The following is a 144179-nucleotide window of genomic DNA, read 5'->3' as shown; positions in this document are numbered from 1 at the left end:
TAAATGTGCATACCAGTGGTGTAGCCTACTACTGCCAAAAACACTTACGTGCACTTACTTGCAAACTTTCCTGGAGATGTTAGCTGGCTAACTGTTTACTTTTGCAACCTTTTGAATGAAAATGTATTTTATAATTCAACATAGGACAGTGTCACGCCCTGGTCTTAGTATTTTGTGTTTTCTTTATTATTTTGGTCAGGCCAGGGTGTGACATGGGCTTATTATGTGGTGTGTTTTGTCTTGGGGTTTTGTAGGTATTGGGATTGTGGTATAGTGGGGTTATCTAGAATAGTCTATGGCTGTCTGGAGTGGTTCTCAATCAGAGGCAGGTGTTTATCATTGTCTCTGATTGGGAACCATATTTAGGCAGCCATATTCTTAGCGTGTTTGGTGGGTGATTGTTCCTGTCTCTGTGTTTGTTTGCGCCAGATAGGCTGTTTAGGTTTTCACGTTACATTTGTTGTTTTGTATTGTTTGCGTTTTGATCTTTATTAAAGATGTATACAAATAACCATGCTGCATTTTGGTCCTCCTCTCCTTCACCGCAAGAAAACCTTAACAGACAGCTAGTTGCTGACCCAGCTAGAACATAATGTTCTAAGAACCATTCATTGCATGGAGCTTGGTGACGAATGGTTGTCTTATGGTTATTTGCATACAACATTCCTGCATCTTTCTGGAAATGGTTCACCAACCTCTTCTCTGATAGAGTTCAGTGTGTCAAATCAGAGGGCCTGTTGTCCGGACCTCTGTCAGTCTCTATGGGGGTTAATTGGTTTTGGAACATTTCCAGCACATTTAAACCCGGTAGAGTTGATTGACGCACCCATGTGTCAGTCTAAGTAACATAATACAATAATGCCCATCAAAATCCATTAGTTTAGACTAGAGATATAACTTGATTGCACTGGATGCATATCAATCTACCGCATCCTCCTGTCACACTTCCGCATCTGTGGTGAAAGGTGGCAGAGCTAGAGCAGTTTGTCAGACCATGAGAATCGGTCTTCTCACGACAACTTCTGTCGCTTCCAAACGGTTTGACCAGAAAAATATTATGACTAATCTATGGAAAGGGGAGACTCATGAACACGATGGTTTTTGCTCTACGACCCCCACACAGACTCATCTGAAGGTAACCAGTACCGGTTTATAAAAATGAATGGAAATATAAAGATAGTTTTGTGCCTACACAAGAAAAGTGGTTAAATATGTGTAAACCAGTATTTTTTACAGATAAACAGTACCAGTCAAATGTTTGGACACACCTACTCATTCAAGGGTTTTTCTTTATTTTTACTCTTTTCTAAATTGTAGAATAATAGTGAAGACATCAACACTTTGAAATAACACTTTGAATCATGTAGTAACCTGACCAAATCCATATTATGGCAAGAACAGCTAAAATAAGCAAAGAGAAATGACAGTCCATCATTAAATTAAGACATGAAGGTCAGATGGCAACATTCGAGCAAAATGGAAAGCGTAAACCACCAAATTTAACCACGGTAAAGTGACTGGAAACATGGACGTGTTACAAACAGACTGCCTATGACCTCCGCAAGACAATCAAAGAGGCAAAAAAAGACAGTACAGGGACAAAGTGGATTCACAATTCAACAGCTCAGGCACGAGAGATGTGGCAGGGACAACATAGAGCCACCGACATGGGCCCCCTCTGCTCACGAGGACTGCTGGCTCCCAATTTCTGTAGCCAAAATGAGTAAGACATTCAAGCATGTTATCCCTCGCAAGGCTACCAGCCCAGACAACATCCCAAGCTGCATCCTCGGAGCATGCGCAGACCAGCTGGCAGGAGTGTTCTATCACAGAATGTTGTCTCCACTTGCTTCAAGATGGCCACCATTGGTTTTGTACCCAAGCAAGCCATTGTAACTGAACTAAATAACTATCACCCCATAGCACTTACCATTTTATTTATTTTTTAATTCACCTTTATTTAACCAGGTAGGCTAGTTAAAAATAAATGTTCATTAACAACTGCGACCTGGCCAAGATAAAGCAAAGCAGTTTGACACATACAACAACACAGAGATACACATGGAATAAACAGCGTGTTGGAGGCTATTTTGTAAATGACATCGCCGAAATCGAGGATCGGTAGGATGGTCAGTTTTACGAGGGTATGTATGGTAGCATGAGTGAAGGATGCTTTGTTGTGAAATGGGAAGCCGATTCCAGATTTAATTTTGGATTGGAGATGATTAATGTGAGTCTGGAAGGAGAGTTTACAGACACCAGACACCAATGCATTTGTAGTTGTCCACATATTCTAAGTCAGAACCGCCAAGAGAAGTGATGCTGGACAGGTGGGCAGGTGCGGGCAGCGATCGGTTGAAGAGCAAGCATTTCGTTTTACTTGCATTTAAGAGCAGTTGGAAGCCACGGAAAGAGAGTTGTATGGCATTGAAGCTAAACTGGAGTTTAGTTAACCTCTCTTGGGTAAGGGGCAGTATTTTCACGTCTGGATGAAAAGCGTGCCCAAAGTAAACTGCCTGTTACTCAGGCCCAGAAGCTAGGATATGCATATAAAATAATGTCTGTGAGTATAACAGAACTGATATGGCAGGCGAAACCCAGAGGACAAACGAACCCCCCCCAAAAAAATAAATTTGGCATACCACTATTTTCAATGGCTGTCACTTTTATATTAAGTCCTCCCAGATTGCAGTTCCTAGGGCTTCCACTAGATGTCAACAGTCTTTAGAAAGAGTTTCAGGCTGGTTTTTGGAAAAATTAGCCAGAAATTTTAGTTTTTCTAGGTGGCTCCCATTTTGGCTGTAGTGTTTCCAAGCGCATGGAAGAGAGCGCGTTCTTTGGTATTTTTCTCCGGTAAAGACAATAACGATTCTCCGTCTTAAATTTGATTGTTTACTTACGTATTAGGGTACCTAAGGTTTGATTATAAACGTATTTTGACTTGTTTGGAAAAGTTTATTAGTAACGTTTGGGATTCATTTTGTATGCATTTTGATGGAGGGAAACTGGGTGGATTATTGACTGAAGCGCGCCAGCTAAACAGAGTTTTATGGATATAAAGAAGGACATTATCGAACAAAAGGACCATTTGTGATGTAACTGGGACCTTTTGGAGTGCCAACAGAAGAAGATCATCAATTATTATAAAGCTATTTCGGACTTTCGTGTCGCACCTGCCTGGTTGAAATATGTTTTCATGGTTTTGTATGCAGGGCACTGTCCTCAGATAATCGCTTGTTGTGCTTTCACCGTAAAACCTTTTTAAAATCTGACACCGCGTCTGGATTAACAAGAAGGTAAGCTTTATTTTGATGTATTACACTTGTGATTTTATGAAAGTCAAATATTTATAATTCTGTAGTTTGTATTTCGCGCTCTGCAATTTCACCGGATGTTGGCCAGGTGGGACGCTACCGTCCCACCTGCCCATAAGAAGTTAACACAGTGTCCAAAGAAGGGCCAGAAGTATACAGAATGGTATGGTCTGCGTAGAGGTGGATCAGAGAATCACCAACAGGAAGAGCGACATAATTGATGTATAAAGAGAAAAGAGTCTGACCTAGATTTGAACCCTGTGGCACTACCATAGAGACTGCCACAGGTCCGGACAACAGGCCCTCTGATTTGACACACTGAACTCTATCAGAGAAGAAGTTGGTGAACCAGGCGAGGCAGTCGAGAAGCCAAGGCTATTGAATCTGCCGATAAGAATGCAGTGATTGACAGAGTCGAAAGCCTTGGCCAGGTCGGTGAATACGGCTGCATAGTGTTGTCTCTTATTGATGGCGGTTATGATATCGTTTAGGACTTTGAGCGTGGCTGAGGTGCACTCATGACCAGCTCTGAAACCAGATTGCATAGCAGAGAATGTATGGTGGGATTCGAAATGTTCGGTAATCTGTTTGTTAATTTGACTTTCGAAGCAGTACCAATTTGGGTCTAGAGTGTCTCCCCCTTTGAAGAGGGGGATGACCGTGGCAGAATTCCAATCTTTGGGCATCTCAGACGATACGAAAGAAAGGTTGAACAGGCTAGTAATACGGTTGCAACAATTTCGGTAGATACTTTTAGAAAGAGAGGGTCCAGATTGTCTAGCCCAGCTGATTTGTAGGGGTCCATATTTTGCAGCTCTTTCAGCTATCTGCTTTTGGGTGAAGGAGAAATGGGGAGGCTTGGCCGAGTTGCTGTTGGGGGTGCAGGACTGTTGACCGTGGTAGGGGTAGCCAGGTGGAAAACAATGCTTATTGAAATTCTCAATTATAGTTGATTTATCGGTGGTGACATTGTTTCCTAGCCTCAGTACAGTGGGCAGCTGGGAGGAGGTGATCTTATTCTCCATGAACTTTACAGTGTCCCAGAACTCTTTTGAGTTTGTGCTACAGGATGCAAATTTTGGTTTGAAAAAGCTAGCCTTAGCTTTCCTAACTGCCTGTTTATATTGGTTCCTGACTTCCCTGAAAAGTTGCAAATCACGGGGGCTATTGTACTGGTCAATGGCAGTCAGGTCTGGAGTGAACCAAGGGCTATATCTGTTCCTGGATCTACGTCTTTTGAATGGGGCATACTTATTTAAGATGGTGAGGATGGCACTTTTAAAGAATAACCAGGCATCCTCTACTGACGGGATGAGGTCAATATCCTTCCATGGCCGGGTCAATTAGAAAGGCATGCTCGCTGAAGAGTTTTAGGGAGCGTTTGACAGTAATGAGGAGTGGTCGTATGACTGTATGACTGCAGACCCACGGATGCAGGCAATGAGGCAGTGATCGCTGAGATCTTGGTTGAAGACAGCAGGGGTGTATTTGGAGGGCAAGTTGGTTAGGATGATATGTATGAGGGTGCCCGTGTTTACGGATTTGGGATTGTACCTGGTAGGTTCATTGATAATTTGTGTGAGATTGAAGGTATCAAGCTTAGATTGTAGGATGGCCGTGGTGTTAAGCATGTCCCAGTTCATGTCACCTTGCAGCACGAGCTCTGAAGATAGATGGGGGGCAATCATTTCACATATGGTGTCCAGGGCACTGCTGGGGGCAGAGAGTGGTCTATAGAAAGCGGCAACGGTGAGAGACTTGTTTCAGGGAAGGTGGATTTTTAAAAGTAGAATTTTGAATTGGTTGGCTACAGACCTGGATAGTAAGACAGAACTCTGCAGGCTCTCTCTGCAGTAGATTGCAACACCCCATTTGGCAGTTCTATCTTGTCTGAAAATGTTATAGATAGGGATGGAAATTTCAGAGTTTTTGGTGGGCTTCCTAAGCCAGGATTCAGACACGGCTAGGACATCCGGGTTGGCAAAGTGTGCTAAAGCAGTGAATAAAACAAACTTAGGGAGGAGGCTTCTAATGTTAATATGCATGAAACCAAGGCTTTTGCGGTTACAGAAGTCAACAAATGAGAGCACCTGGGGAATAGGAGTGGAGCTAGGCACTGCAGGGCCTGGATTAACCTCTACATCACCAGAGGAACAGAGGAGGAGTAGGATAAGGGTATGGCTAAAGGCTATAAGAAATGGTTGTCTATTACGTTCGGAACAGAGAGTAAAAGGAGCAGTTTTGTGGGCGCGATAGAATAGATTCAAGGCATAATGTACAGACAAAGGTATGGTAGGATGTGAATACAATGAAGGTAAACCTAGGCATTGAGTGATGATGAGAGAGATATTGTCTCTAGAAACATCATTTAAACCAGGTGATGTCACCGCATGTGTGGTAGGTGCAACTAAAGGGTTAGCTAAGGCATATTGAGCAGGGCTAGAGGCTCTACAGTTAAATAAGACAATAATCACTAACCAGAACAGCAGTGGACAAGGCATATTGACATTAGGGAGAGGCATGCGTAGCCGAGTGATCATAGGGGTCTAGTGAGTAGTTAGGCTGGCTGGAGACAAGGCGTATCAGACAGCTCGCGGGTGCTTTGAAAGGACCCTATCACCTCTACCATACATAAAAACGTAGATCTACTACAATTTACATACCACTGCAACAGATTCACAGATGACACAATAACCATTGCACTGTAAACTGACCTATCCCACCTGGACAAGAGGAATACCTACACTACATGGCCATAAATATGTGGACACCTGCTCGTCGAACATCTCGTTCCAAAATCATGGGTATTAATAGGGTGTCGGTCCCCCTTTCCTGATATAACAGCCTCCACCCTTCTGGGAAGGCGTTCCACTGTTGGAACATTGCTGCAGGGACTTGCTTTCATTCAGCCACAAGAGCATTAGTGAGGTCGGGTGCTGATGTTTGGCTATTAGGCCTGGCTCACAGTCAGCGTTTCAATTCATCCCAAAGGTGTTCGATGGGATTGAGGTCAGGGCTCTGAACAGGCCAGTCAAGTTCTTCCACACCGATCTCAACAAACTGTTTCTGTATGGACCTCGCTTTGTGCAAAATTTGCAAAATTTGAGAGAAATAAGTTTTTGTGCATATGGACAATTTCTAGTATATTTTATTTCTGCGCATGAAACATGGTACAAACCAACACATGTTGTGTTTATATTTTTCTTATCATCCTGAATGGAGTATGGATAAACTCCCTATTGTTGGGAGTTTTGAAAGGGTTTTTCCATCCAGTGCGAGGTTGAGGTGACTGAGAATATGATCTGCTGGTGTAGTACCAGCTTTGTGGAGGAGTTATGTATTTGTTGTTGTATTTTCCATCATCTTTGTATAATCCCATATGAGGATTAGGCTGTATGTGTGTCATAGCAGCAGGATCAGGCTGCCACCTCTGTGTGTGTGTGTGTGTGTGTGTGTGTGTCTGTGTGTGTACGTGCCACTGTTTTGGTTGGAGTGTATGTGTGTCTGTCTGTTTGTGTGTGTGTGTGCGTATTTCTGTGAGTGTGTGTGTGTGTGTGTGTGTGTGTGTGTGACAGACCCAGTCAGTTGTGTCCAGAATCAGATCACTGTCTGTCTGGGACACACATAGCACATACTCCCACTCCACTCTAGTAAAGCCTGGCGCCCCACAGCTACAGCAGTTCACTCTAACTTTACTGTACACTCACACACTCGTCCCTCTTTGACATGGAGTCAAAAAATACCTTAAAAAGATAGGGGTCAAAATTATTGGCAACCCTGCTATCAATACTCCGCCACCCTCCCCTTTCAAGAATAACAGCATTGATGCTCTTTGTAAAAAAAAAAGAGAGATTAGAGAACATTTATTAGTGGATTTTGATGTCTTTTGATTTTGAAGTATTTTATTTCTTTATTATTTTACCGTTATTTAACTATGCAAGTCATTTAAGAAGAAATTCTTATTTTACAATGACGGACTACACCGTTCTAACCTCATCCCGTCTGTAGAGGATGCCTGGTTGCTCTTCAAAAGTGCTTTCCTCTCCATCTTAAATAAGCATGCCCCATTTAAAAAATTGTAGAACTAAGAACAGATACAGCCCTTGGTTCACCCCAGACTTGACTACGCTTGACCAGCACAAAAACATCCTGTGGCGTTCGGCATTAGCATCGAATAGCCCCTGCCATATTAAACTTTTCAGGGAAGTCAGGAACCAATATACTCAGTCAGTTAGGAAAGCTAAGGCTAGCTTTTTCAAACAGAAATTTGCATCCTGTACAACTAATTCCCAAAAGTTTTGGTACACTGTAAAGTCCATGGAGAATAAGAGCACCTCTTCCGAGCTGCCCACTTCACTGAGGATGGGAAACAATGTCACCACCGATAAACCTACGATAATCGATCATTTCCATAAGAATTTTTCCATGGCTGCGCCATGGTTTCCACCTGGCTACCCCTACCACGGCCAACAGCTCTGCACCCCAGTATCTCTACATGAACATCATCTGCACATATCACTCCAGTATTAATACTAAGTTGTAATTATTTTCACCTCTATGGCCTATTTATTGCCGACCTCCCAACTCTTTTACATTTGCACACACTGTACATAGATTCTTTCTATTTTTCTTTTGTTTTGTGTTATTGACTGTACATTTGTTTATGTGTAACACTATGTTGTTTTTGTCGCACTGCTATGCTTTATCTTGGCCAGGTCGCAGTTGTAAATGAGAACTTGTTCTCAACTGGCCTACCTGGTTAAAACCTCTTACAGCTACCCCCCTACTTTTTTTCAATTTCCCGCCTGAAGACATACCCTAATCTAACTGCCTGTAGCTCAGGCTCAGAACCAAGGATATGCATATTCTTGGTTTCATTTGAAAGAAAACACTCTGAAGTTTGTGTAAATGTGAAAGTAGGAGAACACAATAGATCTGGTTTAGATAATACAATGAAAAAAACATACGTACCCAAGTACGTATGGCTGTAGCCAGCAAGCTCCATGATGAGCAGCTCTCTGAAGGCTAGCTTTGAGAAGGGGGGCTTTCCACAGCTCTTAGCCATTTCCTTGTTTAGGATGAATGCATTCACCACAGCAATGTCGATGAAATTATAGAAGAAGGTCTTGTACCATTTCATCGTCTTATGGAGAATATTGCAATAGCCTATAGCATCTGATAGGTCCACACCGCCCATGCTCTTGTTGTAGTCCTTTATTGCAGTTGGAATAGGGACATTTCTTTGCGGTCCATGCCCCAGTAGCGCTGAGACAACAGGTGTCCGGCTGGATGAACCAGCTTCAGTGGGGGATGGACACCTTGGCACTGGGGGCTCCCATTCGGAGTCAGTGTCACTGTGAAAGAAAATGTTCAGTTAGAATAGTTTCACATATGAGCCCTGTATCAACAGGTATAATAAACAGATACATATAGAGTACAGAGAACATAAGGTTGAATATATTATTATAGACCTGCTAGATTTACTGTCTCATTTATATTATGACAGACCAGCTAGATCTACTGTCTATTTTATATTATGACAGTTCAGCTAGATTTACTGTCTCTATTATATTATGACAGACCAGCTAGATCTATTGTCTCCATTTCACTTTGGCCATTGTTGTTGGCCTGGTCATTATGGGGTATGTGTAGATTGATGAGGGAAAAATTCATATAAAAAGTCATATACAGTGCCTTGCGAAAGTATTCGGCCCCCTTGAACTTTGCGACCTTTTGCCACATTTCAGGCTTCAAACATAAAGATATAAAACTGTATTTTTTTGTGAAGAATCAACAACAAGTGGGAAACAATCGTGAAGTGGAACGACATTTATTGGATATTTCAAACTTTTTTAACAAATCTTAAACTGAAAAATTGGGCGTGCAGCCCCCTTAAGTTAATACTTTGTAGCGCCACCTTTTGCTGCGCTTACAGCTGTAAGTCACTTGGGGTATGTCTCTATCAGTTTTGCACATCGAGAGACTGACATTTTTTCCCATTCCTCCTTGCAAAACAGCTCGAGCTCAGTGAGGTTGGATGGAGAGCATTTGTGAACAGCAGTTTTCAGTTCTTTCCACAGATTCTCGATTGGATTCAGGTCTGGACTTTGACTTGGCCATTCTAACACCTGGATATGTTTATTTTTGAACCATTCCATTGTAGATTTTGCTGTATGTTTTGGATCATTGTCTTGTTGGAAGACAAATCTCCGTCCCAGTCTCAGGTCTTTTGCAGACTCCATCAGGTTTTCTTCCAGAATGGTCCAGTATTTGGCTCCATCCATCTTCCCATCAATTTGAACCATCTTCCATGTCCCTGCTGAAGAAAAGCAGGCCCAAACCCTGATGCAGCCACCACCATGTTTGACAGTGGGGATGGTGTGTTCAGCTGTGTTGCTTTTACGCCAAACATAACGTCTTGCATTGTTGCCAAAAAGTTCAATTTTGGTTTCATCTGTCCAGAGCACTTCCACATGTTTGGTGTGTCTCCCAGGTGGCTTGTGGCAAACTTTAAACGACACTTGTTATGGATATCTTTAAGAAATGGCTTTCTTCTTGCCACTCTTCCATAAAGGCCAGATTTGTGAAATATACGACTGATTGTTGTCCTATGGACAGAGTCTCCCACCTCAGCTGTAGATCTCTCCAGTTCATCCAGAGTGATCATGGGCCTCTTGGCTGCATCTCTGATCAGTCTTCTCCTTGTATGAGCTGAAAGTTTAGAGGGACGGCCAGGTCTTGGTAGATTTGCAGTGGTCTGATACTCCTTCCATTTCAATATTATCGCTTGCACAGTGCTCCTTGGGATGTTTAAAGCTTGGGAAATATTTTTGTATCCAAATCCGGCTTTAAACTTCTTCACAACAGTATCTCGGACCTGCCTGGTGTGTTCCTTGTTCTTCATGATGCTTTTAACGGACCTCGGAGACTATCACAGTGCAGGTGCATTTATACGGAGACTTGATTACGCACAGGTGGATTGTATTTATCATCATTAGTCATTTAGGTCAACATTGGATCATTCAGAGATCCTCACTGAACTTCTGGAGAGAGTTTGCTGCACAGAAAGTAAAGGGGCTGAATAATTTTGCACGCCCAATTTTTCAGTTTTTGATTTGTTAAAAAAGTTTGAAATATCCAATAAATGTTGTTCCACTTCATGATTGTGTCCCACTTGTTGTTGATTCTACATACAAACATACCCCCACCCACAATGTATAGCCAACGTGTACCTTACACATGTCATTACATTTTTATATATTGCTACTAAAATTTTTAAAAATCACAAATAATATTTTAGATGATCAATTTCAAACAACGGCATTAGAATGAGAAGAACTTACGAGTCCAAAACATGTGTCCTCTCAGTTCAAAAAATATTCCTCCATTTGGGAATCAAAGCTATGCTAGCTAAATTAATCGTCCTCCAACAATCTCTCTCACTTTCCCGATCAATTTCTTCTAAAATTGTGTGTACATCTGTATATCTAGACTTAGATTTAGCTTTCCCTGACTTAGTTACCATACTGATTGATATATAAACAGCTGAAGATGCGCTTTACCAAAATAGTGCTGTCCGTAACACGCGTGGCTCCTTCCAGTATGAATTTTCAATGGTGAATGACCCTATTTACGCCGAAGTTTACTACATGGGTTGGTCTTCCAACACATAACCATTACATATCGCCATTTATCTCAGCTCATTGGCTATCGACCAAGCTAGATTTCAAGACGATCCGGGGTCATTGGGTTAAAATACAGTCAATCAACGAAACAGCGGCCAATGATGGTGCACAATGATGTCATTACTTGTTGCCTTCAAATCGGTTTCTTTCAGTCAATATGTCCCGCGAAATGACCCATCACGTTTGGTTGTGTTACAAACAACCAGTTGAATGCAATGAAACCAAACATGACTGGAAAAGTCACGTTTAGCGTGTGTATTTACATCGAATGTGTCGTTGAAAATTGAATGAGTCCGAATTCACGACACAAGCGGTTCACAAAATGTTTCGTGTCAGGCTATAAAAATAGATTTTTTCAAACAAAAGACCATTCCTTGTGTAACAATGAGCATTGGGATTGCAAACAGAGGAAGATCGTCAAAGGTAAACAATTCATTTTTTTGCAATTTGTGATTTTGTTACGCCTGTGCTGGTTGAATTGTTTTTAATTTATGGGGCTCTGTCCTCAGATAATCGCATCATATTCTTTTGCAGTAAATCATTTTTTAAATCTGACAACGCAGTTGGATTAGCAAGATTCTAGGCTTTCGAAACATGTGAGACACTTGTATTTTCATGAATGTTTAATATTACTATTTATGTAGCGATCACCTTATGTTGTCGAATTTAATCCCGCTAACGGGTTTGGTGCGTAGAGAGGTTAAATAAAGGTTAAATCACTTTTTGCCTAACTCGGACGATGTTGGGCCAATTGTTCATAGTTCATACTGATTAGACAGTGCCACAATAGCCTAACGGATAAGGCTCTGGACTTCTTAGCCAGGGATTGGTTCAAGTATCATCTGGGGTGGTTGATAGCAGTGTGTAGGAGTGCTGGGCCCATAACCCAGCAGTGTTCTTTGAAAACAGTTTTAACAAGCATTTCGCTACACCACAAGCATTTCGCTACACCTGCAATAACATCTGCTATACACGTGTATGTGACCAATACATTTTAATTGTGTTCCGCCCTTTGGGACTGCCGATCAAGGCTGGTTGTGGGGTTATTGTCTTGCTGGAAGATTGACTTGTGGCCAAGTTTTTTTAAGCTAAAATGTCATGGTACTTGGTCAAGTTCATGATGCCTCTGACCTTTTAACCTACTATTTTACAGTAGGTATGAGGTTATTTTCCGTGTGCATCTTTTTTTATACTGAAAAATGAAATACTGATACTGGAAAATACATTTTGGTAGGTTTTATGTACTTTGACGTCAGTTTGATGTACCTACTGTCGTTATTGTAATTCGTGTTACATATATTTCTAAATCCCACAAGGTGATCTCATGGAACCTTGCTCTTTTTATGTCTTAGCCATGAGGGGAGGTGCTTTTTTTTCTTCATTAGGCTAACAGGAAATACAGAAAAAAGCAGGGAGTACTCAGACTTACATTAGCTTACAACAAGGTTGACTAGGTGTTTTCGAGGTAAACTTTTGGCTCCAATGGGTCGTGTAAAGCAGAAAACGATCTTTGGGGGAAACCTTTGCTACAGGATGTGGGAAGGGGGAAAAGCACAGACAGTGACAGAACAATTTAGTATGCAACTGGGAGGGGCAGATTTTGTCTTTGAAACACAACCTTTAGAACTATGGGTTCCAGAAAGCGTCTTTAAATGTGTCAACAATGCATAAAAATGTGGTCCTCTTTTTTTACAGTCTTCAATGCGAAACAAGACTGCTCACAATGTGTGCTTTGCATCATCCAGAGAAAAATTATGATCCTCTGACCAACTGGGTTTGTCTTTGTGTAATATAGCAGTAGGCTATGAAAACTCATGTAGTTTCATCCTTCAAGATGTTTAGAAGTATGAAACTTTGTCTTGAAACTTTTTCATCGGGGTTATCCTTGTGTTTTTGCTAGGTTTGCACATTTTGGGAAATATTCAGAGGTGGCAACTTTCAGTGGGAATTAAAGGGATTATATGGGAATTCACGGAAATATATGCAAATGAATGTTAATACCATTTAAAAGTAGATGTTTTTTTGTGTTGGATATATTTACCATATCATATGGAGACAGAAAAATAGACCTTTTACCTTATCATAAGTAGACAAAAGGCAAATTCTTAAATCATTCCAATAGAAAAAATATATATTTTAGTTACGAATTGAACTTTAATTAAATGAGTTGACTCTTCACATGGGATGATCTCGCTGAACAACAAAATAAAGGGAATATTGAATGATCCCCAATGATCCATCGCATCTCCCAAAAACATTGTCAACATACATCTGTAAAACATACATCTGTTTCAACATATTGTACATCTATCTAGAAACTAAAGCATTGGTTGTCTTCTTCTCAGGCTTCCATGTGTTCTCCCTGGACCTCCTCCCTGGACCTCCTCAATGTCTTGAACATCAGACTCTGAGGCCTCATCTTCACTGTCACCTTCCAACCTTGTTGAGGATGGCTCGTTGTCAGGCTCAAAAAACCCAAATTTGCCTGGATGGCAACACATTTTTCAACTCTTGTATTGGTCAGCCTGTTGCATGCTTTGGTGTGTGTGTTCCCAAACAAGGACCAGTTGCTCTCTGAGGCGGCTGATGTTGGTGGGATTTGGAGGATGATGGAGGCAACAGGGGAAAGAGCCTCAGATCCACAAAGTCCCTTCCACCAGGTGGCTGATGAGATATGTTGGCACGACTGCCATACGAACGCCCTTACTAGGAAGTGTACTTCGCCAGACTACCAAGAACCTTGCCCTCGTCCAGGCCAAGGTGACGAGACAAGGTAGTGATGACACCATAGGTCTTGTTGATTTCTGCACCAGACAGGATGCTCTTGCCAGCCTATTTGGGGTCCAACATGTATGCTGCGGCATGTATGGACTTCAGGCAGAAGTCTTCACGCTTGTTGATGTATTTCAGAACTGCAGTTTCCTCTGCTTGGAGAAAAAGTGAATTGGGCAGGGCAGTATGGATTTCTTCTCTTACATCTGCAAGCAGAGTCTTAACATCAGACAGGATGGCATTGTCTCCCTCAATCTATGCAATGGCTACTGTTATAGGTTTCAGGAGTTTCAGGTTGCTTACCACTCTCTCCCAAAATACATCGTCCAGGAGAATCCTTTTGATGGGCTGTCCATATCGGAAGATTGTGATATGGCCATTTCTTGGAGAGACTCCTTCCCCTCCAGGAAACTGTGAAACATGATGACAACAAAACCCCAATGGGTGTTGGTGGGCAGCTTTGATGTGGTGCTCTTATTCTTCTCACTTTGCTTGGTGAGGTAGATTGCTGCTATAACTTGATGACCCTTCACATACTTTACCATTTCCTTGGCTCTCTTGTAGAGTGTTTCCATTGTTTTCAGTGCCATGATGTCCTTGAGGAGAAGATTCAATGTATTAGCAGCACAGCCAATGGGTGTGATGTGAGGGTAGGACTCCTCCACTTTAGACCAAGCAGCCTTCATGTTCGCAGAATTGTCTGTCACCAGTGCAAATACCTTCTGTGGTCCAAGGTTATTGATGACTGCCTTCAGCTCTCTCTGGAATGTAAAAACCAGTGTGTCTGTCCCTGGTGTCTGTGCTCTTGTAAAATACTGGCTGAGGGGTGGAGATGATGTAGTTAATTATTCCTTGCCCACAAACATTCGACCACCCATCAGAGATGATTGCAATACAGAATGCTTTCTCTATGGTTTGCTAGACATTCACTTGAACTCTTTTGAACTCTGCATCCAGCAAATGAGTAGATAAAGCATGTCTGGTTGTAGGGGTGTATGCTGGGCAAAGAACATTCAGAAATCTATTCCAATACATATTGCCTGTGAGCATCAGAGGTGAACCAGTTGCATACACAGCTCGAGCAAGACATTCGTCAGCATTTCTCTGACCATGTTCCTCCATTGAGTCAAAAAACTTCTGATTCCAGGAGTATCATGAGCTGTTGCTATCGATAAGGTGTCTGATCCATCATTTTCAACTCGAATAGAAGTAGTGGTTTTGTCAGAGGTTGCTTGTTGTGAGTGCTGAGGGAACTTGGCCAGATGTATTATTTATTTATATATATATATATATATATATATATATATATATATATATATTTTAAATTAACCTTTACTTAACTAGCAAGTCAGTTAATTAAGAAAAATTCTTATTTACAATGACGGCCTACCAAAAGGCAAAAGACCTCCTGCGGGGACAGGGGCTGGGATTAAAAATAAAAATTACATATAAATACAAAACACATATCACGACAAAAGAGACAACACAACATAAACAGAGACCCAAGACAACACCATAGTAAATGATGATTCTGCATCTGTGTTGCATTCTTCACATATGATTTGGCACAGTATTTGCAAATGTACAAAGCTTTTCCTTCTACATTAGCTGTAGTGAAATGTCTCCACACATCAGATAGTGCCCGTGGCATTTTCCTGTAAAGATTAGAAAACAAATGAGTAAAAAAAAAAATAATACAATTCCACGTACAGATAAATAGTTAAGCAGTTAGATTAAACAACTCTGTTGTAAGATAAATGTTTTAAAATGAAACATGTATGGAAACAGGTGAATTAACAATCCTCAGTTAGCAGGCTCAAGCAAGCTAAACCCTTCATGGTAGCAAAAATAGCTAGCAGAAATTGTTATTAACAAGTTAGAAATTATTTTAAAATGCTTTGCTGTAGGCTACTATTTACTAGTTAACAAAAACTCCTGTATGTCATATAAAATATATTCACCCCACCCAGTATTGTAATCAAAACGTACCAGAAAGCCTGTAGTCCTTGGCTCAGACAGTGTTGTAGTGTGGGCTCAATAGCATCCCAATAGCATCTCAAGATCTTGAGAATCAGTTGTACAAGTGATGGAAGAGTGCACTGAACATGTGATGATGATTCCATTGAATTGGGGATAGTTTAACCAAAATATCCCACAAGATTTAGAATTGCCTTATGTTTATCCCACAAAGAAGGTTCACTGTTATAAGCTAACTATTTTGATGAATTTAAGCAAAATTCCCCAAATTCCCAGGCTTCACTTCCCATGGAAAATTCCGTCCCTTTGCAACCCTTTGCAGTACCCAAATAGTAGTACCAAAACATTGAAAGACGGTTTTCTCAAAAATGAGTTTACAAGTTGATCAGCATTCAAAGCAGAATTACTTTCCCATTATTTCCTCAAATGCAGTGTATGATATACCATTTTGTAGTTCTGAGTCTCTACTTTTATCCAATGTAAAAAACAGATATTCAAATGTGGCTACTTAAGACTGAATGAGTCACATATTAACAAAGATATTGTTACTAAACTCCTTCTATGTCAGATATTAACAGTTGAACCGCGGTCAAATATTTATATTTCTTTCTGCCTTCTTGTCCCAAGGCTCCGGAGAGGATATTTAGATTGATGTGATTGGGTAAGGCACGGCCACTTGTATTTGCATATAACCACGCAATTGGATTAGACGGGGCATTAGTAGAGGTGGGCATTGCTTTGAGAGAGCGTGAGAATGAGAGGTTCCTGAGTTAAAGAGGCCGCTGCGCCCGGGTTGATTTTTTAAAGCTGTCTAAAAATAATTTACTTTTATATAACAAAATGCGATGTTGTCCGGTCTGGATTGACCCTTCTCTGGGTCCAAAAGCAGGTGTTAATAATGTTTTGTAGTGTATAATAAGGTCATAATGAAATTTTAAAAAAGTGTCTCATTAAAACAAAATTCTTGCTTGATAAATCAAATGCATTCAATGGGATGCTGTTTATTCTCATGATTCAACAGTAGCCTAACCCGCACATTTCAAAGGGAAATACATTTAGGCTTACCTTTACTTGTAAATTAATTCCATTTGTCTTGTGAACTTCTCAGTGACAGCGTTGTAGAATAAGATTTGTTTTCTGCATGCACACAGCAGGGCAGCCACCAATGTAGAATGACTGTAGAGTAGTTAGTAGCACCATCTTGTAGAAGCCAAGGCATTGAGTGGCGAGAAAAGCCCCATTCCCATTACATCCACAAAGCAAAAGTAAATCCAAGATGTGTAAAAGTCTGGGTAAAAAGTACTCATTGGTAATGACATTTCAGACACTGGACAGTCAAGTAATCATGTTCAGCCTGCCTGACAGCTGGCAGTGAGGGAGATGGTGGTTGCCTTGCCTGTCATTAACTCTTCAAACCGTCCAAATAGCAAATTTGTTACATTATTTCAACTTTGAATTTATTTTGAGGTGCAGTAATGTAATTGTTTTTGTTTTTTTCTAGCTAGCTAGCTTTATTTAGTTCAAGGGACGCAAGCCCCAATTTATGTAGACATTCCCAAATGTGCACAGCTTACCCTAGGCAATACCCACACAAGATGTTTAGCAAAATATGAAGTCGTCTCAATGCAATGAAGATACATCAAGCTAGGCAAAGCAGTGCAATGAAGGGACACTAACCCTGTCCATTAACAATGACTGGAGTCAGGAAAGGCAGCGCGCATCATAGATTTTAATTGATTGGAATGGATGGAACGAAAGGCATGAATACCCTGGGCTCTTAACTGAGGTTCTGAGGCAGTTTTTAGGTTTTGAGCATAAAAAACCCCAGAATTTTTGAGAAAAAACATTTGGCTTTTCACAACAGCTTTTTATTGTTAGATTATCACAGGGTCATCATTGCCTACCCTGCCTACACTGACTGCATGTCACTGCTTGAACATCAGTATTTATTCACTTGCTAGTAATCACTTCTTTCATTTAAAAAAATCATAAAACAATGGTTAATTACAATTTTTTTCAACATTTGTCCATGTGAAATACAGGGAAAAGCCATTAAATCAGACACATTAAAGTTAGGTTTATGATGTTACCATTGTGTGTGTCTCTATACCTGAAGCTATGGTTGGATTATTTGATGGACAGCAGCACAGTTGGTCTTACTGAAAATTGTCTCATTTGCATCCCATATTAGGAGTTTATAAAACCATGTTGATAGAAAAGAGGATGGGTACTGCTTTTCTCTAATGTTTTTTCCTTGACGTTTTGCCGAATTGACAAGTTTTCTAACTAGCAAAAAATACAGGAGGAAAGCTCTTCCAGAGAAAAGGCGCTTTGCTCTCTGTATGTGTGAAGGACTTCACTCTGCTTGCTTAGTGAGTACCACATCCTCCCGATTCGGCCCATACCTGGCACGAACTCGGGACCTCGACTTAGCACACGGGACTTGCTAGCACAAGTGACCACCCTCCTGAAGCGTCTTACTCGTCGGTGCCACACTAAAAGCTAGCTAACCGCTTGAACAAGTGGGGACATTTCAGGCTGAGGAGTAAGTTAGGGAGTATTGGGAGTGTTACTTTTTTCACCACAACCAGCAATCAGAGTTTACCCACCTATTGTTTTACCACTACAACACTGGTCAAGACACACACACACAGCTGTTGGGGGCTGCAGAAACGCCGCTATGGAGCACAAAATGTGGTAATGACTGCGATGCAGCAGAACTAATTTTCAATGGCAGACAGCACGGAAAGCTTGTGATCAAGCGTCAAAATGCATTCAAAAGTTAAAGGCCTCGATATTGCTGTCCGGCCCAGAACCATGACTTTACTAGCCTAGTGCCTGCTGAGTCCTGGTTAGGTTTACATTCATTTGATAAAAGCTATAAAAATACACAGTTTTAAAACAACAAATATTTCACACATGGCTGCATACGTTAGCTATCTAAACGTGGCTGACTGATGAGATACGTCTAGATAGCTAATGTTAGCTAGCCTTGGCCAACGTTAGCAAAGAAAGAGTTAAAGTCATATATTGATGGAAACTGTTTCAACAACAACAAAAAATGACACAGTGTGTTATTGGTAATGTACTCACCAAATGCTGAAATTCATGGTTAAATCGCCACGGAATCAGACCACAGTGAACCCGAGAAACAAAGATGGTGGATAACCTCAAATTTCAAATTTGAATTCCACATACGGATAGTTTTGAGCATCCACTAGCAAGATATTCAGAGATTTCATTGAAGTTCAGTCAACAATTATTGGTTAATTCACTGGGCAACATTACTCCTTCAGTCAACATCTAAACATCTTCAGAATTTTTCAGTTGAGCTGATGTTGGAAAATGAGCTGAAACAACTAAAAAGCTAAATGACTTTTTACAATACAGTCAAATGTCATTGATGACAGACTGCTAGCAGGATTAATGCTTCTTCCAGTTCAGCCAGGTATCAGATAATAAGCATCAAATTGTGAATGTTTAGCAAAAATACCAGTGATGACTCCTCTCAGCATGGTGTAAATTGTGTCATGGTTCAGAATTATTACAATCATCATCGTCTCTCTCCTGCAGGGAATATTATAGTGGCTGACATACCAATAAGCACAGAGCTGTGTCTACCAGACATTTTTGGTCAAAAGGCAATGCCATTGTGCCTTCTTTCATTTATTCTGAAACCAGGCAAGGCCAAGAGAGGGTTAGTCGAGAGGAGCCTACCTCCATGGAAATGTCCTCTGATTAGCAGATAAGAAGTGTATTCCAGTGGAAAGGTGATGTGATGTACGTACCTGCATGGCAAGAGGATTAAGACTAGCACTGAAGGGTGAACACTGTGTGTGCTTATCCGTCCGTGCATGTGTGCGTGCGTGCATTTGTGTATCGGCGCGTGTGAGGACACTGGAGTATAAGACACATTGAGTGACCGTGAGTTTAAGGCTTAGACATAGAGACTGGCAAAACATAAACAAGACAAACAGCCACTGAGCTAGATGTGTCCAGATCTGCCTTTATTCCCAACAGAGTGATGGAGCTTTATAATCTGTAGGTTTGAAAAGACGAGGCTGACATGGTGACTTGGTTATATGATTTGGTGTGAGGTGATGAGATGACTGGTGACGATGATGGGGTGGAGGTAACGTCATGGACTATGGGTGGTTTGGGGGAGAGAGTGAGAGCGGTGTGGGGTGAACTCTATAGGGTGCAGTCTCGCTTGAGACAGGTATGATGTCAAGCTATTGTGTGTGTGTGTTGAGATTTGAATGAAGCAGGTAGAGTAGCTAGCTACCTTGTGGTATGGTGTTGTGAAATTACAATACATTTTTACAACAACATTTTGATTCATGATTTATACATGAAGCACACATGAGGACATTTTTCTCTGAGACAATTTCCTAATAAATGTTTAGCCAGATAATATGTAAAATGTTCCTGTTTTGACTAATTTAATAGAGTGGGTTAGGTATGCTCTATATCAAATTAGCATACCCCCCTGAGACTCTGTTTCACACCTGGTAGATTGGTGGATGGGACTACCAGCTCTCTGTAACCTAGAGGGCAACCAGTGAGTCCGTCTCCTCTATACCATGTTTCTTGTAGGATGACAATATCTGTATTTCCAATTTTTTTGATGAAGTCTGTGTTCCAGCTCTTTAGGCCAAAGGCAGATGACCTCAGGCCTTGAATATTTCAGTATGAGATAGTAAAAGCTTTATGTTCCATAGTTTCCAGTGTTGTTTTTGTGTGGTTTAGGTTTAGACGATTACAGTAGGTGTGAGCAGAGCATGTTAAGCATCTGATACATACCTTTTAGGTTGCAGGATGGGGCTTGGGCAGGTGTTTTAGTGAGGGTTGGGCCTGTTGCTCTGCTCACGGTCTAGGCATACAGTGGGGCAAAAAAGTATTTAGTCAACCACCAATTGCGCAAGTTCTCCCACTTAAAAAGATGAGAGAGGCCTGTAATTTTCATCATAGGTACATTTCAACTATGACAGACAAAATGAGGGAAAACAATCCAGAAAATCACATTGTATGATTTTTAATGAATTTATTTGCAAACTATGGTGGAAAATAAGTGTTTGTTCACCTATAAACACGCAAGATTTCTGGCTCTCACAGACCTGTAACTTCTTCTTTAAGAGGCTCCTCTGTACTCCACTCGTTACCTGTATTAATGGTACCTGTTTGAACTTGTTATCAGTATAAAAGACACCTGTCCACAACCTCAAACAGTCACACTCCAAACTCCACTATGGCCAAGACCAAAGAGCTGTCAAAGGACACCAGAAACAAAATTGTAGACCTGCACCAAGCTGGGAAGACTGAATCTGCAATAGGTAAGCAGCTTGGTTTGAAGAAATCAACTGTGGGAGCAATTATTAGGAAGACATACAAGACCACTGATAATCTCCCTCGATCTGGGGCTCCACGTAAGATCTCACCGCGTGGGGTCAAAATGATCACAAGCAAAAATCCCAGAACCACGCGGGGGGGACCTAGTGAATGACCTGCAGAGAGCTGGGACCAAAGTAACAAAGCCTACCATCAGTAACACACTACGCCACAAGGGACTCAAATCCTGCGGTGCCAGACGTGTCCCCCTGCTTAAGCCAGTACATATCCAGGCCCATCTGAAGTTTGCTAGAGAGCATTTGGATGATCCAGAAGAAGATTGGGAGAATGTCATATGGTCAGATGAAACCAAAATATAACTTTATGGTAAAAACTCAACTCGGCGTGTTTGGAGGACAAAGAATGCTGAGTTGCATCCAAAGAACACCATACCTACTGTGAAGCATGGGGGTGGAAACATCATGCTTTGGGGCTGTTTTTCTGCAAAGGGACCAGGACGACTGATCCGTGTAAAGGAAAGAATGAATGGGGCCATGTATCGTGAGATTTTGAGTGAAAACCTCCTTCCATCAGCAAGGGCATTGAAGATGAAACGTGGCTGGGTCTTTCAGCATGACAATGATCGCAAACACACCGCCCGGGCAATGAAGGAGTGGCTTCGTAAGAAGCATTTCAAGGTCCTGGAGTGGCCTATCCAGTCTCCAGATCTCAACTCTCTAGAAAGTCTTTGGAGGGAGTTGAAAGTCTGTGTTGCCCAGCAACAGCCCCAAAACATCACTGCTCTAGAGGAGATCTGCATGGAGGAATGGGCCAAAATTCCAGCAACAGTGTGTGAAAACCTTGTGAAGACTTACAGAAAACGTTTGACCTCTGTCATTGCCAACAAAGGGTATAAAACAAAGTATTGAGATAAACTTTTGTTATTGACCAAATACTTATTTTCCACCATAATTTGCAAATAAATTCATAAAAAATCCTACAATGTGATTTTGTCTGTCATAGTTGAAGTGTACCTATGATGAAAATTACAGGCCTCTCTCACCATTTTAAGTGGGAGAACTTGCACAATTGGTGGCTGACTAACTACTTTTTTGCCCCACTGTATGTGCGGCTGTCATGTTGAGGTACTTGTTGCATGGGCGAGGAGCATGGGTGGGGGGGGCAGAAGGAGCAATGTTCTCATCTGGGGGAACCTATTGTATATTGGTTGTGGCTGGGGTTTGTTTTTTGTTTGAGGGGGTCTCTGCTGGTTGGGGTGGGGATGTGGCTGGTGATGCTGTGGTCTGGGTGTAGGTACTCTTGGCGTGGGTTCTCTCGGTGTAGATCCGAGAGTCTCGCAGGTCTGAGAGGGTGATTTGTTGGTCTGGGCAGGGTGTCTGTTGATCTGTTGCTCCTGTGTGAGGTGCTTGGCTGCAGTTGAGGGTGATGTCCTTCAGGGTCCTGGCAAAAGTTGGGACTGCTGCCTTATAGAGGTGGACCTGGTGGTAAAGGCTGTTCAAGTCCAGGGTGGAGTGGTGGGCCAGCTAGACATTAGGTTTTGAGGCACAGTTCCGGAAAATGCTTGCGTTCACCCGCTGTATGGTGGCAGGGTGAAATACTTTTCATGGTAGCAGGGTAGAGATGACCACACTTTGGGGAAAGTGGAAGCTTTTGCAATCACTCACTTGAGTGCTTTGGCCAGCCTTTTCTGCTTGGCCCTGAGGTCATTTGTGCCCATGTGAATTAGGATGTGGCTCCATGGCATGCCTAGTGTTTGGGCACCAGATTTTAGCCACTTTTGTTTGGGAAAAAGTTTATTCTCTTGAATGTATTTACCCATTTCAGTCAATGAGGAGCACAATCTGAGTTGTCAGGGGGGCTATTGGGGGAACTGACAGGGGGCTGTTAGGAGGGGGTGGGGTTTGTTGGGTTGGTGGGTCCTGTGTTGTCTTTCCCATTGTGGTATTAAGGCTGTGGCCCGGGTCTGAGGTGGGCTGTTCTGCTCAGCTTTCTCACCTCCTCCTTCAGTGCTATTAGCTGTGCCACGTGTTCCTCTCCCTCCTCCTTCAGTGCTGTTAGCTGGACTGTGTATTCCTCTCTCTCCTCCTTCGGTGCTGTTAGGTGGGCTGTTTGCTCCTCTCTCTCTTGCTTGAGTTCTCTCCCCTCAGTCCAGAATGCACCCAGTTCTCTCAAACAGCCGTCTATCTCCACCTTCAGCCCCCCGGGTCTTGTTGGAGGGGAGGGGGGTGTTGTTGTGCAGGTCTGTTTTGTGGGTCTTTTCTGTCTGGAGTGTTTGGACTAGCTCTTTAACCTCCACCATCTCTCTCTCAACAATGGATGAGCAGTGCGGTTGTGGGACCTGGGCCTGTTCAGCGCTGAGGGGCTGATTCTCCTCTTGTGGCTTCTCATCTGTAGGGCAGTTGGAGGATGAGGTGTGATCAGACTCATCACCGAGGGAGAGCTTTTCCTGCTGTGCTCTCTCTTTGATTCCATAAAAGTCCTGCTGAAAATGCATGAGGATGCCCTGCACCATTACTGTCTAAGACTTGTACATGTTGACGGAGGTTGTGTCGATTTCCTCAGTGTCTAGTTTTCTGAATTTCCACCCAGGGCCAATACCCTCTCTCTTAACATAGGGATAGTGTGCTCTTATAGCACTGTGCCATGCCAGGGGATGGTCTGTGTGGACAATAAAGTTACTTACATTCCCCTCATTTTATCAGCCAGCAAATAGTGTCTCTGGATTGTATTTGAGGAGCTTTTTTTGTACTTATTGAATGCAGTGTTATTTTTTATATCCATGGGGCACTGTACTGTGGTGACCTCTGCACAGCAGGAAGCCATGGAGTAGGGAGCTTCAAAGGCCTCTGCATTTGGGTGGGGGAGGCTGTGAAACTCTGCAGCCATTGTTGGGCTCACACTTCAGTGCTAAGTCAAATCAAATCTAATTTTATTGGTCAAATGCACATATTTAATAGATGTTATTGCGGGTGTAGTGAAATGCTTGTGTTCCTAGCTCCAACAGTGCAGTAGAATCGAACAATTCACAACAATACACAGAAATGTAAAAGTAAAACAATGGAATTAAGAAATATATAAATATTAGAACGAGCAATGTCGGAGTGGCATTAACTAAAATATGGTAGAACAGCATACAGTATACTATATACATATAAAATGAGTAAAACAGTATGTAAACATTATTAATAACCTCTAGTGACACCCCATCCCGGGTCCGGGAGCGTAATCATCGACTGACACTAATTAGCATAACGCAACGGACATAAATATTACTAGAAAATATTCCTATTCATGAAAATCACAAGTGAAATATATTGAGACACAGCTTAGCCTTTTGTTAATCACCCTGTCATCTCAGATTTTCAAAATATGCTTTACAGCCAAAGCAAGACAAGCATTTGTGTAAGTTTATCGATAGCCTAGCATAGCAATATGTCCAGCTAGCAGCAGGTAACTTGGTCACGAAAATCAGAAAAGCAATCAAATTAAATTGTTTACCTTTGATGAGCTTCGGATGTTTTCACGCACGAGACTCCCAGTTAGATAGCCAATGTTCCTTTTTTCAAAAAATATTATTTTTGTAGGCGAAATAGCTCTGTTTATTATTTACCTTTGGCTGAGAAATCGACCGGAAATTGTGGTCACGAAAACACAGAAAAAATATTCAAAATTAGCTCCATAATATTGACAGAAACATGGCAAACGTTGTTTATATTACGCGAGAATCTCTCTGAGAGCCATCAGGTGACCACTTACACAATGTAGCCGCTTACGGGTATTCTTCAACATAAATGCGTAAAACTACGTCACAATGCTGTAGACACCTTGGGGAATACGTAGAAAAAGTAATCTGGTTGATAGCCCATTCACTGCTCAATAGGGACGCATTGGAACGCAGAGCTTTCAAAACATGAGGCACTTCCGGATTGGATTTTTCTCAGGCTTTCGCCTGTAATATCAGTTCTGTTATGCTCACAGACAATATTTTTACAGTTTTGGAAACTTTAGAGTGTTTTCTATCCTAAGCTGTAAATTATATGCATATTCTAGCATCTTGTCCTGACAAAATATCCCATTTACTTTGGGAATGTTATTTTTCCCAAAATGAAAATACTGCCCCCTAGTCAGACTACTGTTCCATTATGAAAGTGACCAGAAATTCCATGTGTATGTATATAGGGCAGAAGCCTCTAAGGTGCAGGGCTGAGTAACCAGGAGGTAGCCAGCTAGTGATGGCTATTTAACAGTCTGATGGCCTTGAGAAAGAAGCGTTTTTTCAGTCTCGCGGTCCCAGCTTTGATGCACCTGTACTGACCTCGCCTCGGGTGGTCGATATCTTTGATGATCTTTTTGGCCTTTCTGTGACATCGGATGCTGTAGGTGTCCTGGGGGGCAGGCAATGTGCCCCCGATGACGTGTTGGGCACACCGCACCACCATCTTGAGAGCCTTGCGGTTGCGGGCTGAGGAGTTGCAGTACCGGGCGGAGATCTCAATTGTGCATCTGTAAAAGTTTGTGAGGGTCTTAGGGGCCAAGACAAATTTCTTCAGCTTCCTGATGTTGAAAAAGCGCTGTTGCGCCTTCTTCACCACACTGTTTGTGTGGATGGACCATTTCAGATTGTCAGTGATGTGTACACCGAGGAACTTGAAGCTTTTAACTTCTCCATTGCGGTCCAGTTGATGTAGATAGGGGTGTGCTCCCTCTGCTGTTTCCTAAAGTCCACGATCAGCCCCTAATTTTGTTGATGTTGAGGGAGAGGTTATTTTCCTGGCACCACCCCGCGAGGGTCTTCACGTCATCCCTGTAGGCTGTCTCGTCATTGTTGCGGCCTACTACTGTTGTGTCATCTGCAAACTTGATGATTGAGTTGGAGGCGTGTGTGGCCATGCAGTCATGGGTGAACAGGGAGTACAGGAGTGGACTGAACACACACCTTTGTGGGGCCCCTGTGTTGAGGATGGAGGTGTTGTTTCCTACCTTCACAACCTGGGTGCGGCCCGTCAGGAAGTCCAGGACCCAGTTGCACAGTGCGTTGTTCAGACCCAGGGTCCCGATCTTAATGATGAGCTTGGCGGGTACTATGGTGTTGACGGCTGAGCTATAGTCAATTAACAGCTTTCTTACACAGGTATTCCTCTTGTCCAGATGGGATAGGGCAGTGTGCAGTGCGATGGCGATAGCATCATCTGTGGATCTGTTGGTGCGGTATGAAAATTCAAGTGGGTCTAAAGTGTCAGGTAAGGTAGAGGTGATATGATTCTTTAACTAGCCTCTCAAAGCACTTCATGATGACAGAAGTGAGTGCTACGGGACGATAGTCATTTAGTTCAGTTACCTTTGCTTTCTTACAGGAACAATGGTGGACCTCTTGAAACAAGTGGGGACAGCAGATTAGGATAGGGAGAGATTGTATATGTCCGTTAACACTCCAGCCTGCTTGTCTGCACATACTCAGAGGATGTGACTAGGGATGCCGACTGGGCCGTAAGCCTTGTGAGTGTTAACACGCTTAAATGTCTTACTCATGTCGGCCACAGAGAAGAACAGCCCACAGTCCTTGGGAGCAGGCTGCTTTGGTGGCACTGTGTTATCCTCAAAGCGGGCAATGAAGGTGTTTATTTTGTGGGTGGTTTTCCCTTTGTAATCCGTGATGGTCTGTAGACCCTGATACAAATGTCTCATGTCTGAGCCGTTGAATTGCGACTTCGTTTTGTATCTGTAATGATGTTTTTCCTGTTTGATTGTCTTATGGAGGGAATAACTACACTGTTTGTCTTCAACCCTATTTCCTGTCACCTTGCCATGGTTAAATGTTGTGGTTCACGCTTCCAGTTTTGTGTGGATTTTGCCATCTAGCCATGGTTTCAGGTTTGGGTAGGTTTTAATAGTCACAGTGGGAACAACATCCCCTAAACACTTCAGTCTGTGTAAACGTCAACATTATTCTCAAAGGCTACCCTTAACATATCCCAATCCGCTTGATCAAAACAATCATGAAGCATGGATTCCAATTGGTCAGACCAGCATTGTATAGACCTTAGCACAGGTACTTCCCGTTTGAGTTTCCGCCTATAGGAAGGGAGAAGCAAAATGGAGTCGTGATCTGATTTGCCAAAGGGAGGGCGGGGGAGGGCATTGTAGGCATTCCCGGAAGGGGGAGTAGCAATGGTCTAGCGTTTTAGCAGCGCAAGTTCTACAGTCAATGTGTTGATAGAACTTTGGTAGCGTTTTCCTCAAATTTGCTTTGTTAAAATCCCCAGCTACAATAAATGCAGCCTCAGAATATGTGGTCCACTGAAGTTTCTTGAGAGCCGTTGTGGGATCGGCTTGAGCGGGAATATACACGGCTGTGACTATAACCGTAGAGAATTCTCTGGGGAGGTATTACGGTCGGCATTTGAATGTGCGGTATTCTAGGTTGGGTGAACAAAAATACTTGATTTTCTCTACTTTATCACAATTACACCATAAGTAGTTAATCATGAAACATACATCACTGCCTTTCTTCTTCCTGGAGAGGTTTTTATTTCTGTCTGTGCTATGTACTGAGAACCCAGCTGGCTGTATGGACGGAGACATTATAAATAGCCATGATTCCGTGAAACAAAGTATGTTACAGTCCCTGGTGTCTCTCTGGAAGGAGACCCTCACCCTGAATCAATTATTTTATTGTCCAGAGACTGAACATTAGCGAGTAATAAACTCAGAAGCGGTGGATGGTGTGTACGCCTCTTGAGTCGGACTAGAAGTCCACTCTGAATACCTCTTCACCGCCGGCGGTGCCTTGGAGATGCCTCTGGAATAAGTTTGATTGCCCTGGGGGGTACGAACAAAAGATGCAATTTAGGAAGATCGTATTCCTGGTCATAATGCAAGTGAGTCCCCATCGATCTTATATCCAAAAGTTTTTTGCGATGTACAGTGGGGCAAAAAAGTATTTAGTCAGCCACCAATTGTGCAAGTTCTCCCACTTAAAAATATGAGAGAGGCCTGTAATTTTCGTCATAGGAACACTTCAACTATGACAGACAAAATGAGAAAAGAAATCCAGAAAATCACATTTTAGGATTTTTAATGAATTTATTTGCAAATTATGGTGAAAAATAAGTATTACAGGCCTCTCTCATCTTTTTTGGTGGCTGACTAAATACTTTTTTGCCCCACTGTATGTAATGACACAAAAACTTTCTGAGCTAATAATGTAAGAAATAGCAGACAAAAAAACTAAATACTGCAAAGTTGCTTAGCCGCTAGAAGCAGTTGCCATGTCTATTGGTGCCATCTTAATCTGAAGTTGCAGCAAGGTCTGTTCTGTCCTAGAAGCTTGGTAGCTTAGTAGCCTTTTCTTACTTAGATATACAGTGCCTTGCGAAAGTATTCGGCCCCCTTGAACTTTGCGACCTTTTGCCACATTTCAGGCTTCAAACATAAAGATATAAAACTGTATTTTTTGTGAAGAATCAACAACAAGTGGGACACAATCATGAAGTGGAGCGACATTTATTGGATATTTCAAACTTTTTTAACAAATCAAAAACTGAAAAATTGGGCGTGCAAAATTATTCAGCCCCCTTAAGTTAATACTTTGTAGCGCCACCTTTTGCTGCGATTACAGCTGTAAGTCGCTTGGGGTATGTCTCTATCAGTTTTGCACATCGAGAGACTGACATTTTTTCCCATTCCTCCTTGCAAAACAGCTCGAGCTCAGTGAGGTTGGATGGAGAGCATTTGTGAACAGCAGTTTTCAGTTCTTTCCACAGATTATCGATTGGATTCAGGTCTGGACTTTGACTTGGCCATTCTAACACCTGGATATGTTTATTTTTGAACCATTCCATTGTAGATTTTGCTTTATGTTTTGGATCATTGTCTTGTTGGAAGACAAATCTCCATCCCAGTCTCAGGTCTTTTGCAGACTCCATCAGGTTTTCTTCCAGAATGGTCCTGTATTTGGCTCCATCCATCTTCCCATCAATTTTAACCATCTTCCCTGTCCCTGCTGAAGAAAAGCAGGCCCAAACCATGATGCTGCCACCACCATGTTTGACAGTGGGGATGGTGTGTTCAGCTGTGTTGCTTTTGAGCCAAACATAACGTTTTGCATTGTTGCCAAAAAGTTAAATTTTGGTTTCATCTGACCAAAGCACCTTCTTCCACATGTTTGGTGTGTCTCCCAGGTGGCTTGTGGCAAATTTTAAACAACACTTTTTATGGATATCTTTAAGAAATGGCTTTCTTCTTGCCACTCTTCCATAAAGGCCAGATGTGTGCAATATACGACTGAGTGTTGTCCTATGGACAGAGTCTCCCACCTCAGCTGTAGATCTCTGCAGTTCATCCAGAGTGATCATGGGCCTCTTGGCTGCATCTCTGATCAGTCTTCTCCTTGTATGAGCTGAAAGTTTAGAGGGACGGCCAGGTCTTGGTAGATTTGCAGTGGTCTGATACTCCTTCCATTTCAATATTATCGCTTGCACAGTGCTCCTTGGGATGTTTAAAGCTTGGGAAATCTTTTTGTATCCAAATCCGGCTTTAAACTTCTTCACAACAGTATCTCGGACCTGCCTGGTGTGTTCCTTGTTCTTCATGATGCTCTCTGCGCTTTTAACGGACCTCTGAGACTATCACAGTGCAGGTGCATTTATACGGAGACTTGATTACACACAGGTGGATTGTATTTATCATCATTAGTGATTTAGGTCAACATTGGATCATTCAGAGATCCTCACTGAACTTCTGGAGAGAGTTTGCTGCACTGAAAGTAAAGGGGCTGAATAATTTTGCACGCCCAATTTTTCAGTTTTTGATTTGTTAAAAAAGTTTGAAATATCCAATAAATGTCGTTCCACTTCATGATTGTGTCCCACTTGTTGTTGATTCTTCACAAAAAAATACAGTTTTATATCTTTATGTCTGAAGCCTGAAATGTGGTAAAAGGTCGCAAAGTTCAAGGGGGCCGAATACTTTCCCAAGGCACTGTACATAACAAAATTACCTAGAGATTATTTTCTTTAACTTTTTGGCTTCAGAAGTAGCTTGACACTGAACATTACCCACCCCGTTTTGGATTGGATGGTATTTCCAGGTTTCTGCAGTATTTCTTCAGCAGGTTTTGGTTTGCTAGGTGTTTATTATTGATAGTCCTTGGTAGTAAGAATCCTTCCAGGTAATTTTGTCCAAAATCAAGGTTGTAGGTTTAATATTTGGGTTTGGAGTGAAAGTTTTGATGAAGAGGGTAGTATCCTGTATAATCCACATTGATCTAAACTCAGCAACAAAAGAAACGTCCCTTTTTCAGGACCCTGTCTTTCAAATATAATTCGTAAAAATCCAAATAACAGATCTTCATTATAAAGGGTTCAACTTCATAGGGATCCCTTAAGCTCGAATACCGCTCGAATCCCGTTACCAGGATAGATTTGACAACATCCGGTGAAATTGCAGGGCGCCAAATTCAAACTACAGACATATAAATATTTAAAATTCATATAAATACAGTATAGTACATCAAAATAAGGCTTAATCCAGCCGCTGTGTCAGATTTCAAAAAGGCTTTACGGCGAAAGCACATCATGCGATTATCTGAGGACAACGCCCCGCATACAAAAACGTAAAAAACATTTTGCAACCAGGCAGGTACGACACGAAAGACAGAAATAGCAATATAATAAATGCCTTACATTTGAAGATATTCATCTTTTTGCGATCCCAAATGTCTCAGTGACACAATGAATGGTCGTTTTGTTCGATAAATTCCTTCTTTATATCCCCAAAATGTTAATTTATTTGGCGCAATTGATTCAGAAATACACCGGTTCCAACATGACTACATAGTATCTAATAAATTACCTGTAAACTTGGTCCAAACATTTCAAACATAATTTCTAATCCAACCTCAGCTACCTTAAAATGTAAATAATCGCTAAAATTTAAGACGGGATAAACAGTTTCCAATACCAAAGAAAAACAACAGGGAGCGCGCTTTTGTTCACGCACACCAAAGGACCTCAAAAAAAATTCCCTGCATCGATTGTGCTTGGCCTGCCAAAATCAGTTCTGTTATACTCACAGGCATTTTTATTATTATTTTTTTTAAACTCTGTTTATTAAGATTTGAACATACACACACACAGACAAGACAAAGCAATATAAATAATATACTCAACTAGAAAAAAAAATACAAATAAAAATACAAATAAAAAAATTGCTTTAAAGATACCATACTTTAGACAAGTTAAACACACCGGGCAGAAGGCTACAGAGGTTAAAGGGCAATATGTAGTACAGGGACAGGGCAAACATCTCACCATTGTTCCTGTAAACAGTCAAGGGATAAGGGTGGAGAAATGCAACCACTCACAGAGAGTCATGGTCACAGACCGACCATCCACTGGACAAAAAAAAAAAGTTTACAATGCTTTAAAATAAAAAAAATAAAATGATTATTCATGTAGGCATGAACAAAATGTAAAAATAACTGGGAAAAACAAGCTCACACTTCAGTCTCTGCCTGGGCAAGATGAACAAGGCATCTGCGGACCACAATCAATAAGCACATGGATCTTAATCCCCCCCCCTAACAAAAACACAGAGAGAAACTCCTCCAACCCTTAAGTCACAGACCTTTTTTAGTATTAATTGGAATGCCATCAGAGGAAGGACTGTTTAAAGTAAGACCGGAATGGAGCCCAAGCCTCATCAAACAGTTTGGGGTTCCCACGTGAATTGAATTGAATTTTTTCTAGTTTCAGAGAGCACAACACATCCCTCACCCAATATTTATAAGATGGGGGAGCTGCCATCTTCCAGTTCTGTAGTATTAGCCGTCTAGCTAAAAGAGTTGTATAAGCAACAGTGTCCGACTGGATTCTTGATAGGGGGGTACCCATGGGCAATACTCCAAAAAGGGCTGTAAGGGGAGACGGATCTATAACAGTGTCATATATATCAGAGAAACATTTAAATAAACATCTGACACAGGTAGGATCAAAATCAGAGAATATTCTTCCAAGTTTGGCCCCCGACCAGTGGATACGGTGAACCACCTTGAATTGAATGAGGCTGTGTCTAGTGCTAAAAGAAGACGAGTGCACCCTGTGCAGCACAGATTCCCAGGCGTCTTCCCCAAGTTCCTCCCCCAAATCCTTTTCCCTTCGAGTCTTTAAAGGCACCAAAGAAGGGTTCTGTAAGTCATGAATGATTGCATATACATCTGAAATTGCGCCCCTAGGAAGCTTGTTCAGCTCCAAGATGCTCTCTATAGCTGTATTCGCAGGCCTATTGGGAAATCCAGGTGTGTTAGCCCTGACAAAGTTTCTAGTCTGGAGATAGCGGAAAAAGTGGGATTGGGGAGATTGAACTTTTCCTGCAGCTGAGAAAAAGAGGCAAATGTACCATCAAAGAATAATTGGGCTAGCGAGGAAAGGCCTAGTGAGTGCCAAATGCCAAAAGCCCCATCATTCAAAGATGGAGGAAATCAAATGTTCTGATTGATTGGGCCTGATAGAGAAAAGCCTCGGAGGCTAAAGGCTAAACGGAACTGATTCCAAATTTTAAGAGACTGCTTTACAATTGGGTTGGCACACCTTTTGCCTAGGGACACTGGGAGAGACGAGCACAGCACAGAGGAAAGTGCTGCAGGTTTACACGATTCAGACTCCATCTGGACCCAGAGTGGTCTAGGGCCAGTAGGATCAGTCTGCAGCCAGTACAGAACGGCTCTAAAATTTGCAGCCCAGTAGTATGTCTGAAAATTTGGTAAAGCTAAACCCCCCAATGACCTAGGCTTCTGTAAATGTTTTCTACCAATCCGTGGTACCTTGCCATCCCAAATAAAATGCATGAATGTTTGATCCAGTGAAATAAAAAAAGATTTTGGAATAAAAATGGGTAAACATTGAAATAAATATAGAAATTTGGGCAACACATTCATTTTAATGACATTAATCCTTCCGATAAGAGAAAGGGGTAGCGAATTCCAAAAAGTAAAAGATTGTTTCAATCTGTCTGCTAGAGCAACAAAGTTTTCCTAAAACAAATTTGAATATTTCCTTGTCACTTTTACTCCCAAGTAAGTGAATTGATCCCGGACAATCCTAAACTGAGAACTTGTGAAAGAGCACTTTAAAGCAGCCTTGTTTACCGGAAAAAGCTCACTCTTGCCTATATTCAGCTTGTACACTGAGATTGATCCAAACTTTTTAAGAACAGATAGGGCACGTGGCAATGAGGTATCGGGATTGGAGATAAACAAAAGGAGGTCGTCAGCATATAGCGAGACTTTCTGCTCCCAGCCCGCCCTGATTATGCCTTGAATGGCATCATTAGAGCGTAGTGCAATGGCGAGAGGCTCGATTGCCAAAGCAAACAGCAAGGGGGAGAGTGGGCAACCCTGTCTGGATCCGCGGTGCAAGGGAAAATAGTCAGAGGACAAGTTATTAGTCCGTACCGAAGCCATGGGGGAAAAATAAAGAATCTTTATCCACACAATGAATTTGGGGCCAAAGCCAATTCTGTAAAGGGCAGCTGTTAGGTAATCCCACTCAACGCGGTCAAACGCTTTTTCGGCATCAAGTGAGACCACCACCTCCGGGTCCTCCGACGCTGGGGAGTACAGTATATTCATAAGGCGCCTAATATTGAAAAATAAATGCCTATTTCTCACAAAGCCAGTCTGGTCAGAGTGTATTACTTGGTGCAGCAAGCCTTCCATACGGATGGCAAAAAGCTTAGCTAGGATTTTGTAATCACAGTTTAAAAGCGAGATTGGGCGATAGGATCCACATTCCAGGGGGTCTTTGTTTTTCTTTAGTAGTAATGAAATTGAAGCCTGATAAAGACTAGGCGGCAGCTTTGAAGTATTGAGGCACTCTGCAAATAGTCGGGACAAGAATGGGCAAAGCAGACCAGAAAACGTCCTGTAAAATTCGGTTGGAAAACCGTCCGGACCCGGTGATTTACCACTTTTCATTGCGGACACTGCTGTTGCAATCTCCTCAAGCGTAAATTCTTCTTCTAGACAGTCATGGGAGTCTGTATCAATTGAAGGCATATTCAAGCCATTAAAGAAGGAGTCAATCAGCAAAGGGTCTTGAGGGGATTCAGAGGTGTATAGCGCAGAGTTAAATTGATCATTGATCTCTTTATGTATAACTGTGGTGGCACCAGACGGGGTCCTTATTTGTGGGATTAGCCGTGAGGCCTCAGATTTACGGATCTGATGTGCAAGGAGTTTACTGGCCTTGTCGCCTTGTTCATAGACTTTGTATCGAGCTCGCAAGAGTAACTGTTCAGCTTGCCTGGTAGAAAGTTCATCAAATTCAGATTGGAGTAGTTGGCGATCTTTATGCAGATCAGAGGAAGGATCCGTAGCATACTTCTCATCCAATGTGGCTATGGACTCGCTCAGGTCCCGAAGTCGCTGGGAGCGAACTCTGTTTTGGTTGGCTGTATAAGAAATAATTTGGCCACGTAGGTATGCTTTGAGAGACTCCCATATGGTAGAGCACGACATACCTGGTGTTGAATTAGTTTCTAGGAATAAGGTAATTTCAGAAGAAATGAAATTGACAAACTCCTTATCTGAGAGTAAAATGGGGTTGAGACGCCATTGATAACACCTAGGAGGTCGCTGGGGAAACTCTAGTTCAAGCACTAATGGTGAATGGTCAGAGATAACACTACTCTCGTAAGTACACTGCCGAAGGTTAGGCAGAAGTTTTTTGTCCAAAAAGAAGTAATCAATTCGGGAGTATGTTTGATGAACATGGGAATAAAAGGAATACTGTCTATTTGTAGGATGTAGGAAACGCCAGGCCTCAAACATTGCATATTTCTGAAGAATTGAATTGAATAAGTAGGGCACATTTAGATGGGCCTGTATTTGTTTGTGAGGACTTGTCCAGAACTGGGGACATTTTACAGTTGAAATCCCCCCCTAAAATCAACAAATGAGAATCTAAATTGGGAATAGCAGACAGAAAGGAAGAAATGAAACTTGTGTCATCCCAATTGGGAGCATAAACACTAGCCAAAACAAGAGGGGTAGAAAACAGTTCACCAGTTACTATGACGTATCGTCCCTTAGGATCAGCAATAACCTCAGAAGCTACAAAGGGAGTAGCTTTATCAACCAGAATAGCAGCACCTCTTGATTTACTATGAAAGTTTGAGTGGAACACTTGACCAACCCAGTCCTTACGCATCCTAAAATGCTCACCAATCCTCAAGTGAGTCTCTTGTAGAAATGCAATATTTGCATTCAAACCCTTTAAGTGTGTCAACACCCTCTTACGCTTCACCGGGTTGTTAACCCCTTTGGTATTCCAAGAAATGTACTTGATCGTATTATTTCGGCCCCTCTGGGCATTCCCGTTATTCAACCCTGTCATTAGAGCATAGAATGGAAAAGCAATGAGCGCCCAAAACCCCCAGAATAACTTGTCTCAGAGTAATAATGTACGGTGGTAAATGTTTGGAAAAAGTACAGAAAAAAAAACAGAAAAAAAACTAAAAAGACAGAATGACAACATTAGAACTGAACAATTCAACCTGCCCCCCCACCCCCCATCCCAGACAATACCTCCCCAAACGAGGTACAAGCCTAAATAGAACATGTTCTCTTCGCACAGTATGTCTGTGAGAGTGCGGTCTTAAACCTAAACCCACAGTCCCGCTCTTTAAAGTCGCGTTTTGTTAGTGGATCAAGCAGCAAAAAGAAAGATTTGTATGTATTTTTTCAAATAAAAAAAAGGCGAATCCCTTGTGCAAACGGAATGACAAAAGCACCACTTGTAGATGTATATAATTGTATTCCCCGTCTTATAACAGGCATTGAGAGAGAAAATAAATGAAATGTATAAAGGCTTTCAGCCAAAAATCTAATTTGAAGTAAGGAAATCATAGTTAGACAATCAAAAATAATAGTAATTATAATAGTAGTCTAGTTGAAGCTGAGACAGTTTACAACCAATACCAAAAAACTACGTGTGCGCAACGTTGAACGTTTGCTGGGCATAAATGACGCTGAAAGTGAGGCCCCAGAAACCGTGTAGCCTCGGGAGACATTTACTGTTTACTGGGTCAATACAAACGGATGCAGTAAACTAATAACCAAAACTATTTTGAGTCACTGAGATAATGTGTAAACAAACTAAATAGGTGAGCGAGATAAGGCACGCACACTAGATAATCAAAACATTAGATCACATCAAATAAGCCTGAATAGTTTCACCAACTATACAAGACTAGCCTGTTATATCTAAACATAATTGTACCACAAGTGGGGTACTTAAAATCCACACTGTGAGCATATTCAAGACTTCTTGATGTGACGCTGAATGTGAGCCATAGCCTCATCCGGAGATTCAAATGTGTGGTCTTTACCCTCATGAGATATCCATAAACAGGCCGGGAATCGCAGTCCATACTTCACACTTGGATGGTCCCGAAGTACTCGATTGGCCTGTCCGAAAGCTACGCGCTGCCTGGAAACAGTGGGGGAGTAGTCCTGGTAAATGGAAAAGCTCTGTCCTTGAAAGCTCAGAGTGGTATTGCGGGCTCGTCGGAGGATCTCCATCTTCTCATGAAAAAAGTGCACTCGAAGAATTATGTAACGGGGCCTCTCCCCATCCCGGGGCTTTGGGCGCAGCTACCGGTGAACTCGATCAATCAGGGGCTTTTCATCTAAGGCAAGAACATCCTTCAGCAGCCCTGAAACGAAATCTGTGGCGCCATGCATTTCCGCGGACTCTGGGATTGATACAAGTCTCAGATTATTGCGGCGAGAGAATCCCTCTAAACTCACACAGCTCTCCCTCACCTTTTTCAAATCCTCAGCTAGGCGTTTAACTTCAGTCTCCAGGGATGTAGTTAAATCGGAGACATTAGTAGCGGAGGCCTCCAGTGCTGCAATCGTTGTAGTGTGTGACGCAGTTGTTGTTTTGAGTAATGTAATTGCCGGCACAGTCTCGTTCCGCAGGATGGTTAAATCTGCTTTTAAAGTATCAGAAACCTCCTGTATTCTGGCCTCAATCGTAGCAAACACCTGTGTTTTCATTTCAACTATCTCAGAGCGTAGTAGTTTGATGGCCTCGAATGTTCATTTCAGCGCCGCCAGGCCAAGCCGCGCCCCCTGGTAAAGTGTGCGTCCCCGGGCCCTCAGACTCAGGAGAGGGCGGTGATGAGAGCGGGTCTTGAAGGCCGGGTTTTCTCAAAGTCATGCTCTTGGCCTAATGTTTGGTCGACATGCTGACATTCGGAAGCAAAGTAGTCTTGGTTTTTACGGAAATGGATCACCAAATTTAATATTTGAAAATAAATACGGTTCTGCTGCAGAATTCACATAAACTTTAAGAATACCACAGGAACAAAAACGGAGAACAAGTCAGTCTCACATGGCGTCCCCTACCATCCCCCCCTCACAGGCATTATTTTAACAATTTTAGAAACTTTAGAGTGTTTTCTATCCAATAATACCATGCATATGCATATCCTAGCTTCTGGGCCTGAATAACAGGCAGTTTACCATGGGCATGCTTTTCATCCGGACGTGAAAATACCGCCCCCTAGCTAAAGAGGTTTTAACCTCTTTGGCATAGGGGGTAGCATTTTCACTTTTGGATAAATAGCGTGCCCAATTTCAACTTCCTGCAACTCATGCCAAGAATATAAGATATGCATATTATTAGTAGATTTGGATAGAAAACACTCTGAGGTTTCTAAAACTTTTTGAATCATGTCTGTGAGTATAACAGAACTTATGTAGCAGGCAAAACCCCGAGGACTAACCGTTCAGAATTGTATTTTTTTTAGGTCTCTGTCTGTTCAGTGAGTTCTCGTTGGAAAAACGATATTCCTTAGGAATGGTTTTCAGTTCCTACCGCTTCCACTGGATGTCACCAGTCTTTGGAATTTGGTTGAGGTGATTCATTTGTGCAATGAAGAAGTAGGACATCTAGGAACTGCGTAACACTGTTGAGAGTTGCGCAAGATGTGAAAACTAGCATGGTTTGTTGTCTTCCTGTATTGAACACAGATAGACCCGTCTACAATTTGAGCGATTATTAACGTTTAAAAATACCTAAAGTTGTATTACAAAAGTAGTTTGAAATATTTTGGCAAAGTTTACATTACAAACAGCTAGCAGCAAAGTAGATTGGTCGCGAACGTCAGAAAAGCAATAAAATGAATCGCTTACCTTTGATGATCTTCGGATGATTGCACTCACGAGACTCCAAGTTACACAATAAATGTTCCTTTTGTTCCATAAAGAACAAATGAAAATTCCAAATAGTATCCGTAAAGTTCGTAGAAACACGTTTTTTATGATCAATCCTGAGGATATTTTTACAATAAACAATCGAAAATATTTCAACCGGACCGTAGCTTTTTCAATAGGAGAGAGAGAGAAAATGTCTGCTCCAAGCTGCTCACGCATGCAAAACTCTGCTGGCACCCAGCCATCCACTGACGCGATGTGATCTTTCTCGCACATTTTTCAGAATAAAAAGCTGAAACTATATCTAAAGACTGTTCAGACCATGTGGAAGCCATAGGACAAGGAATCTGGTTGATATCCCTTTAAATGGAGGGAATGCATGCAATGGAACAGGGAGCTTTCAAAATAGAAGGCACTTCCTCTTTGGATTTTCCTCAGGTTTTTGACCGTTTTGGAAACTTTAGAGTGTTTTCTATATGCATATTCTAGATTCTGGGCCTGAGCAATAGGCAGTTTCATTTGGGTACGTTTTTCATCCAAACATCAAAATACACACACAAGGTTTTAAAAACACTAACAGCTTACAGACAGTAGGTAATTAAGGTCACAGTTATGAAAACTTAGGACACCAAAGAGGCCTTTCTACTGACTCTGAAAAACGCCAAAAGAAAGATGACCGGTATCCCTGCTCATCTGCGTGAACATGCCTTAGGCATGCTGCAAGAAGGCATGAGGACTGCAGATGTGGCCAAGGCAATAAATTGCAATATTCTTACTGTGAGATGCCTAAGACAGCACTACAGGGAGACATGACGGACAGCTGACCGTCCTTGCAGTGGCAGACCACGTGTAACAACACCTGCAATGGATCATCACACTTGCTGGACAGGCACAGGGTGTGTGGGTGGTTTTCCCTTTGCTTTAAAATAAAAAAAATAAAATGATTATTCATGTAGGCATGAACAAAATGTAAAAATAACTGGGAAAAACAAGCTCACACTTCAGTCTCTGCCTGGGCAAGATGAACAAGGCATCTGCGGACCACAATCAATAAGCACATGGATCTTAATCCCCCCCCCTAACAAAAACACAGAGAGAAACTCCTCCAACCCTTAAGTCACAGACCTTTTTTAGTATTAATTGGAATGCCATCAGAGGAAGGACTGTTTAAAGTAAGACCGGAATGGAGCCCAAGCCTCATCAAACAGTTTGGGGTTCCCACGTGAATTGAATTGAATTTTTTCTAGTTTCAGAGAGCACAACACATCCCTCACCCAATATTTATAAGATGGGGGAGCTGCCATCTTCCAGTTCTGTAGTATTAGCCGTCTAGCTAAAAGAGTTGTATAAGCAACAGTGTCCGACTGGATTCTTGATAGGGGGGTACCCATGGGCAATACTCCAAAAAGGGCTGTAAGGGGAGACGGATCTATAACAGTGTCATATATATCAGAGAAACATTTAAATAAACATCTGACACAGGTAGGATCAAAATCAGAGAATATTCTTCCAAGTTTGGCCCCCGACCAGTGGATACGGTGAACCACCTTGAATTGAATGAGGCTGTGTCTAGTGCTAAAAGAAGACGAGTGCACCCTGTGCAGCACAGATTCCCAGGCGTCTTCCCCAAGTTCCTCCCCCAAATCCTTTTCCCTTCGAGTCTTTAAAGGCACCAAAGAAGGGTTCTGTAAGTCATGAATGATTGCATATACATCTGAAATTGCGCCCCTAGGAAGCTTGTTCAGCTCCAAGATGCTCTCTATAGCTGTATTCGCAGGCCTATTGGGAAATCCAGGTGTGTTAGCCCTGACAAAGTTTCTAGTCTGGAGATAGCGGAAAAAGTGGGATTGGGGAGATTGAACTTTTCCTGCAGCTGAGAAAAAGAGGCAAATGTACCATCAAAGAATAATTGGGCTAGCGAGGAAAGGCCTAGTGAGTGCCAAATGCCAAAAGCCCCATCATTCAAAGATGGAGGAAATCAAATGTTCTGATTGATTGGGCCTGATAGAGAAAAGCCTCGGAGGCTAAAGGCTAAACGGAACTGATTCCAAATTTTAAGAGACTGCTTTACAATTGGGTTGGCACACCTTTTGCCTAGGGACACTGGGAGAGACGAGCACAGCACAGAGGAAAGTGCTGCAGGTTTACACGATTCAGACTCCATCTGGACCCAGAGTGGTCTAGGGCCAGTAGGATCAGTCTGCAGCCAGTACAGAACGGCTCTAAAATTTGCAGCCCAGTAGTATGTCTGAAAATTTGGTAAAGCTAAACCCCCCAATGACCTAGGCTTCTGTAAATGTTTTCTACCAATCCGTGGTACCTTGCCATCCCAAATAAAATGCATGAATGTTTGATCCAGTGAAATAAAAAAAGATTTTGGAATAAAAATGGGTAAACATTGAAATAAATATAGAAATTTGGGCAACACATTCATTTTAATGACATTAATCCTTCCGATAAGAGAAAGGGGTAGCGAATTCCAAAAAGTAAAAGATTGTTTCAATCTGTCTGCTAGAGCAACAAAGTTTTCCTAAAACAAATTTGAATATTTCCTTGTCACTTTTACTCCCAAGTAAGTGAATTGATCCCGGACAATCCTAAACTGAGAACTTGTGAAAGAGCACTTTAAAGCAGCCTTGTTTACCGGAAAAAGCTCACTCTTGCCTATATTCAGCTTGTACACTGAGATTGATCCAAACTTTTTAAGAACAGATAGGGCACGTGGCAATGAGGTATCGGGATTGGAGATAAACAAAAGGAGGTCGTCAGCATATAGCGAGACTTTCTGCTCCCAGCCCGCCCTGATTATGCCTTGAATGGCATCATTAGAGCGTAGTGCAATGGCGAGAGGCTCGATTGCCAAAGCAAACAGCAAGGGGGAGAGTGGGCAACCCTGTCTGGATCCGCGGTGCAAGGGAAAATAGTCAGAGGACAAGTTATTAGTCCGTACCGAAGCCATGGGGGAAAAATAAAGAATCTTTATCCACACAATGAATTTGGGGCCAAAGCCAATTCTGTAAAGGGCAGCTGTTAGGTAATCCCACTCAACGCGGTCAAACGCTTTTTCGGCATCAAGTGAGACCACCACCTCCGGGTCCTCCGACGCTGGGGAGTACAGTATATTCATAAGGCGCCTAATATTGAAAAATAAATGCCTATTTCTCACAAAGCCAGTCTGGTCAGAGTGTATTACTTGGTGCAGCAAGCCTTCCATACGGATGGCAAAAAGCTTAGCTAGGATTTTGTAATCACAGTTTAAAAGCGAGATTGGGCGATAGGATCCACATTCCAGGGGGTCTTTGTTTTTCTTTAGTAGTAATGAAATTGAAGCCTGATAAAGACTAGGCGGCAGCTTTGAAGTATTGAGGCACTCTGCAAATAGTCGGGACAAGAATGGGCAAAGCAGACCAGAAAACGTCCTGTAAAATTCGGTTGGAAAACCGTCCGGACCCGGTGATTTACCACTTTTCATTGCGGACACTGCTGTTGCAATCTCCTCAAGCGTAAATTCTTCTTCTAGACAGTCATGGGAGTCTGTATCAATTGAAGGCATATTCAAGCCATTAAAGAAGGAGTCAATCAGCAAAGGGTCTTGAGGGGATTCAGAGGTGTATAGCGCAGAGTTAAATTGATCATTGATCTCTTTATGTATAACTGTGGTGGCACCAGACGGGGTCCTTATTTGTGGGATTAGCCGTGAGGCCTCAGATTTACGGATCTGATGTGCAAGGAGTTTACTGGCCTTGTCGCCTTGTTCATAGACTTTGTATCGAGCTCGCAAGAGTAACTGTTCAGCTTGCCTGGTAGAAAGTTCATCAAATTCAGATTGGAGTAGTTGGCGATCTTTATGCAGATCAGAGGAAGGATCCGTAGCATACTTCTCATCCAATGTGGCTATGGACTCGCTCAGGTCCCGAAGTCGCTGGGAGCGAACTCTGTTTTGGTTGGCTGTATAAGAAATAATTTGGCCACGTAGGTATGCTTTGAGAGACTCCCATATGGTAGAGCACGACATACCTGGTGTTGAATTAGTTTCTAGGAATAAGGTAATTTCAGAAGAAATGAAATTGACAAACTCCTTATCTGAGAGTAAAATGGGGTTGAGACGCCATTGATAACACCTAGGAGGTCGCTGGGGAAACTCTAGTTCAAGCACTAATGGTGAATGGTCAGAGATAACACTACTCTCGTAAGTACACTGCCGAAGGTTAGGCAGAAGTTTTTTGTCCAAAAAGAAGTAATCAATTCGGGAGTATGTTTGATGAACATGGGAATAAAAGGAATACTGTCTATTTGTAGGATGTAGGAAACGCCAGGCCTCAAACATTGCATATTTCTGAAGAATTGAATTGAATAAGTAGGGCACATTTAGATGGGCCTGTATTTGTTTGTGAGGACTTGTCCAGAACTGGGGACATTTTACAGTTGAAATCCCCCCCTAAAATCAACAAATGAGAATCTAAATTGGGAATAGCAGACAGAAAGGAAGAAATGAAACTTGTGTCATCCCAATTGGGAGCATAAACACTAGCCAAAACAAGAGGGGTAGAAAACAGTTCACCAGTTACTATGACGTATCGTCCCTTAGGATCAGCAATAACCTCAGAAGCTACAAAGGGAGTAGCTTTATCAACCAGAATAGCAGCACCTCTTGATTTACTATGAAAGTTTGAGTGGAACACTTGACCAACCCAGTCCTTACGCATCCTAAAATGCTCACCAATCCTCAAGTGAGTCTCTTGTAGAAATGCAATATTTGCATTCAAACCCTTTAAGTGTGTCAACACCCTCTTACGCTTCACCGGGTTGTTAACCCCTTTGGTATTCCAAGAAATGTACTTGATCGTATTATTTCGGCCCCTCTGGGCATTCCCGTTATTCAACCCTGTCATTAGAGCATAGAATGGAAAAGCAATGAGCGCCCAAAACCCCCAGAATAACTTGTCTCAGAGTAATAATGTACGGTGGTAAATGTTTGGAAAAAGTACAGAAAAAAAAACAGAAAAAAAACTAAAAAGACAGAATGACAACATTAGAACTGAACAATTCAACCTGCCCCCCCACCCCCCATCCCAGACAATACCTCCCCAAACGAGGTACAAGCCTAAATAGAACATGTTCTCTTCGCACAGTATGTCTGTGAGAGTGCGGTCTTAAACCTAAACCCACAGTCCCGCTCTTTAAAGTCGCGTTTTGTTAGTGGATCAAGCAGCAAAAAGAAAGATTTGTATGTATTTTTTCAAATAAAAAAAAGGCGAATCCCTTGTGCAAACGGAATGACAAAAGCACCACTTGTAGATGTATATAATTGTATTCCCCGTCTTATAACAGGCATTGAGAGAGAAAATAAATGAAATGTATAAAGGCTTTCAGCCAAAAATCTAATTTGAAGTAAGGAAATCATAGTTAGACAATCAAAAATAATAGTAATTATAATAGTAGTCTAGTTGAAGCTGAGACAGTTTACAACCAATACCAAAAAACTACGTGTGCGCAACGTTGAACGTTTGCTGGGCATAAATGACGCTGAAAGTGAGGCCCCAGAAACCGTGTAGCCTCGGGAGACATTTACTGTTTACTGGGTCAATACAAACGGATGCAGTAAACTAATAACCAAAACTATTTTGAGTCACTGAGATAATGTGTAAACAAACTAAATAGGTGAGCGAGATAAGGCACGCACACTAGATAATCAAAACATTAGATCACATCAAATAAGCCTGAATAGTTTCACCAACTATACAAGACTAGCCTGTTATATCTAAACATAATTGTACCACAAGTGGGGTACTTAAAATCCACACTGTGAGCATATTCAAGACTTCTTGATGTGACGCTGAATGTGAGCCATAGCCTCATCCGGAGATTCAAATGTGTGGTCTTTACCCTCATGAGATATCCATAAACAGGCCGGGAATCGCAGTCCATACTTCACACTTGGATGGTCCCGAAGTACTCGATTGGCCTGTCCGAAAGCTACGCGCTGCCTGGAAACAGTGGGGGAGTAGTCCTGGTAAATGGAAAAGCTCTGTCCTTGAAAGCTCAGAGTGGTATTGCGGGCTCGTCGGAGGATCTCCATCTTCTCATGAAAAAAGTGCACTCGAAGAATTATGTAACGGGGCCTCTCCCCATCCCGGGGCTTTGGGCGCAGCTACCGGTGAACTCGATCAATCAGGGGCTTTTCATCTAAGGCAAGAACATCCTTCAGCAGCCCTGAAACGAAATCTGTGGCGCCATGCATTTCCGCGGACTCTGGGATTGATACAAGTCTCAGATTATTGCGGCGAGAGAATCCCTCTAAACTCACACAGCTCTCCCTCACCTTTTTCAAATCCTCAGCTAGGCGTTTAACTTCAGTCTCCAGGGATGTAGTTAAATCGGAGACATTAGTAGCGGAGGCCTCCAGTGCTGCAATCGTTGTAGTGTGTGACGCAGTTGTTGTTTTGAGTAATGTAATTGCCGGCACAGTCTCGTTCCGCAGGATGGTTAAATCTGCTTTTAAAGTATCAGAAACCTCCTGTATTCTGGCCTCAATCGTAGCAAACACCTGTGTTTTCATTTCAACTATCTCAGAGCGTAGTAGTTTGATGGCCTCGAATGTTCATTTCAGCGCCGCCAGGCCAAGCCGCGCCCCCTGGTAAAGTGTGCGTCCCCGGGCCCTCAGACTCAGGAGAGGGCGGTGATGAGAGCGGGTCTTGAAGGCCGGGTTTTCTCAAAGTCATGCTCTTGGCCTAATGTTTGGTCGACATGCTGACATTCGGAAGCAAAGTAGTCTTGGTTTTTACGGAAATGGATCACCAAATTTAATATTTGAAAATAAATACGGTTCTGCTGCAGAATTCACATAAACTTTAAGAATACCACAGGAACAAAAACGGAGAACAAGTCAGTCTCACATGGCGTCCCCTACCATCCCCCCCTCACAGGCATTATTTTAACAATTTTAGAAACTTTAGAGTGTTTTCTATCCAATAATACCATGCATATGCATATCCTAGCTTCTGGGCCTGAATAACAGGCAGTTTACCATGGGCATGCTTTTCATCCGGACGTGAAAATACCGCCCCCTAGCTAAAGAGGTTTTAACCTCTTTGGCATAGGGGGTAGCATTTTCACTTTTGGATAAATAGCGTGCCCAATTTCAACTTCCTGCAACTCATGCCAAGAATATAAGATATGCATATTATTAGTAGATTTGGATAGAAAACACTCTGAGGTTTCTAAAACTTTTTGAATCATGTCTGTGAGTATAACAGAACTTATGTAGCAGGCAAAACCCCGAGGACTAACCGTTCAGAATTGTATTTTTTTTAGGTCTCTGTCTGTTCAGTGAGTTCTCGTTGGAAAAACGATATTCCTTAGGAATGGTTTTCAGTTCCTACCGCTTCCACTGGATGTCACCAGTCTTTGGAATTTGGTTGAGGTGATTCATTTGTGCAATGAAGAAGTAGGACATCTAGGAACTGCGTAACACTGTTGAGAGTTGCGCAAGATGTGAAAACTAGCATGGTTTGTTGTCTTCCTGTATTGAACACAGATAGACCCGTCTACAATTTGAGCGATTATTAACGTTTAAAAATACCTAAAGTTGTATTACAAAAGTAGTTTGAAATATTTTGGCAAAGTTTACATTACAAACAGCTAGCAGCAAAGTAGATTGGTCGCGAACGTCAGAAAAGCAATAAAATGAATCGCTTACCTTTGATGATCTTCGGATGATTGCACTCACGAGACTCCAAGTTACACAATAAATGTTCCTTTTGTTCCATAAAGAACAAATGAAAATTCCAAATAGTATCCGTAAAGTTCGTAGAAACATGTAAAACGTTTTTTATGATCAATCCTGAGGATATTTTTACAATAAACAATCGAAAATATTTCAACCGGACCGTAGCTTTTTCAATAGGAGAGAGAGAGAAAATGTCTGCTCCAAGCTGCTCACGCATGCAAAACTCTGCTGGCACCCAGCCATCCACTGACGCGATGTGATCTTTCTCGCACATTTTTCAGAATAAAAAGCTGAAACTATATCTAAAGACTGTTCAGACCATGTGGAAGCCATAGGACAAGGAATCTGGTTGATATCCCTTTAAATGGAGGGAATGCATGCAATGGAACAGGGAGCTTTCAAAATAGAAGGCACTTCCTCTTTGGATTTTCCTCAGGTTTTTGACCGTTTTGGAAACTTTAGAGTGTTTTCTATATGCATATTCTAGATTCTGGGCCTGAGCAATAGGCAGTTTCATTTGGGTACGTTTTTCATCCAAACATCAAAATACACACACAAGGTTTTAAAAACACTAACAGCTTACAGACAGTAGGTAATTAAGGTCACAGTTATGAAAACTTAGGACACCAAAGAGGCCTTTCTACTGACTCTGAAAAACGCCAAAAGAAAGATGACCGGTATCCCTGCTCATCTGCGTGAACATGCCTTAGGCATGCTGCAAGAAGGCATGAGGACTGCAGATGTGGCCAAGGCAATAAATTGCAATATCCTTACTGTGAGATGCCTAAGACAGCACTACAGGGAGACATGACGGACAGCTGACCGTCCTTGCAGTGGCAGACCACGTGTAACAACACCTGCAATGGATCATCACACTTGCTGGACAGGCACAGGATGGCAACAACAACTGCACGAGTTACACCAGGAACGCACAATCCCCCCATCAGTGCTTAGACTGTCCACAATAGGCTAAGAGAGGCTGGACTGAGGGCTTGTAGGCCTGTTGTAAGGCAGGTCTTGACCAGACATCACTGGCCACAACGTCGCCTATGGGCACAAACCCATCTTCGCTGGACCAGACAGGACTGGCAAAAAAGTGCTCTTCACTGACGAGTCGTGGTTTTGTCTAAAAAGGGGTGATGGTCGGATTTGCGTTTAACGTCCCAGGAATGAGCGTTACACCGAGTCCGGTACTCTGGAGCAGGATCAATTTTGAGGTGGAGGGTCCATCATAGTCTGGGGCGGTGTGTCACAGCATCATCGGACTGAGCTTGTTGCCATCGCAGGTAATCTCAATGCTGTGCGTTACAGGGATGACATCCTCTTCCCTTATTTGGTATCCTTCCTGCAGGCTCATCCTGACATGACCCTCCAGCATGACAATGCCACCAGCCATACTTCTCGTTCTGTGCGTGAATTCCTGCAAGACAGGAGAGCCCGGATCTCAATCCCATTGAGCACGTCTGGGACCTGTTGGATCGGAGGGTGAGGGCTAGGGCCATTCAACCACAGAAATTGAGCTTGCAGTTGCCTTGGTGGAAGAGTGGGGTAACATCTCACAGCAAGAACTGGCAAATCTGGTACAGGCCATGAGGATGAGATGCACTGTAGTAAATGCAGCTGGTGGCCACACTAGATACTGACTGTTGCTTTTGATTTTGAACCCCCCCCCCCTCTTTGTTCAGGGGTATGTTATTCAATTTTTGTTAGTCATTTATGCCTCAGTTGTTGAATCTTGTTATGTTCATACAAATATTTAGACATTTTCTGAAAATAAACGCAGGTGACAGTGAGAGGACGTTTTTTGCTGAGTTTATGTTTTTCCAACTCTAATTCTGTTTTTTTTTGCAGAACTCAGGAGCCCTTGAGCTCATGACCCCTCTCTTTCTCTGTCTGTCTGTCTGTCTGTCTGTCTGTCTGTCTGTCTGTCTGTCTGTCTGTCTGTCTGTCTGTCTGTCTGTCTGTCTGTCTGTCTGTGTCTCTCTCTCTCTCTCTCTCTCTCTCTCTCTCTCTTTCTCCCTCTCTCTCTTTCTCTCTCTCTCTCCATCTGCCTCTCCCAATTTCCCTCTCTTTCTCTCTGCCCCTGTCTCTTTCTCTTGGGTCTCACACACAGTCCCACACTCCCAGCCTGTCTCTGTGCCACACACACTATGTCTTTTGTTTGGGGTCAGACAGCATTGAAGTTAGATCCTGTGGTGCTACTGAGGAGAATGTTAATAATGTGGCTCCTCTGTGCCCGCTGGGAGAGAACAGAGCAGAGCAAGTTGAACTATATGAGGGAGTTGTTGTACTTGTCTTTCTTCAAATCAAATCAAATCAAAGTTTATTTGTCACGTGCGCTGAATAAAACAGGTGAAATGCGTACTTACAGGCTCTAACCTATAGTGCAAAAAAGGTATTAGGTGAACAATAGGTCGGTAAAGAAATAAAACAACAATAAAAAGACAAGCTATTTACAGTAGCGAGGCTTTAAAAAGTAGCGAGGCTACATACTGACACCGGTTAGTCAGGCTGACTGAAGGTAGCATGTACATGTAGATATGGTTAAAGTGGCTATGCATATATGATGAACAGAGAGTAGCAGTAGCGTAAAAGAGGGGTTGGCGGGTGGTGGGTGGGACACAATGCAGATAGCCCGGTTAGACACTGTGCGGGAGCACTGGTTGGTCGGCCCAATTGAGGTAGTATGTACATGAATGTATAGTTAAAGTGACTATGCATATATGATAAACAGAGAGTAGCAGCAGCATTAAAGGAGGGGTTGGGGTGGGGAGGCACACAATGCAAATAGTCCGGGTAGCCATTTGATTACCTGTTCAGGAGTCTTATGGCTTGGGGGTAAAAACTGTTTTTGTCCTAGACTTGGCACTCCGGTACCGCTTGCCATGCGGTAGTAGGGAGAACAGTATATGACTGGGATGGCTGGGGTCTTTGACCATTTTTGGGGCTTTCCTCTGACACCGCCTGGTGTAGAGGTCCTGGATGGCAGGCAGCTTAGCCCCAGTGACGTACTGGGCCTTACGCACTACCCTCTGTAGTGCCTTGCAGTCAGAGGCCGAGCAGTTGCCGTACTAGGCAGTGATGCAACCAGTCAGATGCTCTCGATATTGCAGCTGTAGAACCTTTTGAGGATCTGAGGACCCATGCCAAATATTTTACATTTCCTGACGGTGAATAGGCTTTGTCGTGCCCTCTTCACGACTGTCTTGGTGTGTTTGGAACATTCTAGTTTGTTGTTGATGTGGACACCAAGGAACTTGAAGCTCTCAACCTGCTCCACCACAGCCCTGTCGATGAGAATGAGAATGCTTGGTCCTCCTTTTCCTGTAGTTCACAATGATCTCATTAGTCTTGGTTATGTTGAGGGATGGGTTGTTATTCTGGCACCACCCGGCCAGGTCTCTGACTTCCTCCCTATAGGCTGTCTGGTCGTTGTCGGTGATCAGGCCTACCACTGTTGTGTCGTCTGCAAACTTAATGATGGTGTTGGAGTCCTGCCTGGCCATGCAGTTGTGGGTGAACAGGGAGTACAGGAGGGGACTGAGCACGCACCACTGGGGAGCTCCAGTGTTGAGGATCAGCGTGGCAGATGTGTTGCTGCCTACCATCACCACCTAGGGCGGCCCATCAGGAAGTCCAGGATCCAGTTGCAGAGGGAGGTGTTTAGTCCCAGGATCCTTAGCTCAGGGATGAGCTTTGAGGGTACTATGGTGTTGAACGCTGAGCTGTAGTCAATGAATAGCATTCTCACATAAGTGTTCCTTTTGTCCATGTGGGAAAGGGCAGTGTGGAGTGCAATAGAGATTGCATCATCTGTGGATCTGTTTGGGCGGTATGCAAATTGGAGTGGGTCTAGGGTTTCTGGGATAATGGTGTTGATGTGAGCCATTACCAACCTTTCAGAGCACTTCATGGCTACAGACGTGAGTGCTACGGGTCTGTAGCCATAGGCAGGTTTCCTTTCCGCTCTTGGGCACAGGGACTATGGTGGTCTGCTAGAAACAAGTTGGTATTACAGACTTAATCAGGGACATGTTGAAAATATCAGTGAAGCCAGTTGGTCAGCACATGCCCGGAGCACACGTCCTGGTAATCCGTCTGGCCCCGCAGCCTTGTGTATGTTGACCTGTTTAAAGGTCTTACTCACGTCGGCTACGGAGAGTGTGATCACACAGTTGCCTGGAACAGCTGATGCTCTCATGCATGCCTCAGTGTTGCTTGCCTCGAAGTGAGCATAAAAGTGATTTAGCTCATCTGGTAGGCTCGTGTCACTGGGCAGCTCGCGGCTGGGCTTCCCTTTGTAGTCTGTAATAGTTTGCAAACCCTGCCACATACGATGAGCATCGGAGCCGGTGTAGTATGATTCAATCTTAGCCCTGTATTGACACTTTGGCTGTTTGATGGTTCGTCGCAGGGCATAGCAGGATTTCTTGCGGGTTAGAGTCCCGCACCTTGAAAGCGTCAGCTCTTCCCTTTAGCTCATGTTGCCTGTTATCCATGGCTTCTGGTTGGGGAATGTACGTACAGTCACTGTGGGGATGATGTCCTCGATGCACTTATTGATAGAGCCAGTGCCTGATGTGATGTAGAATCCCGGAACATGTTCCAGTCTGTGATAGCAAGACAGTCCTGTAGTTTAGCATCTGCTTCATCTGACCACTTTTTTTATTGCCTGAGTCACTGGTGCTTCCTGCTTTAATTTTTGTTTGTAAGCAGGAATCAGGAGGATAGACTTGTGGTCGGATTTACCAAATGGGGGACGAGGGAGAGCTTTGTACGCGTCTCCGCCCCCCCCCCCGTGCAGCGTGTATCCCGTTAGCTGAATATCCATGTCGTCATTCAGCCACGATTCTGTGAAACACAGGATATTACAGTTTTTGATGTTCCGTTGGTAGGATATTCGTGATCGTATCGTCTAGTTTATTGTCCAATGATTGCACGTTGGCGAGTAGTATTGACGGTAACGGCAGCTTTTCCACTCGCCTTCTCCGGGTCCTCTGTACCTGCGTCGCTTCCTCTTGCAAATAACGTGGATGTTGGCCCTGCCGGGTGTTTAGAGGATGTCTTGTGCGTCTTGTTTGTTGAAGAAAAAAATCTTTGTCTAATCCGAGGTCAGTGATCGCTGTCCTGATATCCAGAAGCTCTTCTTTGCCGTAAGATACGTTTGCAGAAACATTATGTACAAAATCAGTTACAAATAACGCGAAAAAGAACACATAGTAGCACAATTGGTTGGGCGCCCTTAAAACTGCTGCCATTTCTTTCGGCACCACACACTCACATTCGCAATTGTCATTTATTTTCTTCCTAGTACTGATGATTTTGCAGATAGCAGCTGTTTTTAAGAGGAATGTTTAACTTGCAGTGATTGTGATGTGGTTGTTTTACTCACCTTAATTGAATGCACTGATTGTAAGCCGCTATATAGGCTGGTGTGGGATGGACTATATAGGGCTTTTCACACTACCAAGCTGTACTGAGCTGGACTGGTTAAATGTCCAATATTGTTACTGTAACCATGTTGAAAAGGAGAAACGGAACCAACCCAGACAGGTTGGGATCTGCACAATAGTGTGAAAAGGGTATATGACTGCTAATAAATCTGCCACTATCAATGTGTGCCCCATCAAGACCACACAGTGGTAGTACAACTGCCAGAACCTGTAATAAACTCTCTACTTTCCACTCTACTGATGATGATGACATGAAATATGACTCAGCCATCCTCTATCACTACCCACTGAGTCACCACAGCAACAACCGTACACACACACGCGCACACACACACACACACACACACAAACACACACACACATACGTGTCTTTTCAGATGCATTGTCCTTAAAGCTAAGACAAACACACATGTCGTTGTAAAGGCTAGTCTGATCTGGTTCCTAATCTGTTTGTGCTGTTTTACCAAGTCCTATGGTCATTGCCTCACCAAATTTATGGCAATAACCAAAGTAGCTAGCAAGACAGCACAAACAGATCTGGGACCAGGCTAAGGCAAGTGGACATTTCCTGTCAATTAGAGAGAGGGCCTCATTCCCAGGAACTGAGCTGTGGTCCGTCAATGGTTAATGTAGTAGAGGTATAGCTGGCCCGTGATCAAATCAAAGAGAAATAGGAGCACAAAAGGCAACCTGTTCACCCCCCTCATCACTGTCTCTCTCTCCCTCTCTCCCTATTTCACTCCATTTCCCAGCTGTGAGCTAGGGAAGAATGTGCTGGCCTTCTCTCTCCATTCCCCCCACCTCTCTCTTTCTCTTTATATATATATACTATATTCTCTCTCTATTTTCTCTCTATGTCAACTGAAGTCCTTTACAAAGAATGGCAAGGTACGATAATAGCCATCACGTTGCCATGGACACCAGACATGTATGTGTTTCTCTTTTTTCTCAAGCGACCAAATGTCGGTGGAATCTGAGACAAAACTCTCTCTCTCATTTTCAATTTCAATTGCTTTATTGATTGACATGATGTAACAATATACATATTGCCAAAGTGGAAAGTATTAATTTACAATATCAACAGCAACATAATTAAAAAATATATAATAATCAAGATTGTCAGAAACAGGACAATACGTATCAACAACGACCAAGGGTGGAGGGGATGGGGTTATTTAAGAAATGGAAATGTGTAAGAAAATAAGTAAATAAATAACACAAAAACATGTGCAGGATGGTTGGTCTGTCAGACACTGTCCCTTATTTTATGGCAGGTAGTAATGTAGTCCGCTGCCAACTCACAGCTCTCTGCGTCCTCCTCCCAACAGGACGGGAAGCCTCTTCTCATCAGAGGTCTTGGAAACCTTCAATGATTTCAAATCTCTGTAATTGCTTTACATTTTTGACATTTTGTCATGTATGCTGCTCTGTCTCAGGTTCTGCAGTTGCTGCACAGCCTTTCCTCTACAGGCAGCCATGTTTTCCTGTGTCTACCCTTCTCAATGACAAGGCTATGCTCACTAAGTCTGTCCTTTGCCAAGGTTTTTCAAACGTTTTGATCAGTAACCATGGTCAAATAGTATACTGTCAATTTACAGCCAGATAGCACTGCATTTTGCTTTGTGCTTGTGTTTCCCAATAGTGGTGTCGTTTTGTGGGTTGTAGTTTGGTTTATTCTGATAGATTGGATGTTCTGGTCCTGAGGCTTTAGCGTGTTTTTTGTGTGTGTTTTTTTTTGTAGAACAGGTTGCTCAGCTCTTGGCATTGTCACTGTGTTTTAGATGTTTCCAAAACATAATTGATACTTCCTGTGTTCTTATTATTAGTGGATATTTGCCTAATTCTGCCCTGGATGCAATGTTTGTAGTTCCCCTCTGGACATGCAAGAGAATCTTACAGAACTCTGCATGCAGTGTGCTCTGCATGCATTGGGTGAAATCTTGTTTTGCAAGTGGACTCCACACCTCACTGCCATTAAGTGAAATGGGTTCAATAACACACTAAATTAGTTTTAGACCAATTTTAATAGGTATTTGAATTTGTTTTTTAATAGCAGAGAATGTCCTGCGTTTTTTCTCTCAGTTAATTTACTGCTACATTTAGGTGTTTTTAAACCTAGGTAATTGTAGTGTGTGCAGTACTCGATATGTTTTGTATCAATTGAGAACTTTGGTCTAATTCCCTTAGATCTGGATCTTCTCTGGGTAATCATGATTTTGGTATTTTGGGGGTTTACTGCCATGGCCCAGGTCTGGCAGTACTGCTCTAGCAGGGCTTGGCTCTGCTATAGGCACAGGTTATCTGCGAAGAGCAGTCATTTAACTAAGGGGGGATCAGGATTTTTCTAGAATAGTGGCCTCTCTCTCTCCTCTCTCTTTATATTCACACTAACAGCCAGGCAGTTCCACTCACTTTCTCTTAATCCCACAATCTCATTTTGCTTTCACTGTCCTTTTTTTTGTCTATTTGCATTTCTTATTTTTTGTATTTTACTCTTCTACTTCTCTATCTTCCCTCATTCCTTATATGTTCTCCATTTGTCTACCACTCAAATACCATTCATAACAGAACATTTGGAAAAAGGTGGTAGAAACACCTTGGAAAATGACAGGTTATTTTAAAGATGAATTCTTATAGGTCCCCATCCGATGCTCTTTATCCCAACATCTGTTATGTCAGGGAGGCAGTGCTCACAAAGGCATCATTGACTTGCCAGCAGTTCTCTCATATTACATCAGTGACTTGTGTTTATCCAGATCTTACTTTCTCTCTAAAGCCACCTCATCTTGATGTGTGTAACCTTGATGCACCTCAAATATTAGAAGTCATGACTGATTTAAAGTCTCCCTCAGATACGATCCTGATGAAATGATCTAGGTGAGCCGATGACAGCATCCCAAACGGCAACCTATTCAATATGTAGTTCACTACTTTGCAAATTAGAGCACTATAAAGGGAATAGGCAATCATTTGGGATGCAAACAGTGAGAGTTCAGGGAGCAGATGGGATGGGAAGTTGTTTCTCAACATGAGAGATCCAATAATGCTGAAGCCCATGGCAGCCTGAGCAGCAGCTCTCTTGACTCCATGGAGCACCTCGCTGCAGCTGTTGGTGAGCCAAATGAGACAGAGTGTGTGTGTGTGTGTGGGTGTGTGAGTGTGTGTGTGTCCATTGAGACAGAGCTCTGATGCTTTCTCATCACAACCAACAGCTGCTCTCAGGCAAGACACTATTGATTGAGTCTCTTCTTATCTATCACACTTGTTTGTGAGTGTGTGTGGCGTGTGTGGGTGTGTGAGTGTGTGTGTCCCCATTGAGACAGAGCTCTGATGCTTTCTCATCACAACCAACAGCTGCTCTCAGGCAAGACACTATTGATTGAGTCTCTTCTTATCTATCATACTTGTTTGGCGTGTGTGTGGCGTGTGTGTGTGTGTGGGTGTGTGAGTCTGTGTGTATCCATTGAGACAGAGCTCTGATGCTTTCTCATCACAACCAACAGCTGCTCTCAGGCAAGACACTATTGATTGAGTCGCTTCTTATCTATCACACTTGTTTGTGCGTGTGTGTGGCATGTGTGTGTGTGTGGATGTGTGAGTGTGTGTGTGTGTGTGTGAGTGTGTGTGTGGCGTGTGTGTGTGGCGTGTGTGTGTGTGTGTGTGTGTGTGTGTGTGTGTGTGTGTGTGTGTGTGTGTGTGTGTGTGTGTGTGTGTGTGTGTGTGTGTGTGTGTGTGTGATGGACAGATAGATCTGGCAAATGGTTGTAGAGCGTAAGGCAAGAAAAGGCTCTGATACTCTTTCTATTGTTGCTGGCTTCCATTTTCTCTCCTCTATTCTCCCTCTCTGTCAAAGCTCTCTGATGACTACTGCCATGGCATGCGCACACAAACACACACATGAGCGGATTGGCCGTCTGAAGGGCCGAACCATCTTTTATTGGGGTGGACTGGTCGGGGGGAAAAAAATGGTCATGGCCAGCGACCATGGTGTCATAATAATCTATATTGAGCATTTGGCTGACCAGTGGGCAACAGCCGGCCCCCCTACCTGTCACGCCCTGATCTGTTTCACCTGTCTTGTGCTTGTCCCCGCCCCTCACCAGGTGTCTCCCATTTGTCTCCATTATCCCCTGTGTATTTATATCAGTGTTTTCCATTTGTCTGTTGCCAGTTTGTCCCGTCAAGTCTTACCAGTATGTTTGAGTGATTCTAGTTGCTGTTTTCTAGTCTTCCCGGTTCTGACCATTCTACCTGCCCTGAGCCTGCCTGCTGTTCTGTACCTGTTTATAGCTGCCTTGGATTTTGGACCATTCTGCCTGCCCTGAGCCTGCCTGCCATTCTGTACCTCATTGACTCTGCCCTGCCCTCGACCTGTCCTGGCCTGTCCCCTTGTATAATAAATATTGTGAGAATTGTACTATCCGCCTCCTGTGTCTGCATCTGGGTCATATCCTGAGTCATGATAGTACGAACTGACCATGACCCAGCAGACTCGGACCAGCTCTGCAACACTGTCTCCTCACAAGGATCCCTCCATTAGAAGACACAAGAAGTTGCTGCTGAACCTTGTGGAAGGATGACACACCATAGTGGAACGCCATGACCAAACCTTGCACACCTTACTAGAGCAATTCTGCAGTTTATCTAATAGGCAGCAAGCTACAACGGTACCCACCCAGACTCTCAGTAACCCACCTACTAGTGTGCTTCTCTCCTTCCTACAGCGGCTCTCCGAGAAACCCACTTACCACCTCCGGAGCGCTATCCTGAAACATATGCCGGGCGTTTCTCTCCCAGTGCTCCCTCATCTTCGAGCTGCAGCCCTCTTCGTTTCCTTTGGATCGCTCAATGATAGCGTATCTTATAACCCTGATGTTTGGGAGGGCGCTCAACCTGGGCTAAGGCGGTGTGGGAGCACTAGTCCAGGCATTGTTCTATGATAAACATAAGGTTGTGTTTTGGATTCAATAGAAGAAAACAGAGGGAGAGGGAGAGACCGACAATTCCTGAATGTAGTCATTGGCGGTATTATACAGCCAAAACATTAAGGAAGTAGAAGACTCTCTCTCTCCTTATCTCTCTCTTTTCTTCTATTTAATCACATGTAGCCTAATATTTAAACACTTAGCTAAATGGGCAGGGGGGAAATTTGACATGCATGAATTTGAAATATGTAGTTAGGCTGTTATAAGGTATTAACAAGTCAATGGCTTGGGTGGGATAAAGGGTGGTGGAGAGGGATGGATTTGATTTGTGAGAAGGACTTAATTATAGCACAATGTAATTGTATTTTTTTATCACTTGTAAACCGTTGGTTAAATGAATAACAGATCAAGACAGATTAGGAAAGGATTTCAAACCATTATTATTCATTTTTTGTCATTATAATTAAGATTCAATGGGGGTTATTGGTGAGAATGGAGAGGCTATATCTGGGGATTGTGATGGGGTCCTGGGAGGCATCCACTCATCCCATCCCAGTCTCTCTGAGGACCCACTCACCCCAAGTAGATCTCAACCAGCCACTGTATTTTCATGTATAAGGTTATATAAACCAACCACAGAATTTGATGGGCAGTCTTTCTTCTTAACATCACGTTTGAGAAAATGGCCTTTGAATGTTTTGGTACACCTACTGGAGAGCTCTTCTTTGTCTACACCCATTCAGAATCGTTCATACCCTCTTAAGCTTTAGCCCCACCCATCTCTTTAAGGGTTGATCCGAGTGTTCTGTCCTAACAACAGTAGTCAAGCACCCAAGCTAACTGGCTAGCATAGAGAACAGCTCAATCTGACCATTTTACTCACCCTAGCAGAGCTGGTTAGGCTGTTTTTATGTTATCAAGAGCATTGGTGAATGCAACTGTGCTGCTGGCAACAATTTACGCTTTTTTGCCAACGTTTACTGACACTGGCCATATTCAACGGGTTTTGAGCGTTTGTAAATTTGTTAGTTATTCTGCACTCTGGCACACTCAGACGAGAGTGCTCTGAAATCAGAATAGATAGCCAGAACAAATTTACCAACTATGTCTATCAACAGCTGTCGCAGGGACATCATGAATATTCTATTAAAATAGATACTTGCATAGTGGAGTCTTTTGTTAAGAAATGTAGCTAGCTAGCTAAACAATGAACCATAATCCAAACTCATGACGTTACTACCCTGCATGAATCTGCAGGTAGCTAACAACTAGGTTCAATGTTAGCTAGCTAACATATCTGAAAATGTAGCTAGATAGACTATCTTACCAATTTACATAGGTGGACGCTTCTCCCTCTCTGTCACGGATGCCATGGTTGCCCTTAGTTTGAAGATGTAATCCAGAGACAGGTGTTTTCTCCATTGGCTATCATACTCTAATTACACTGATTTCAAACTCGATCGTCCAGAAAGTGGAGAGCAACACTTATGCAGTTCAACAGGATTACCTACACATACTGACCAGCTCAAATAGACAGAAGGTGCTACATGGCAGACCAATCCAAACTCTATCTCTTGGCATGTCCAGCCCACTAATTATGTCAGCCAATTATGGCTAGTGGGAAGGCTGCTGACTTTTTCTGTGGCTAAACCAACTAGGCTCATAATTTAACAACTGTGTTTGTTTTTACAGATGGCATACACATTTGTTATTAAGGCACATGAAAGTTCACATGTTCCAAAAACGCATTTAAAAAAAAAAGTTTACGTTCAAATGACTCTGTGAAGTTCCTGAAACGAGTCACATATATCATGTCTGTTCAAATGTTTTACTTCAATGATTCTTCAATGTTCTTCAATGATAGATGGAACAGATAACGTTACGTTTGATTCTATACAAGTAAACACCAAAACAATTCAACTTATCACATGGAATGTCCACAGGCTCCATGATGGGGGGAAAAAAGCATTTGATTCTCAAACACCTAAAGAGATTGCCAGCAGATGTGTGTTTTTTGCAAGAGTTACATAAAAAGGAGAAATTTAACATTTGAAGAGGAGCTGGGTGTCCCCCTGCCACGATTCCGACAGGTGCATGATAATGGCCCATGCTGCTACCTACTGTAGTAACAGCAGAGGTGTAGGCATTCAGATAAATAATAATACACCATTTTCCCTTATATGCCAACATGTGGACCAAGAAGGTTGTTTTTAAAGTTGGTGTAGAATATACAGTGCCTTGCGAAAGTATTCGGCCCCCTTGAACTTTTCGACCTTTTGCCACATTTCAGGCTCCAAACATAAAGATATAAAACTGTATTTTTTTGTGAAGAATCAACAACAAGTGGGACACAATCATGAAGTGGAACGACATTTATTGGATATTTCAAACTTTTTTAACAAATCAAAAACTGAAAAATTGGGCGTGCAAAATTATTCAGCCCCCTTAAGTTAATACTTTGTAGCGCCACCTTTTGCTGCGATTACAGCTGTAAGTCGCTTGGGGTATGTCTCTATCAGTTTTGCACATCGAGAGACTGACATTTTTTCCCATTCCTCCTTGCAAAACAGCTCGAGCTCAGTGAGGTTGGATGGAGAGCATTTGTGAACAGCAGTTTTCAGTTCTTTCCACAGATTCTCGATTGGATTCAGGTCTGGACTTTGACTTGGCCATTCTAACACCTGGATATGTTTATTTTTTAACCATTCCATTGTAGATTTTGCTTTATGTTTTGGATCATTGTCTTGTTGGAAGACAAATCTCCGTCCCAGTCTCAGGTCTTTTGCAGACTCCATCAGGTTTTCTTCCAGAATGGTCCTGTATTTGGCTCCATCCATCTTCCCATCAATTTGAACCATCTTCCCTGTCCCTGCTGAAGAAAAGCAGGCCCAAACCATGATGCTGCCACCACCATGTTTGACAGTGGGGATGGTGTGTTCAGGGTGATGAGCTGTGTTGCTTTTACGCCAAACATAACGTTTTGCATTGTTGCCAAAAAGTTCAATTTTGGTTTCATCTGACCAGAGCACCTTCTTCGACATGTTTGGTGTGTCTCCCAGGTGGCTTGTGGCAAACTTTAAACAACACTTTTTATGGATATGGTCCTGGGAATCAAACCCACTTTCTTAGCATTGCAAGTGCTATGCTCTACCAACTGAGCTGTTTCTCTCACTGACCCTCAACATACTCATACTCACAGAGCACACACTGTACAGTAACCTAACCAGTCATGCCACTCTTTATTCACAGCCCTGCCACACTCTAACAACAGTTGTGAGGGTCTACTGTACTGATTGCTTCGCCGAAACAGAAAAATAAACCTGTGGTTTTTGCAAGCACTTCATTCAATTTCTGTCTACTGTATGTACCCCATGGAATAAGGAGGCGAGAGGAGGTCCCTACTCGTCATGGCTTAAGGAGAAAGTGATAGGGTGCAGTAGGAGGTGCAGGAGCAGAACATTCCTCCCCCTGCCCAGAAGTAATCACAAAAAAATGTGAACTATGTGGCTGCCAACCCAGTGAGACTTTGAACAGTGTGTAAAATAATAATAAAGTAATATTAACAAAGTGAACCCAGATGGGACCTAAAGCATTGCTCTCTCTCTCTCTCTCTCTCTCTCTCTCTCTCTCTCTCTCTCTCTCTCTCTCTCTCTCTCTCTCACACTCTCTCTCTCTCACTCTCACTCTTTTTTTTCTCACTCTGCAGTTCTGGACCAAGCCAGTTGTTATCTACCGAAACGTAACTTGCTTCTGCGTCCCAAATAGCACCCTATTCCCTTCATGGCAGGCTTGTCATTTTGCCCTGGGGGCCTCATTCGGTCTTCAACGTGATCCAGAGGGACGCACTGAAAATGGGTTATATTTCCTCACTGTCAAAATTGTCAAAAAATGTCCTCTATCCATCGTTTTGGGAATTTCCGATGCATCCTGACTATCGAGCTTTCATTTGGGTGATTATCAGTGAGCTGGACACTGTATGAATGCATGAATAGATTGTCATTGAAACAGAAAGCCCATAAGGTTACCTTTCAGAATAGCTAAAAAGCTAATGAGCAGGTCTCAGCTTAGAATGACAGATTATGATTTCTACATAGATTTCATTTGGTTATAGTCATTTTAAAGTATACTGAGTTTGCCCCCACCCCCAACTACCTGCAGGCAGGATTGAACCCCCTAGTTTGACACCCCGGTTTACGGAGGAACAAATGAACATGACCGTGCATGCACGCACACACACACACAAACACACACACACACACACACACACACACACACACACACACACACACACACACACACACACATACAGTGCCTTGCGAAAGTATTCGGCCCCCTTGAACTTTGCGACCTTTTGCCACATTTCAGGCTCCAAACATAAAGATATAAAACTGTATTTTTTTGTGAAGAATCAACAACAAGTGGGACACAATCATGAAGTGGAACGACATTTATTGGACATTTCAAACTTTTTTAACAAATCAAAAACTGAAAAATGGTGCGTGCAAAATTATTCAGCCCCCTTAAGTTAATACTTTGTAGCGCCACCTTTGCTGCGATTACAGCTGTAAGTCGCTTGGGGTATGTCTCTATCAGTTTTGCACATCGAGAGACTGAATTTTTTTCCCATTCCTCCTTGCAAAACAGCTCGAGCTCAGTGAGGTTGGATGGAGAGCATTTGTGAACAGCAGTTTTCAGTTCTTTCCACAGATTCTCGATTGGATTCAGGTCTGGACTTTGACTTGGCCATTCTAACACCTGGATATGTTTATTTTTTAACCATTCCATTGTAGATTTTGCTTTATGTTTTGGATCATTGTCTTGTTGGAAGACAAATCTCCGTCACAGTCTCAGGTCTTTTGCAGACTCCATCAGGTTTTCTTCCAGAATGGTCCTGTATTTGGCTCCATCCATCTTCCCATCAATTTTAACCATCTTCCCTGTCCCTGCTGAAGAAAAGCAGGCCCAAACCATGATGCTGCCAACACCATGTTTGACAGTGGGGATGGTATGTTCAGGGTGATGAGCTATGTTGCTTTTACGCCAAACATAACGTTTTGAATTGTTGCCAAAAAGTTCAATTTTGGTTTCATCTGACCAGAGCACCTTCTTCCACATGTTTGGTGTGTCTCCCAGGTGGCTTGTGGCAAACTTTAAACAGCACTTTTTATGGATATCTTTAAGAAATGGCTTTCTTCTTGCCACTCTTCCATAAAGGCCAGATGTGTGCAATATACGACTGATTCTTGTCCTATGGACAGAGTCTCCCACCTCAGCTGTAGATCTCTGCAGTTCATCCAGAGTGATCATGGGCCTCTTGGCTGCATCTCTGATCAGTCTTCTCCTTGTATGAGCTGAAAGTTTAGAGGGACGGCCAGGTCTTGGTAGATTTGCAGTGGTTTGATACTCCTTCCATTTCAATATTATCGCTTGCACAGTGCTCCTTGGGATGTTTAAAGCTTGGGAAATCTTTTTGTATCCAAATCCGGCTTTAAACTTCTTCACAACAGTATCTCGGACCTGCCTGGTGTGTTCCTTGTTCTTCATGATGCTCTCTGCGCTTTTAACGGACCTCTGAGACTATCACAGTGCAGGTGCATTTATACGGAGACTTGATCATACACAGGTGGATTGTATATCATCATTAGTCATTTAGGTCAACATTGGATCATTCAGAGATCCTCACTGGACTTCTGGAGAGAGTTTGCTGCACTGAAAGTAAAGGGGCTGAATAATTTTGCACGCCCAATTTTTCAGTTTTTGATTTGTTAAAAAAGTTTGAAATATCCAATAAATGTCATTCCACTTCATGATTGTGTCCCACTTATTGTTGATTCTTCACAAAAAAATACAGTTTTATATCTTTATGTTTGAAGCCTGAAATGTGGCAAAAGGTCGCAAAGTTCAAGGGGGCCGAATACTTTCACAAGGCACTGTATATAGATTTCATTGTATATCCCACCAGGGGCAAACCTGGTGTTTTTAAATAAAATGCAATATGTATTAGATCAAATCTAGACAGGAACTATTATTATATAAAATGCACTCAATAATTTACAGGATTAAAAATTCATGATATAGTGATATCGGATCATTTTCCGTTATCATGCTTGATTACACTAATAGAAAAGACATTTAGCAATAGAGTTTTAGGAATGAACTGGACACATCTTCTGGACCTGAAATGTATTAAATAAGTTTTTTTTTTTAAATGTTACCATTACAAATATAGACAGAGGACAGAGAAAAGCAGACCACCAATGTAATTTTGGATGCCTTTAAAAGTGTATATTAAGGGGAATGAAAATATCATACTCTGCAAAAGTTACATCTGATTTAGAAATGATAGAAAAATAAGAAAAAATATAAATAGTTTTGTTATTTTGGAAAAAGCCCATAAACAATCTTTACAATTACTGAATTTAAGCAGGAATACGATATTTTACTTCTGAAGAGAACCAACAACTAAGGTTAATCTCAAATAAACCATACTTCTAAATGGCAAATAAACCTGGTAAATACCTTGCATCTCTCACAAAACGAATACATTCTAAACCAGTTTTAAAAGATGAAGATCCAAAAGTGGTAATTATAAACAACAATGTGATTAATTACAATTTTAAACATTTCCATGAATTTGTCTATAAATCAGAATTAAACAGTAAGTGGGACAGATCCTATAACCTTCTTAGACATAACTCTGAAGCAACTATCAATAGACAAAAAAAATATAATTAAAAACAGAGATCAACCAAGAATAAATTTGAAATACTGTTAAAAAATTCTCACTGAGAATTAGACAGCACCACGGCTGTTACGGTGACCATATTACTGCCACACCGGCAGTCATGAGTCATGATGGCAGTCAAATTCCACGTGACTGTTTAGTCACAGTATTAAGGATTCTCCAAGTTCTGATACAGCTGATGGTCATTAGTAGCCTAGAAAACTTGCTAACTGCCTTGTACTCAGCACTCTATTGTCCCTCTAATCACTGTGACATCAATGCAAATGTATTTGAAAATCTAATCAAACACTTCATGAGAGCCCATGAGCTCATGTTGAGGAACATTTCTATAGACTATGCAATTGCTTGAGAAAACAGAGTGATGGCCTCTTAAAAAGAGAAGGATCCCATCAGCTAGGGCTACTATATTTATTTATCAACTTTCCTAATATGAATCACATTTATTCTCTTTACAACAGGAGTATAGCCTCCCTGGCTGGCATGAAAATGAACCACGGGAAAAGCGTCCTCCATTCGCTATTTAAGTGAATAGATTTTTTCTCTTCCAGCCCAGATTCCAACAGGTGCATGATAATGGTCCATTCTAAATAAAAAATTATTTCACACATATATTATTTAGGATATTGAAAGACAAGATTAAATCAAGAATAGTCTGATGGGTGACAATTTTAGCCTAACTGGCATACATATACAGGAAGTGGGTTTCTTTGTTAACTGCTCCAAACAGAATAGCTGCATATGTGCACTCCCTCAAATCGTTTGGAGAAAATAGCCTTTCTATTTCATTCAGCTATATTCAATTGTATTCTTCATTCTATAAAATAATTTAAAATAGTGCCATGGAATTCTAAGCAAATCTTGTCTGCTAAAAGAAATTGTGTAGTTCACAGCCATACGGCATAGCCAGATCAGGGCCTAACATGAGGACAACTCAGAATATCTTCTGAAATAGACTACATTTCCTTCATATCATGTTTCTTTAGACCTGTCTAAAATAAATAATGGATTTATTGTGATAGTGTAGGCTATATTACATGGATTGATTAGACTTTTTAAAATGTAGATGTTCCAAAGGTCTGCATCAGTGGCTTGTATGCTATGCGTGGAAGACAGGAGATGCTAAATGTGTTACTGTTAATTAACGGTCAATTACCATGAGACCGGCAGTTATTTGCTTGACAATCACTGGCTGCAGCCCTAGACAAGACCCAAACGTAACAGGTATTGTAAACATGAATATAAACTAAACTTATTTGCAGATAATCTCCTGATATACCTGACCAATATTGAAAACTTAATGCCCCCTTTTCATAATAATAAAAAAAAAAATATATATATATATATATAAGAATAACTCACAATCTACAGCAATCCTTTAAGAGGACCACCAACAAATATTTAATACTTAGGATGCGTAATACACCGGCTTGCAAAAGTATTCACCCCCTTGACAATTTCCTATTTTGTTGCCTTACAACCTGGAATTAAAATGCATTTTTGGGGGGTTTGTATCATTTGATTTACAATATTTTTGCAAAAGTCAATTATTTTTAGAGCCACCTTTTTGCAGCAATTACAGCTGCAAGTCTCTTGGGGTATGTCTCGATAAGCTTGGCACATCTAGCCACGGGGATTTTTGCCCATTCTTCAAGGCAAAACTGCTCCAACTCCGTCAAGTTGGATGGGTTCCGCTGGTATACAGCAATCTTTAAGTCTGGCTTTTACTACCATGACATTTAAATGTTTCTCCTTAAACCACTCGAGTGTTGCTTTAGCAGTATGCTTAGGGTTATTGTCCTGCTGGAAGGTGAACCTCCATCCCAGTCTCAAATCGCTGGAAGACTGAAACAGGTTTCCCTCAAGAATTTCCCTGTATTTAGCACGATCCATCATTTCTTCAATTCTGATCAGCTTTCCAGTCCCTGCCAATGAAAAACATCCCCACAGCATGATGCTGATGATGTTCTCAGGGTGATGAGAGGTGTTGGTTTGCGACAGACATAACATTTTCCTTGATGGTCGAAAAGCTACATTTTTGTCTCATTTGACCAGAGTACCTTCTTCCATATGTTTGGGGAGTCTCCCACATGCCTTTTGGCGAATGTTTTTGCTAATTATTTTCTTTAACCAATGGCTTGTTTTGGCCACTCTTCCGTAAAAGCCCAGCTCTGTGGAGTGTACGGCTTCTAGTGGTCCTATGGACAGATACAAATTCTCCTCTGTGAAGCTTTGCATCTTTCCATTTTTTAATAATGAATTTAATGGTGCTCCATGGGATGTTCAAAGTTTGGGCTATGTTTTATAACCCAACCCTGATCTGTACTTCTCCCCAACTTGGTCCCTGACCTGTTTGGAGATCTCATTGGTCTTCATGGTGCCACTTGCTTTGTGGTGCCCCTTGCTTAGTGGTGTTGCAGACTCTGGGGCCTTTCAGAACAGGTACTGAGATCATGTGACAGATCATGTGACACTTAGATTGCATACAGGTGGACTTTTTAACTAATTATGTGACTTCTGAAGGTAATTGGTTACACCAGATCTTATTTAAGGGCGTCATAGCAAAGGTGGTGAATACATATGCACGCACCACTTTTCCGTTTAGAATTTTTTGAAACAAGTCATTTTAATTTCACTTCACCAATTTGGACTATTTTGTGTATGCCCATTACATGAAATCTAAATAAAAATACATTCAAATTACAGATTGTAATGCAACAAAATAGGAAAAATGCCAAGGGGGATGAATACTTTTGCAAGGCACTGTAAGTAACAAACAATACATGAAGATAACTTCATTCCATTACTCAACAAAGTTTTGCTGACAACGTTTTTGTATATGTTTTCTTTAAAATGTGCTAAAGAGGAAAAATGGGTACATTTTAAAGATAAGCATGCTCATCCCCAGAATATTTTTAAATGTCTATTTTCAAATAAAAAAGCTAAGGACATTACCAACTTCATAGTCAAGAATACTATGTGGAAGAAAATGAACATTTTACAAGAACCAATATCACTTCCTAGATACACAACCTCATGGAACAATCCTTGGATAGCTTTTCAGAATTCATTGATAAATTGGCACACATGAAAAACTAAAGGCATAGAAACTGTAAATGACTTGGTTATAGGAAATGCACGTATTTCCTTGACAACTTTAGAAAGCAAGTTTGGGTTAACCAATGTACAGTAAACAAAAATATAAACACAACATGTAAAGTGTACAAACTCTACATGCTTTGTAAGTATGAAAACCTGAAAAATCAGCAGTGTATCAAATACTTGTTCTCCCCACTGTATCTCTACATCTATCTATCTAGTACCAGTCAAATGTTTGGACACACCTACTCATTCCAGGGTTTCTTCATTTTTAAAATGTTCTACATTGTAGAATAATAGTGAGGACATCAACACTGTGAAATAACACATGGAATCATGTAGTAACGAAACCTTTTAAACAAATCCAAATATATTTTAGATTCTTCAAAGTAGCCATCCTTTGCCTCCTTGACAGCTTTGCACATTCTTGGCATTCTCTCAACCAGTAGAGAGAAGGATTTATGTCAACTCATTTTACTGTGGATAGATACTTTGGTACCGGTTTCCTCCAGCATCTTCACAAGGTCCTTTGCTGTTGTTCTGGGATTGATTTACACTTTTCACACCAAAGTACGTTCATCTCTAGGAGACAGAATGCGTCTCCTTCATGAGCAGTATGACGGCTGCGTGTTGTTTATACTTGCGTATTATTGTTTGTACAGATGAACGTGGTACCTTCAGGCATTTGGAAATTGCTCCTAAGGATGAACCAGACTTGTGGAGGTCTACAATTTTTTAAAGGCACAGTCAACTTAGTGTATGTAAACTTCTGACCCACTGGAATTGTGATAAAGTGAATTATAAGTTTAATAATCTGTCTGTGAACAATTTTTGGAAAGATTACTTGTGTCATGCACGAAGTAGATGTCCTAACTGACTTGCCAAAACTGTAGTTTATTAGCAAGAAATGTGTGGAGTGGTTAAAAAACAAGCTTTAATGACTCCAACCTAAGTGTATGTAAACTTCCGACTTCAACTGTATATATATCCTCATCAATCTACACAGGTGTCCTCCAGACGTGAGGCTTGGCATTCAGGCCAAAGATTTCAATCTTGGTTTCATCAGACCAGAGAATCTGGACCAGAGAATCATGTTTCTCATGATCTGAGAGTCCTTTAGTTGTCTTTTGGCAAACTCCAAGAGGGCTGTCATGTGCCTTTTACTGAGGAGTGGCTTCCATCTGGCCACTACCATAAAGGCCTGATTGGTGGAGTGCTGGAGAGATGGTTGTCCTTCTTGAAGGTTCTCCCATCTCCACAGAGATTGGAGATGGGAGAGCTCTGTCAAAGTGACCATTGGGTTCTTGGTCACTTCCCCAATTGCTCGGTTTGGCTGGGCAACCAGCTCTAGGAAGAGAATTGGTGGTTCCTTACTTCTTCCATTGAAGAATGATGGCGGCCACTGTGTTCTTGGGGACCTTCAATGCTGCAGACATCTTTTTGTACCCTTCCCAAGATCTTTGTCTCAACACAATCCTGTCTTGGAGCTCTAAGGACAATTCCTTCAATATCATGGCTTGGTTTTTGCTCTGACATGCATTGTCAACTGTGAGACTTTATATAGACAGGTGTGTGCCTTTCCAAATCATGTCCAATCATTTGAAATTGCCACAGGTGGACTCCAATCAAGTTGGAGGATCAATGGAAACAGGATGCACCTGAACTCAATTTTGCGGTCTAATAGCAAAGGGTCTGAATACTTATGTAAATGAGGTTTTCTTATTTCTTAAACATTTCTAAAAACCTGTTTTTGCTTTGTCATTAAGGGGTATTGTGGGTAAAATGTTTTGAATCCATTTTAGAATATGGCTGTAAAGTAACAAAATGTGGAAAAAGTTGAGGGTTCTGAATACTTTCCAAATGCACGGTATATAGCCGTTCTAGTTAGCTAAAACCCTTATTTTGCTCTCTATATAAAAATGTGTATAAACTGTCACTCCAAAACCGGTTGACCAATAGAGACCCATCGTCTAAGCCTCCCTATAAACCCCGCCTACACAGAATGAATCTGCTAAAACTTTGCAATGCAAAAAAGTTCATGAAAGCAAAGGGCAGGGCAGAGTAACCAAAGATTTTAAAAATGTCAGGCAAAAAGGGAAGGGTTTCATTGCAATCGTGTTATCATAGAAAATTATTAATTTGCTCTTGCCTTTCAAAATTATTTTCTTGCGATATTATTTATTTTGCTCTCTATACATATGTTTTGCTTTCAATATCCTTATTTTCGTTAACAATAATAATAATTTTGTTCTCAAATTCAGAAGGTTTGCTTGATATTAAAGGCGCAAAGGTAAGTCCATACTAGGAGGGATTGGATAGATTTAGCTAAAAGAGGAATAGTGGTAAAACACTATCAGTTGCCTTTAGATTCAGTATGTAGGCCAAACGTTATGTAAGGATGGGGAGAGAGGGGGAGGGAAAGAGAGGGAGAGACTGCTTTTAGGGAAGACAGAGAAGTATTTGTGTGCGTGTTGTGTGTGTAAGTATTTCTAGATTTTGGGAAGATATCAATTACATACTCATCGCGTCCTCTCTCTTCGTCTCCTTTTCAACACCCATTGGATGAGAAAGCCAGAGATCCCTTCCCAGGGAGATCGTTCTAGATTGACATCGAAATTGGATGTCGATCCATGTCCTGAGGACGTAGGGAAATGCCTTCAAAACTAGCCACTAGGGGCAGCACTATTACCTTCAAGTCGGCATGGATGTTGTGGACGGGGATGGAGGATATGTCAATCACATGACTCTGGATCAGAAGGTTGTGTGTTCAATCCCAGTGGTGGACACTATTTTTTGTTTTAACCTTAACCCTCACCTTAATCAATCGGAATGAGTACCTAAAGTTAACCCTTAACCTCGGAATTTGACGAATTTTGAGAAATTGAACGATACAGAGCAGTAGTTTTGAAATTTGATGTTTGGAGCTACTTCGAAATTTGACGTTTAGAGAAACGTGGATGAACGAGATGGTGAGAGCTTGTTGCCCACCCCTCTGACCTTCTACTCCAATGGGTTTTGAGGAGGAGAGAAGACAGAACGAGTATACAATTGAGAATCTCCCTATGAAAGTGTTTCTCTAGACCTAAAGGGAGTGACAGTGCGGTTCTCCTTCTTCTGGTTCTGTCATCCACTGCTTCTGTCTGGAACACATAAAACTGTCTGCATGGATGTGATCAAACAAGCCTGTGATTGGCACACTGATGAGTCATATCTGATCAAACAGCCGTCTGATTGTCTCACAGCTGGTGGTACTGGGGCATAGACAGACTCCAGTGACCTGAAAAGAAAAGCGCTGTCAAAATGGCTGTGCTTGTAAAACACAAAGCACCAAACAATCATTAATGTGCATCAACCAAAACGTCAGATTTAAGACGTTCAAGTAACAAACAACTAAAATGAGAAATTCATTATAGGAGACAATTGCCAATTGTCAAAAACAGCTCACAAAGTCCAGTTAAAAAAATATATATAGATACAGTATACAGTACAGTGCAGCCTCTAGAGACTTACTGCAGAGAGGGACACAGTGGACACAGTTATATAAAGTGCACTACTTTGGACTGGAGCCCAATGGGCCCTGGTCAAAAGTAGTGCACTAAATAGGGAATAGGGTGCCAATTGGGACGTATTTTTATACAGTGATTCATGTTCATAGTGGTTTCATTTACAGTTTCTGTTTCTCTATCACTTACTGTGTGCATCCCAAATGGCATCCCTTTCCCTATGTTAGTGCACTACCTTTGACCAGGGCCCATAGGTAATAAGGTTACATTTGGGAAGCCGTCATAGAGTCTCACAAAGCGTGAAACCTGCTCTACTCAGCAATTGAAGGCTGACTTTACTTAACATTGACAGACAACCACCCACTAACAAGCTTACTCCAATTCAAACCCAGTTTCGTTTTGAACTGTGACACAGAATGAAATATTTGATCATGTTTTTTCCCCCGGGACTAAATAAAGGACATCATATACATACACCCTACTTAGAGTATAGTAACTACATACTAACTCAGTACATTCAGTGCATTTGGAAAGTATTCAGACCCCTTGACATTTTACAAAATGTCTTCCTCATTCATCTAAACACAATACCCCATGATGATGTGGTGGACGGGCTCCTGCAGGCTGACTTCAGTAGTCAGTTGAACAGTGTTTCCTCTGACACATTGGTGCAGCTGGCCTCCGGGCTAAGCGAGCAGGTGTGGCTTGGCGGGTCATGTTTCGGAGGATGCATGACTCGACCTTCGCCTCTCCCGAGCCCGTTGGGGAGTTGCAGCGATGAGACAAGATTGTAATCATGAAATTGGGGAGTACCCCCCCCCCCCCCCCCCGAGACAAGATTGTAATCATGAAATTATGAAATTGGGAAACTGCTCCAGAGCGTTCAGGACCTCAGACTGGGGCGAAGGTTGATCTTCCAACAGGTGGAGTGGCTTCGGGACAATATCCTTAAGTGTCCCAGCCAGATCCCGGATTTGAACCCGATCCATCATCCCGGGAGAGACCTGAAAATAGCTGAGCAGTGACACTCCCCATTCAACCTGACAGAGCTTGAGAGGATCTGCAGAGAATAATGGCAGAAACTTGCCAAATACAGGTGTGTCAACCTTGTAGCGTCATACCCAATAAGTCTCGAGACTGTAATCACTGCCAATGGTGCTTCGACAAAGTACTGAGTAAACGGTCTAAATATGTATTTTTAATAGATTTGTAAAAATGTATAAAACCTGTTTTTGCTTTGTCATTATGGGGTATTTTGTGTAGATTGAAGGACGTTTTTTTTTTCCATCTTAGAATAAGGCTGTAACGTAACAAAATGTGGAAAAAGTGAAGGGGTCTGAATACATACCGTATGCACTGTACATCGACAAAATACAGGGTGTCATAGACACAGACTTACTCAGTACATTACATTAATTTAGAGTTAGGTAAACTTGGATTTTTCAGTAAGGACATTTACAGGATACTATCATCCACAACATAATCTTCACTCCAAACCTACAACCTGATTTTGGACAAAATTACCTGGAAGGATTCCTACTACCAACAATTCTTATTTCCAAGGTCTACACAGCAAATGCACTGGCAAACCAACGACCAACAAAAGAAGCACAAGAAACCTGAAAACATCATCCAACCTTGAACTGAGTAATGTTTGAAGCTACTTTTAAAGCCATGAAGGAAAATAAATTACAATGAAATATTTTACTTCATAAGGACTGAATGTTACATTAAGGCTACCAAGCTTGCTCGGACAGAACAGCCTGCATCTTCAATTAGCACTGAGGTGTGAAGTGAGAGGTGCCAAAGCCCTTGAGCCCAACAATGGCAGGAGAGTTTCACAGCCTCCCCCACCCAAAGTCCTTTGAATCCCCCTCCACCTGTGCAGAGGTCCTTACAATACAGTACCCCCTGGATTAATATCTATTTTGAACTGATATGCAGCCAGGACACTTCAATTGTAAATTACCTGAATAAGGAACAATTTTGTTGCTGTCAGAAGATATCCTCCACAGGACAACTTTGTTTGGACTTCGTAAAGGACCATTCGCCTAAACTGAAGAGACATCGCTAGCTAACAATCTCTTCCATGTGGAAAACAATGGGGGACAGGGACTTGCTAGCTATGTTAGCTAGCTATCTGAGATTTTCTACAAGCAATCTGCCCCTCCCGAAAAAAGCTGTTGTGTTGTGACACCTACTCTCGTTGCCTGCTGCACTGCTGTTTGGATTCCACTTGGCGATATGTTCACCGTCTGCCATGGCCTGTCTCCCCCTGTCTGGTACAGGTACCCCCAGCACACTCCCCCTCTCTCCCAAACTTTCGCTCGCCTCCTGCACACATGCACTGTTGTGACGAGTGACTCAGAACTTACAATGGCTAGCCCTAAGTCGTTATATTTTTTTCTTGTGCTTTATGCTATTTGCCTCATGACTTCTGCGTGCTATGTTGACTATGAACTTGCTTGTTTACCCGACCGTGGGACAGAGTATGTTTGTTCCCACACTTGGGACTCTTGGCCTCCCATCCTATTCCAACCACATCTAGCCGGCTTTGTATTTATGTTACCTGAAGAAATTGCTGTACAATATGATTTTGTTGCCATCTGATGCACATTTACATGTGCATCACCTGTCCCATCTACAGTTGCTATCCCCGATTCTGACTTCTGCTCTGATATGTGCTTCGCTGATTTCTGCTCTCGTAAAAGCCTGGGTTTTCTGCACTTTAACACTCTAAGCTTATTACCTAAAATTGATAAATTGAAAGTGTGGGTTCACAGCTCCAATCCAGATGTATTGGTCATTACTGAGACAGGGACAATGATGTTTAACCTTTCTGGTTGTTACTTTTTTCGGCAAGACAGATCTTCAATGGTGGTGGAGAGGCAATCTTTACTAAGGAACACCTTCAGTGCCCGGTTGTCTCCACCAAGTCTGTCCCGAAAGTATTTGATTTGCTGGTTTTAAGCATTAAACTTTCAAATAGCTCTTTGTCGACTGTTGCTGGGTGTTATCGTCCACCAAGTCCTAAAGCAATGGGACTCCCTAAATCTTTCTGAGATTATTACTAATCCCAAAAGGTATGACTCCAAACACCCAGAAAAGGCTACTCTCCTTGATGTTATCCTCACAAATAATCCAGATAAGTATCAGTCTGATGTTTTCTGTAATGACCTTAGTGATCACTGTTTTACAGCATGTGTTCGTAATGGCTGCTCAATGAAATGACCGGTCCTTATTTGTCACAGATGCTTGCTAAACAATTTAAATGAGCAAGCCTTCCTTCATGACCTGTAAATTGGCATACAATCAGCTTGATCCCATCTGTCAAATATATTTTTCAGTGGTATTGATTACAAACACGTAAAGAAAATGAGAATTACAAACAGGTTCAGCACCTGGTTCAGCTTGGATCTGGCAGAGTTACTCCATCTCAAGAATTCCATTTGACGAAAGGCACACGCTTACTCAGGCTGACTGGCTCTCGTTCAGGAAAATTAGAAATAAGTGCACTAGGCTATCCGGAAGGCTAAAGTTAGTTACTTTAAGGAGCAGTTCTCTCTCTGTGGTTCTAACCCCAAGAAGTTATGGAAAACAGTTAAAGACCTGGAGAATAAACCCTCCTCCTCACAGCTGCCCATGTCCCTTAATGTTGATGGTGTGGCTGTTACTGACAAGGATGAACTCTTTAACCACCACTTCAGGCATGACTCCTATTTTACTCAGCCATGCCTTCTTGCCCATCCAACATTTCCTCATCTCCCAACCCTTCTAATGCGACGAGCCCCAATGCTCCTCCCTCTTTTTCCCCTGCCACGCAACAAAGTTTCTCCCTGCAGGTGGTCACTGAGTCTGATGTGCTAAAGGAGCTCCTTAACTTATTTGATATAGGGGGCACTCTTTTAATTTTTGGATAAAACAACGTTCCCGTTTTAAGCGCGATATTTTGTCACGAAAAGATGCTCGACTATGCATATAATTGACAGCTTTGGAAAGAAAACACTCTGACGTTTCCAAATCTGCAAAGATATTGTCTGTGAGTGCCACAGAACTGATGCTACAGGCAAAACCAAGATGAAATTTCAAACAGGAAGTACCCCCAGATTTTGAAGGCACTGTGTTTCAATGAGTCCTTATATGGCTGTGTATGGGTCACGAATGAGCTTAGACTTTCTGTCGTTTCCCCATAGTGTCGACAGCATTGTGACGTATTTGTAGGCATATCATTGGAAGATTGACCATTTTACACTACATATACCAGGTGGCCGCTTGGTGTCCTCCGTCGCAATCATTGCGTAATCTCCAGCTGCATGTATTTTTCTGTTTGCTTCCGAGGAGAAACCCAACTGCCACAAATGATTTATCATTGAATAGATATGTGAAAACACCTTGAGGATTGATTCTAAACAACGTTTGCCATGTTTCTGTCGATATTATGGATTTAATTTGGAAAAAAGCGTTTGGCGTTGTAATGACTGAATTTTAGTTTTTTTTTTCTTAGCCAGACGTGATGAACAAAACGGAGCGATTTCTCCTACACAAATAATATTTTTGGAAAAAATGAACATTTGCTATCTAACTGAGAGTCTCCTCATTGAAAACATCCGAAGTTCTTCAAAGGTAAATGATTTTATTTGAATGCTTTTCTTGTTTTTGTGAAAATGTTGCCTGCTGAATGCTAGGCTTAATGCTATGCTAGCTATCAATACTCTTACACAAATGCTTGTGTAGCTATGGTTGAAAAGCATATTTTGAAAATCTGAGATGACAGTGTTGTTAACAAAAGGCTAAGCTTGTTAGTGAATATATTTCTTTCATTTCATTTGCGATTTTCATGAATAGTTAACGTTGCGTTATGGTAATGAGCTTGAGGTAATGATTACGCTCCCGGATACGGGTTTGCGCGACGCAAGAAGTTAAACTTGACCCTAGAAAAACATCTGGGTCAGATTGTTTAGACCCTTTCTTCTTTAAAGTTGCTGCCCCTATCATCGCCGAGCCTATCTCCTACCTTTTTAACCTGTCTCTCCTCTCTGGGGAGGTTCCCATTGCTTGGAAGGCAGCCACGGCAAGTCCTGTATTTAAAGGAGGAGATCAAGCTGATCCTATCTGTTATTGGCCAATTTCTATTTTGCCCTGTTTATCAAAACTGTTGGAAAAACTTGTCAATAATCAAGTGTGTGGCTTTCTTGATGTCTATAGTATTCTCTCTGGTATGCAATCTGATTTCCGTTCAGGTTATGGATGTGTCATTGCAAACTTAATCCACCTGGCGTGTCAGATTTCAAAAAAGCTTTTCAGCGAAAGCATACCAAGTTTATGTAAGGACATCTCTCTCAGCAGACAAGACATTACAAACAGCTAGCAGCAAAGTAGATTGGTCACGAAAGTCAGAAAAGCAATAAAATGAATCGCTTACCTTTGATGATCTTCGGATGTTTGCACTCACAAGACTCCCAGTTACACAATAAATGTTCCTTTTGTTCCATAAATATAATTTTTATATCTAAAATACCTCCATTTGGTTGGCACGTTATGTTGAGAAATCCACAGGCTCGAGCAGTCACGACGGTGCAGACGGAAATTCCAAATAGTATCCGTAAAGTTTGTAGAAACATGTCAAAGTTTTTTATAATCAAGCCTCAGGTTGTTTTAACAATACATAATCAATAATATTTCAACCGGACTGTAGCTTCTTCAATAGGAAAGAGAGAGAAAATGTCTGCTCCAAGCTGTTGCGCATGCAAAACGCTGCTGGCACCCAGCCATCCAATGACGCGATGTGATCTTTCTCGCTCATTTTTCAAAATAAAAGCCTGAAACTATGTCTGAATACTGTTCACACCATGTGGAATCTGGTTGATATCCCTTTAAATGGAGGATAGGCATGCAATGGAACAGGGAGATTCGTTTCTCTTAGGCTGGTTGGATTATCCTCAGGTTTTAGCCTGCAATATCAGTTCTGTTATACACAGACTATATTTTGACAGTTTTGGAAACTTTAGAGTGTTTTCTATCCTAATCTGACAATGATATGTATATTCTAGATTCTGGGCCTGAGAAATAGGCAGTTTCATTTGGGTACGTTTTTCATCCAAACATCAAAATACTGCCCCCTACACTCAAGAGGTTAAACGCTCTACAACAAAGATTTCTAAGTATCCAACAAGCTAACTCTGCCATTAACCTTGTCCTGAACACCTTCAAAACAAAGGTCATGTGGTTTGATAAGAAGAATGCCCCTCTCCCCACCGGTGTTATTCCTACCTCTGAGGGTTTAGAGCTTGAAGTAGTCACCTCATACAAGTATTTGGGAGTACGGCTAGACGGTACACCATTCTTCTCTCAGCACATGTCAAAGCTGCAGGCTAAGGTTAAATCTAAACTTGGTCTCCTCTATTGTAATCACTTCTCTTTCACCCCAGCTGCCAAACTAACACTGATTCAGATCAGCAGGTAAGGATGCTCTCGCGGCTAGATGTAATGCTCATTATAGGACACATCACTGTACTCTGTACTCCTCTGTAAGCTGGTCATCTCTGTATACTTGTCGCAATGCTTATTTATGAAACCCTCTTAGGCCTCATCTCCCCTTATCTGAGATACCTACTGCAGCCCTCATCCTCCACATACAACACCCATTCTGCCAGTCACATTTCGGTGGGTCCCCTGCGGGACGGTTGGGCTGACATAGGCTAATGCGATTAGCATGAGGTTGTAAGTAACAAGAACATTTCCCAGTACATAGACATATCTGATATTGGCAGAAAGCTTAAATTCTTGTTAATCTAACAGCACTGTCCAATTTACAGTAGCTATTACAGTGAAATAATACCATGCTATTGTTTGATGAGAGTGCACAGTTTTGAACATGAAAATTATTAATAAACAAATTAGGCACATTTGGGCAGTCTCGATACATAATTTTAAACAGAAATGCAATGGTTCGTTGGATCAGTCTAAAACTTTGCACATACAGTGCTGCCATCTCGTGGCCAAAAATCTAAATTGCACCTGGGCTGGAATAGTACATTATGGCCTTTCTCTTGCATCTCAAAGAGGATGGTACAAAAAATACAAAAAAGCTGTTGGTTTTTTTCCTTGTTTTATCCTTTACCATATCTAATTTGTTATATTCTCCTACATTCCTTTCACATTTCCACAAACTTCAAGGTGTTTCCTTTCAAATGGTACGAAGAATATGCATATCCTTGTTTCAGGGCCTGAGCTACAGGCAGTTAGATTTGGGTGTCATTTAAGGTGAAAATTGAAAAAAAGGGCAGATCGTTAAGGTTTTAAAGGTCCCCAAAGCACACACATCCCTGGGTTGCTCCTCTTTTCAGTTCGCTGCTGCTAGCGACTGGAACGAGCTGCAAAAAAAAACACTTGAACTGGACAGTTTTATCTCCATCTCTTCATTCAAGACTCAGCCATGGACACACTTACTGACAGTTGTGGTTGCTTCGCATGTTGTATTGTTGTCTCTACCTTCTTGCCCGTTGTGCTGCTGTCTGTGCCCAATGTTTGTACCATGTTTTCTGCTGCTACCATGTTGTGCTGCTTCCATTTTGTGTTGCTACAATGCTATTTTGTTGTCTTAGGTCTCTCTCTATGTAGTGTTGTCTCTCTTTTCGTGATGTGTGTTTTGTCTTATATATATATATATATATATATATATATATATATATATATATATATATATATATATATATATATATATATATATATATTGTTTTTAAATCCCAGCCCCCAGCCTTTTGCCTTTTTATAGGTCGTCATTGAAAAATAAGAATTTGTTCTTTAACTGACTAGTTAAATAAAGGTTAAATAAAATAAACATTTAAAAACTCACATTATTATGTGTTTATACTGTGAACAGAATGAGTGCATTAGTGCTTCTTTCTTTGAAACATTTTATTTTATACGTTCAATACATGACAGTCACCAACAAAAAGCATATAACAAATGTTCTGTAAGGCTACATACCACATGATCTAAATTGTATATAGGTCATAGAGTACACAACTGAGGCTGACTTAAAATACAGTGCATTAGGAAAGATACCTCATAATGACAAAAGCAAAAACAGGCCCTTTGCTATGAGACAGAACGTTTAGCTCAGGTGCATCCTGTTTCCATTGATTGGGAGATGTTTCTACAACTTGATTGGAGTCCACCTGTGGTAAATTCAATTGATTGGACATGATGAGAGGAACTGCAGAGAAGGAATGGGAGAAACTCCCCAAATACAGGTGTGCCAAGCTTATAGCGTCATATCCAAGAAGACTTGAGGCTATAATCGCTGCCAAAGGTGCTTCAATAAAGTACAGAGTAAAGGGTCTGAATACTTATGTAAATGTTATATCTAAGATTTGTATTTTTAACACATTTTCAATCATTTCTGAAAACCTGTTTCTGCTTGTCACCTTGCCTTGCATATAATACTAGTTTTTCAAGAAAATATATATACAAAGCAACACACTGTACCACACATTTAAATATGACCAATCATGCATATCATTTGAGTATAAGCATGTACAAACATAAACTATGTTTGACGTCATGCGTGTCTATTTGGGGTATATTTAGAGACAGTTTTTGTGTTTGGAAGTATGTTATGTTCAGTGTGTTGCTATGTGTGTGATGCACTTTAGTGAAATAGATGTTTTGTACAATGGGTGCCAGTCCTGAACATATGGTGAAACAGTAGAGAGCCTGCCAAGGAGAGTCATCAGTCTATCCTTGCTGCTGTGACGCCCGCCTCACACACACACACACACACACACACACACACACACACACACACACACACACACACACACACACACACACACACACACACACACACACACACACACACACACACACTAAGACTCACATAACCCAATAGTACACACACGCACACACACAACATTTTGACTCACAGCACAATGCACATTCTCACGGAATATAAACCGGCAGACAATCAGGGACAGACTGTAGTATATTATACATCTTCAATGGGTACTACCAGTTGCCAGGGTTGGCAGCGATAAATAGTGCAGTCGAGCTGCGCTCCTCAGTCACATCTCTCTGGCATTTTGCGAGGGGAGTGTATGATGATGTTGCACCTTAGAGTGTGAGGGGTTTAGAGTAGACAGAACCACTGACAGTATTGTGGTGAAACACATATTATGTAGGATCTTAAATTGAACCAGTTTGCTACCGAAGGAAGTGAATCCTGCAACAACAGGAAATGTTAATTATTATATTCTAAATGGCATATATGTGGATAAAAAAAATATACAAATGTCTAGAGGTTGATACATTTTTTGTAAGGGAAAATCACGTCTGAAATTTCTAATTGGAAATGGTGGGCAGAGGGCATGTCAGTGGGGAGTTCGGCAGGGTGGTTGGCAGGGGCAGAAGACTGAGGGCAGGGGAGGACAGGGAGCGGCATTGTGGGTAATAATGGCAGCGGATGCGGAATTGTATCGCCAACTCTAATACTGAGGGCAGGGGAAGACAGGGAGCCTGAGAGGCAGTGCCCAGCACCACGTATAGGTAAGGGGTAATGGCACCAACTGAGGCATGGCGTCGCCAATTCCAATACTGCTGATTCGGAGCCAGAATAGGTTAACCTGTCTTTTTCTGCATGGGGCACCTGAGTGTCAAGCTTTGAGCACCACAGTCAGCGGGACGGGAGGGAGCCCTGTGTCTGTCCGTTACCTTCGATTGGGCCAGGGCAGGCAGGCAGGCTGGCAGGGCGGGTAAAGCAACGTCAGCCCCCAGAAGACAGGGCTGTGTCCCGAATGCCACCATATTCCCTATATAGGGCACTTATTTTGGCCCATAAGGTACTGGCTGTGGTAGGGTGCCCTTTGGCACACAGACAAGGAGGGGAAGGCGGCACTGGCAGAACAATTGAGCTAGCTGAGCTGCCAGGCAGAAAGAGAGAGATCAGAGCTGCAACATTACTGCAGTGATAAGGGGGAGGGGGAGTAGAAGGTGGCTTGACAGACGTGTCTTCTCACTCACTCACTCACTCAGTGGTGGTGGTGTAGCTGTAGCTAGCTAACTATCAAGTGAAATGGACTGAAACGGAGCTTTGTATTTATCTTAATATCCGACTGTGAGAGCCAATCATTCCTAGATGCATTTTTCTGATTTGGAAGACTTGTTGAACTGTGCTTCTACATGAAATGGCATGCTGTTGTGTTGCAGACAAGAGAGGTAGAGCTAGATTCACAGTCACACAGAGGAGCCAAAGCGAATAATTTATTTTACATATAAGTGACCCCGGGAATCAAACCTACAATCATTGTATTGCAAGTGCCATGCTCCACCAACAAGCCATACAGCACCACACTACCACCCAGAGAAAAGACCAGTAAGATCGTTTCAGGTTCCTTCACATTGAGTATCAGTGGGCACTATACTGAGATCGTGCCACACATACTAGACCACATGGGGAGCGTGAAGAAACTAGGACACATGAGGACACACACACACAGACAAAAATAGACAAACCCGGGAGTGAGAGGCAGTCGATGTTAGAGACATGCAGGTTTGTTGAAGTTGAGGCTTTTTTCTCATAAAACGACAAGTGGAAAAGGGGAAATGTTCTTTATTGAGACTGTTACAATGAGAATAGGTCACGTTATTATCCAGAGGTTTCAACAATTCATACATTAAATTTGCCCTCACTGTTACCGATATTTGATGTCATAATACTAATATAACCATATAGTCGTTTAGGGGTGGGGGGGTGGGGGTGGGGGGGTGGCGCAGTGCTCGTAGACACTGGTTGATTGGTAGCGCTGGCTTTTATGGATGGGCAGCCATTTTAGAAACGCTGCAAATATCTGTCAGAGACTAGGACTAGGGTCTGGGGGGGGGCATCAATTGGGTATACCTTAGCTCAATATCAACAATTTAAAATAGATTACTCAAATCATTCCAATCACGATTAAAAGGCAAATGCAGTTTAGTGGTATCAGCGGACTGACTTTAGGACCATGAAGACGCCTGAGAGCAGAAGCGCATCGACGCAGCTGCAGGGAATAGTGCGAGGTAAAGATGGCTGTAGTAGTTGGCTTTGGCTAGTTAGTTGCTGTTTGATTTGACATTAAAATAAACTAGAGTTTTAATCCCGGTGCTGTGCTAGTGCGTAGCAGCTAATTCTTGTATGATGAGTTTGTAGAATGTTAAGTCACCTATTGACTGACCTGAATGAAGCTACGGCAACAAGGTGATAATGGCTGGAGTCAATTTTGCTTGTTTTTGCTGTACTCCAAATTCCGTTTTAGAGGTTTCAAATGGTGTAGAAATGCAGTATATGAGCGTCAATTTGGGAAAATTCGGCATCCCACGATACATTAATCAGACACTACTCTACCACATCCTACTACACACACACACACACACACACACACAGACACACAGCTCCTTATCAAGCAACACAACAACAGTATCGTGGGACAAGCACACACAACTGGAACGCTAAATATCTCATGCTTTCTCCCGACGCACACTATTTCTGTCTATGGTTTACTGACACAAACACGCCATCTTACACACCCAGTAACATACAGAGTACTTCACTGAAGCAACCATTTGATGACACACAATAACAGGATGTTATTTCAAACCAAAGGTGGTTGGCATGGTGGTTGGTATGGAACCACCTTACAGTAAGACATAACTTACTGTGGATTTTTTTTACGATTTATGTTAAATATAATAAAAGGAAAAGGATCCAATTTAAGGGACAGTTCCACCTTCAAAAGAACACACTCCATCGCTGTTTTTATCAAGTTCAGCATCCAGTCTACACAATGTGATTAAATCACACCATGAAGAACACTAAAGAAAATCACAGCTCTGATTTTCACTTACTCACTCACACGGCATACTCTAGAGAATACAAGTACAACATAAACATCTGCCCCGACTGAGCCCTATATATCACAGTCATAGCCAAGGCCACTCAGCAGAGAAATCACAGACAGACACACACACACACACACACACACACACACAGTGAATTTGAGCTCCGAGGTTGGCTGACGAAGGTTTCTATGAGGTCAAACACAGGTGTACCGAGCAGTCAGGACCACGCTCTCACCAGTACTTTGTGCTGCTCTCAAACTGAGGCCACAGGCCCATAGTATTGATCAATTGATGGAGGGGGATGAGAGAAAGTGCGGGAGAGAGGGAGGGTGGCTAGGACAAGCGGACAAGCGGATATCGTTGCGCTGTGGTGTAAGTCTCTTCCCTGGTTTTTGTGGAAAATGTGTAAACATGTTAGCATGTCTGTCACCCCACCCATAGCACAGCCCCATCCCGCTGCTCCTTCCTTCTCTCTTTCCCGCCATCCCTCCATCCCTCTATCCCTCCATCCCGGTCAGTCACATGTCCCTCAGGCCTACATTCCACTGTGCTACAGTAAGCTACTTCCCCAACCCTGTGCTTCTTTCTCTCTTCCTTTCCTCCCTACTCCTCTCCTCCCTCTATCTCTCCTACAGACTGAACATTACCTCAATATATTAACTATGTCTAACAATTCCCTCATTCTCTGCCTCTCCCTTTATTTCTCAGATGAGGCGAGCATTTCTCCTCCTCCTGCCTGTGAGGAAAAAAAAGCAATCTCTCTCTTTCTGTCACTAGCATGGTGTCTATTCTCTACCGCCAGCCCCAAAAAACGCATTTATTTTCAGAAAACGTCATTTTCCGGAGATGTGTGAGAGCACCCCTCGCAGCTCCCGAGAACCCAACCCGTGCACATCACAGGAAAAAGTCACAAGTTAGGGTCTCAGGGATTGAGAGAGGTACAGATTCGGTAAGGCTCGTCTATCCAAGCAAGGAGAGAAAGATAAGGCATCAGCACGTTGCTTTAACTGAAACACACACAGACAATGTCCCTCTAACTGTCCCCCTAGCTTTGTGCTGGAGTACAGAAGACTATCACTGTCTCACTGTGTCAGTGTTGTGGCATACAACAAGTGCAACCTTCAGTCAGGGCACACACACAACACACACGGCACCATGCCCCCATATATCTGTCACACATTGTAATACATAGACACACAAACGCACGCACGAAATACACAAATGTAGCACATAGAAATATACACAAATCCACAAATGCACACATTCAAAGAGTACGGGCACACACACAAGTGTGACCACACACATACAGCACACACGCGCACACACGAGTTCGAGCACACAGTCTCACCACTGCAGTGACCAGTCTCATGCCCAGACAAACACACATCAATCTGTAACAGTGTCCAAAATAAAGCTTAAGCTCCAGGCTGTGACAGCCATAATATTACAACGCCAATCTTTGATCTCCATCACAGCCATCAGCAATTAAGGGAGCTTCTACAAATTGAAAAATTCAACGATGCCACACACATACAGCACATGCGTGAGTGGGCACACACACACACACACAATGGGAGCCAGGCCAGAAAGGCTGCGGCAGACTGCTAGCGCCATCACACCTAAAACGGATCGCCAGGATTCAGAGGCCATGAAAGCCAATCTCCATTACCAACAGTAAATAACTTTCCTTCATATGAGAGCTCTGTGACCCATATTTTACCTTACACATAGCAGACCTCAGATATATAGACAGGCAGCATCTGCCGGGAACATGACTATCCGCTATAGTGACATTACACAGAGCTAATGGTAGACCTAGTACAGTAAAGGCAGCATCTCGGATAAGGGCTGTCTGTCAGGAGGTGTAGGAGGGAGATGGGAGAGAGGAAGAAAGGAAGAGAGGGAACTCAAACTCACCCTTCTAGTCATGGTTGCTGAGGCTGCCGCAGTCTGAGCTGTGTCTGAGCGAGAGACAGAATGAGAGCAAGAGACTGAGGGGTAAAAGGTGGAGAAAGACAGAGAAGTGAGAAAGACAAAGGAGAGAGAAGGGAAGAGGAAAGAGAAACAAAAAAGAGAGCGATATCTTAGTCAGTGGACATTGTTGCAGCAGCGGGGTGATCCTGCGGGCTATCGTAGCGTGTGAGACTGCTCCAGTCACACTGCTGTCTGGACGTCTGCTGCTCAGACATGCAAGACTCCACCATGTGGAGAAAGAGAGAGAGGGCGAGAGGGCGCGAGAGAGAGAGGGCGAGAGAGAGAGGGCAAGAGAGAGAGAGAGAGAGAGAGAGAGAGAGAGAGAGAGAGAGAGAGAGAGAGAGAGAGAGAGAGAGAGAGAGAGAGAGAGAGAGAGAGAGAATTTCAGAGATAGAGACAGAGAGAAAAGGAGACAGAATGAGCGAGAGAACGAGTGAGAGAGCGAACGAGAAAAAGGGAGATAGGGTGAAGAAGTAGAGGAAGCAACAGGCAGAGTCAGAGAGTGACATTGAAAATGTGAGAGAAAGAATAGGGATCATTCTAAAAAGAGCTTATGTGATGAGAGAGACAAGAATGGGAATCAGAGAGGAGGCACATGCCAGCGTGGGGAAAAAAAGGAACAAGCCTTGAGAGAAACAAATTGAGCAGGAGATCAATAGGCCTGTGGGACTAAGTGCTGACTGTCAAGAAAGAGAGAGAAGTGAGAGGAGCGAGAAAGAAAGAGACAAGGCCATGACGTGATGAGGCCAGCATACCTGACATCTGCCAGAGTAACAAGGTGCACATACTAAATACTTACCAAACATGCGCACACACACATTTGCACTGTAAACCCGTTACCCTTTCTCTCCCCTTCTCCCGTTGTGTCCTAATCTTGCACATGTGAACCACTGCCTCGTGTCCAGTGGCCCAGAGAGAAAACAAGCGGAAGCCTGCCATGTCATCTGATCCAAGTGACAGACAGACAGACAGGCGGTGAACATAAAAGTAAATAAAACAAAGACAAAATGGAATAATAGGAAAGAATGCGTCAACCAACGCCTGTTGCTAGAAGGCTAGTCCCTCTACCCTCTACCCACGCTCCTCTCTGCGGCTAGCTCCTCTCCACGGCTAGCTCCTCTCCATGGCTAGCTCCTCTACATTGCTGGCTCCTCTCTGCGGCTAGCTCCTCTCCGCGGCTGGCTCACTCTGCTCTGCTGGGGCACATTAACCCATGTTCTCTTTTCTCTCTCTCTCCCTCTCTTTTTATCTGTCTGCCTATCTGGCTTTCTCTTTCTCTCTGTATCTCTTTCTTTCTCTTTCTCTCCCTCTTCTTCTGTCTCCCTTTCTCTCATCTCGTTTTCTTTCTCTCTGTCTCTCATTTCGTTTTCTTTCTCTCTGTCTCTCATTTCATTTTCTTTCTCTCTGTCTCTCATTTAGTTTCTTTCTCTTTCCCTCCTTCTCTCCCTCTAGCTGTCTCAGAATGGCAGTCTACTGAGTGAGTCTCCAGGGCAGAAGAAAGTTAACTCTGTGCCTTGCCTTCCCTCCCTGTCTGCCTGCTCTGCCTGCCCACTCCTGTGCCTGCTTGTCTGCGCTCCTTGCCTGTCCGCCCTGCCTATCTGCCCTCCATGCCCTCCATACCTGTCTTCCCTCCCTGCCCTACTCCTCCCTTTTAGAGAGAGCATCCGACAGCAGCAACAGGACAGGGCTGGACAGAGAAATAAATATAATCCATTCATTTCCTCCCACAGCTGAAATCAGTTAGACCCAGAGGCCCACTAACAGAGAGGGAGGAGAGACACACAGACAGAGAAAGAGAGAAGGAAGGTGAGAGCGCGGAAGAGGGACGAAGGAAGGGAATGAGAGAGGGACAGAGAACGACAATCGCTTCTCGCCTTACAATGTCCCGTTTTCATGCTCCTTTTCTGTCCAAATAAAAAAAATCTGAATCCGTTTCTGGTCAGCATGTCTCCCATTCCCTCTTAGCGCTGTTCCTGTCTCTCGATCCCTCTCTGTGCAACTGGATAATACAGAGTGTGTTTCATGAAGGAAGGGAGGGAACTAGAAAGAGAATAGGGAGAGAGGGAGGGAGCACGGGAGAGAGGGAGGGAGCAAGAGAGAGAGAAAAGGGAGAGAGGGAGGGAGTGAGCAAGAGCAGGCAAGGGAACGGAGTGAATGAGTTCATGCAGACTCAGAGAAAGAGAGAGTGAGAGAGAGAGAGGCAAAGAAAGATATAAACTATTTTATGTGATGTGCCTGTCTAAATATCTTATCAACATGAGCTTAGGACCGGTAAATGTTTTAATTTAAACAGGAGATGAAAAGAGAGAGACGGAGAGAGGAAAGAGAGAAATGCAGCGACAGGGACTGCCGAGGGACGAAATGCAGAGGGCACAAATCAATGACAGCAGAATCAACGTCCACATTCTCTCTCTCTCTCTCTTACACTACCTTGTTACTTCTCTTATTTTCCAATGAATGTATCAATATAATATCCATAAGAAAAAGCTAATAATGGAAACAGTTATAGCATAGTTACATGATAGTGTCTAGCCTAGACATGAGGTGACAGGTGAATACTTGTTTTTCTTATCATATACTCACTTTATCTCACATTCTCGTGCAGATATATCTGCAATTCATTGGGTAGAGCCTAGCTGTGTCCACCCTTAGAGATAACAATTCCTATGTGCTTTCATACTAAGCAATCAGTCCAATCCTATGTGTTACCATACTAAGCCAATCCTTCACTGTGTCACAGACAGACATCACATGCTCTGTGTGCTCATCATCACATCACATGCAGCTGCAGGAGTCCACAGTTGGTCTGGTGCTCAAATCATTTTTGTATTGCAGAGAGAGAATCCCTTTATTTTTCTTTCTCTAACCACCCCTTATCACTGTCACCTTGAGCAACTCTCATCCATCAGCCCGCACAAGCACACACACACACACAACCAGCTAATATTAGATGCTCCACACCACAGCAGCCACAGTATATTGACAGCCATTTACTAACACCCAGAAAGGGTAAGTGAGAGTGTGAGAGACAGGGAAACATGCAAACACTAACAAGCAAACACACACACAATAAGAGACACACACGCACACTCACTGACAAAATATGTTGTCATATTCCCTCCTGTTTTTTGAGCACCGAGGGAGACGATCGTAAATTGTCTCCCGCTAAGTCAGCGGGGTTAATGTACATTCCTACCTCCCCCTCATTGTACACCCCCCTTCCCCTCCCCCGTATAGGAGCCGTGAACTTTTCACCTCTCCCCTCAGTCTCCCCCTCCCCCAACCGGTGGCCTTGGGACAGAGAACAAAGAGTTCGAGCGGAAACCCTCTCTCATCGACACACCACTCCTCACACCACCCCGGCACACAACTTCATACCACTACCACCTCGAACCAACATGGGGCGTCCTCTGGTTCACTTTGGCCTGGCTGCCTGCTGCCCTGGGGAATGGGAGGGAGACCATAGAGAATGATAGAGGCCTCTTAAGGCAATTTTTGTATGGGCAGAGCCATTGAGGGATTCCACCATGCCTCCGCCATGTTAAAGTAGTCAACAGGGTGGGGATTTGTCTCAATGGTAGTCTCAATGGCGCTGCCCAGGCTGTCACAAATGCTGTAATGGCACAAATATATAGATGAGTCTGATATCTATCTCTATAAAGTTATTAGGTTGGGTGGACCAGACGAGCCTAACAAGGCCAGTCCAAGCTAATGGAGTACGAAACAGAACTGTGAGATTCAGAGCAGTTGGGTCCGATGGGTTTTTTAAAACTTTGCTCTGGTCTGTGCTCTGCATTCGCTTAGCAAAGCAGTATCAACCTTGGTGTCAGTGTATCACAAGGTGCTTATGTTTCCACAGTGCAAGTCAATTGACTTATGGCAAGAACGTATCAAATGTGGCATCAAACAGAGATATTGCTCAGTGAAAATGAACCCCTCACCTACTTAGAATTGCACTCCAGTATGTGTCACTGAACTCACAGTAAGGACATGTCTAGAAGAGTCACATTCCCACTCAGGAGATAACAGAGCTATTGTTAGATAGATGACACTAACATATTATGACATCTGAAGAGTAAACCTATAAACATCAAAAATTGGAATCCCAACAAATATAGACTGAACTTGTTGAACCTTCCTGCATTTTGCAATAAACCTCACCTCATTATAGAAACAAGTTGGTGTAGTGGTAGAGATGACAGAACTGAATATTGGTCGCTTTCTGCTCGACAAGGCAAATGGGAAATGGTAGGTTAAGCCTTCAGAAATTATGGTAGTGTTCATATTCATAACAATTATTTAATGTACAGTTTGCATTATTCAATGAGTTGAGTGAGTTTGGAGGTCTGTCTGTGGTCCTGTGTGAGTCAGTTGATAAGAACGATATGCTAGCAATCCCAGGATTGCACATTCAATTCACACTGGGGCCACAAGAGCTTGGGACTGTAAGGTTCTATCTGCAAAAATATGATTTGTGTTGCCCAGCAACAGCCCCAAAACATCACTGCTCTAGAGGAGATCTGCATGGAGGAATGGGCCAAAATACCAGCAACAGTGTGTGAAAACCTTGTGAAGACTTACAGAAAACGTTTGACCTCTGTCATTGCCAACAAAGGGTACATAACAAAGTATTCAGATAAACTTTTGTATTGACCAAATACTTATTTTCCACCATAATTTGCAAATAAATTCATTAAAATTCCTACAATGTGATTTTCTGGATTTTTTCTTCTCATTTTGTCTGTCATAGTTGAAGTGTACCTATGATGAAAATGACAGAACTCTCTCATCTTTTTAAGTAGGAGAACTTGCACAATTGGTGGCTGACTAAATACTTTTTTGCCCCACTGTATAGCCTCTCTACTGTTATTATTCACTGTCTTTTTACGGTTGTTTTTTTCCCCTTACTTATCGACTGTTCACTTGATACCTATTTTTTACTTAAAAATGGCACTGTTGGTTAGGGCCTGTAAGTAAGAATGTCACTGTGAGGTCTACACCTGTTGTTTTCGGCGCACGTGACGAATAAACTTCTATTTGAATTGAAATGTTGACAAATGCTGATAGAATCTTATAGTCCCAAGCACTCTGTCACATAGAGTAGGCCAGAAGGCTAAACTGAAAAAACCTTAACTGCAACTTAAGCCCACATTAAACTTAAAATGTACCAAATAAAATGATGGCGGACCTGCAAGTACTTCTGTGCAAGGGCGTTCATTTACATAGTGATTCCGAAAGAAACCAGTACTGCCACAAAAGTATACATTATGGGGACAGCTAAACAGTGCAGTCCCATTATTAACAACTCAACGAAAAGGCCCCCTTGAATTGAGAGTCTCCTTTTGTAGGGGGAAGCCCATCCATTAGGAACATACCAAACATACAAATCAAGCCATTACAAACATCAAAGCATAAATGTTCCACTCAAGCTAAACATTTTATGAATTATCTTCATTGTACCTTTGCAATCGGTTTAGCATAATTGAATATAGCACAATATATAACACATTTTTTATAACCCCACCACTAGTGACATGGTGTCTTCCAATCTGCCCATACACATGAACGCGCAATTCTGGACAGGCACTACAAAGCCAACACGATTGCCGTAGCTCGGGTCCTTATTCCAGCATACCCGGAAGCTACAGAGATGGAGAGAATGGAACAGAAACACACAAAGCGCTCATCCAAAACATTGATAAGTACAATAAACGCCGCTTAAATTAAACATGAAAGCGCGTGTGTGTGTGTATTCTCTATACCATAACAAACTATAACTGAAGGGAGGTAAGAATGTGTGTAATGCATAAACTGAGATCGCTAGGTTAACGTGTGAGTCGACCCACATTGCTAACGGAGCTGAAAACGGAGCAGGAAGGGAGAGATTGTGTGTGTGGGTGTGTTTTATTTTACCAAAGGCTGCCCGCAGCCAGTGACTGACACGCTGGTGTCGTAGTAGGGGTTACAGACATAAATATGAGTCACCTGTTCAGCAAGGCATTTGGGAAATGATAGGTTAAGCCTAAAGAAGTTGATGTTCTTAGTCATCAAATATGATTTAATGTGCAGTCTACATTATTCAATCAGTTGAGTGAGTTTGTAGGTCTGTTGTGGCCCTGTGAGTCGGTAAGAACGTTATACTGGCAATCCCAAGGTTGCTTGTTCGATTCCCACTGGGGCCACGAGTGATGCCCAAAGTTAAGGATCTAAATGCAAAAATATGATTCTGAGAATTTACTTTAAAAACATGAACTCACATTGGTTTGAATGGTGTCAGCAATTTTTATCTTGTATTATTTTGAACTTAACACGAATTTTGGTATTTAGAGTACTATATAGGTAAAGATATTTGAACATAACAAGGCTAACTACATTTGCATATAGAACCTTATAGTCCCAAGCTCTTTATACATTAATATTAAGTAGGATTATATTGTTCTCTGTGGTATACAGTAATGAAAGTTGTCTGGAGGTTTTGATCCAAGCATGCAGCAGAGTCTTTACCGCACAGCTGTGAAGCGAGGGACCATGATGTAATTTTGGTAAAGAGGTGAAGGAAGAATTGAATCTGAACTTTGTACATAATTGGCTACAGATCGTTGTGTTCTTCCCCCAGCTGCCTGCGGCCCTACTGTTCTCTACTCTATGGTTTTCCCCTAGTGGAATCTCTTTCATTACCACGTCCCTCCCACAAGCCTCGCTGCTCACTCCGTGGCGTGTTCATACATGTGCTAGTCTTAGTCTCCTGTCGTCCTCTCTTTTACTGTACTCTCTCACGCTCTTTTTTTCTGTTTTAAAAAGTATGATATCTCACACCCACTCAAACACAACAGAAATCAAAACAAGATAGTTTAATGTTAATTATTAGTTCATTTCCAAGCTGTATTGGGAATAGAGGATACATCTGTTAGTCTTTGGCGGGTGTCCTTAAACTGACAAGTCAAATTTCATTAAAATATTGAGTGATTGCGCAACAGCTCAATCATAATGTCATATTGAAATGGAATTGTAAATACTGTATAGATTGACATATGATAACAATAAACCCTGATCTAACAGTGTACATAATCTGAAAAAAATCACGGAATGCAATTTATGACTGAAACACATGAATACTAATACCCACGTTGACAGCAGTTTTTCATTGTTTTTTTTCTAGCAGTTTCCAGCAGATGATGATTGGCGTTTCCTCAGGGAAAGCTAGGAGGCTGTACAGTTATCTCCTGTGATGTCACTGAACTATACAACCTACTACCTCAACCTGTGGGAACACTGCCTGCATGGGGGGGGGGCAGAAAAAAACTTGTACCTTATTATACATTTGGGGGTGAGGGGTACAGGGGTGGGGGGGGGGGGGGGCAGCAGTTTAGAATATGGCTGGGTAGATGGTGTGAGGTTGATATGAGTACAGTTGGAGTTTGAGCTGGATATGGCTGGGGGTGTTAGCTGTGGTGAGTAGGGCAGGAGACTTGGTTTTTGAGATGAGATTTGGGATATGGCTGTGGTGGGGGGTAGCAAAAAGGGGTAAAGTGAGGATTAGGAATATGACAGGCTTGGGAATAGGGATGGAAAATCTCATGCAGGAGACCAATAGAGGTATGGCACTTGTACAATAAGGTTGTCCTAAGGGTGGGGCTCCACTGGATGTTATCCTTTAACCATTTAACCTTTCACCTCAAGTACCTCTCTCCCCACCCTGCCCCAGCCCTGCCTCTCCATAAGGTTATCACATATCGTCCTGATATGGTATTCCAATACCTTTTCTACAGCCTACCTGTACTGTATACTCCTAGGTCAGAGAGGGGTGTTGTGATGGCCACACAGACACATACCTATAGACACGAGCTTGTGCGACCAGTCACCACAAGTTCGGATCTACGGGTTTGTGGCAGCTGGCAAGTTCTCTTCGGGGACTAAACAAGATGAGGAATAGTCTTGTCTAAACTAGGAAACATGTTAATGATAACGTTATCATTTATAATCCATTTTTGGGAGTCCTGTGTCTGACAGAGGACAATAAGGAAACATAGAATACCAGAATGCCTCCTAAAGGTCATGCGTTATCATTTGAGAAAATGTCTCCTGTATAGTTTACAACTGTCTCCTGTATAGTTCTATACTCTCTATATCCACTCATCTGCTGGACATCTAGGTAGTGAAAACCCACTGTAAGACACAGTCTTCGCGCACACATGGCGCTTCATGACACAAAACAACGAAACACAACACGACATGACACAACGCAATATCAAAACATGACACAATCAATTGTCAGTAATAGAAAATGAAAGAATACCTCACTAACAAAAGAGCAATACAAATTCTGTCAACATTGTTTAGGAATGTACACTTCCCCCAAACATGTAAGCCCCCATGCCATCTTTGTAAGTTTTAAATCATCACTGTATGACTAAATCACTGTGTGTTTATTTCATGAAAATAACTCCAAATATATGTTTTATTTCCCTGAGCCTCCTTTGGCCCTTGAAATGATAATGTGGGTGTTAGGAAACTAATGTTAAGATATTTGTCTGATCATGTAGGTGTTAAGGTATTTACGTACACAGCCCTGATTGGCTGATAGGATGGTCTAGAGACCACCCTTTTACACAGGTGAACAGTCATTGGTCTATTATAAGTAGATCACATCACCTCATGATGGGGGCCAAAACTTTTCATCCCACCTGAACAGGTTGAATTCAAGGATTTTTCTTCCGACAAGCTCATACACAAAAAGTGTATTATCATACTTTTTACAATTTCAGATTTTTATTTAGACCTCAGTGTGGAAATCTAATCTAAAACAAATACAGGAAATCACGTATTTAAATGCAATGCCCCTTTAAAATCTCATGGTAATTCCTCATTAATTTCTTGTCATTTGTTTGCACTTCGGCTCCAAAAAATGTACTTCAGTGAAGGACAGTTGTTAGAATCATTCATACACAAATTGAAATGATATTATTTAAAAAAAAATATTTATTTAACTAGGTAAGAAATGTAGGAAAGCGCATGGAAACCTTGCCTGAATACAGGTTCAGACTAATATGATTGTGGTGTTTGACAATAAGATAATGGACCCATCCTTGAGTGTATAATGAGGTATCAAACTTTTGTCCTGAAAAAAATATATTAAAGCAAGATTTTATATTCTTTATCAAATGTAACCTTCAATAACAAGCCGAGGTTGATACACTGCACTACTATTCTGTTTGACAACTGAAGGAGACCTTCCAAATCTGTCCGTCTGAAATGTATTTTATACCACTTATCAGTTGTGAAAAGATTGAAGATCTCCTGTAATATGGCACAGCGAAGTGGACAAGACACATGACTGTCATATGCGCTTGACGTTGTATAACCCTTATAAGTGACACGTATACTTTTGCCTCTCAATATCAAAATCTGAAAGGGAGGAGAGAGAATAGTACGTTGGTTATTACAATGCCTTATTGCATTTTCATGTTAGCGTATATTCATTATTTTCAAGAGGTAGCCAGGAAAGATCATTCAAGTGTCCACCATTAGTATCCGGGACAGACAATTAATATTTCATTTCAGATATGTCTGCCCATCTTCCTGATTTCTGAATTGTAATATAAAAATTGACCTGTACAGACTTTGCAAATAATATCTGTTACCACTTAAATGTCAGGGTGTGAGTACATTTGTTGAAGAAATACTGCAATGCAGAATTGCAACAAAAAAACTAGTGAAAATGGATTTAAATCTGGCCATAGCTCTTATATAAAGACAATTTAATAACTGCTGTAGAGAAAGTCACCCCAGGGGATAGTGCAGAAGGTATAATTAAACAATGAATAAGACAACAGTCAAATGAAAGGTCACATGAATTAACAGTAAATCAATGAACTCAATGAGTTCTGCTGAGCCACCTTGTCACTCTAATCCCTACAGAAACACAGCACACCTCTTGATTAAGGTGTGTAACAGAAATGATAGACCGTGTGACATTCAACTACAAATTGAAAAGGTCATTCAATTGTCATAGCGAACTGTAAATCACAACAAAACATGGCTCTGAAAGATATTTTTGATTTGAAAATGCAATGTTTCGTTTATGTACTTCACTACACTATCTTTCAGAACGATCACTGTCAAATATTTTTCACAAGCTGAGGGTGAATATACACACGAGGGAGAGATTTAATTAGCTTTATTTATGTTACCGTACTTATCTCCGAGAAATATAGGAATTCACAATCACCGTTAAAAACAATATAGGTACTATAGGGTAAGGTCAGTTGAACATGAGAGAATGAGAGGTACAGAATCATAGGTCAAGTTTCGCACTTATCACGACATACCAAGACCAAGAGAGAAATGAATTGAGAAATGAATAGAAAAATACAGAAATAAGAAAAGAGAAATGCCAACGTACTGGTGTGGTAGTGGGTAGCCAATGGTGTGGGCTGGAGCCAACATGGTGTGGGAACCAAAGAGCTGGTCAGTCCTCGTCTCCTCGCCTGGCATCAAAATGGAGTCAGGCTTGGTGGACAGAGTAGGCCGGCTCTTTCAGTGAAAATACAGCAGGGACCTGGAACAACACACACATTAATTGTTACAACCACATTGTGAAAAGAGCAAAGAGTCTGTCTGACCCCCTTAAACCAGACACACACACACACATACACACACCCAGACACACACACACACACACATACAACACACAGTCACAAACACATCCCAACGTTAGTATACCCAAAAAAAAGAGTTCAGAAACTACTAGCGAAAAAAGCCCAATAATAGCAGCATTGTTAAAAAAAAAGAGAATATCGGCAAATCACCGGCTGAAATTGAAGCAAAGATACTGTCCCCCTCTTTCTTTCTTCTTTCTTTCACCCTCCTGTCTCGCTGTCCTATCCCCAATAACAGGGGTACAAAACCCAAACCCCCAAGATGGAGTTTGAAAAAATCTACGGCGAGCTAGAGACGGCGTAAGGTTGAATGCAGACGGTGAGATGTGGTCGAGGAGGAGCTGTTGTAGCTGCTCAGGGCTGGCTACAGAGAAAGTGGAATTTGTGACCATGCAAAGGAAAGGGTGGTGTTTTCTTTTTTTTTTGGCGCTGCTTCATTTTGCCTGTTGTTTTTTTTTATCCCAGCAGGGTCCTTGGCTGCGGTTCTGACTCTCCTTAGCTGTGCCAAAACGTTGGACGTTTCCTTTTGTTTTAAACTCCCTTGAATTGAATCGAACAAGGGGATGACAAAAAGATATCGCCTCGAACAGGCAGGGGAAAAATTGACCCATAAATGTTCAAAGCAGAGCGAAAGTTAGAGAGGAAAAGAGGAGGGAAAGAAAGAGAGACAGAGAGAGGAAAAAGCGAGTGTGAGAAAGTACAAGATCAAAAATAATAGAAGCTTAACAGAAGATTGAGGAGAGAAAAAAAATAGACATTTCGAAGGAAAAGTGAATACTGAAAAGGACTGCTTTTCGCACCGGACTTTTCTCTGCAAACATGTCTCCCATCTCTCCCCAAACGCGAGCGAGCCAGCTGCCTAGTGAGTCTCCTCACCTCTCCTCCGCCCTCTCCATAACAGAGCAGCCCTCGCCTCAGCCCCAGCCTTTCCAATCTACGCCACGTAGTGAGAGACATAGAGAGAGAGAGCAGCCACTTTTCTCTCCCCTTTCCAAAATGGCTGAGGGCCGGGGCCGGAGAGGGAGACTAGCGCTTGTCACGAGAGGGCTGTCTCACCCCTTCTCACCCTGCTGCAACAGAGCAACTCTCTCTCTTAGTCTCCTTCCTCTCACACACCCTTTGTCCCATTCACTCACTGTCAGGCCAGAGAAATGGCGCACAGTTGTGTCGTCACCCCGTAGGAAGAAGCCTTGGTCAGCCTGGACCAGCCTGCCATGCAGGGAGGATGCTGCTAGTAGTGCCAGTAGTGCCTGGCTGTATGATGATGCTCGAGTCTGGCAAAATATTATCTGCCTATCTGGCACGCGGTCTGGCAGTTCCATCTAGCTAATCTCCTCCTGATGCAGTGATATGTATTTTCTGGCTGTCTGGTTTTGTGTCTCTCTGTCTGAATTGAATGACCCATATCTTTAACCTTTTCAATACTATTCAGGATATGAAAATCACAGAGATTTTGGATCCAGAGGGAGTCATTTCAGTGTCGCACGTGCTAACACCTCATTTCCTCCCGATGTTTAGGGGGATATATTTACCAAGCTGGTACACATTTTCAACACACGACATTGACACAACATTATATTTTTATTTTTTATTAATAATATTTTTGCTTTCTCTCTGTTTTGGTTTGGCAGTAAATTTGTAGCTGCATGAAAACATGACAATTGCAGACTAGTAGGCTAGGTTATTGTTCATCCACATTTTGGACATTTATCAATTATAAATGGTCCAGCATTTTAAATGACTACCTCAAGACCTTAAAAATCCCATCTGTGTACTGCTGTCAGCCAACCCATTTCAGTCTATTGGAAGGTATCTTTATATGTCTGAATGTAGTAACAAAAATGTTCTGCCAAAGACCCTTGCCTTGACAACTATTTTGCTTTGATGGAATTATTCCAAATTAAATGTGCTCCATTCCTTACAATGAATAGGCCTGAATTTAAATAATATTTAATGGCAAAATGTATGTACCCTACCATACACAAACATTATTTTGAACAGTACGCATGTGGCCTGGTCTAAAATAATAACATTAAAATGAATAGGAAAATAAAATATATTTTTGTACATACACATACCCCTCCCCCTTCCATCCCACCAACACGTGAAATAACCTATTTTAAAGCAGTGTCAGGGAGAAGCTGTGTAAATAATAATGGGAACTCTCTCTGTCTCCCAGTCTGCCTGAGTCTGCTGTCTGAGCCCTGCCAAGGGTCTGCTGTCTCCTCTCTTCCACAGCCACAGCCTCAGCCTCACAGCCACCACTTGAATCTCAATGAACACATTTGACTTTCAGGACACACATTGCCAAGTCCCCTGGCTGGCTGTCGCAGTGCCTAGACTAAGTCCCAAATGATACCCCATCCCCCAAAGGGCCCTGGTCAACAGTAGTGCACTATATAGGGTGACATTTTGGAAGCCTAGTCTACGTGGAGAACTAAGGCCTCCTCTGGAGCAGCCGGGGGAACAAAGAAGAAGGCAGATGAGGCAGACATGGGCACAACCCCAGACTAAGGCCCCATACAGCACCCCCTAGAACGTGCCAGAACCCCCAGAGGACAAAGGCCAACACCCTTCTGGGGAGAGGGGTGAGGAAGCAAGGGAGAGAGGGTGACAGACATACATGGTAGGCATAACCCCAGACACCACTGAACCCCAAGAACCCCAGAGAACCACCCAGAACCCACAGCGAACAAAGACTTAACACCCACCAGGACCCAGCCAATGTCAATCAGTAAGGGAGAGAAAGAGAGAGAAGTAGAAAAGACAGGCCAGAGACCCAAAAGATCATAATCACTAGAAGCAATGTAATATACTGTAATATATTGTCATATATTGTACAATATACGAAATACCAGTGCTAACATGATCATGTAAAAATTGGACAGCAATAGTCCAAAATCCTTTACAACTTATGCTAACTGTCAATGGGAAACCAGAGTGACTTACAGGAGCAATTAAGGTTAAGGCCTTGCTCAAGGGCACATCAACATATTCTTCACCCAGTCAGCTCGGTGATTCGAACCAGTGACCATTTGGTTACTGGCCCAATGCTTTTAACTACTGCTGCACAGATGTAATGTAAGAGCAGGTAATGTACAGTGTAATGTGGAGCAATTATGCTGTTTCTTTAAAGCAGTCTTGCGTTCCTCTTACAGTTTTGTGCCCCAACTGGCATCCTATTCTCTATATAGTGCATTACTTTGGACTGATGTGTGCAGAGAGGTTTATCTTTGTCTTCCAACATGTCTCTCTGGGCTCTGAACTCTTTGTTCTTTCCGGTAACTGATGAATCATGTCCACTGAGGCCCAGAGAGTGAACACACTGGTTAAAACCACATAATAGAAAACAACAGCGTCACAAAGACAGACAGACGCACGAAGACTAACGAACCATCACTCAAACAGGGAGAGGACAGTCATAAAAATATATTTTAGATAACGATATAACCACAACATCCAGAGATTCCAGAATTGAGAAAAAAATAAAACATTGTGAAACTATGACCAAAAAGTTAAGAATAGCTGGTCATGAGATGGCAAAGCTGTTAACTAGCTAGCTGCCTACTTAACAACCAAATGACACGCAACATCTGTTTGTAGCGAAGCTAACATCCAGTCCTAGAAATCATGCTTGATTCTCTAACTCTTGTTCTGTTTCTTTCTTTTACCCCTCCCTCATGCCCTCTCTAGCTTCTTCCGTTGCTTGCCATATTATCCAAAAGTCTAGCGCTCTTAACAGAAAAGTGATGAAAGAAGACAGACAGACAAAGGAGGAGAGGACAGTAGAAAGTCAGTAAAGGGATAACACAGCTGCTCAACAACTTTGTTCCCTAATAGCCTCATCTCATCTTCTCTCTCTTTGCATGGTGATCTCATCTATTGCCTCTCCTACAGACAGACACTATAGGCATTGTTGCCTATAGCTGAGATACCATCTTGGAGCACTGTACTCGATGTAGCGAAGACTGGGTTGATTTCATTTTGGGAGTACTACAAGGATAATGTTGCGTCTCCTTTAAGTTGGTGGCAGCTCAGTTGTCAATAGTTTTAGTGTTTCAAAGCACTTCATTTTAATAGTGGCTATGACTGGAGACTGGGATAGAGAAGTCAACTTACTAAAGGACCTGACTGAGATCAGGTGTTTCAGTTTAGACCAAATTAAAGATGTAAAGGCTTATGTGTTTGATACGGACCTTAAAACCTGTTAAAGTCCGAACGGTTGTTTTGGGCCCTGTACTGGGCCCAGCAAGTTTTGTAAGGTACACCCTAAAAAAATGTTGGGTCAGAAAATAGGAAGTGATATACACTGAACAAAAATAAAAATGCAACAATTTCAAAGATTTTACTGAGTTACAGTTCATATAAGGAAATCAGTTAATTGAAATAAGTTTATTAGGCCCTGATCTATGGATTTCACATGACTGGGAATACAGATACGCATCTGTTTGTCACAGATACACTACATGACTAAAAGTATGTGAACACCTGCTCAATGAACATCTCATTCCAAAATCATGGGAATTAATATGGAGTTGGTCCCCCCCTTTCCTGCTATAACAGCCTCCACTCTTCTGGGAAGGCTTTCCACTAGATGTTGAAACATTGCTCCGGGGAATTGCTTTCATTCAGCCACAAGAGCATTAGTTAGGTCGGGCACTGATGTTGGACGATTAGATCTGGCTCGCAGTTGGCGTTCCAATTAATCTCAAAGGTGTTCGATGGGGTTGATGTCGGGGCTCTGTGCAGGCCAGTCATGTTCTTCCACACCAATCTCAACAAACCATTTCTAAATGGACCTCGCTTGTGCACAGGGGTATTGTCATGGTGAAACAGGCAAGGGCCTTCCCCAAACTGTTGCTACAAAGTTGGAAGCACAGACTAATCTAGAATGTATGTATGCTGTATGTAGCATTAATATTTCCCTTCAATGGAACTTAAGGGCCTAACCCAAACCATGAAAACAGCCCAAGACCATTATTCCTCCTCCACCAAACATTACAGTTGGCACTATGCATTTGGGCAGGTAGAGTTCTCCTGGCATTTGCCAAACCCAGATTCTTCCTTCAGACTGCCAGATGGGGAAGCTTGATTCATCACTTCAGAGAACGCATTTCCACTGCACCAGAGTCCAATGGCAGTAAGCTTTACACCGCTCCAGCCGACACTTGGCAATGCGCATGTTGATCTTAGACTTGTGTGTGGCTGCTCGACCATGGAAATCCATTTCATGAAGCTCCCGACGGACAGTTTGGAACTCTGTAGTGAGTGTTGCAACCGAGGACAGAATATTTCAGCACTTGGCTGTTCCGTTCAGTGAATTTGTGTGGCCTGCCACTTCTCGGCTGAGCCGTCGTTGCTCCTAGATGTTTCCACTTCAAAATAACAGCACTTACAGTTGACCGGGGCAGCTCTAGCAGGGCATAAATTTGACAAACTGATTTGTTGGAAAGGTGGCATCCTATGAAGGTGCCACATTGAAAGCCACTGAGCTCATCAATAAGGCCATTCTACTGCCAGTGTTTGTCTATGGAGATTGCATGGCTGTGTGCTCGATTTTCTACACCTTTATAAATGAGAACTTGTTCTCAACTTGCCTACCTGGTTAAATAAAGGTTCAATTAAATAAAATAAAATCTCCTTCGCATAGAGTTGATCAGGCTGTTTTTTGTGGAATGTTGTCCCACTCTTCTTCAATGGCTGTGCGAAGTTAGTGGATATTGGCGGGAACTGGAACACTGTTGTACATGTCGATCCAGAGCATCCCAAACTTGCTCAATGGGGGACATGTCTGGTGAGTATGCAGGCCATGGAAGAACTGGGAAATTTTCATCTTTCAGAAATTGTTTACAGATCCTTACAACATGGGGCTGTGCATTATCATACTGAAACATGAGGTGATGGAGGCGGAGGAATAGCACGACAATGGGCCTCAGGATCTCGTCATGGTATCTCTGTGGATTGAAATTGCCATCGATAAAATGCAACTGTGTTTGAAGTCTATAGCTTATGCCTGCCCATACCATAACCCCAACGCCACAATGGGACAGCCTTTTCACCACGTTGACATCAGCAAACCGCTCACCCACACAACGCCATACACGACCCTGTCTGACATCTGCCCGGGATAGTTAAAACCGTGATTCACCATATTTCTTTTGATGCCCGGGAAGCTGGTGTTTGGAGGATATATTGCCACTCGAAATATCAATATCAACATATTCAAATAGTGATTGACATATTTTCATAAACGTTTTTTATTCATTTATTTGTACTATTTCTTCCTTCCAGAAGATATGGTCCCGACACAAATGCTACCCAAGCCGGCTGGTCATTCAGTATTTTTGTTCTGTATCTATGGACGCGACCAGTTGTGGAAGAAGTACACGATTGTCATACTTGAGTAAAAGTAAAGATACCTAAATAGAAAATTATTCAAGTAAAACTGAAAGTCACCCAGTAACATACTACTTCAGTAAAAGTCTAAAAGTATTTGGTCTTAAATATACTTAAATATCAAAAGTACATGTAATTGCTAAAATATAGTATTGAAAGTAAAAGTATAAATCATTTAAATTTCCCTATATTAAGCAAACCAGACTGCACCATTTTCTTGTTGTTTTATTCATGGATTGCCGGGGGCACACTCCAACACATCATTTACAAACTAAACATTTGTGCTTAGTGAGTCCGCCAGCTCAGAGGCAATAGGGATGACCACAACCCAGTCGTTCTGACTAAATGCTCCAACTATGGCTAACTTACAGTCACGTCAAAAAGTGCAACCAAGAATAACAGCAAGGTAGCTGTATTTGCATTGGTTTCTGCTGTTTTCTAGTGACATTTATTTTGATCCATGACAATGAGCTAATGAGGCTCGATTTCACCTGGCATGTAAAATGTGCTCACTCGTCAGGACACTGTTGTTTAGAGGAGCTAGCCAACAACACAGCTAACACAATCACTTCAAACTGAAGCTGGAAAGACTGCAAATGATCCATAAAAATTATGCCAGCTGATTCATGATTTCGACTGGCTGTGAAACGCAGCCTGCCTGCCTGCTTGTCTGGTCCCGACTCCAGACACATTCATTACTATGGGACAGCTGGAGATCGAATTTCAATATTGAAACAATGTTGTAAATGTTGGAGAGACAGACAGCAAGGTTTATACAAATCTCAGCTGTTGAAAACTAAATGTTAGTCTAAAAAAAAAGTGAGAAAATGTCTTGATGCTTTTTATAGTGGAGATTAAGTTTATATAGTGCCTGGCTGGGCTGATGAGACAGTGGATTGCGCAGTCAGATGGAACAGAGTTAAACAGACATTTTAACGTCATAGATTTAGCCAGTGGCAACTTGTGGAATAGACACCGGCTGGAATGCGGTTTTAACCAATCAGCAATCAGGACTAGACCCACCCGTTGAAGGTGAAGGTGGCTTATGGTAGAGAAAGGAACTTACAATTATCTGATGACAGCTCTGTTGGACATTCCTGCAGTCAGCATGCCAATTGCACAAAACCTTAAAACTTGAGACATCTGCGGCATTGTAATGTGCGACAAAAATGTGCACCTGTGTAATGATCATGCTGTTTAATGAGCTTCTTGATATGTCACACCTGTCAGGTGGATGGATTCTCTTGGCAAAGGAGAAATCATTAACAGGGATGTAAACAAATTTGTGCACACAACTTGAGATAAATAAGCTCTTTGTGCGTATGAACCATTTCTGGGATCTTTTATTTCAGCTCATGAAACATTGGACCAACAATTAACATGTTGTTTTTATATTTTTATTCAGTGAATCATTTGAAAGCTATAGCCCTTGTCTTTTTGGAAATGTCAATACGAATCTTCTGTAGTAGTCACATTGAGCCAGGGGTGAGAGAGGAAGAGAGGGAGATCTAAAGGTTGTAAGAAAGGGGGACCTAATTACTATATTAATCTGTTTGTAATTTCTATTCATCTACAGGAACTGGTGCCTTGGTGTTAATCACCCTGAAAACAATGCCGCTGCTCCAGCCAAGAATACAGCAATATTAACACATCATATCTCACATGACAGGCAGACAGGGAGAGGAGAGAGAGAGAGGGGAGATAGAGAATGAGAGAAGAGAGAAAGAGAAGGAGCGTGTGTGAGAGAGACAGAGAGAGAGAGAGAGAGAGAGACAGACAGACAGACATATGGCGAGCAAGAGAAAGTGAGAGAGTGTGAGAGAAAGATAGATGCAGAGGGAGAGAAGAAGATAGAGATAGCCTGCCTATGAAGCTGTGAGGGGAGCGCCAAGCCCCGACGAAGAAATGCAGGGATTTGCAGTGAAATTAAACTGACTAATGCCATTAATCTACCCAATTGAGCAGCTCCACTGGGAGAGGGGGAGAGGAAAGGGAGAGGAAAGGGAGAGGGAAAGGGGGAAGGGAGAGGGAGAGAGAAGAGAGAGGAGAGGGGGAGGATGATTGTAAGGAACAGAAAAGGGATGGAGGAGGTGGGGTCCCTGGGACTTGCAGAGAATTGCATTTCTCTTTCAGGGGATGCCAGTTTGTAATATGACAGTGTTCTGTAGGCAAGATGGAGGGAGAATGGCGATTAGTACCTGGAGACTAATAGTAAACATTAAACACACAGACAATGTCAAGAGAATAACAACGTTTGAAATAGTATATTATTAGCAGTTAAAAAAAATGTAGCATAACATTTCAAAGGTTACATAAAGCTACGTATTTACAGTGTTTTGACAATGTACAAATATTAGAGTGTATGTATGAATGACGGGGTGGAAATAAATAGGCATATAAACACTGGTTATATTTACATTGGTGTTTCTGACCCAATGGTTGACCTTTTCTTTTGGCAGCAGGTCAGAAATGTTGCTGCACACTGCGGTATTTTGCCTAACAGATACGGAAGTTTGTCAAAGTTTGATTTGCATTCAAATTCATTGTGGGTTTGTGTAATTTGAGGGAAATATGTGTCGCTTACAGTATATGGTCATACATTTGGCAGGAGGTTTGAATGTGCATGTGTAACAGGGTTGGTTATGTTTCCACTTGCCTCTAAAGAAATGTGCATTTAATGTTCAAGCATTCTTATTGGTTAGTTCAACTCTGATGACAATAAGGTGTGTTGTGATTGGCCCCGCTTGCAGATAGGGGGAGATCGCAAACGTCAGGTCTCCCCAGTATGAAAATGTGATGCAAGGGGTAGGTCACGTTCTGAATACTGTTTTCTATTTTCTATTTTACAATGTGTACAAGTTTGCTGTACGTTACTGATTTATACATGTGTACATATGGTACCTGTTAGGGATTGAGGGGCTTTCTGGGATGTGCTTTGGCATATGATTGCTGTAAATACGTGTGTTAGCTAGCATACACCGATGTAATGGTCACATAAGCCACTGCTAACACAGTTGTCTTCATGCTACAGATTTTGCCATCGACAGCCATCAATACCGTTAAGCCCTGCACAACTAACGTGCTGTTTCCCATTTAACAACAGGTATTTACACACGTTATATTTTGTATTGTATTTTTGTATTTTGTTCGCCCAGTATGAAAATGTGATGCAAGGGATTTTGCCATCGACAGCCATCAATACCGTTAAGCCCTGCACAACTAACGTGCTGTTTCTCATTTAACAACAGAAATAAATGCTCAACTGGGACCACTGACCGAAGTGATTTATTTTGAGAAAACACAACGCATGGAGAGTACATGTACATCTGTTACACATGTCGGTTTCCATTTAATTTTGTGGGCAGTGGACACATATCTTGTCTTCTCTTGAGAGCCAGGTATGCCTATGGCGACCTCTCTAAATATCAAGGCTATGCTCACTGAGTTTGTACATAGTCAAGGCTTTTCTTAGTTTTGGGTCAAAACAAGGGCCTTCTTTTGTAGGCCCTAGTTGGTTGGGAACAGAAGCAGCAGATCATCTGCAAACAGTAGACATTTAATGTCAGTCTGGTAGGGTGAGGCCGGTTTCTGCACTGTTCTGTTCGTTGATATAAATGTTTTAAGAGGGTGGGGCTCAAGCTGAATCCATGTCTCAACCCCCGGTCCGAGGAAAGTCATCTCTGTGTTTATTGCCAATTTTGACGACACACTTATTGTTTGTGTACATTGATTTTATAATATCATAGGTTTCCCCCCCACCCCCAACACCGCTTTCCATCAGTTTATACAGCAGGCCATCATGCCAAATTGATTCAACAGCTTTTTTTTTTTTAAATCAACAAAGCATGAGAAGCCCATTTGACATTTGCTCAGGACATTGTTTTCATTGTGGAAATGTTGGAGTCTGCTGTTGATGGTACTGCAGAGTTACTGTGCACAGATTGATTGGTAATTATTGGGGTGAAATTTGTGTCCACTTTTGTGGATTGAGGGGATCAGAACTTGGTTCCAAATATTGGGGAAGATACCAGCACTGAGGATAATATAGAAGTTTGTGGTCTGTATATTTTAACATTTCATTTGGGGTACCATCAACACCACAGGCCTTTTGTGTTTGAAGGGTTTATATTTTGTCCTGGTTTCCTTCTATTTGTTTTTGAATGTTAAGACCCATTTATGAATTTAAAAAAAATATTATTATTTACATAGCAATTCAGACTCGAAATTTAGCTCAGGTGCATTCTGTTTCCATTGTACATCCTTGATATATGCAATTGACTGGACATGATTTGGAAAGGCACACACCTGTCTATTTAAGGTCCCACAGTTGACAGTGGATGTCAGAGCAAAAACCAGGCTATGAGGTTGAAGGAATTGTCCGTAGAGCTCCAAGACAGGATTGTGTCGAGGCACAGATCTGGGGAAGGGTACCAGAAATTTCTGCAGTAATAAAGGCCCCCAAGAACACAGTGGCCGCCATCATTCTTAAATGGAAGAAGTTTGGAACCATCTAGACTCTTCCCCTTCCCCGGCTAAACTGAGCAATCGGGGGATAAGGGCCTTGGTCAGGGAGGTGACCAAGAACCGGATGGTCACTTTGACAGAGCTCCTCTGTGGAGATGGGAGAAACTTCCAGAAGGACAAACATCTCTACAGCACTCCACCAATCAGGCCTTTATTTCAGATTGGCCAGACGGAAGTCACTCCTCAGTAAAAGGCACATGACAGCCCACTTGGAGTTTGCCAAAAAGGCACCTTAAGACTGAGAAAGAAGATTCTCTGGTCTGATGAAACCAAGATTAAACTCTTTGGCCTGAATGCCAAGCTTCACGTCTGGAGGAAACCTGGCACAATCCCTATGCTGAAGCATGGTGGTGGCAGCATCATGATGTGGGGATATTTTTCAGCGGCAAGGACTGGGAAACAGGTCAGGATCGAGGCAAAGATAAACGGAGCGAAGTACAGAGAGATCCTTGATGAAAACCTGCTCCAGAGCGCTCAGGACCTCAGACTGGGGCGAAGGTTCAACTTCCAACAGGACAATGACCCTAAGCACACAGCCAAGAGAAAGCAGGAGTGGCTTCTGGACAAGTCTCTGAATATCCTTGAGTGGCCCAGCAACAGCCCAGACTTGAACCCGATCAAGCATCTCTGGAGAGACCTGAAAATCGATGTGCAGCAACACTCCCCATCCAACCTGCAAAGAAGAATGGGAGAAACTCCCCAAATACAGGTGTGTCAAGCTTGTAGCATCATTCCGAAGAAGACTCCATGCTGTAATCGCTGCCAATGGTGCTTCAACAAAGTTCTGAATAAAGGGTCTGAATACTTATGTAAATGTTACATTTCAGTTTTAGTTTTATTGATTTGCAAAAATATATTACAAACTGTTTTTGCTTCGTCATTATGGGGTATTGTGTGTAGACTGATGATAATTGTTTTTTGTAATAAAATTTAGAATAAGACAAACGTAAAAAATGTGGAAAAAGTCTAGTGGTCTAAATAAGATATGGTACCAGTTAAAAGTTTAAACACACCTACTCATTCAATGATTTTTCTTTATTTCTAGTATTTTCTACATTGTAGAATAATAGTGAAGACATCAAAATGATCAAATAACATATATGGAATCATGTAGTAACCAAAAAAGTGAAAAACAAATCAAAATATGTTTTATATTATAGATTCTTCAAAGTACCCACCCTTTACCTTGCACACTCTTGCCATTATCTCAACCAGCTTCACCTGAAATGCTTTTCCAACAGTCTTGAAGGAGTTCCCATATATGCTGAGCACTTGTTGGCTGCTTTTCCTTCACTCTCCGGTCCAACTCTTCCCAAACCATCTCAATTGGGTTGAGATCGGGTGATTGTGGAGGCCAGGTCATTAATGCAGTCCTCCATCACCCTCCTTATTGGTCAAATAGCCCTTACACAGCCTGGAAGTGCGTTGGGTAATTGTCCTGTTGAAAAACAGATGATAGTCCCACTAAAAGCGCAAACCAGATGGGATGGCGTATTGCTGCAGAATGGCTTATAAAGAATGGCTTATAAAGCCACTGTGCTTCTACACCTGCATTGCTTGCTGTTTGGGATTTTAGGCTGAGTTTCTGTACAGCACTTTGACATCAGCTGATGTAAGAAGGGCTTCATAAATACATTTGACTGCTTGATTGATTGATTGATTGATTGATACCTTGTCTCAACACAACTGATTGGCTCAAACGCATTAAGAAGGAAAGAATGTCAAGAAATGTACTTTTTTCAAGGCAGACCTGTTAATTGAAATGCATTCCAGGTGACTACATCATGAAGCCGTTTGAGATAATTGCCAAGCATGTGCAAAGCTGTCATCAAGGCAAAGGGCGGATCCTCTGAAGAATCTCAAATATAAAATATGTTTTGATTCGTTTAACACTTTTTTGGTTAATACATGATTCCATATGTGCTATTTCATAGTTTTGATGTCTTCACTATTATACAATGTAAAACATTTTACAAATATAGAAAAACCCTGGAATGAGTAGGTGTCCAAACTTGGTACTATATATAAAAATATAAAAACACTGTCATTGGAAGCACAAATAAAACATCCCAAATCACCTAGAGAATATAGGTGTTCGTGAGTGTCTCACCTTTCCATAGACCGGTCATTTTAGCGTGTATTCAAAACTGTTCGGACGCTAAAGACATACATTGGCAGATTGGAGGTACCAACTTCACACAAGTCCCGTGACACCGTTCAGATGCAATAGACGTTCTTGTGAGAAGATCGATTTTTGCAAAGTCTCATAGTATGACAAACACGCTGTAGCGGTGATCTGCTCCACCGCAGATTCGGAAGGCCGCAATTGAGACGCAGCCCATGCCTAAATACTAAACTCAGCAAAAAAAGAAACGTCCATTTTTCAGGACCCTGTCTTTCAAAGATAATTAGTAAAAATCTGAATATCTTCACAGATCTTCATTGTAAAGGGATTAAACATTGTTTCCCATGCTTGTTCGATAAACCATAAACAATTAATGAACATACACCTGTCGAACGGTCGTCAAGACACTAACAGCTTACAGACGGTAGGCAATTAAGGTCAGTTATGAACATTTAGGACACTAAAGAGGCCTTTCTACTGACTCTGAAAAACACTAAAAGAGTGTTCACGCAGATGAGCAGGGTCCCTGCTCATCTGCGTGAATGTGCCTTAGGCATGCTGCAAGAAGGCATGAGGACTGCAGATGTGGCCAGGGCAATAAATTGCAATGTCCGTACTGTGAGATGCCTAAGACAGCCCTACTGTAATGGCTGTTGGTGGAAGGTGAGGACCAAGGTGCAGCGTGGTACGTGTTCATCCTTTTATTAATGGAACTAAACACTGATTAACAAAACAACAACGACGAGAACAACCGAAACAGTTCTGTCTGGTGCAGACACAAAAACAGAAATCAACTACCCATCCCACACAGGTGGTAAAAGGCTACCTAAGTATGGTTCTCAAGACAACGATAGAGAGCTGCCTCTGATTGAGAACCACACCCAGCCAAACAACACAGAGATCCAAAACATAGAAAATTAACATAGAATGCCCACCCTAGTCAAATAACATATTTAAATAACATACCATGGCCTAACCAAAATAGAGAATAAAAACCTCTCTATGGCCAGGGTGTGACAGCTACAAGGAGACAGGACGGACAGCTGATCGCCCTCGCAGTGGCAGACCACGTGTAACAACACCTGCACAGGATCGGTACATTCGAAAATCACACCTGTGGGACAGGTGCAGGATGGCAGCATCAAATGTCCGAGTTACACCAGGAACGCACAATCCCTCCTTCAGTGCGCAGACTGTCTGCGTTTTGCTGAGAGAGGCTGGAGTGAGGGCCTGTAGGCCTGTTGTATAAGGCAGGTCCTCACCAGACATCACCGGCAAACAATGTCACCTATGGGCACAAATCCACCGTCACTGGACCAGACAGGCCTGCTCTTCATTGAGTCGCGGTTTTGTCTCACCGGGGGTGATGGTCGGATTCGCGTTTATCGTTGAAGGAATTAGCGTTACACCGAAGCCTGTACTCTGGAGCAGGATCGAATTGGAGGTGGAGGGTCCGTCATGGTCTGGGGCGGTGTGTCACAGCATCATCGGACTGAGCTTGTTGTCATTGCAATCTCAACGGTGTGCGTTACAGGGAAGACAACCTCCTCCCTCATGTGGTACCCTTCCTGCAGGCTCATCCTGACATGACCCTCCAGCATGACAATGCCATGAGCCGTACCGCTCGTTCTATGCGTGATTTCCTGTAAAACAGGAATGTCAGTGTTCTGCCATGTCCTCCGGACATGCCCGGATCTCAATCCCATTGAGCACGTCTGGGACATGTTAGTTTGGAGGGTGAGGGTTAGGGCCATTCCCCCCAGAAATGTCCGGGAACTTGCAGGTGCCTTGGTGGAAGAGTGGGGTAACATCTCACAGCAAGAACTGTCAAATCTGGTGCAGTCCATGAGGAGGAGATGCAGCTGGTGGCCACACCAGATACTGACTGTTACTTTTAATTTTGACCCCCTCTTTGTTCAGGGACACATTATTCCATTTCTGTTAGTCACATGTCTGTAGAACTTGTTCAGCTTATGTCTCAGTTGCTGAATCTTGTTATGTTCATACAAATATTTACACATGTTAAGTTTGCTGAAAATAAATGCAGTTGACAGTGAGGACGTTTCTTTTTTTGCTGAGTTAAGGTAGTATCTCTAGATTAAACATACAGATATATATGGGACATTTTTTATTATGCTAATTCGATTTCTACAGGGTCACGGACCTCGACTCTAGGGGGGTTTAATTAGTTGATTCTAAGTTTAGTAAACTGAAATGTATGTGTTTTTGCTCTTGGTTCTTTGTTATATGGCCAAAAAGGTTGGAGAAGTGGTTTATCCATACATCTCTATTTTGGACAGCTAGCTCTTCGTGTTGTTGTTCGTTCAGTATTTTCCCAGAAGTGACATTATTCTATGAATTTTTCGATTACATCAAGCTTTTTTCTGACATGGTGTTCCTTCTTTTTTCTTAGTTTATTTCTGAAGTGTTTTAGTGTTACCCCATATTAAAGGTGTATATTTAGGTTTTCTGGGTCACTGTGGTGTTGGTTGGATAGGTTTCGAAATGTTTTTAATTGCTGTCAAAATGCTTAGGTTTTCAGCTTGATATGTTAGCTGCTATGTCAAATATACTGTTCAGGCTTTCTTCTGCTAAGTTTACACCTTTTTGAAAAATGTTGTCTAGGAGGGATTGGATTTGTTTTTGGACAATTGTTCTATGGTAAATTTCAACACTATCTTCCTTCCATCTATAGCATTTCTTAATAGCATGCAGTTTGTTGGACTTAGATGCCTCATGGTAGAGTATTGCTCTTTTCAAGTAGGCTGTGATTTCACTGTGTTATGAAAGGGCTGACTGTGAATTGAAGTTGTATTAAAGTAGTTTATAGTTCTGCTGCCAAGAGATGAGCTGTACAGTCGGTGTACCTAACGTAGGATTCTCCTCGAAGCCTACCAATGACTATCTACAGACCAAGTGTGTGAAAGAGGTGCAGGACTTGCGACCCATTTTTGTTGGTTATGTTGTTGTAGGTGTGTCTAGGGGAGCATATGGGGGAGGGAATGCTGGCCCCTCCAGGTAGGTGTTGGTCCTCCTGTGTGCTGAGGCTGTCCGGTTCTTGTCCAGTTCTGGTGTTTAGGTCACCACAGACTAGTATATGTCCCCGGGCCTGGAAATGGTTGAAAACCCCCTCTATGTTGGAGAAACTGTCTTCGTTAAAGTATGGGATTCTATATTGGGTACGTAGCACACAGGAGAACATTTTTCTCTGTAATTTCCTTATTTATTTCTAACCAGATGTAAAATGCTCCTGATTTAATGAATTAGTAGAGTGGGTTAGGTCTGATCTATACCAAATTAGCATACCCCCTGAGTTTCACTCCTGGTAGTTTGGTGGATGGGACTACCAGCTCTCCATAACCTAGAGGGCAACCAGTGGGGCCATCTCCTCTATAGAATAACAATGTCTGTATTTCAGAAAAGGATTGGAATCAAAGTTATTTTTAATTCAAAACCATTTATTTTTTTGTTCCGTTCCACTGAACCCGACCAGCAAAATAAAGTTCTGAACCGGTTCGGACCCAGAAAAGTACATTATTTTCTGTTCCTTATTAAACCTCTGAAATCATGTATTTTTTAAAAACATTTAGCTCGACATGAAATTACTTCACCAATCAGTGTGGATAGGGCAGCTTGCTAAGGAGCGGGTACGTGATTTAATCTGTATACGGAAGTTGTTAAGAGCAAATTGTATCTTGCCATAACAGTATGACTTAACTATAATGAAAGACAAACACACAAACTGTTCTGCCAGTCACAGTGTTTGGTGCAACAAGTTATCTAGCTAGCTAACAAGCTTGTGTGTGCCGAACAGCACAAGAATTAAAAACACATCTTACCTCTTTGTAGTTAATAATGCAATGTGAAATGTTGTAACTATAGTATCTGTAACTAACATTAAAAAAAGTTTATGCATTCTTCTCCAAATTTAATGTTGTCAGTAGGATACAGTAAACTATGCTTCAGAGGGGAGGGGCAGGTAGTCTACACACACACACACACACACACACTGGCAAAGATTTCCAGCTGCCAGGCAAAAACTGGAAGAAGTTTCTGAGTGACAGAGTTGGAGACAGAGTTAGGAGCTTCGTTGCGATTTTTGTGGGACTGGATACAATTGCCTGGAACATAAAATAATGTTATTAACCGGTTCCAATACTTTTAAAATAGCAGTTCTCTTCTGGAACAGCATAGATCACTTTTGTTTCCGGTTTGGGTTCCGTTCCTCAAAAAAAGAAAAATCTCTCTCCCTCTCTCTCTCTCCCCCCCCCTCTCTCTCTCTCTCTCTCCCTCTCTCTCTCCCCCTCTCTCTCTCTCTCTCTCTCTCCCTCTCTCTCTCTCCCTCTCTCTCCCTCTCTCTCTCTCTCTCTCTCTCTCTCTCTCTCTCGCTCTCTCTCTCTCTCCCCCTCTCTCACTCCTCCCTCTCTCCCCCTCTCTCCCTCCCTCTCTCTCTCGTTCTCTCTCAAGGATACTGCTATGAACAGCACCTTGATCCATCAGTGGGGAGGGGGTGTCTGTTATGTGGGAAGGAGGAGAATGTGGGAAGGAGTTTTTTTTTATTGTTCCAGGCTGACTATGGACCTATACGTTGGAGGGTCAACTACCTAGTAAACTACCTTTTGGGGCATGCAAAAATGGCAGTGTGGAAGACCAGGAAACGTGAGATGATGCTGGGGCTGGTGCAGGCTCAACACTGGAGCATGAATATGGGGGGCTGATTATTAATTGTTTGGGGGACTGTGTGGGGCATCAGGGGGAGGAGGGGGGCTTAGTTCTAACTTTTTAGGTCTGTTATAATGAAGTAAAGTTTAGTGGTTTTTATTAAAGTTATTTTTTGTAATAAAATAAAAATTATCTCTCGTCTGTCTGTCTATCTGTCTGTCTGTTTGTCCCTACCATCGTCTCACCCCCCCCCCCCCCCTTTCGCTTCTCCCCCTCGTCTCTCTGCTCCGCCCCTCGTCTCTCTCTCTCTGTTTCATTTTGAACCCTGCTCTGGTAGACAGGGATGGAGAGAGTAGGGAGAGAAAGCAGAAAGAGAGGGGTGGCTCCATGGTTACCTGGCATTGGGCCATCTCATTACACCGCCAATTGATTCTGGCCTGCCGCCACATCCGTTCACCCTACCTCCCCCCTCCCCCTGAACCCCCAAATCCCCACCTGCCAGCCAGCCAGCCACCTTCCCATCATGCACCTTGCTCAGACTGTCTGCAGTGCGGGAGGAATTCAGAGCACACACAAACATACCAAACACAGCTTTACTTTACAGAGACACTAACCTGCCTCAATCACAGTCCCAAAAAGCTCAGAATCCAAAGAACAGGCAAACAAACACAAATATACGGAGAGCAACTTTTTGCCAAACGAGTGATAAAACCAATTGCACCCCCCAAAATGTCATACATCACCACATTGTTTACAGAGGTGTCAGAGGCAACTGGTAACATCTCCCTTTGATCTGAGAAGGAGCTAAACAGATGTGATACAGAATGCCATGAAGATCCTAAAATTTCAAGCAGATAAGCCTCTTACAGAATGAACCAAACCAACGCTTTAGCAGCCAATGGATCACTGTGTACACACCTACAACATGCAGGTACTACTACTACTACTATTGATAATAAATAATATTAATAATATATGTCATTTAGCAGACATTTTTGTCCAAAGAGACTCAGATGTGGTATCTTAATTTGATCACTCTGTTGTTGCATAGAATGGTCCAGCGCCGCAGGAAATTCGAATGATCCTCGTGATTTACATAAACTCACTGAAAACCTGCAGTTCTCTCTCTCACTATAACCCACACCTAAACCTTACGCCTCTATAGCATATCAAAATGAATTTCCATTCTAAATTGTCACTTTGAAGGACCCATTTTGTAGAACCCTCTGTGGAAATGGTCCTACATGGAACCCAAAAGGGTTCTATATGGAACCAAAAAGGGTTCTCCCTGGAACCAAAAAGGATTATCCTATGGGACAGTCAAAGAACCCTTTGGGGGGGGAATTCTAAGAGGGGACGCAACCAAGACGCTTGGGAGTGAAAGGATTCTCTGCTTTAACTTACACAAAAACCTTGTGACAAAAATCCAGTTCCATAAACTGTACAACACACTGCATGTACTGTTAGACACTGCATTATCTCTCGTGGACAGACATGTAACATAACTGGTATTGTAGCATCTGTCAACAGACAGTGGGATGCGATGGCAAAACAACGACCCGGTACGCAGGATCATCTGGACAGATCACGATTTCACAGGTGTTCGCATATTTCGAATTTCGTAAGGGGGAAGAGACATTTGGCCCTTAGAACTGCGCAACTTGTAAAGAGAGGTGGGTGGAGTTACCGCCCTGCTCCTCGTTCTAGTATCTTTTCTATCACGTCTGCCCCCCAGAACTTAACCGAGTATCTGATGGAATTACGCAATAGTTCAGTTCTGATTTTGGGAGAATGGACACTGCATGGACTGAATGGATTGTTAGTAGACAGAGAGAGCTCAAACAAGAACCAGGCCATTCTTCAAACACAGCTTTTTTTTTTTGCAAGCCAACAGAACCAATCACAGGCCAGCCAATGTATCATGTGACACATATCTTGCCTTGTCACAGACTTCCAGTAGTGACTGAGTTAGTTCGTGGAAGTCTGTGTTCTGTTTCATGCTCTGTTCTGTTTCGCCCCACCAATCAGTGCCACATGTGACACGTGTGCTTTGCCTTGTCACAGACACTGACTTTCAGTAGCTGTGACTGGGTTCACGGAGGTCTGCTGTGCTCTTTCCTGGCCCACCCGGCCCTGGAATAGACAAACACGTACTCTCTTGATGGCTGACGATAATCAACAAGCTCTCACAGTCTCGCTGCACAATTAGACATTTCTTGAAACGTCAAATTTCAAAGTTGCTCCAAATGTCAAATTTAGAAGGTTAACCAAAAAGGGTTCTTTTTTATAAAGGGATGAGGTTAAAACATTAGATTTAGGCACTCATTCCAAATGGCTAAAGTAAGGAATAAGGTTTGGGATAGGGTTAAAATAAACGTATAAAAAAGGAATGTTCACCACTGGGATCAAACGCGTAACCTTTTGATCCATAATCAAGAGATTACCCAAGCGTACTTGATGGTAATAGCACTCACTGTCGCCCCTTGTGACTGTTTTTGAAGGCATTTCCCGACATCCCGAAGAAATGGATAGACTTCCGATTTCAAAGTCACTCTTTAGAGATCTGCCTGCTATAATACCACATCAGTAATGCGAGTGCATATTACATGTAGGCCTGTGTGCATGTTTGTTTGTATGAACCCGTTGACAATACTTAACCCATACTGTTACCAGTAAGCCCAACTATAATATACGTTATAAAACTGGTTTGGATTCTGGATGTTGATGGACACACCTATGCCTGCTAACAATTCCATCTGAAAATTATCACTGCACGTCAATAAGAATATCATGGTCATGTTGCTGTCTGAATAATCTCCTGTATTTATCTCGCACATTATTTCCCCTTGCGTCCAGCCTAGCATTTAGTTTGGAACGTTCGGTCTGCCTGTCCGACCTTAAAAACATTGTCTCACTTGTCAGTAACAACAGAAGCAAATCGAACAACTAGATTTTTTTCTCTCCAGAATACATCGTCTGATGGAATAATGAAATTGTATGAATGACATATCAAAATAACGTTTTAATGAAAATATGTAATTCATTGTTATTTCAATATGTTGTCAAACAGTTTTATAAAAGCAATAAGGTGGTGCTGTATCGTGTCGGGCCAAACAACACCATTTACCTGTGACTGTCTTCATGATACAGCACTGCCTCTTGTGCCTTATTCATTCTAGAGTACCTGTTTAGTTCATTTCATAGCACTCCTACAATACCGCACAGCAAGGCCCGTATCCACGAAGCATCTAAGAGAATAAGTGCTGATTTAGGATCAGTTTTGCCTTTTTAGATAATAATGACCGATATGGACAGATCCTACATCAGCACTCCTACTCTGAAATGCTTTGTGGATATGGGCCCAGATCCCCTCCTAAGAGACCGATCTGGGCCTGCTGTATGTGATTTATTACTCTCTACACGAAGCCCTGAGTCTGTAGTAGGTACTGTATGTACTGTAAGCTCCGTTACATTTGCATCAGACTCATATTCCCCTGCCCAGCTGAGAGACAGCTTATGGATGGAGAGAGCAGTGCTGTCTAGCATCCACGCACATGCGTACGAACGAACACACACACACACACACACGCACACGCACACGCACTCACACTCACACTCACACACACACACACACACACACACACACACACACACACACATACACAATACCTGGAACACCTGTGTCATTACTTACACTCAGGAAATGGGCCTATAAAGGGAATAGAGTCAAAACATACTCTGTCCCTCTCCATTCAGTGTGTGTGTGTGTGTGTGTGTGTGTGTGTGTGTGTGTGTGTGTGTGTGTGTGTGTGTTAAGGTGAAGCATGTGTATGCGTTTGCTTGCTTGCGTGTGTGTTTTATGTTGAATCACGGATCGTACTGTGAGCTGTTTGCATAACTGAACCCTTGCAAATTCAATGATATGTCCTAAGAATCAGTGAAATCATAATCATAAGTCCTTTCCTCCCTTTCTTTCTTCCCTCTCTCTTTCCCTCGTTACACCGACACTTCCTGATCTGCTCAGCCCCCAAGGGTGAGAGTGTGGTTTAAGGAGGTGAGTATAGAATTAGCACAGTTATACCAAAGACAGACACATTATAGAATTATCTCAGCAATAGCAGTGAGGGCAGACACATTCTATTCAATATAGAATTAGCACAGTGAAGCAGTGAAGTTATCGAACTGAAGGCAGGCATCTTATAAAACTTGTGTGGTTAAAGAACTACTAAAGACAGACAGAGTTTTGATTTACAACTAATGTGAATACAATGTGAAATCACCAGAAAACGTGACCATGGTGTTGGATTTAGGTTCAAAGTTGAAATGCCTCTAAGTTGATTACTCTAATCCGTTTTTCACATGGATTCAAAAGCATCGCATAGGGTTTTTGGTTGAAATTACATGGCGGGGGGATTCAACAAGTTGTTGACCAGTGGGAATCTTCTCTTCCTTTATATGACTTTTTAAAACATTAATAGCACAGTGCCTATAGGCCTCTGCATGCAATGCCCTGATGCATTTAGTGCTAAAATCTCATATAGCTGAACTGTGAGGTGGATAATTACTGTTTTAGGAAAGTAAAGAAGCCAATAAAACAATAGGCTATGAATATTTGCATATGCTAAACATCGAAACACAAGGTACAGGGTTTCTGTAATTTGTTATAGGCTGTTTTTAAGGACATGTGCAGTGCATTCGGAAAGTATTCTGACCTCTTGACTTTTTCCACATTTTGTTTACGTTACAGCATTGTTATTATTTTACTCATCAATCTACACACAATACCCCATAATGACAAAGCAAAAACAGTTTTTTAGAAAATTTTGCAAATGTATAAAACAAAAATATTTAAAAAATACCTTATTTACATAAGTATTCAGAACCTCTGCTATGAGACTCGAAATTGAGTTCAGGTGCATCCTAAAATGTTTCTTCAACTTGAATGGAGTCCACCAGTTGTAAAATCAATTGATTGAACTCGATTTGGAAAGGCACACACCTGTCTGTCTACCTAAGGTTCCACAGTTGACAATGCATGTCAGAGCAACAACCAAGCCGTGAGGTCAAAGGAATTGTCTGTAGAGCTCCGAGACAGAAATGTGTCGATGCATAGATCAGGGAAAGGGTAAGAAAAAGTGTCTGCAGCATTGAAGGTCCCCAAGAACACAGTGGCCTCCATCATTCTTAAATGGAAGAAGTTTGGAACAACCAAGACTCTTCTTAGAGCTGACCGCCTGGCCAAACTGAGCAATCTGGGGAGAAGGGCCTTTGTCAGGGAGGTGACCAAGAACCCGATGGTCACTCTGACAGATCTCTGCAGCTGTCCACCAATTAGGCAATTATGGTTGCCAGATGGAAATCACTCCTCAGTAAAAGGCACAGCGTGCCTGGAGTTTGCCAAATGGCACCTAAAGACTCTCAGACCATGAGAAACAAGATTCTCTGGTCTGATGAAACCAAGATTTAACTCTTTGGCCTGAATGCAAAGCTTAACGTCTGGAGGAAACCTGGCGCCATCCCTACAGTGAAGCATGGTGGTGGCAGCATCATAATGTTGGGATATTTTTCAGCGGCAGGGACTGGGAGACAAGTCAGGATCGAGGGAAAGATGAACATAGCAAAGTACAGAGAGATTATTGATGAAAATAGCTGTGCGGCAACACTCCCTATCCAACCTGACAGAGTTTGAGAGGATTTGCAGAGAAGAATTGGAGGTGTACAGCTGTGACAAGCTTGTAGCAGCATAGCCAAGAAGACTCGAGGCTGTAATTGCTGCCAAAAGTGCTTCAACAAAGTACTGAGTAAAGGTGTCTATATAAACTCAGCAAAAAAAGAAACGTCCTTTCACTGTCAACAGTGTTTATTTTCATCAAACGTAACGTAAAAATATTTGTATGAACATATATAACAGATTCAACAACTGAGAAATAAACTGAACAAGTTCCACAGACATGTGACTAACAGAAATTGAATAATGTGTCCCTGAACAAAGGGGGGTCAGTATCTGGTGTGGCCACCAGCTGCATTAAGTATTGCAGTGCATCTCCTCCTCATGGAGTGCACCACATTTGCCAGTTCTTCCTGTGAGATGTTACCCCACTCTTCCACCAAGGCATGTGCAAGTTCCCAGACATTTCTGGGGGGAATGGCCCAAGCCCTCACCCTCCGATCCAACAGGTCCCAGACGTGTTCAATGGGATTGAGATCCGGGCTCTTCCCTGGCCATAGCAGAACACTGACTTGCAGGAAATCTCGCACAGAACGAGTGGCTGGTGGCATTGTCATGCTGGAGGGTCATGTCAGGATGAGCCTGCAGGAAGGGTACCACATGAGGGAGGAGGATGTCTTCCTTGTAATGCACAGTGTTCAGATTGCCTGCAATGACAACAAGCTCTGTCCGATGATGCTGTGATAGACCGCCCCAGACCATGACGGACCCTCCACCTCCAAATCGATCCTGCTCCAGAGTACAGGCCTTGGTGTAACGCTCATTCCTTCGACGATAAATACGAATCCGACCATCACCCCTGGTGAGGCAAAACCACGACTCGTCAGTGAAGAGCACTTTTTGCCAGTCCTGTCTAGTCCAGCGACGGTGGGTTTGTTGCCCATAGGCGCCGTTGTTGCCGGGGATGTCTGGTGAGGACCTGCCTTTACAACATGCCTACAAGCCCTCAGTCCAGCCTCTCTCAGCCTATTGCGGACAGTCTGAGCACTGATGGAGGGATTGTGCATTCCTGGTGTAACTCGGGCAGTTGCCACTGCGAGGACGATCAGCTGTCTGTCCTGTCTCCCTGTAGCACTGTGTTAGGCATCTCACAGTGCAGACATTGCAATTTATTGCCCCGGCCACATGTCTCCTTGCAGCATACCTAAGGCACATTCACGCAGATGAGCAAGGACCCCCGGGCATCTTTCTTTTTGGTGTTTTTCAGAGTTAGTAGAAAGGCCTCTTTAGTGTCCTAGGTTTTCATAACTATGACCTTAATTACCTACCGTCTGTAAGCTGTTAGTTTCTTAACGACCGTTCCACAGGTGCATGTTTATTAATTGTTTATGGTTGATCAATGAAGATCTGTGAAGTTATTTGGATTTTTAGGAATTATCTTTGAAAGACAGGGTCAAGAAAAAGGGTTTATTTATGTAAATGTGGTATTTTAGTTTTTCATTTGAATAAATTAGAGCATTTATAAAAACCCGCTTTTGCTTTGTCATTATGGGGTATTGTGTGTAGGTTGATGAAGAAAAAAAACTATTTAATTAATTTTAGAATAAGGCTGTATCATAACAAAATGTGGAACAACTCAAGCGGTCTGAATACTTTCCAAATGCACTGTAAATGTGGCTCTTTTGGCCAATATCCCTTGTTTATTGATGGTGCGGACTACGTGGATGGGTTATGCCCTAATGGGTTACGCACTCCATGCATATGGATGACAGTTCAATGTCTCAAATGTCCGATCAATTAAAATCTTTCCGGTCACTGGTCAGGCGCCAAGTTTACCTAACAAAAACCCAAACCTGTCATCAAGGCAAAGGGTGGCTACTTTGAAGAATCTAACATCTAAAATATATTTTCATTCGTTTAATACTTTTTTGGTTACTACATGATCCCATATATGCTATTTCATAGTGTTGATGTCTTCACTACTATTCTACAATGTAGAAAGTAGTAAAAATAAATAAAAACCCTTGAAGGAGTAGGTGTGTCCAAACTTTTGACTGGTACTGCATGTGTGCACATACGCATGTGTGAATGTGTACATGATGAAATACTCTACTTCCCCAATAGTGTTTCAGGCAGCTACACAAAGGAAGGCAGTAGTTGAGGGTTACGTTTTTAGAGTTTGGCTCTCTGAGTGCTGGAGGTGGGCCTCCCCAGATTGGGGCCCCTTTCCTTTCCTTTAGATGCACAAGGGTTGTCTAAGGACACAGTGAACCGGGCTACCCGATCTGAGAGGCCGAGCAAGGGGGGCAGCGACGGGACGATGGGCCGGCTGGAAGGAACACACAGAGAATCCTTGTAGCCCAAAACCGACCGGTCGGCTGGCTCAACCATTGCTGGTGGGAGGGGGGGGGAGAGGGATGTGATTGGAGGGGAGAGAGAGAGAGGAGGATCCATGAGGAGGGGCAGTAGGAAAGAGGATAGATTCATGTAGGGAAATAACAGAAAGGAGACAGAGAGAGAGAGGGAAAGGGAAGGGAGAGAGAGAGGGAGAGAGGGCCAAATGTAAATGGAAAACTGTATATTTCCACTGTTGTTTAGAGAAAGTTGACAATCCAAAGCTACATGGAAATAGCATCATAACTTCATTCGTTTTTGCTCTGATATCTTGATTTATGGATCGTAGGAGACCTGCCTTTCAGAGCACCTCATGGCTATAGACGGTTGTCATTTAGGCAGTGTTACTTTAGTGTTCTTGGGCACAGCTACTATGGTGGTCTGCTTGAAACATGTTGGTATTACAGACTCAGACATGGAGAGGTTGAAAATGTCAGTGAAGTCCCTGGCCACTAGGAGCGCTGCCTCTGGGTGAGCGTTTTCCTATTTGCTTATGGCGGAATACAGCTCATTGAGTGCATGGGAGTGCATTTACTGGCATGGGAAACATATGTTTACATTGCCAAAGCAATTGAAATAGATAATAGACAAAAGTGAAATAAACAATAAAAATGTACCGTAAACATTAGACTTTAAAAAAAGTTCCAAAAGAATAAAGATATTTCAAATGTCATACATGTCTACATACAGTGTTGTAATGGTGTGAAAATAGTTAAAGTACAAAAGGGAAAATAAATAAACATAAATATAGGTTGTATTTACAATGTTTTTTGTTCTTCACTGGTTGCCCTTTTCTTGTGGCAACAGGTCACACATTTTGCTGCTGTGATGGCACACTGTGGTATTTCACCCAGTGGGAGTTTATCAAAATTGGATTTGTTTTCGAATTCTTTGTGGGTCTATGTAAAATGAGGGAAATATGTGTCTTTAATATGCAGGGATGCAAACTGGTGAGAGCCCACAAAGGTGACACTTTTTTTTACACTGAAACATGCAAAAAATCTGCTCTGCATGCACGTTTTACATTGTACACAGGATATTTTTGCTGAATTCTGCACACAGAGTCTCAATTTTGTGTTTGTCCCATTTTGTCAATTCTTGGTTGGTGAGCGGACCCCAGACCTCACAACCATAAAGGGCAATGGGTTCTATAACTGATTCAAGTATTTTTAGCCAGATCCTAATTGCTATGTCAAATTTTATGTTCCTTTTGATGGCATAGAAGGCCCTTCTTGCCTTGTCTCTCAGATCGTTCACAGCTTTGTGGAAGTTAACTGTGGCGCTGATGTTTAGGCCTAGGTATGCATAGTTGTTTGTGTGCTGTAGGGCAACGGTGTGTAGATGGAATTGGTATTCGTGGTCCTGGCAACTGGACCATTATTTTTGTCTTACTGAGATTTACTGTCAGGGCCCAGGTCTGACAGAATCTGTGCAGAAGATCTAGGTGCTGCTGTAGGCCCTCCTTCGTTGGGGAGAGATCATCAGCAAACAGTAGTTTGAATCTGAACCTTTCACCTATTACTACCTGTCAGGGCAAGGATATTGAGGTTGTAATCTCATAAATATCTTGGAATTTTAATTGATGACGGCCTCTATTTTAAATTGCATAATCAACAACTTACAAAAAAATTGAAGCTGAAATTGGGATTTTATTTTAGGAATAAGGCCTGTTTTTCTTTTGAAGCCAGAAGGACGCTAGTATCAGCTACATTTATGCCTTTACTAGACTATGGGGATATTTTATATATGAATGCTTCCGCTCAGTGTTTGAGATCAATTGACACTCTTTACCATGGCACTTTGAGATTTATTTTAAACTGCAAAACCCTTACGCACCACTGCACTTTGTATAGGTTGGCTGGCCTTCTCTAGTCACTCGTAGGCTCAGTCACTGGAATACTTTCATTTACAAAGCCATTTTGCGTTTACTACCTTTTTATTTGTGCATTTTTATTGTTCAGAAATGTGGTGGGTACTCTCTTCGTTCGCTGGACTTTATCCTGCTAACTGTTCCAAGTGTCCGAACTGAATTTGGTAAAAGGGCTTTTATGTACTCTGCGCCATCGTCTTGGAACACCTTACAAAATACTTTTAAACTGTAAGAACTTGTCCCGATTGGTGTTTTTAAATCACTGATGAAGGATTTTGAGGCTGATTCCCTGACCTGTCAATGTTTTTAATTTGCTCTTTTATACTCTTGTGAATTCAATGGTTTTTACTAGATTACTTGTAGTTTTTCATGTTGTCTGTCTGTATTTTTTTTGTAATGACTTGGTGCTGCCTATCTTTGCCAGGGTGCTCTTGAAAAAGAGATTTTAATCTCAATGAGCCCTTCCTGGTTAAATAAAGGTTAAATAAAAATAATAAAAGTAGACATTTGACTTCAGATTCTAGTAGGGTGAGGCCGGGTAGCTACAGACCTTTCTAGTGCCCTCACCAATCCGTTGATATATATGTTGAAGAGGGTGGGGCTTAAGCTGCTTCCCTGTCTCACCCCCAACCTTGTGGACATTTTTTTGTGTGTTTTTTGCCAATTTTAACCGCACACTTGTTGTTTGTGTACATGGATTTTATAAAGTTGTATATTTTCCCCCCAACACCACTTTCTGTCCATTTGTATAGCAGGCCCTAATGTCAAATTGAGTCGAAAGCTTTTTTTAAATCAACAAAGCATGAGAAGGGTGTATACGTGGTCTGCCGTACGGAAATTTGGTAAAAAGCCAATTTCACATTTGCTCAGTATATTGTTTTCGCTGACAAAATGTATGAGTCTGCTATTAATGATAATGCAGAGGATTTTCCCAAGGTTGCTGTTGATTTTCTTTTATTTCACCTTTATTTAACCAGGTAAGCTAGTTGAGAACAAGCTCTCATTTGTGACTTGGCCAAGATAAAGCATAGCAATTCGACACAAGGTTGCTGTTGATGCATATCCCATGGTAGTTATTGGGGTCAAATTTGTCTCCATTTTTGTGGATTGGGGTGATCAATCCTTGGTTCCAAATATTGGGGAAAATGCCAGAGCTGAAGATGATGTTAAAGAGTTTAAGTATAGCCAATTGGAATTTGTGGTCTGTATATTTTATAATTTCATTTAGGATGCCATCAACTCCACAGGCCTTTTTGGGTTGGAGGGTTGGTATTTTGTCCTATAGTTCATTCAGTGTAATTGGATAATCCAGTGGGTTCTGGTAGTCTTTAATAGTTGATTCTATGATTTGTATTTTATAATGTAAATGTTGTTGCTGTTTGTTCTTTGTTATAGAGACAAAAAGATTGGAGAAGTGGTTTATCTAACTCTTTGTGTTGTTGTTTGTTTAGAGTTTTTCAATTTTCCCAGAAGAGGTTAGATTCTATGGATTCTTCAACTACATTGAGCTGATTTCTTCCGCACTGTTCCTTCTTTTTCCGTAGTGTATTTCTGTATCGTTTTAATGATTCACCATAATGAAGGCTTAAGTTTTCTGGGTCTCTATATTTTTGGTTGGATAGGTTTCTCTATTACTTTCTTAGTTTTTCATCAAACCATTTGTCATTGTTGTTAATTTTTTGATAGGGAAGCTGAGAGGTCAAATATACTGTTTAGGTTTTCTACTGCCAAGTTTACAACTTCACTATTACAGTGAAACATTTTGTCCAGGAAATTGTCTAGAAAGGTTTAAATTTGTTGTTGCCTAATTGTTTTTTGGTTAAATTCCACACTACTTTCCTTCCATCTATACAATTTCTTAATGTTATTCAGTTCCTTTGGCTTTGATGTCTCATGATTGAGCAAAGCTCTGTTCAATTTGAGTGTGATTTTGCTGTGATCTGATAGGGGTGTCAGTGGACTGACTGTGAATGCTCTAAGAGACTCTGGGTTGAGGTCAGTGATAAAGTAGTCTACAGAACGACTGCCAAGAGATGAGCTATAGGTGTACCTACCATAGGAGTCCCCACGATGTACATACCCAGCGTACGACAAAGCTGCAGGAGTTGTAACCCGTTTTTGTTGGTTATGTTGTCGTAGTTGTGTCTAGAGGGTCTTATGAGGGAGGGAATGCTGTCACCTCCGTGTAGGTGTTTGTCACCCTGTGTGTTGAGGGTGTCAGGTTCTTGTCCACTCTGACTCTCCTGTCCCCCTCTCTCTCTCTCTGTTGCTACACACAGACCTTCTCTGAGTGCCCTCTTTGCTCCTCTCCTCTCTATCTCCCCTGGGTTGTTCCACCACAAGGAGGACAAGAGGATTGACACCCACCCTCTCAGATTTTCATGAAATCGTATAATTAGTTAGTAACAGATACGATTAGTAATCCAGAAACATTCAGACCCCCAGACCCCCACCCAGACCCCCACACCCCACACCCCACACTCCATCCAACCCAACAACAAGTATACAGTATCAGTTCTATATGGTTGACAAATAGTATGAAGCTGTGGCTTCGAGTATTGATTCTCCATTATATGTAATGTATTCCCTGTGAATCCATTGATGTTTTTTCTTTCTCTTTTTTCTTTTGATATCGCTTGCATTATTTACCATAAAGTTGTATGAAAGTACCAGGTCTGAACACTAGATGCTGCTTTTCCTGCTATACAGCTACACTCATATCCATTTTGCTGGTCTCTTGTGTTTATTCACAACATCACAACATTTACTTTGCAACTTTGGGTAGTAACCATAATATCTGGCTCGTTATTCAAATAAATGTTATGGTCCTCCTCACAATTCAAGCCAGTCCTCCGTGAAAGCAAATCAGTTTGCCCTTCTCTTAGCAACCTAATGCTTCAACCCAACTCTCCTTGACTAGTCCAACAAGTGCCAGCTCTCTAAGAGGCCTATCACTATGCAAAATTGTACAGTGGCTTCAGAAAGTATTCACACCCCTAGACTTTTTCCACATTTTGTTGTGTTACAGCCTGAATTTAAAATGGATTATATTGAGATTTTGTGTCACAATATCCCATAATGTCAAAGTGGAATTATGTTTTTAGAAACTTTTACAAATGTATTCAAAATGAAAGGCTGAAATTTCTGGACTCAATTAGTATTCAACCCCTTTTTTATGGCAAGTCTAAATAAGTTCAGGAGTAAAAATGTGCTTAACGAGTCACATAATAAGTTGCATGGAATCACAAAAGACCAGCGAAATAAACACAAAAGACCAGCGAAATGGATAAAAGCATGTGGCGGTATAGTAGGAACAGTGGCATCTAGTGGTCAAAACCTGGTATTCATACTACTTTCTGGTAAATAATGCAAGTGACTTCAAATACAAATATCTCTGAACATGGGTAAAAACTTCACCAGATTCACAGGGAATACATTGCATAGTTTGGAGAAGCAATACTACAAGCTGCAGCTTCATACTACTTGTATACTGGATACTGGATTTACCTAGGGTGTGGGTAGTCCATGGGTGACTATTGACCAAGAAAATGTGGATTCCTCATGTCTTACTCATTGGTAAAAATACGTTTGGTACAAATCGGATGTTGTGTACTATATTTACTGAATATTATCTGAATCCTATTAATTAAGAAGGCCAGATACTTTTTAATTTCAACAAGAAATTATGTTTCAGGATGCCAATCTTACTTGCTTCTAACTACAGAAGCAATTGATTTCAGAACAATCTGAGATGGTGGGTGTCATGACTTGTTGAATTTACATGGAACGCCTCTCCCTCTCCCCTTCGTCCCTCTGTCTGTTCCTACACACCTTCTCTCATCGCTCTTCTTTCTTTTTCCCCCTCTCCTATCCCCCTTCTCCCGTCCTTTACCTCCCTCTCCCTCTCTCCCCTAGTTCCTCCCTGTCTCTGTGAGTTTGTGTGAGTGTGTCTGGGCTCTGCTGGATAGGCTTTGTCCTGTGAACAGTGGAGGCCGGTCCTGCCCACAGGGGCTAGAGCCATGAATACCTGCACTGTGAGAGTAGCACTCTTTCACTTCACACCGCTTTCTCTACAGGAATGCCTAACCAGTGAGGTAAGACACACACACTCACAACACACACAGACAAACACAAAGCACCCCAGTATGCATGCCACGCACACGCAACATACACAAACGCCAGTATGCACGCAAACACAACTACACACTTTCTCACTTTCTTTGTCTTACACACACATACATGTACGTGCAAACACACTCACACACACCCCAACCATACACACAACACACACTGAATGAGTCATGATGTGATGAAAAGCCAGTGTTTTGTGCGTGAACTCTCTCACCCTGGACTCACATCCTGAGAGCCTTTCTCCTCCATCAGTCTCTGCAGAGCATTCCCTCTAATTAACAACCATCAGCTCCAATATCATTAGACCACTCTCCCCTATCTCCCACAGGCCGAATCTTCCCTTGTCTCCCCTAGTCTCAGCCCAGGCTCCCCCTCTCACCCATAACCACAGGCCAAACTCACCTCATTTCCCTAGAGCCCCTATTCTCACACCAGTCACCCTATCCCCCAGCTCCAGCCCCCATTCCCAGGCCCCAGCCTCTAGCCCCAACATATAGAGGAGCGGACCCAGGTCAGACCGGTGAGTCTGTGTATGACTGTGGTGATTAACAACTTCTCAGGGTGTCTAATCCCCCAATTAATGATGTGCTAGACTTCAAACTTCAAACTCAAAGGAATGCGTCCCAAATGGCAGCCTGTTCCCTATTCAGTGCACTATGTTTGACCAGGGCCAATAGTGAATAGGGTAGCATAAAGGACACAGACAAAGACTGGGGAGCCATACAGTAAAGATTTAGCTGGCCCGATGGAGAGCAGAGTTTTCAGTAGCCTTCAGAGGGAGAGATCTATAAAAAAATAGTAAAAATTAACTACAAGTTATTTAATGAGGTCATTGAAAAATAAAAAAAATCTCTACTTTACCTCTATTTCCTATTTCAGGTTTAATCCAAACCTCAAACCCAAAGTAGAAGCAGGAGCCTTGAGCAGCCTTGCTACAATAGGGAGGAAGCAAAGGTGTGGTGTGTGTAAACCCGGTGTTTACAGCAGTTTAACTGGAGGTTGAGTACAGTATAGGTGGCCTCTGGCAGCTGTTTACTGACTGACACACAAGGCTCTCAGTGTTGTGTATTCTGGAATGAGGTGATGCCTGAGAAACACTACAGGGTCCTGTTCAGTGGGGCCCACTGTAGCAACAAAGAGTGCAACAGAAACACCCAAATCTGTTTTCTTATTAGACAAGCTCCCGTACAGTTAGTCCCCATTTCAAAATGTTTTCCTACTCAACAGTAACCAGGTAAGAATGCTGAATGGAATAGAGTGGCAGTGATGGTGTAACACAGGGAGTGGTAATGAGGAAAACAGACAGACATGGTGCTCAGTGCAGGTCCAGAGCTAAGTCTGAAATTACACCCTATTCCATAGACGGTATAGTGCACACATTATGACCACAGCCCAATTGGAAATAGAGCGTCAAAGCAATGCACTTTACATAGAAATGGTTTTCATTTTAGGCCAGGTCAACTCCCTCACCCTCACCCTGTGCCTCTCAGAGCCTTTTGTTGTAATTTAGCAGATGTAATTATCCATAGCAACTTACATTAGTGCATTAATATTAGGATAGCTAGGTTAGACAACAACATATCATCACTATCGTAGCAAGTACATTTTCCCTAAAAAAAAAGTAGTTATCAGTAAAGACAGTGCTAGTAGGAAAAGACAATTGCGTTTTGGGGGGGGGGGGGGGATTTATTTAAGATACTCTTTAAAAAGGTAGGGTTTTAGAAGTTTTTGGCCTGAAGGTAGGGAGGGGCAGTTCCCCTTGCGGTTCCATGGGCAAGCACCAGGGTCTTGAAGATGATGCGATCTTCGACAGGAAGCCAGTGTAGTGTGCGGAGGAGCAGGGTGACATGGGAGAACTTGGGAAGGTTGAACACAAGGCCCGCTGTGGCTTTCTGAATTTGCAGGGCTTTGATGGCACAAGCGGGGAGCCCAGCCAACAGAGTGTTGCAGTAGTGTGGACGGGAGATGACAAGTGCCTGAATTAGCCCCTCGCTTCCTGTGTGAGGAAAGGTCGTAGTCTGTGGATGTTGTAGAGCATGAACCTGCAGGACCGAGTCACTGCATTGATGTTTGCAATGACTGACAGGGTGTTGTCCAAGCCCATGCCAAGGTTCTTTGCAATCTAGGAGGGGGACACCGTGGAGTTATCAAACGGGACAGAGATTTCTTGGAGCAGGTAGGCCTTCCCTGGTAGGAAGAGCCGCTCTGTCTTGTCGAGACTGAGCTTGAAGAGGTGGGCCGACATCCAAGCTGAGATGTCTGTCAACTGGGTGTCAGAAGGGGGGAATTAGAAGAGTGTAGAGAGGTCTTGAATGTGGTGTCTTTGAAATCAGTATTTACCACTATTGTTTTTTTTGTTTTTTTTATCAGTAAGAACTCAAGTTTATTACTTATTTTATTGAACCATTATGTTAGAAATACATCAAATAAACAACAAATATATTATATAGAGTGGAGAACACTGTGGTGAAGTGTGTGTACCAATTTTTTTATATATATTGTTTTATTAACCTTTATTTAACAAGGCAAGTCAGTACAAATTATTATTTACAATGACGCCTACCCAGGCCAAACCCAGACGACACTGGGCCAATTGTGCACCGCCCTATGGAACTTCCAATCACGGATGTGATGCAGACTGGATTCGAACCAGGTATTGCAGTGTGTTAGACCACTGCGCCAGTCAGGAGCCCAATGTGTATTGTCTGTTGACTTTGACACGTTGTGGCTTTCGAGTGCATTGTTTGCTGTTCATACACATATTTCATTAGGGATTTTATATATATGACCTCCATATATACACACTGCTCAAAAAAATAAAGGGAACACTAAAATAACAGATCCTAGATCTGAATGAATGAAATAGTTGAGTGTGCTGACAACAAAATCACACAAAAATGATCAATGGAAATCAAATGTATCAACCCATGGAGGTCTGGATTTGGAGTCACACTCAAAATTAAAGTGGAAAACCACACTACAGGCTGATCCAACTTTGATGTAATGTCCTTAACAAGTCAAAATGAGGCTCAGTAGTGTGTGTGGCCTCCACGTGCCTGCATGACCTCCCTACAACGCCTGGGCATGCCCCTGATGAGGTGGAGGAGATCCCTCAGGAGACCATCCCAGACCTGGACTAAAGCATCCGACTAACTCCTGGACAGTCTGTGGTGCAACGTGGCGTTGGTGGATGGAGCGAGACATGATGTCCCAGACCTGTGGACGTCGGGCCCTCATACCACCCTCATGGAGTCTGCTGGAGGTCATTTTGCAGGGCTCTGGCAGTGCTCCTCCTGCTCTTGCACAAAGGCGAAGGTAGCAGTCCTGCTGCTGGGTTGTTGCCCTCCTACGGCCTCCTCCACGTCTCCTGATGTACTGGCCTGTCTCCTGGTAGCGCCTCCATGCTCTGGACACTACGCTGACAGACACAGCAAACCTTCTTGCCACAGCTCGCATTGATGTGCCATCCTGGATGAGCTGCACTACCTGAGCCACTTGTGTGGGTTGTAGACTCCGTCTCATGCTACCACTAGTGTGAAAGCACCACCAGCATTCAAAAGTGACCAAAACATCAGCCAGGAAGCATAGGAACTGAGAAGTGGTCTGTGGTCACCACCTGCAGAACCACTCCTTTATTGGGGGTGTCTTGCTAATTGCCTATAATGTCCACCTGTTGTCTATTACATTTGCACAACAGCAGGTGAAATTTATTGTCAATCAGTGTTGCTTCCTAAGTGGACAGTTTGATTTCACAGAAGTGTGATTGACTTGGAGTTACATTGTGTTCCCTTTATTTTTTGGAGCAGTGTATATACAATCAAAGAACATATAAAAAATAAAAAAATATTACTTTGCAACCATTGAAACAACTGCATTAGCTCGGATTTATAATATAAAATAATATAACTATAAAGACTGGTATTTCACTTACCAGTCTAAGGTAACATAAAGTCTGTGACACTTTTACAGTAGATTTCTGCTAGAATATCATCCAAAATCTGTATACCTGGACTTTGATTTAGCTTTTCCAGTATTAGTAGCCATATTGTAAGTTCAAAATTTGCAAAGACTTATTTGTCATAACTCACAGATATGTGTAACGCACTTCGACATGCTCTTGCATAAATGTCCAAACGCCACTCGACTCATACGCGCGAGGTTAGATGAAAGATTTTGCTTCACACAAAGGGTTTCTACCTACTCTCGTAAAGCACAGATCATTGGCAATCCAGCTAGCTAGGTTTCAAAATGATTGGTGGTTATTGGACAAAGATACAGTCAATCAAGTGAACACCGCCCGTGTCATCAGTGCTCAATGATCGTGCCTTCCTGTCTAAAATTAGCTTTCCAGTGGACATACTGAATGCAGAATGATATAGAAAGACTGGTTACTTTTTAGAGTGTCTGAGGATTAAATACGAATGTAATTTGACTGGTTGAAACAACGTTTAGCGTTTAATTTTTACAGATTTCTTTCTTTGCAAGTTGAACGAGTGGAAATACAAAATTGATCGTGCAGACTATATGAACCTTTTTAGGATATGAAAAAGGATTTTATCAAACAAAACGACACTAAATTTTATCTCTGGGCCCCCTTAGGATGACAAATCAGAGCAAGATTTCAGAATGTAAGGAAATGATTTACCTTCAGATGTGAATGTATTAAACTGTCGCTGTGCTAAAAGTGTTTTGTTGTTGTGCACTCTCCTCATACAATAGCATGGTATTTTTTCGCTGTGATAGCTACTGTAAATTAGACAATGCAGTTAAATTAACAAGAATTTAAGCTTTCTGCCCAATTAAGACACATATATGTACTGTTTTATTTGTTGTTGTTTAAAACAACGTTTTTGTCACATGAGCAACAACTGTCCCGTTGACGTTTTAAGAAGGAAAGACATTCCAAAAAATGTACTTTTAAGAAGGCACACCTCTTAATTGAAATGCATTCCAGGTGACTACCTCATGAAGCTGGTTGAGAGAATGCCAAGAGTGTGCAAAGCTGTCATCAAGGCAAAGGGTGGCTATTTGAAGAATCTCAAATATAAAATATCTTCACTATTATTCTGCAATGTAGAAAATTGTAAAAATAAAAGTAAGTGTTCTAAAACTTTTGACCAGTAGTGTATGTGTCAACTGTTGTTACTTCTGTTTTCAATTCTGTTGTACATTTTTTGTTTTTGTTGTTACCAATTTTAATAAATGTTTTTATGTACAATGTATTGTTTTTCTTACATTTAGATTTCAGTGAGAATTTCATTCATGTACAGTATTTTTCTGGTGCCAGTATAATGCTGTACATTTACAAGGAAATGTTTTATAGTGCACCACCACCACCACCCAACCTCACCACACTGCTCACCCCACCATCACCACAATTCCAGCAATCAACACCACTACCATCACAGAAGGTTGGTGGCACCTTAATTGGGGAGGACGGGCTCGTGGTAACGGCTGGAGCGGAATTCATGGAATGATATCAAACACATGGCTTCTATGTGTTTGAGGCCATACCATTTGCTCGTTTTCAGCCGTTATTATGAGTCATCCTCCCCTCAGCAGCCTCCACTGACTTCCACCACCCTCATCCCATTCAACCGACCACCACCAGCACTACCATCAACACCACCACACACTTTCACCCCACTGCTCAACCCCACCACCATCCCAACCATCAACACAACCACCAACACCCTCATCCCACTGCTCAAACCACCACCACTCATCCCATTGCTCACCACCGCACCCACCTTGTATGATCTGACAGACCCCCCATCCTCCTTCACCCCCAGAGGCGTCCTGTCATCTCCAGTGTCTGCCCAGTCAGTCACAACCCGAAACATACCGTCATGTCCATCTCGCACCACACAGCACTAGACTGGGTATAAACAGACACCAGTTAGGACTGGTCTCTCGAGAACATGCATGTTGCTAAATCTCTGGTCTTGGTTTCTCCTCCTTAATGGACGTGTTTGTGTGTGATGGCATTTATTTTGCAATGTCTCTGTTATTTAAAGAAGGTAGGTGGGGATTTCTGAGCTTGAATGTAATATACTTGGCATATTTTCTCGTTTAGAGGCTGTATAGAGTTATTTTCAGAGGAAACCCTTTTCGCTAGTCTAATTATCTCATATTCACTTGGTTTTGACCCCACACAATATCAACAGAGCCCTCACAGATAACCTGGATGGTCTATATCACCCCATCCTTTTCCAAACAAAATACTAATTGGATATGGTTCTCCATCTCCAGATCTTGGTGCCTCTTCTCCAGAGTGATGGTGTACAGTGCTTCTGTCACATATAGGGGCTCTTACCATCCATAACACTGGTGTTAATATCCTGGCACAGCTTAGTCAAATAAATTACGGCTGTAGGTCCCACTATACAAGCAGGGAAAATTAAGATAATACCCTATACCAAAAAGCCATGGGTGGAGGATAGACTAACATAAATGCAGTTTACACACCTTTTGCAGAATAATTGATTGAAAATATAGGGAGGTTTACTTTATTCATGGCGAACTGCGATCAGCAAATACCAACATGCTTTTTTTAACCACTTCATTATTGCTTGTAACTATTTTGCATTTTGAAAAGAATAATGGACAAGTGTTGCACAATCCAGGTGTGGAAAGCTCTTAGAGCCTTACCCTGAAAGACTCACAGCTGTAATCACTGCCAAAAGTGCTTCTACGAAGTATTGACTCACGGTTGTGTAAATTATATATTTGTCTATTTCATTTTCAATAAATTTGCAAACATTTCTAAGAACATGTTTTCACTTTGTCATTCTGGGGTATTGTGTGTAGATGGGTAAGATTGTTATTTATTTTAAATCCATTTTGAATTCAGGATGTAACACAACAAAATGTGGAATAAGCCAAGGGGTATGAATACTTTCTGAAGTCACTGTATCTCTTTAATTGCACTCCCTTTTGCTATTCACAGGCAGTGAAAGATTCATACACATCATCAATGTGTACATTCATAAATGTGTACATAGTTTTCAATATAAACATAGATTTGGAATACTGTTCATGTATAGATTCATTCATACATATTTGAATTAAATTGTTTACTGTATACAGTACATACTGTATGTGTGTGTGTGTGTGTGTGTGTGTGTGTATGTGTGTGTGTGTGTGTGTGTGTGTGTGTGTGTTTGTGTGTGTGTGTGCGTGCATGCACGGTCATGTTCATTTGTTCCACCGTAAACCGGGGTGTCAAACTAGGGGGTTCAATCCTGCCTGCAGGTAGTTGGGGGTGGGGGCAAACTCAGTATACTTTAAAATGACTATAACCAAATGAAAACTATGTAGAAATCATAATCTGTCATTCTAAGCTGAGACATGCTCATTAGCTTTTTAGCTATTCTGAAAGGTAACCTTATGGGCTTTCTGTTTCAATGACAATCTATTCATACATTCATACAGTGTCCAGCTCACTAATAATCACCCAAATGAAAGCTTGATAGTCAGGATGCATCGGAAATTCCCAAAACGATGGATAGAGGAAATTTTTTGACAATTTTGACAGTGAGGAAATATAACCCATTTTCAGTGCGTCCCTCTGGATCACGTTGAAGACCGAATGAGGCCCCCAGGGCAAAATGACAAGCCTGCCATGAAGGGAATAGGGTGCTATTTGGGACGCAGGAGCAAGTTACGTTTCGGTAGATAACAACTGGCTTGGTCTAGAACTGCAGAGTGAGAGAAAAAAGAGTGAGAGTGAGAGAGAGAGAGAGAGAGAGAGAGAGAGAGAGAGAGAGAGAGAGAGAGAGAGAGAGAGCAATGCTTTAGGTCCCATCTGGGTTCACTTTGCTAATATTACTTTATTATTATTTTACGCACTGTTCAAAGTCTCACTGGGATGGCAGCCACATAGTTCACATTTTTTTGTGATTACTTCTGGGCAGGGGGAGGAATGTTCTGCTCCTGCACCTCCTACTGCACCCTATCACTTTCTCCTTAAGCCATGACGAGTAGGGACCTCCTCTCGCCTCCTTATTCCATGGGGTACATACAGTAGACAGAAATTGAATGAAGTGCTTTCAAAAACCACAGGTTTATTTTTCTGTTTCGGCGAAGCAATAAAAAAAAATAAAAAAAAACACAACTGTTGTCAGAGTGTGGCAGGGCTGTGAATAAAGAGTGGCATGACTGGTTAGGTTACTGTACAGTGTGTGCTCTGTGAGTATGAGTATGTTGAGGGTCAGTGAGAGAAACAGCTCAGTTGGTAGAGCATAGCACTTGCAATGCTAAGAAAGTGGGTTTGATTCCCAGGACCATCCATACGTAACATTTTTTTTAAAATGCACTCAGGTCGCTTTGGATAAAAGTCTGCTAAATGGCATATTACTAGAATCAGGAGGGGACTGTAGCCTAGGTTGACGATGACAACGGGATTCTAATTATTCAATAACTTTTTGCAACAAAAGGGAGCAGCTATGCTAGTTAGCAATGGTACTGGTCCCACTCTCTGACCACACTCCCTCTGGCCTTGATGGAATCTCGACCCCCCCTACACACACACATACATGCATCTGTCCTCTGTTCCTCCCCACCCACTGCTCTAGGATATGACTCAGGCGACAGCGTGTGTGTGTGTGTGTGTGTATGGTTACACCACCAATGCCCTGATGTCTGTGATGACTCAGAACACTTTCACTGGTAGCAGGGAGATGAGGGAAGTAAATTAACCCCGTCATTCATCCTTTCCCTGTTCTGACTCCACACACAGCCCTCCTTACCCTACTCCCTGCCTGACTCATATCCTAGAGGACACACACACACACACACACACAACACCCCCACCCACTCCTACAGCAGCAGTGGGAAGAGCACCACACCTCTTTTCCCTTTGTCATATCCGAGAGCGGTGGTGTGTAGACAGGCACATCCCCACCCGAATCAAACATGTATCGCAATGTTTCACATCCTTAAGCAATGGAGTGTGACATAAACACATATTCATTCACACAAACACACACACACACACACACTTACACACTTACACACACACACACACACACACACACACACACACACACACACACACACACACACTGCCCAGCCTCGGCACCCCCCCCCCCCCCCCACCCCCTCCACTGAGAAAATCTGAGACGGTGTCAATGTTCAAAGAATTCCTCATATGGTCGCTTCCCAGTGGACTGAATCATCTCTATAAGTGGATTAGTTGTGCGTCCTCACTATGAGACACACCCCGGTCAAACCCAGTGCCATGTATTGTTTTCAGCAGCCTAGCTGTGTAGCATATTGTTTTCAGAGACAGAGAGTCACCTCATAGACACTGGTGGTCAATAAATCTCCACCGCTGAACTTTACGGAAGAACTATAACAAGTCATAGGTCAGCTGTGAGGTCGGTGTTCGTCATCTGCCCTTTTAGAGAAAGACTCATCAGACCCTTTCCTTGTTTCTCTACTCATAAGTGACTAAGGGAATTTGAAATTGAACGCCTAAAATTGAAAAGTTTGTTTGAGTGTGCGTGGTCAAATGTCATTGTCACTTTCTGGGAAATGTTTTGTTGTTTATTTTGAAGACAGTAACCGATTCCCTGTCCTGAGTTGATCCTTTAGTTTAGTTACTGAGTTGTTTCTGCGTTGGATGAGAGCTTCCAGTTTTGTCCTGCACTCAGTTATATCCCCACAGACAGAGTCCTGTAATGTTCTTATTATACTGAACAAAAATATAAACACAACATGCAACAATTTCAGATTTTATTGAGTTACAGTTCTTATAATGTCATGCCCTGACCTTAGAGAGCCGTTTTATTTCTCTATTTGGTTAGGTCAGGGTGTGATGTGGGGTATTCTATGTTTTGTTTTCTATGTTTCTTTGTTTCTATGTTTTGGCCGGGTATGGTTCTCAATCAGGGACCGCTGTCTATCGTTGTCTCTGATGGGGAATCATACTTAGGTAGCCCTTTTTCCCTCCTTCAGTGTAGGTAGTTGTCTTTGTTAGGGGTACTATAGCCCTTGTAAGCGTCACGGTCGTTTTTTTTCTTATTTTTCTTGTTTTGTTGGCGACTTTAACAAATAAAAGAAAATGTACGCTCACCACGCTGCACCTTGGTCTGGTCATTTCCAGGAAGACGGTCGTGACATAGAGAGCCTTTTTAGTTCTCTATTTGGTTAGGTCGGGGTGTGATTTGGGTGGGCATTCTAGTTTTTCTATTTCTTTGTTGGCTGGGTATGGTTCCCAATCAGAGGCAGCTGTCTATCGTTGTCTCTGATTGGGAATGATACTTAGGCAGCCTTTTTTCCCACCTTAGTTTGTGGGATCAATAACAGATTATTTTACCAGACTTACATTTTCCTTTCGTTCTGTGCCCCAAATGTGTGCATACTACTGATAAAGTGAACAGGTTTAGCTAATACTGTAACATTATGGAACAATGTTGTTTAAAGGGGAAGTGCACCTTCTTATTTGGTATAGTTCTTTGGCTTGCTCCTCAAGAAATGCTGGCGCCCCCCCCCCCCCCCCCCCACACTCAATCACAACAAACCTCCTGCAGGTTGAGTTCAATAACTACAGGCAGATGTATGGTGAGATGCCAGTGGAAGCTTTGAATAGGTCAGTAGCCTACAGAGTACTAAGTAATACCACCAGTTAGAATAGATGATATCTGATAAACAAACATATACTATATTATCTGACAAGCAAACATATACTATGTTGAAGTTTGAACAGGTCAGACTAAACCTACATCATTTTGATATCCCCTTCAATAATGGTCGGTGAGCAGGCAAAAGTTAAGGCTGGAGGTAAGATCTTTGCCAGCGCCCCATTTATGTGCATGGCAGTGTAGATCAGTTCCTGGCCCCTCATCAAAGGTACTTGTCGGTCACATACAAACACACACACAGAGCACTGATTAAATTATCAATGGTGGTTATGATTAGCATGGTGGAACCAACCCTTCGCTGTATTCACCTTTCTATTTCACTTCAGATATCATGATATGTGACGTGAAATGGAATGGTAAACACAGCAATTGGGAAAAAACTTGAAATAGTTTTCAACTTTGACCAGGTCAAATGTCACCAACATGATTCAAGTGTCTCACCTGTTCCCCTTGAAGGAGTGCTCACAGCAAGGGCATGACTGCATGACACACATTCCCGTTGTTGATGATACTGTTTGTCTCATCGGGACAGTCACTCGGGTCAAGCTTATTTTAGGTCCTCACTAGTTACCACAGCCACAAAGTCATAAAGCCTTACAATTTCTCTTCTTAAAATGTGATTTTAAACCTAACCCTCACCATAACCACACTGCTAACCGTATGCCTAACTTTACATTGTTTTCATGAATTTTCACGATACAGCCAATTTTGACTTTGGCTCTGTGGCAACTAGTGGAAACCCTAATTCTATGCTTTACAAATGTAGACTGACTGTAGCTCCAGATTGGAGTAGATTAGTCCTGTCCTAGACAATACAGACTGCACTTGCTACTAACTAATTTGCAAATTCGACTTGTAGGCTAACCTTAGCTAGCTAGCTAACTAGCTAACGTTAGCTAGCCTGTAGTTAGCTAGCCAGCCTGCTGTAACGGCTTTCCTCTTCCTCTTCTGAGGATTAGTAGCAAGGATCGGACCAATACGCAGCGTGGTAAGTGTCCATGATACTTTAATAATCACTGAACATGACAAAATACAAAGTGAATGAAAACGAAAACCGAAACAGTCCTGAATGGTGACACAAACAACAAAACAGGAAACAATCACCCACACCACACAGGTGGGAAAAGGCTACCTAAGTATGATTCTCAATCAGAGACAACTAACGACACCTGCCTCCCCCCAAAGGTGCGGACTCCGGCCACAAAACCTGAACATATAGGGGAGGGTCTGGGTGGGTGTCTGTCCACGGTAGCGGCTCTGGCGCAGGACGTGGACCCCACTCCATCATAGTCTTTAACGCTTCTTAACCCGCCTCCGTGGAGCCTTTCGAGCGGCGACTCTCGCCGCCGACCTCGGACTGGGGACCCTAGCAACGGGTCCCGAATGGATGGGAGATTCCGGCAGCACCGAACAGGCGGGAGAATCCGGCAGCGCCGAAGTGAAGGGCGACTCCGGCAGCACCAGACCGGCGGGAGACTCTGGCGGTTCCGACGTGAAGGGCGACTCCGACAGCGCCGGAGTGACGGGCGATTCTGGCAGCTCCTGGCTGACGGACAGCTCTGGCAGCTCCTGACTGATGGAGGGCTCTGGCAGCTCCCGACAGACGGGCGACTCTGGAAGCTCAGGACAGACGGGCGACTCTGGAAGCTCAGGACAGACGGGCGACTCTGGCAGCTCAGGACAGACGGACGGCTCTGGCAGCTCCCGACAGACGGGCGACTCTGGAAGCTCAGGACAGACGGGAGACTCTGGTAGCTCAGGACAAACGGGAGACTCTGGCAGCTCAGGACAGACGGGAGACTCTGGCAGCACTGGACAGACGGGAGCACCTGGAGGAAGGAGACGGAGAGACAGCCTGGTGCGTGGGGCTGCCACCGGAGGCCTGGTGCGCGGAGGAGGCACCGGATAGACCGGACTGTGGAGGCGCACTGGAGGTCTCGAGCACCGAGCCTGCACAACCCTACCTGGCTGGATACTCCCCGTCGCCAGGCCAGTGCGGCGAGGTGGAACAGACCGCACTGGGCTGTGCTGGCGAACTGGGGACACCGTGCGTAGGGCTGGTGCCATGTACCCCGGCCCAAGGAGACGCACTGGAGACCAGATGGGCTGAGCCGGCTTCATGGCACCTGGCTCGATGCCCACTCTAGCCCGGCCGATACGAGGCGCTGCAATATAATGCACCGGGCTATGCCTGTGCACCAGGGACACCGTGCGCCTCACGGCATAACACAGTGCCTGCCTGGTCCACCTCTCTCCACGGTAAGCACGGGGAGTTGGCTCAGGTCTCCTTCCTGACTTAGTGTGCCTCCCACCAATACATTTTTGGGGCTTCCTCACATCCCAGCCGCTCTGCCGTGCTGCCTCCTCATACCACCGCCGCTCAGCTTTCGCTGCCTCCAGCTCTGCCTTGGGGCTGCGATATTCCCCAGCCTGTGCCCAGGGTCCTTCTCCATCCAGAATCTCCTCCCATGTCCATGAGTCCCGAGATTTCTGCTGCTGCCCGATGCCACGCTGCTTGGTCCTTTGGCGGTGGGTGGTTCTGTAACGGCTTTCCCCTTCCTCTTCTGAGGAGGAGTAGCAAGGATCGGACCAATACGCAGCGTGGTAAGTGTCCATGATACTTTAATAATCACTGAACAAGACAAAATACAAAGTGAATGAAAACGAAAACCGAAACAGTCCTGAATGGTGACACAAACAACAAAATAGGAAACAATCACCCACACCACACAGGTGGGAAAAGGCTACATAAGTATGATTCTCAATCAGAGACAACTAACGACACCTGCCTCTGATTGAGAACCATACCAGGCCAAACACAAAACACAACATAGAAAATGAAGATAGACAGCCCACCCCAACTCACACCCTGACCAACCTAAAACAAAGACATAACAAAAAAACGAAGGTCAGAACGTGACACCTGCCTTGCTAGATTATCAAATGATAACATTACATAACTAATATATAGACAATATACAATATATGTGTATGAGCTACGACCTAGCTAAATTGTAATGAGGTAGCTATAAATAGCTAGCTATGCTAACGTTAGCTAAAACATTAGCTAACCTGCCTCACTAGCTAATGTTATAGCTAGCCTGCCTCACTTTATCAAAAGACAGCTAGCTAACGGTGACTAACACCATTCCGTACAAATTTACGCAACCTGATTCAAATTCGACACAAACCTTCAAATAGGTATGTAATGACACATTATATAAACTCTTTCTCATATTTTATTTACATTTTAGAGGTGATAAGGTGATAAGTTGGACAGATCAGGTGAAAAAAAGCCGTTTCCCCACACGACATCTTTCCCTTTCACTATCACGCAATAGGTTTCGCTTCCCCACCCGCCATTTTTAAAAAGACCCGATGGAGCTCATTGCCGCCTTGAATCATACAGAGATGGGCATCATGAAGGGTCTCATCATTGAAATTGTGCTTTACAATGGTATTGATATTACAGTTGCTCTGGAAGTATTAAGTTTTTTGGGCGCTAAAATGATCAATTGTACGGACCAGCATGATGTACAAAAGTGAGTTAGTTAACGTTAACTATATAACCAGCAATAACGTTATCTAACGTCATTAGCTAAATTATACTAAAGAGGTCCATATATTCCAATATCACTCACCACCAACGGTTGGAAACCAAGCTAGCGTTGCAAACCAAGCTAGCATTACTGGTGCAGACTTGGGGATCGACACACTCCAAACACCTAGCTATTCATCATAACAGGGTCGGCAGGGCATCCAAACCTTAGAAATTTGTCTGTGGAGGCTTTTCAGTTTGCCATTCTTTGAGGACGTTGGGGGCAATGAAACAACAGTGCCCCATTCAATGAAGGGATTGAAGTGGGAGGAGGGAAGATTTGCACGTGGAGCTCAGCAAAAGGGGGAATGATTTGTTGACATAATTGTAATCCAAACTCAATCTTCATTTACTCATTGTGACGCAAATGAGGTTCCAAACTTAGTTTTAGACGAGACTGACTTTATGACCAAAAGTATCCTATTTACACTTTGTACCCAAATTTGACACTAGAGTAAATGTTCTTGACTAATATCAATGCCACAGGTCGTTTTCAAAGGGATTAGTTGCTTTTAATGGGGTAGTCACTCTTTAAATTAAACAAATGGTTAGCGGAGAGAGGCTATGTGGACGCAGCTGAGAGCCGAGTGACCCGAATCACACACCGTTGTGTAAGCTAAGGAGGACACTGCGTAGACTGTATCATGGTGACATCTAGATGGCTACCAACATTAGTTAATTCTTGAGTAGGCTGCTATCCTACTTGAAATATAATCCTGGGAGGACAGAATTGGCCACGTTAATAGCTAACGTCTATTTCTGTTTGAGGAACAGGAATAAAACTGGGAACAAAAGTGATTTTCAGAACCTTAATTTTAAAAGCATGGGAACCGGTTAATGACATTATTTTACATTCCGGGCATTTTTTTTGTCCCATAAAAGCTTCTAAGCAAAGCCCTCACTCTCACTCAGAAACTTTTTCCAGTGTCTGCCTGCTTGCCAGCTGAAAATCTTTGCCAATGTGTGTGCTTGTGTGTGAAGGCAACCTGCCTCTCCCCCTCCAAAGCACAGTCTAGTAGCCTACTGACACTCTAAGTGTTATTCAGAAATTAGCAAATGAGATGTTTTATTAGAAAATAATGGAATATTCTTTTAAATGCTAGTTAAGGATACTATAGTAATCATGTTTCACATTGAATTGATTTACTACAAATGTAGTTCTGATGCCACTCTGCACACACAAGGTTGTTAGCTAGCTAGTCCAACGTTAAGCCAACTCTCTGAAGTTCAAAGATATGAAATGTTCCTTCATAGAAACCGCTCCTCCGCAGGTATAATTCTGTTGGCCTAATTCAGATAATGCATGTCTTAACAACAAGATGCCCAGTGCTTCAAGCCAAGCCTCCTTCTCCAACCTCTCTCACTCTCTCCCCATCTGCAAAATGTCAGTCGCATCTCACACCCTACACTTGTCTGTCCAAGCTGTTCTATCCGCACTGATTGTTGGAGTAATTTAATGTTGAGCTAAATGTAAAAAAGGAAAATGGTTTCAGACCATGTGAAATTAATTCTTCACAGTGAAAGCTTGGTCCCACAGACAATAGGGCTTTTCATCTATAGAAAAGCATTACCTACGCCCCTCACATAACCATGACACCCCCATTGATTGTGATTGAGCTAGCTAACTGTCCTAGCACACAAGCAATCGTGACCTTATAGGGATGCCTTGTGGCAACAGGAAGTGTCTTCATTAATCCCCAAAACAGTCTTCCATCCTCTGTAGAACGGTCAATTCTTAACGTAAAGACTTGAAACTCAGGGCATCGTTAAAGAGTGTTCCCAGGAGGCCGTACATTGAATTTCAGTGACTTAATTGGGGACATAGGGGCAGTTTTGAGGTGTTCAAATTATTTAATTTTACATCTTTTTGATCAGGGGATTCAGCATATGAAATTTGAAGTCAACTGACCCAAAATCATTTTTGACCTCCATTGGACACAATGGTCTTGCAGTTCTAAAAACTAAGAGCCTTGTTATGAATTCTTGAATTAATTCTGAAGAAGATATTGACTTGAAATTGTCTGCCTGCCTGCCTGCCTGCCTGCCTGCCTGCCTGCCTGCCTGCCTGCCTGCCTGCCTGCCTATCTGCCTGCCTAGCTGTCTGCCTGCCTGTCTGTCTGTCTGTCTGTCTGTCTTCCTAACTGCCTGTCTGCCTGGCTAACTGCATGCCTGTCTGTCTGTATGTCTGTGGGAGGGAGGAGGCAGAGAGAGGAGGGAGAGAAAGAGATTAGAGGAGAGGAGGAGAATGAGACAGGGAAAGAAGGATGGAGAGAGAATGGAGGGGGAGGAGAGAGGGAAAAGGGGGAGTGTGAGGGAGGGGGGAAAGTGGAGAGAGAGGGGGAGATGGTGAAGGAGGAATAGGGAGAGAGAAAAGGGAGAGGGAGAGAGAGATGAAAGGAAGGGGAGGAAGGGATGGAAAGAAGGCGGGAGAGAGAATGGAGGGGGAGGAGGGAGAGAGAAGGGAGAGTGAGGTAAGGCAAAAGAGGGAGAGAGGAGAGGGTGAAGGAGGGAGGGGGAGAGAGTGAGATGAAAGGAAGTGGAGGCAGGGGAAGAAGGAGGGAGAGAGAAGGGGAGAGTGAGAAAAGGGGAGAGAGAGAGAGAGAAGGAGAGGGTGAAGGAGGGATGGGGAGAAGGAGAGAGAAAGATGTTAGGTGGAAGTAGGGAAAGAAGGGAGAGACAATGGAGGGGGAGAGAGAGAAGGGGAGGGTGAGGGAAGTGGAGAGAAGGGAGAGAGACTGAGAGGGTGAGGGGGAGAGTGTTGAAAGGGTGGAGGGGTTGAAAGAAGGGGAAGGGAGAGAGAAGAGAATATGGGGGAATGAAGAGGATAGAGTGAGAGAGCGACAGACATGAGATAAATAAGAAAAACTTCAACCCTGTGATGCTTATTTTTTCCCATTAAATACAATTTATTGAAAAAAATGTCAGCTACTGTGGGGTGAGTAGGGGTCTTAGTATTAGTAACACATCCTTGGTGCATTGCGGTTGTGAACCAATGCTAGGCCACCTCTGTCAATGAGCTGTCATGACTGTCCTGTGAGGATCAGAATGGGTCAGATCAGCTTCATGGGGGATGACAGTAACCAGGCCTTCTCTCGCCCACAGAGGGGGGAGGACTGGATGTGAGACAGTTCACACCCTGTTGTAAATTACAGGAGAAGGGGGCTCTTTCTCCCCCTTCAGTATGAACAAAAGGAATGTCTTTGTTAACTTCTCTAGGGTAGGGGGCAGCATTCGGAATTTTGGATGAAAAGCATGCCCAAATTAAACTGCCTGCTACTCGGGCCCAGAAGATATGATATGCATATAACTCGTAGAATTGGATAGAAAACACACTAAAGTTTCCAAAACTGTTAAAATAGTGTCTGTGAGTATAACAGAACTGATTTTGCAGGCGAAAACCTGAGAAAAACCCATTCAGGAAGTAGTTTTTTTTGGTTTTGTAGTTTTCTATTCAATGCCATTACAGTATCCATTGACTTAGGACTCAGATTGCAGTTCCTATGCCTTCCACTAGATGTCAACAGTCTTTAGAAATTGTTTCAGGCTTGTATTCTGATAAATGAGGGAGTAAGACCAGTCGGAATGAGTGGACCCTGCCGTGTCACAGAGCTTTTTCATGAGCAATCCCGAGAGAGTGCCTTTCTTGTTTACCTTTTATATTGACAACGTTATTGTCTGGTTGAAATATTATCGATTATTTAGGCTAAAAACAACCTCAGGATTGAATATAAACATCGTTTGACATGTTTCTATGAACTTTATGGATACAATTTGGATTTTTTTGTCTGCCTGTTTTGACTGTATTTGAGCCTGTGGATTACTGGAGAAAACGCGTGAACAAAACCAAGGTTTTTGGATATAATCGATATTATCGAACAAAAGGAACATTT

General features: G+C 42.5%; 1 protein-coding gene and 2 long non-coding RNA genes across 3 annotated transcripts; 1 reads left to right on the top strand and 2 right to left on the bottom strand.

Moving 5' to 3' along the window:
* Positions 1–77668: 77668 nt before the first annotated feature.
* Positions 77669–86020, bottom strand: LOC149980057 (uncharacterized). Its single transcript, XR_016483794.1, has 3 exons — positions 85497–86020; positions 83561–83634; positions 77669–77949 (listed from the first exon to the last, which is right to left on the bottom strand). It is a non-coding gene; the product is annotated as an uncharacterized LOC149980057 (long non-coding RNA).
* Positions 83992–86163, top strand: LOC149980056 (uncharacterized). The gene is made up of 2 exons (XR_016483797.1): positions 83992–84395; positions 85911–86163. It is a non-coding gene; the product is annotated as an uncharacterized LOC149980056 (long non-coding RNA).
* Positions 86164–102922: 16759 nt separating this feature from the next.
* Positions 102923–143080, bottom strand: LOC149980055 (uncharacterized). Its single transcript, XM_090187055.1, has 2 exons — positions 131796–143080; positions 102923–128311 (listed from the first exon to the last, which is right to left on the bottom strand). Exon 1 carries the CDS (start codon positions 139305–139307, stop codon positions 137985–137987), a length of 1323 nt encoding a protein of 440 aa, XP_090043181.1. The 5' UTR covers positions 139308–143080; the 3' UTR covers positions 102923–128311; positions 131796–137984.
* Positions 143081–144179: the final 1099 nt, after the last annotated feature.

This window comes from Oncorhynchus mykiss, chromosome 10 (assembly GCF_057628025.1).
Source record: "Oncorhynchus mykiss isolate SJ-2025 chromosome 10, ASM5762802v1, whole genome shotgun sequence".
Taxonomy (NCBI): Eukaryota; Metazoa; Chordata; class Actinopteri; order Salmoniformes; family Salmonidae; genus Oncorhynchus; species Oncorhynchus mykiss.
Note: the sequence above shows the minus strand (reverse complement) of the source record. Positions and strands in the feature narration are given on the sequence as shown.

Excerpts from the sequence above, each read along its gene's own strand:
- LOC149980055 (XM_090187055.1), bottom strand. The coding sequence starts at position 139,307 with ATGGACACTTACCACGCTGCGTATTGGTCCGATCCTTGCTACTCCTCC.